General features: G+C 35.4%; 6 protein-coding genes and 2 pseudogenes across 6 annotated transcripts; 2 read left to right on the forward strand and 6 right to left on the reverse strand.

Annotated features, from left to right (window-relative positions):
* Window positions 1–7,827: 7,827 nt before the first annotated feature.
* On the reverse strand, window positions 7,828–10,989 carry LOC113780117 (annotated as a pseudogene).
* A 13,439-nt stretch (window positions 10,990–24,428) lies between these two features.
* Window positions 24,429–25,124, forward strand: LOC113780118. The gene has a single exon (XM_027325936.1). The coding sequence runs from the start codon at window positions 24,429–24,431 to the stop codon at window positions 25,122–25,124; it is 696 nt and encodes a 231-aa protein (XP_027181737.1).
* A 2,697-nt stretch (window positions 25,125–27,821) lies between these two features.
* Window positions 27,822–32,456, reverse strand: LOC113779681 (geraniol 8-hydroxylase-like). The gene is made up of 2 exons (XM_027325363.1): window positions 31,540–32,456; window positions 27,822–28,604 (listed from the first exon to the last, which is right to left on the reverse strand). The coding sequence occupies exons 1-2, from the start codon at window positions 32,416–32,418 to the stop codon at window positions 27,984–27,986; spliced, it is 1,500 nt and encodes a 499-aa protein (XP_027181164.1). The 5' UTR covers window positions 32,419–32,456; the 3' UTR covers window positions 27,822–27,983.
* A 10,647-nt stretch (window positions 32,457–43,103) lies between these two features.
* LOC113780119 lies at window positions 43,104–46,076 on the reverse strand. The gene is made up of 7 exons (XM_027325937.1): window positions 45,644–46,076; window positions 45,383–45,492; window positions 45,191–45,295; window positions 44,870–45,099; window positions 43,671–43,713; window positions 43,506–43,522; window positions 43,104–43,353 (listed from the first exon to the last, which is right to left on the reverse strand). The coding sequence occupies exons 1-7, from the start codon at window positions 46,074–46,076 to the stop codon at window positions 43,104–43,106; spliced, it is 1,188 nt and encodes a 395-aa protein (XP_027181738.1).
* A 4,243-nt stretch (window positions 46,077–50,319) lies between these two features.
* Window positions 50,320–59,252, forward strand: LOC113781691 (DEAD-box ATP-dependent RNA helicase 5). Its single transcript, XM_027327662.1, has 13 exons — window positions 50,320–51,087; window positions 51,172–51,296; window positions 52,584–52,691; window positions 53,799–53,879; window positions 55,391–55,469; window positions 55,981–56,066; window positions 56,145–56,201; window positions 56,305–56,372; window positions 56,860–56,928; window positions 57,198–57,291; window positions 58,113–58,277; window positions 58,384–58,476; window positions 58,851–59,252. The coding sequence occupies exons 1-13, from the start codon at window positions 50,415–50,417 to the stop codon at window positions 58,944–58,946; spliced, it is 1,794 nt and encodes a 597-aa protein (XP_027183463.1). The 5' UTR covers window positions 50,320–50,414; the 3' UTR covers window positions 58,947–59,252.
* An 8,462-nt stretch (window positions 59,253–67,714) lies between these two features.
* Window positions 67,715–74,800, reverse strand: LOC113780120 (annotated as a pseudogene).
* A 32,038-nt stretch (window positions 74,801–106,838) lies between these two features.
* On the reverse strand, window positions 106,839–111,103 carry LOC113780122 (uncharacterized protein At4g15970-like). The gene is made up of 3 exons (XM_027325938.1): window positions 110,795–111,103; window positions 108,645–109,019; window positions 106,839–107,321 (listed from the first exon to the last, which is right to left on the reverse strand). The coding sequence occupies exons 1-3, from the start codon at window positions 111,101–111,103 to the stop codon at window positions 106,839–106,841; spliced, it is 1,167 nt and encodes a 388-aa protein (XP_027181739.1).
* A 1,108-nt stretch (window positions 111,104–112,211) lies between these two features.
* Window positions 112,212–121,134, reverse strand: LOC113780123 (uncharacterized protein At4g15970-like). The gene is made up of 3 exons (XM_027325939.1): window positions 120,754–121,134; window positions 114,064–114,499; window positions 112,212–112,399 (listed from the first exon to the last, which is right to left on the reverse strand). Exons 1-3 carry the CDS (start codon window positions 121,132–121,134, stop codon window positions 112,212–112,214), a joined length of 1,005 nt encoding a protein of 334 aa, XP_027181740.1.
* Between the last annotated feature and the right edge of the window lie 23,045 nt (window positions 121,135–144,179).

The raw sequence follows: 144,179 nt of genomic DNA on the forward strand, positions 1-144,179 counted from the left end.
CCAAGGAACATTCCAGTGCCAAGACCTTTTCCTCGTGTTCCCTGACACGGTCAAATATATTTCCAAAACCTCCTTATTCCATCTGCGCAATGCCTGTTTCACCGCCTTTAACTTCATGAATAGGATCTTAATGGGTCGCCCCTCACATTCCACTTCCCACGCTTGTCTAACCATACTTTGAGACTCAGCATGCGATCTCCAAACATCTAGGAATCTAAAGCTTGTAGGTGCCCTTCCCGCTGTCACAGAGCAAGAAACTAATAGAGGGGAGTGATCCGAGGCAACCCTATTCAAGTGAGCCACCGATGTGTTCACCTCTAAACTCAACCATTGCTGGTTTACGAGCACCCTATCCAGACGTTTCCAAACTCTGGCTCTGCCCCAACGATTGTTACACCAGGTAAACTAAGACCTAGTGAACCCCAAATCTGTCAATTCAGCATTCTCAATAAAATCCAGGAATGACTCCAACTCCTTAGCGCAAAACGGGCGACCCCTTTTCTTTTCATTCGCGCCAGTAATAACATTAAAATCTCCTAAAACAATAGCCGGCCTCCCTTGTGGACATACCCCTACCAATTGTTGTCAGAGCAATTTACGGTCGTGGGTAACACACGACGCATGAACAAAAATCGCAACAAAGGACCACCGAAAGGAAGAGTGTGTCACTTCCAATGCCAAGAATTGATATGAAGCAGCCAACAAGTCACACCTAAAGTCATGACCAAACAACACCCAAATCCTGCTCTCCTTATTGGAGACTGCCTGAGGAAAACCTAGCCATTGCCGAATAAAATCAAGACGTTCACAACCGGCCTTTGGCTTGCATAATGCTAACAAGGAGAGCTTATGCATCCGCTTCAGCTTCCTCAATCAAGCTATGGTAAGAGAATTATCCACTCCTCTAGCATTCCAGAAGAGAGCCTTAATCATGATCGTGGTCGTAAAAAGTAAGAGGGGGTGAAACACCTTTCTTCCTGGAGCGACGACCCACAACTGTATGCCAATCTTTCGGGTCCCTGAACCCATCCAACCCCGTCTGTGAAGCACCCAAGGCAGACTCCGTAACAGTGTTGCCCTTGCGAGGTGACAGGTTAAAATTCTCAACCATAGCACCCTGTTGATCCTCCACCTCTACCCAAACCTGTTCCACCAGGATTGGCGTCTCTAGCCCACCATTACCACTCGCATAGTCCACTGCTGCCTTGTCCTCCTCCATGAGCACCTCTTCGGGCTCCTGGATCACTTGATCAGCCAACTTGTGAATGATAGAACCTGCGGCGGAAACAATCGCCTTCTCCACCAGCGCAGCATCAGAAAATCCAGGCTGATGGGGATGTTGCGGTGAAGCCAGCATGTCACCCATGCCTGGGGCATCCCGCATTTTCTCCATCGCAGCAGCAGACCCAAGCTGTTGGCATGATATCTGAGCATTCTGAAGCTCACCCTCGGCAGCAATCTCCAGACCCTCGAATTGTCCCCCCACCTCAGTCTGGGCATCACCCTCCAGATTCTCGAATTGCCTCCCAACTTCAGTCTGCACCACACCCACTTCCACCCTCTCAACAACCACACCAGTCATCTCCTCTCGTCCTCCAATCTCCGAACCCAGATTGTTGCCCTGAGGAGGAAAGGACAGCAAGCCCACATCGTTCAACACCTTTGTAACCAAATCAGATTTCGGCTGAGACGGCACGTTGGGTAAGCGCAGCTCTGGATGTTTCACATGACAGTAATCTTCTTCATGCCCTTGACGGTAACAATGGCTGCAGTAACTGGGCAGTTTCTCGGGTATAAGTGCCTGCCAGAAACCATCCCCATCCCCCATATCTACCCATATCCTCGACAGAAACGACTTCAACAAGTCCAACTCGACACACACCCGCGCCACGTTTGGACGAGTAAAAGAGGAGGTAGCCGCATCAACAAACAATGGAGTCCCCAAACAAGATGCAATATGAAACAGACACGGTTTAGCAAACAGATGAATTGGCAGCTTGGGTAATTTAAACCAGACAGGAACTAGGGACGATTCTCTGTCCACATGAAACTTAGAAGTCCACTTGAAAACCCTCATAGGGCACCCACACACATATCACAAATTTCTAGACCAAACGCGAAGGAAATCTGCCTCACCATTAAACTTCAACAAAACATGTCTGGAATCTAGCAAACCCACGGAGACGGAGTCCTTCAAGTCAAGAGAAAAGAAGAACTTACGCAAGTCTGGCAGCAATGGACGGCCTCTGGAAAATTTCCCCACCAGCGTGAAATGAAAAGGAGATTCAACAGCTGCTATGTCTGCCGTGTTAAACACCACCGCAGGCTCCCCTTGATGCGTGGACAGCGACGCCTGGACTTGTACTGCCTCCGCTGATGACTGGTTCTCAAACAGAGCAGAGAAAGACTTCTTCCTAAACGTAGGGGACGAGGAAAGACCCCCACCCAGAGGTGGGGGGGCAGCCACGGCTGCCATGAACTGAAAAGCTCAGAAACCTTAAACTTCTAAAAAAGGAAACCCGAAAGAGTGGAACTCCTTTACTGTTCTTGCCTGTGTAGCATCACTTGGGCATTTTCTCAAATATGTGGTAGGCATGATTTTAGCTCACATGCTTCTTGAAATTTGGATGAATTTAAATCCCAAAAATTTTCCAACAATCAAAGAGAATAAAAGAATGATACGAATTGTAAGTGCTTTTGTCACTTGAGAAAGTTACTAGAGTCTTCGTTGCATAGCTGAAGCAGTTCGTATTGGGTAGTAACTTTAAACACTTGGGGAATTTTAAGCTATCTTTCAACGTTTTAAATATTCACACCTAATTTGCACAAGGAGTTGACTCCTTAGACGGAGTTTTGTACTTTATGACACTGACTGATTAACAGTACGGATTAATTTTTATTACGCTGATACTGGACGTGAATGTAGTTACACATCACATGTATAAAAGAGAATTATAAATATTTACACAAATAACGTAAGTAAAATAATAAATATTTACCCTAATAATGTAAGTAAAATTAACTAGCAATTGAGACATCAAAGTAATTCTGAAGTGCAAGCAATGGTTTAAATTATATGAAATTGAGAAGGCTCGTATTGACTTTGCCACACGTTCCAATAGGGGATACTTGAGAACATTTTATTTCACAACCATACGCAGGAGAGTGCGTTGCATAAACAATCATTCTATCTCAGCTGATATCCCAGTCCCATCCATGCAAGCAAGAAACAGTGAGGGAAAATACATGAAAATGATGAATCATGTCCCTATTAATTATCTAACAAAAAAATCCTGTTAAATTTACTCACCATCATATATGCAGGCATTAAAATCGAAACCTTCTCGAGCCGTAGAGGTCAAGTACGATGATTGACAGAAAAAGCCGTAAGAAGGCTTCCCCGTTTTTAACTCATCCCTAGGGAACAAATGATCATGACCTCTTCACCAATCAACAAATTAGTTGTGTGGTACATGTAGTGGTAAATTTGGGATTTGCAGATGTGATTTTGTAAGGGTTGTTATTATCCGTTAGTTAAAATTTGATTTTTTTTTATTTTGTGGGTTGGTGAGTCACGTAAATTGAAAAGTGAGAAGGGATAAGGAGAAGCGATAATAATTAATGAATTAAAATAAATCTATTATTGTAATAAAAAGGAATTTAGATTTCTGACGCTTGTAGAGACTCGTCATCAAAAACCTACCCTCTAATACATATAGATACCTACTATCTTAAGGATGCAAATGAATCGAATTTAATCGAATAACTTACAAGTTTACTCGGTCAAAATTTAAGTTCAACTTACAAGTTCAGATTTATTAAAATTTAAGTTTAAACTCGCGTTTGAGCAGTTCAAACTGGTTTACGAGTTCGAGTTCAATATATAAAATTCAAAAGCTTGCCGAGTTTAAAATGGAGTTTCATTACGCGTATCTACTGATAATACCCAAAAAAGATAATGAGATGTGAGCCTGTTCATTGGAATAGAGGCGGGAGTGATTGTATACAAATATTGTATCTCTTATATGTTTTGTGTGGGTTTATATATCTCGTTGTACAATTGAGTTTTGCATATTTCATTTGCTACAATTTGTGTATACTAAATTAATGTTATAAGATGTACAATACTTTAGTAATTGCATACTAAATATTATAAGAATTACAATCATCGGACACAACGTGCTGATGATAAATTTCTATATAGGTAAGACAGTAGCAGACTAGAGCCCCCGATTTATAGAAGTTTCACTGACCAAATGATTTAATTTGATTCTCTATAGTATTCCATTAATTAGCTACTATAGTATTTCATCTGTTTTTAAAAGGATTCTATGTATTATGATGGAAGCAATATTCCAACATCTGGAAACAGGACTTGTTTAAGTTGCAAGAGTATCTCCAAAGCATCCAAATGGATTCCTGAATCTGGATGGAATTTGTTTAAGTTGCAAGAATGTATCTATTCCACCTAACTCATTTTTGTTGTGTATGTTTGTCTTTCTGTGGCTGGCCGTTCTGTTTGCTGAGTCCCGTGCTTACCTTACTGCCAGGATGAAAGGAACTAGTTATAGCAACTTTCTTGGGACAATGATAGCAACTTCCTGTGTATCATATGCTTTGCCCGAATACTAATTTCCATTTTTTTTAATCAACTACCTCTGGAGTAGTAGAGAGGCTTAAAGGTTTCCTTGGGTGGATAAATGATCAAATCCCTTGACTTACATTTTTCTCTAAGATTTCCTAAAAAAATTTATCAGCAGGTGCAAAGGCATTTATCTAGTTTGGTGGCTGTTCAGTCACCTCCGAGTTTTCCATTGACCTCCTTGGGTCCACCGCATTGCAAATAATTTTTTTCCTTTTTGTTTTCAACGAATTGAAGGGGAGGAGAAGAGAGTTTTTGAATGCTATTTGTAGAAGGCGAGCTGGACTCTCTCAATTTTTAGAGCTTGTAATAAGAAACACCTCAAACTAGTGGAAAACCACTTCTGTGACAATTTTAATTACTTATCTTTCATAAAAGTCAGTCAGACAATTGTTTCCTTCAGTCATCGAGCCAATTCTGCCTTACTACGATCATCTCAATTTACCCCATTTCACCCTGGCAGGAACCAAAAACATCATAGTTACTTCATCGATCGTTAACTTCAACGACATGAAAATCTCCAGATTGAACCAATAACATTTCAGCTATGATCAAGCCATTATAAATTTCGTCGCATTTCTTATAACGTCTTGCGCTGCTAGATTAATAGTGCATCATAAGACAAACGGCTGTGTCCAGAAAGTATTCACCAATTAATATAATGATCTTCTTTATGAAGAAAAAGAAAGTTTTGGTAGCATGTTCGAATCGTTTTCTGGGCGTTGATAAATGGAGCCGAAACACTCATGAATTTTTGTATATGGAATGCGGGGCGCCGTCCATGCTGCAAGCCTGCAGCTAAGAAAAATTGTTTATTAGCTGATTTAACTATTCTAGAATTGATTAGATAGAATAAGTAGCTTGTCCTGTCAATTTCGTCTCTATGTTTCTTGGAGGCAGTCTAGTTTCAGAATATATAAAATATAGTACGGTATTGGTTTGAAAACCACGAAGTGAATGTAAGGAACCTGTCAACAGCCTGCTTTAAGTGGCTTGCGGCTAAAAATATTGAGGATGAAGGTCAAAACTTCCCTATCCCTTGTCGGGAAATGGACTGAACTATTGCTAGTATTATTGTTGTTGAAGAATAAAATAACTTTTGAACAAATTACAACAGTTGTGTAATATTAGGTTGTTGTTTATGTAAACTCCATACATAACAATTGTGTCTTTATTATGAAATTATACAAGTGGTTAATAAATAATTATATCTTATTCACAAGATACTACAGTTGTATTAATTCTTGTCCCTTTTTCATCCATTCTTTTTTTTTTTCATCCATTCTTTTTTCATCCTTTTTCATCCATTCTTGATGTCTAGGATTTTGAGCACTATGCAAGTTGATTCTACTGAGTCTATAAGATTATCTACATTGGAGTTTACGTGATGGTCAGACGAATTTCTCTTTTTTGCGTGGAATTTATACCTGTTGAGAAACTAAAACTCATTGCCCAAACTCACCAGTAAAAATGCTTTAAGATTTCACTAGTAAAAATCTTTACTCACAATTTTTGTCGTCCAATTCAGAAAGAGAGTGACTTGTGAAGAGGAAGTTCTTAGATCAATCATATCTCTCACTTACAAATTATTTTTGCTATACTCTATACTCCTCTTCACCGTTTCTCTGTCTCGCTTGCGTCCTTCAGTCTCTCTATTTCAACATTTAGCCTTCCTTAATTTGAATAGGCTTCAAATGTGATTCAATTTGCTGCTAGCTTATATTCAGGTCAGCAGAAACGATATTTGTATCCCAAATTGCTCTTAGAGCCAAATCTACTTGGATTAGACTGCATTCTCACCAATTTTTCCTTATGGATCCCGCAGAATAAAGTAGTTGTGCTTACTCCCATTACCGCGAGAGGTTTGTTCAACTTCAACAATTCTTCGGGAGTTGGAAAAATAAGTGATCTTTGTTTTCTTCATAGGTGACCATCGCCAAGAAAATGTCAATTAGAGGAGATAAGTGTTTAAAATCAATGATTTCAAATTTGGACCGTTAATTGAACCGGCGAGGTGTTCGGGTCGCGGTTCAACTCCGGTTCAAAGATTTTTTTTTTAAAAAAATATGTTATATAAAAATATATATATATGCATAGAATAAGATATTCAATGGACTAATTTAAAATTTTATTTGATAAAAAATTTAATATTTTTAAAGAACTTGGACTTTCACAAATAAATTTTTTAAATTATAAGTTCATACAAATAAATTTTATCTCAATTTTATCTACCAAAATATAATATTAAATCCTACCTAATAATACTACAATATTCTGAAATTAAATAAAATTCATGTCTTTAACAACTAGACACTGTGAATTTAAACTTTAATCATGGCTTTGGAAATTAAGGATTGCAACTTTGTTAAAAGAAAAAAGAAACTTGGAGCCTGGATGAAGTTGGGAAATTAGAAAGTAGAGATGTAAACTTGACAAGCGACAAAAAATGAAAAAAAAGTCAGTGAATGTGACACTTAGTGACTAGTTTTTGGAGTTAATAAGAACCTATTCTTTTTTTTCAGTTTAATAAACAAAAACAAAAAAATTGCCGGTTCAACGATTCATTCCAGTTTGAACGGTTCACGCGGTTCTCTTCAGCTCTTAAATTCAATTAATTCAAAGTATGAATTGGATGGAACCATGACCGGTTCACTGTCCAACCTGTCAAACCGACCGATTCAACCCGAGTTTTAAAACACTGTTTAAACTTAGTGAATTGACAGCTCAGACATGGAGCAGATTCAAGTTACTTTTAGGTGGTTTACCTGCATTAAATTATTTTTGCTACCATCTTTTGATAATGCGAAGCCTCATAATAAACAGGGTCGGTGGAAAATAGTTTTGGCTAAGACGCCCATTTTTGTTTTTAAGACAATAATCTTAGACTATGTATTTCAAGTACAAACGATATTACAGCTTAAATTTGATACTTTCTCTTTTCCCAGAAACTTTTTCTGATTAACAACAAAAGTCTTACAAGGGGTTATCCCCCATAAAACAAACACAACAAACATTCTTGACGAAGATCACGGTAGGCAAATACAAAGATAAACCTGCTACACCAGTAGATACTTGATATATAGTACTACTACAGCATTTTTTGACCAAAAGGGCAGAACAATGTGAAACATATATACCCCTTTATTCTTGCCGATATACCATAGTTCTAAAATTTTTGTTTTTCTTCAAGTATGGGGATAACGCAAAAGTGGAACGGCTTTTCTCAAGGTTAAACCAAACTGCTCTTCCATGTCCAATTTCTCTGGAGCTATTCCTTCAGGCAATCTCCACCTAAAATGCTTGAATACACGAAGCCAACATCAGACTAACCATCCTGGATAGCCAGTGGAATCCAGGACAAATTCTTTCTGCCAGCACCAAATGGTATGTTACTCGAAATCCCTCCCTTTAAATCCAAACAGGACCCTAAAAATCTCTCAGGAGAAATGAAGCGGGATTTTTCCCAATAACTCGATCTCTTCCAATGGCCCATGCATTCACTAAACTTGGCTGTCTTTAGGTACGTTGAAGCCAAATACTTGAGTATCCTTGTTAGCTTTGTATGGTATTAACAGAGGAGTAGGGGGATGGAGTCTTCATGGTCTCTTTCACCACAGCTTGAAGATATGGAAGTTGATCAATGTCTGAATCCTTAACTAACCTTTTAAAACCAATTTTTTGAATTTATTTCATCTCTGCTTTTTGCATGCTTCAGGTTTGCGAAGATTCAGCCATTGCCCATTCTACTGATATTGCATTGGTGTCACTTCCAGCAATAAAAAAAAGTCTATCATATTAGATCAATGTCATAGCAATGATGATATAAGCTATACTAGCTAAATGCAAATTTGGAATCTCGAGTACGGTGGGGAAGAATTATAAAGGATCAATTTCTTGAAGAATTAATAATGAGGAGTTGAGGACTACCAATCGACTACCATCAGTTGTCAGATAATATTAAGAAGTACTATGACTCGTCATACTATACGTTTATTATTAAAACTCTACGTCCTGATCTACATTAATTTTTGGGCAAATTACATTTTACCCCCTTGTGGTTTTGGCAAAAACCACATAACCCCCCTATGATTGTAAAAGCTATACATAAACCCTCTGTAATTTGGGTTAAAGTGTCAAATAAACGGAAAACATACATCGTGACGATTCGTGTCTTACACGCGCTTGTACTACTGGTAACAGTAAGAAACGTTCCCATATTACCCTTGACCACTTTAACGGATCCAATAAAGCCTAGATCTGTGCTCCTTATCTCTTTCAATGACGGCAATGGATATGGCTCTGTTGATGGTAATGGTGGTGGTTATGGGGCTGGAAGCGGAGGCAGCAATGACGGCAGTGGATTTGGCTCTGTAGGTGGTAATGGTGGTGGGTCGGATCGGGTGGAGGTGGTGGTCCAGGCAGTAAATATGGTCAAAATGGCGGCGGTAATGGTGATGGATGGAATGGTGGTAGCTATGGTCCTGGTGCAAGCAGCAGGCAAGGGAGTTGGGACAGCAGCTATGGCTACGGCAGGGGCTGGTGCAGGGGCCCTGGCTTAAGATATGGCAGCAGTAGTACTGGTCATGGCAGCGAAGGTAACAATGGAGAAGGGCAGTATGGAATCACTGGTGGGGGCCTAGACAGGGACAATCAGCAGCTCCCATACAGCATGAAACCATGACTAGAGCTCTTGTTTCAGAAATGGCTTTTTTTGGTAGTTGACCAACGGAAAAGCATGGGAGAAAGAAAGATGCAGAAACCGGAATCCTATCTCTTGAAGAGAGGTGCAGAAAGCTCTCCCTTTGACTCTGGTGGGCCTTCCACCACTTTGACTGTTGCGGACGCGGTTCCTTTCGTTGTGAAGAAAGAAGTAATGAAAGGAAAGGGAAGCCCCGGCCGTGTTCGTTGTTGCCTTTTTTGTATTTATATTAGGGTAATTTGGACATTTCGCCCACAAATCGTTACGATAGGTAGTTTCCGTCTATTTGACACTTCAACCCAAACCACAGAGGATTTATGTATAGCTTTTAAAATCATGAGGGGGTTATGTGGTTTTTGCGAAAACCACAGGAGGGTAAAATGTAATTTACCCTTAATTTTTTCAAACTCAATTAAGAAGCATTATGACTCGCTGATTCTACATTTAAGTTTATAGACTATCACAACTCCAACAAGTCCCTGTCGTACGTGTTGGTTAGTTATGCATAATCTTCCTGACCTCTCTATATAGATTAATAATCCCTTTTGAGTGTAGAGACTAGAAACAGAAAAGAACATATACCAAATAAGAAGGCTGTCGAAGTTAAATTTTCTCCGACTCCTTTTGCTCTTTAACAATGTTCTTTTTTTTTTTTTTTTGGTAGAAAGTCAAGAATATTCTAAATTAAAATCCTTTCAGCATGAAATGGCATGTAAATTTATGGTTTGACTAATTTGATCCCATGAATTAGTGTAACAGAAAGAGAACTTACTGTACTCAGTGACTTGATAGTTTCATGATTAAATCCAGACCCCTCTTCTTCGCACTGATCAAGAAGCACATCCAAGAAATCATCTTTTCTACTCTCCCCAGATTTTCGGGCCTCCAATCTCTTAAAGATTAGGTCATCAAATATTTCATTCAACCTTTGATAAAAAGGTCTAATATTTTGTTTCACTCCTTGCAAGTCAAGCGGTTTTATCAGTGGAAAATAATCCGACAAATTTGGCTTCCCAGCATTATGCGTGATCCCCAGAATCAAATCCTTAAACTCCTGAGCATTCTCAGAGTCTAAATCCACTATGTCAATGGAAAACATTGTGCTGGATATTACATTAAGCGCGGTTGCAAAAGAAGCCCGACCTATGTCAACTGGAGCTGTCGAGTCAGAATGTTTTTTGAAGTACAACATGAGATCTTCAACTTTTTTGTGCCTCAAAGGCTGAAGCAAGTCTAATCTTTGGTTGGTGAACATTTGAGTGGCGCATATACGTCTGTAACTGCGCCACCGCTGGTCGCCGGGGGCCCATGCTAGAGACGTTTTATGGTAAGGCTGAGCGGTGACCACACAAGGGACAGTTCTGTCTGAGAAAACTTGTTCTTGTTTTTGGAGGATTTCTTTGGCTGCTTCAGGTGAAGAAGCTACAATGGTTGTGATGGAACCGAGTTTCAGAGTCATGATTGGGCCATGAATTTTGGCTAAGGCAGCTAGTGATTGGTTTGGTCGAGGTCCAAGCTCAAGAAGCGAACCAATTATGGGAAGGCCTTTAGGTCCTGGTGGGGTTTTCCTGGATGAAGAACCGTGGAAAAATGGTTTCATAATGAATAGGAAAAGAGAGATACAGAAAAGAAGGATGTGTAGCTCCATTTTCTCTCTTTCCTTTCTCAAATTAGGTTGTGTTGATTGCACTTTGCACTAAACTTCTGCTTCCTATTTATAGAAATTAAAGAGGGGAAAGTTTCAATGACTGGTAATATAGTTCCGGTTCCAGTTGGAGATGGTAGCATGCTGGAATCTTTTATGGGATTTTAATTTTCGATAATGGAGAGAAGATAACTAACTAGAGAAGAAGTTAACTATATGCAAACAATTGTAGTCAATGCAGGGCATTGTAGGTCGTCGTTTGGTCTTTAATTTGAAATAATTTGAGACGCATCCAGCTGTAGTTGGGACTGTTTTTCAAAAACTAGTTTTTCAAATATAATAAAAATTTTAAAAAAATACTCTAAAAGGTAATCTAAAAGTTAGTTTAAATTTTTTTAAAATTTTAAAAAATATCTCAAAATATATCATAGAAACTATTTTATTCTTAAATATCCCAAAATATTTTCTAAAAGTATCCCAAAATATAATCTAAAAACTCTGTTAGAGCAAAATTTTTTAAAAACACCCCAAAAAACAGCTAATCCAAACGGAGCCAATTGGAGATAAATTCTGGTTCGAAAGCTACACTCTCTCTTTATTCTAGATAAATTCTAGGGGAGGCAATATCTCAACTTCTGGAATCAGAATTTATTTTGATGCAAAAATGTCTCTTCTAGTCCTTGATCCTTCTTTATGAACAGAGCACCCAACTGCGGAATCGTGCATATGGAGGAAATATGGTATGGCAACAGATCGAGCACCCTCTGCCGCTCTTCCACCTACTCATTTTTGTCTGGATCTGTTTTGTTGCTAAGTCCTGTGTGCTTATCCTAGTATGAAGCTGAAAGGAAATGGCTAGCACCTTTTTGGACTACCTTAGCAACTTCTTGTGTTTAATGGACCGGGGAGGAACGATTGTTAGATCTACTTGTCTGAACGGTGTAATATTTTTTAAATATTTTGTAACTCTAAATAAATAACTTGTACATCCTTGCAATAAAAGCATAATATTCCATTATTGTACATGCGACTCTCATGCATAATGATTGTATCTCTATTGTAAAATTTTACAAGTAGTTCACATAAAATTATAACTTATTAAAAAATGTTATACCGTTCAGGATCATTGTTATCGACAACCGTTTGTACCCTGATCCGTGTTTAATATGCTTTGTCTAGATTGAATTGTCTTTCCAAAATGATTAAGTTGAAATTTGCATTGTCATCTTCTTGCAAGAATCACGAAATTAAATTGTTTATGAACAAAGATTATTGGTCTTGCAGACTTAACGGACCCGTGTACCTTTTCCATCAAAGTTCAATCTGCATGAGCGGCCGAAAGACAATTATTTGAAACCTAAGCACAGCGCAAAGTTTCCCTTTCCCTTTCCGGTTTGAATTGCTTAGGGTGAGTTAATCCGGAAAGTTTGAGAGGCTTTGACTTATAACTTCACAAACTGAAATCGTGCATAGTAACTATCCTGGTTTTCTCATGAAATCACTTTAGGTGAGTCAGTCACCAGACAAAACAAAAAATAAAATTTTAGCCGTTGGATCCTCTGGTCTAGAGATGGGTTTCTCTCTCTCAAATTCTCTTTGTCTAGTTGGGCTCTCCCCTACTATAGATTAGAATAGAAATGGTGCATAGATGTTACCGATTGATTAAAAAAAAAAAAAACTTTCTTGTTTCCAAATTGACAAGTAAACATTCTTAATTAAAGCGTTCCGCCCATGAAATTATTTATCCAGGGGCACAGAGTATGATGTAGTGTGGTTGTTTTACATACAAATTACTTGGACTGAAAAATTTCTTAGTTTGCAGAAGAGATTTAAGTGTTTACTAGGAACTTTGGTAAAAAAAAAAAAAAAATTGGAACTTGGTTTTTAAACGTCAAACAAAAAGTATAAGAATATGGTGGCTTCATGTTTCTTCCGATATTGGGTGCATCTTACTCTTGAATGTCATGCAAGAATCTAGTTGGAAGACCATTATTTGCATTCATCCAATTGTATTAAGATTAAAGAATCAAGATATTACCACTGGCCTTATGGTCAAGTTCTTTGCATGTCAACTAAACATTGCTTTTAAAAAAAAATACATGGTTCTTTATTTTGATTCTCGTATGCAATTAAGATTTAGTATTATGGGGAATATTAGCTACTCAAATAGTTTTTGAAAGTATTTCCTTCATAGAGGTTTAATGGACACTCGATAATATACTTGATTTACTATTTAAGTGCACGTGCTTTAATTTATAGTCCCTTACATTTATAAATTTTAGGTATAACTTTTTGAAAAAAAAAAAATCAATGCCTAATGCTCCTCTTAACGAATACCAAACTATTGGACAAATTCTTTTTCTTTTTTTTAAAGGTTTTTTCCTTAAAAAAAGAGAAAAGAGCAAGAAAAATATCTTTCCAGACCTAGTTGTTGGATCCTTAATCCAACATTGGACTTATATGTGAATAATTATGTATTGCAAACTGTCAATTAAGGTTAAACCCAATTAAAGTGATCAAATATAGTTTGGGTTTAATGTATCTAATAGGATGTGGGCCCTTTTATGTGTAGAAACTTATGGGCTCCTATTTCAATGATGGGCTGAAATAGGGCTCCAAAGGTAACAGGAATGTTACCTATAAATAGGGTTATGGTCCCCAGGTCACAGGTATCGTTTTAGTTGTCGTATTTCCTAATACCACAAAATACCCCTTCCCTGATATCCCATCGTCAGGAAAGATACCAGAGAGAAACTAAAGGGCTCTCTCAAAGGATCGGTGAATACCTGTTGACTTGGAAGGCCACCCCAAATCTCTAGCGATTCAAGTATCAAGTTTATGAATATGGATTCAGGTACGCTTCCGCAATTTTTCTATTGATTATTTCTTAATAGTCGCCATATCGATTTTGGGTTTAATAGGTGATGGCTTTCACCAAAGGTTAATATAAATTACCGCTCTAACAAGTGGTATCAGAGCCCATATGGTTGATTATTAGGAAGTAATTTTGTTTTGGTAATTTATGGTTTTATTACTATTGGTTTTGTTTTCATGACTACTGGCTGCGGAACTGATGCTATAAAATACATGACTGTTGTGTGTTTAAATTTTCGATCGCCAGTCACTGTTTTCGCTATATATATGACTGATTTTGGTTGCTTCCGCCGCACTACATGAATTCAGAATTATGGTAAATTATGTTTCTGTTTGTACGGCGCCACTCTGACTCATATGCAATAAAAAAAAAAAAAATGAATTCGTGGGCTCCGCTTCCATGGTTGACAAGTCTTTATGTGGCTTTTATGTTCATGGGTGCTTACGTAAGTTGAATATGGCCTTCGGTCAAATCATTCCAACAATGCTTTTGCATACATGTGGCCTTAATTGTATGATTCAATTTAGAGGGTCCCACCGTAGTTCAGCTTTAGTTGTATGATTCAATTGTTTATTCATGCTATCAAAACTATTCGGCACCAGTGAAGTCTGATGCAAATTTTCCTGGCTCTAGTTGAGTAGTTCTTATTAGATGCCTGCAGCTAAATTAGTCACAGCTATATTTGATCATTGGCACGTGGTTCGGGATCACAATTGATTGTCTAGTAGTTTATTTATTTATTTATCCTCAAACAGAAAGCCAAAATATTTTCCCTTTTGCCGTGACTTTTCCATTATGCTTTTGAAGCTCAATTATTTACAATTGGGCTCTTTGACTTGTTTTCTTGGTTGAAAAATAATATTAAGAAAATTAGGGTTTCTCTAATTTTAGTGAACCCTAATGAAGTTAAATAGGACATTTAAGCCCTATAAAATCCATATGTGTGGCCCATTAAATATGTAGTTTTTTAAAGTACTTATGGATTTCAAGAAAATTTTTGGGCTTGAATAGTAAATTGGGTCAAATTATGGATATGGACCTTTGGTCCAATAAGTTTTGGTCCAATTAATTGGTTGATTGGAGTTGACTAAAGTTGACTTTAATCAAAATTTTGTTTAATTTGTATAATTTTAAATTTGAATATTGGTATGATTATATATATTTTGGAATAAATTAATTGACATAATATGCCACCAAAGTGACCTCTATTAGGAAAATTAATTTATTTTAGAATATAACTAGTTGAGTACTTGTAATTTTATGAATATTGATCGGCCCAAAGGAAGGTCCATATTTAATAAAATTACATGTGCACTTGTGGTAATAAATACGTGATAATTATTTGGATTTTACATGTGATTTATAAATTGGCCCAAAGGAAAATTTATTTTCGACATGTTATTATTATCAGTATTTATTACTGCACCAAGATATCACTCACTAGTTAATATTTTTGTCCAAAGACGAAATATTAATGGAATATCGGTATCTTGAGATGGGACTACCATTATTTAAATTTATTATTGTTTTGATTTATGTGAGCTTGTTTTAATTATGTTATGTTTTCTGTTCAGTTGCGAATGATCTTACAAATATTACTTCCAATATCAATAATATTCCTATGTTGAATGGCACAAATTTCAAGTCCTGGAAAGAAAATCTCTTGATAGTACTTGGAGTAATGGATCTCGACCTTGCGTTAAGGAATGATTCACCCCCACCTCTTACAGATCAGAGTACCTCTGATGAAAAGAGAAATAATGAGAGGTGGGAGAGATCAAATCGCTTGTGTCTGATGATCATTAAAAAGGCCGTTCCAAAAGCATTTAGGGGAACAATGTCAGAAACGACTGTAACCGCTAAAGAGTTCCTTCAGGACATTGAAAAAAGGTTTGTCAAGAACGAAAAGGCTGAAGTTAGTACGCTCTTGACACGCCTTGTTTCAATGAAATATAGTAATTTGGTTTGTTCTGAGGTTAATTTAACTTCGGTACCTAGACACACATGGTGGTTAGATTCTGGTGCAACAACTCACATCAGTGTGTCTATGCAGGGTTGCCTGAATTGCCGAAAGCCTAATGATAGTGAAAGATATATCTACGTGGGCGATGGCAAAACAGTTCAAGTTGAGGCAATTGGAGTTTTTAGATTATTGTTAAAGACCGGATTTTATTTGGATCTCAATGAGACATTTGTTGTACCGTCTTTTAGACGGAATTTAATTTCTATTTCTGCTTTGGACAAATTTGGTTATTTTTGTTCATTTGGAAATGGAAAATTTGAATTGTTTCATGATTCAAAATTGGTTGGTTCTGGTTCTTTAATGCACTACGATAATCTATATTTAATTGACACAATTACCTCATTTAATGAATCTCTGCATTTGAGTACTAGAGGAGTTAAAAGAAAATTAGCCAATGAGAATTCAGCTGTATTATGGCACAAGAGATTAGGACATATCTCCAAACGGAGAATGGAAAGACTTGTGTCAAATGAAATTCTCGACCCCTTGAATTTTACAGATTTTAATGATTGTATTAACTGTATAAAGGGGAAACAAACCAATAAAAGGAGATTTGAAGCCAATAGGTCCTTAGACGTCTTAGAACTTATACATACAGATATTTGTGGACCATTTCCTACATCTGCTTGGAATGGTCAACAATATTTTATAACGTTCATAGACGATTTTTCAAGATATGGCTACATATATCTCATTTCTGAAAAGTCACAGTCACTGGACGTGTTCAAAAAATTTTAAGGCCGAAGTTGAGAATCAACTCAACAAAAGAATTAAAAGCGTCAGATCTGACCGTGGTGGTGAGTACTATGGTAGATATGACGGTTCAGGTGAACAACGTCCAGGACCATTTGCTAAATACCTAGAGGAATGCGGTATCGTTCCACAGTACACTATGCCGGGTTCACCCACTATGAATGGTGTAGCTGAAAGACGAAATAGAACGCTTAAAGACATGGTAAGGAGTATGATATGTCATTCCACCTTACCAGAGTCACTCTGGGGAGAAGCACTTAAGACTGCAGCATATATTCTTAACAGAGTTCCAACTAAAGCAACTATCAAAACCCCTTATGAGCTTTGGACAGGGAAAAAGCCCAGTTTAAAGCATCTGCATGTTTGGGGGTGTCCAACTGAGGCAAGGCCTTACAGGCCAAATGAAAAGAAACTGGATTCAAGAACGATTAGTTGTTATTTTATTGGATATTCTGAAAGATCCAGAGGTTACAAGTTTTATGATCCCACAGCCAAATCAATTTTTGAGACAGGAAATGCCCGGTTCTTTGAGGATGTCGAGTTTGGGGGAGAAAATACAGTAAGAGACATTGCCTTTAAAGAGGAATATATTAATATTCCCACAGGTGTCATTGCTCTTGCTCAGGACCCTATTCCTGAACTTGATCATGGCATAACAAATCAAGACAATGTCGAAGAGCAAACTGTTATAGAAGAACAAACTCTTCCTCTTCAAGAACCAGTGCCATTAAGAAGATCCACTAGAGAAAGGAGAAGTGCAGTGCCAGATGATTACATTGTTTTTCTCCAAGAACATGAGGATGACTCTGGATTGATGGAAGATGATCCAATCAACTTCCGTCAAGCCATGGAAAGTTCAAATTCTCAAAAGTGGATCGATGCCATGAATGAGGAGATTAAATCCATGAAGGACAATGATGTTTGGGATCTTGTCCCATTGCCAGAAGGTGCGAAACCCATTGGTTGTAAATGGATATTTAAAATCAAAAGGGATTCGAAAGGCAATGTGGAAAGATTCAAAGCTCGTCTTGTCGCTAAGGGATTTACACAAAAAGAAGGTATCGACTATAAAGAAACCTTCTCTCCAGTCTCTTCAAAGGACTCCTTTAGAGTTATTATGGCATTAGTGGCACATTTTGATCTTGAGTTACATCAGATGGATGTAAAGACAGCGTTTCTCAATGGTAACATTGATGAGACGATTTATATGGTGCAACCAGAAAACTTTGTATCAGGAGATCCAAAGAATATGGTTTGCAAACTTAAAAAATCCATCTATGGGCTCAAACAAGCGTCTCGACAATGGTATTTCAAATTTCATCAGGTGATCATCTCATTTGGTTTTTGAGATGAATTTAGTGGATGATTGTATATACCATAAGTTCTGTGGGAGCAAATATATTTTTTTCTGGTATTGTATGTTGATGACATTTTGCTTGCCAGCAACGATATTGGTCTATTGCATGAAACCAAGAAATTTCTAACTAAGAATTTTGAGATGAAAGATCTTGGTGATGCATCTTTTGTGTTAGGCATACAGATACACCGTGATCGCTCTCGGGGTATTTTAGAACTATCACAAAAGGGCTATATCGAAAAGGTCCTTAAAAGGTATGGCATGCAAAATTGTAAACCAGGTGACACCCCTGTGGCTAAAGGAGACAAATTTAGTCTTGAGCAGTGTCCCAAGAATGCTTTTGAGGAAAGAGAGATGCAAAAGATTCCTTATGCCTCAGCAGTAGGGAGTCTAATGTATGCTCAAGTATGTACGCGTCCGGATATTGCATACATTACTGGAATGTTGGGTAGATATTTGAGTAATCCTGGATTAGATCATTGGAAAGCAACCAAACGGGTCTTACGGTATCTACAGAAAACAAAAGACTACATGCTCACGTATCGGAAGTCAGATGAGTTGGAGATCATTGGGTATACTGATTCCGATTATGCTGGATGCAAAGATACTATGAAGTCAACGTCAGGCTATGTCTACTTGTTGACTGGAGGTGCCATATCCTGGAAGAGTGCTAAACAGTCCCTCATAGCATCTTCCACTATGGCTGCAGAGTTTATAGCTTGTTATGAGGCATCCAATCAGGGAATTTGGCTGCGAAATTTCGTCACAGGATTACGTGTAGTGGATGGCATTGAAAGACCACTCAAATTATTCTGTGACAATAAGTCAGCAGTCTTATATTCCAATAACAATAGGAGCTCGACCAAATCTAAACATATAGATATCAAGTTCCTGACTGTTAAAGAAAGAGTGCAGAATGGACAGTTATCAATAGAGCACATCGGGACAAACTCCATGGTTGCGGATCCGCTTACTAAGGGATTGCCACCCAAAATGTTTCATGAGCATACTGCTCATATGGGTGTCGTGTTAAATGATGTATATTTTTGTGGGAGTTTGTTATTTTAAATGCTCTTATGATATTTTTCAGTTATTAAGGATTTAAGGATATTTTATGCATAAATAAAGTTTGGATTTATTTGCACTCTAATTTTGGTATGGTTTGATCTCATAAAATTTAAGGTGGACCAGTTGGAAATAGGCATGTTTTGGTCACATTACATGAAATTTTCATGCTACACATCCACATCATAATTCATGTCATTCAATTGCATTGATATATGTGACCATTGATGGGTCGAGTTACGAAATTGTAACAAAGGCCGCTTTGATCCTATATTGGTGTAATTGATGGACCGAATTGGTTGCAGATACATTGTGATAATGACAGTAAAGTTGAGCTCATACGGTTAATTGCAAAATATAATTATAAGGTTACACATATAGTCCAAGTGGGAGATTGTTGGATCCTTAATCCAACATTGGACTTATATGTGAATAATTATGTATTGCAAACTGTCAATTAAGGTTAAACCCAATTAAAGTGATCAAATATAGTTTGGGTTTAATGTATCTAATAGGATGTTGGCCCTTTTATGTGTAGAAACTTATGGGCTCCTATTTCAATGATGGGCTGAAATAGGGCTCCAAAGGTAACAGGAATGTTACCTATAAATAGGGTTATGGTCCCCAGGTCACAGGGATCGTTTTAGTTGTCGTATTTCCTAATACCACAAAATACCTCTTCCCTGATATCCCATCGTCAGGAAAGATACCAGAGAGAAACTAAAGGCCTCTCTAAAAGGATTGGTGAATACCTGTTGACCTGGAAGGCCACCCCAAATCTCAAGGGATTAAAGCATCAAGTTTATCAATATGGATTCAGGTACGCTTCCGCTATTTTACAGTTAATTATTTCTTAATAGTCGCCATATAGATCTTGGGTTTAATAGGTGATGGCTTTCACCAATGGTTAAATTTAGATAACCACCCTAACACTAGTTTCATCAAATCAAGTCCCTAAGGTTCATTGCAGTTGTTTTCACGTCGATTTGTCAGACGTACGATGTGAATACAGATGACTTGTTATTCCTGACTTAAAGCCCCACGGACTAAAGAGAATTTGGAGTTGCGAATGCATCTTAACCTTGGTTTGTTTATTTTTTGATTCGAACACAGATGAACTTGTAATGAGCTGAATTCCGTAGCTTCTAATTTCAAATCTTATGTGGTTATTTAGTCTAGTTTAAGCCAAGTTCGAATTATGGGTAATGCTCAAGCTTTTCATGGTGCTAAAGGCTTTAATTAATTTTTCCTGACGTATTGACTTATCCGGCTCTCAGATTTTCCACAACTAAGAAGTACTATAAATTACAACTAATTGCATCCGGCCATGATTTATTTAAGGAGAAATGCAGTTTTCGACCCTAATATTTGGCTAGGTACCAAACGGGTTGTTAATGTTTTGACTAAAACAAATTTGATCTCCTTAATTCAAAAATTCTAATGGTCAAAATCACTTTGCCATCAATCAATAGTTCTGATTTTGCATTTTTTGCCTCCGTTTTTTGGAATTGAATAGTTAAGGTCCCTGAAGTTTTGAATCATTTGTCTCCATTCACCTTTTGGCTGCAGGGATAATGCCAAAAAGTATCTTTCGTATGATTGACCGAGTATGTGCTAATTTCTTGTGGGGGACGTCTGAAGAGTTTAGGAGGTTTCATTGGATTCGGTGGAGAGATTTATGTTTCCCCCCAGAGGAGAGTGGCGTTGGGTTTCGGTCGACTGATGACACTTACAGGGCTTTCTCCTGCAAGTTGTGGTGGACCTTTAGGCAGAATCTCTCACTGTGGGCTGTGTTCATGCGAGCCAAATATTGTCATGACACTTACCCTTGTCAGGTTGGCCTCAGATCTCCTAGTTCAGCAACGTGGCACCGCATGTTGGACATTAGGGGATTTGCGGAGTTATTTATACTTTGGAGACCTTATAGTGGCTTCTGCCACTTCTAGTATGACAACTGGACGGGTTCAAGTGCATTATAGCTTTGAGCGGAGGTGCAGGATCATTTGTCCTTCCACGACTTTATTGTGGGCAGGGCATGGGATAGCCGTTTGTTATCTCATGTCCTTCCGCCTGATTTAGTCTAGGCTGTGGTGGGCATGCCAATCCCCGGTACCTCTTCGGTGCACAAGATGGTGTGGACGGGGTCATCTTCTGGGAGTTTCTCATTATCTTCGGTCTTCCAAGAGGTGCGGGAGGCTAAACCCTCGTCCTTCATGTTCAGGCAGGTTTGGCATCCGTACATCCCTCTAAAAATTACCTTCTTTATGGTGCGGTTGTTACGGGGATGGTTGCTTTTAGATGATATTTTAACCTGATTTTCGATTCACTTACCATCTAAATGCTTTTGCTGTGTGGAGCCTACTGTTGAAACGCTACAACATGTGTTCATGTCAGGTGATATCGCAAAGGCGGTTTGGACGTATTTTGGGTATCTCGGGTCTGTCTCTGGTCTTAACTTGGCTCAAGAGCATTTAAGCGTACATTTGGCAAATTGGTGGTACAAGCCTACTAAGTCCGCAAGGCTAAAATTTGTCTTTCGGCTCCTACCCTTTTTTTGTGTTGGAATTTGTGGAAGGCGAGGAATTCAGCAGTGTTTGAAGGGGTTATCAAGGATGTCCGATCTATTTGTCGAGCTGTTTTTCATAACTTGAAGGACGCTTACTGGATGAAATTTGGTGAATTACAACAGGTCGCATCTTGGCCCCAATTCTTGGGATTGGTGGAGCAATGGCCTGATATGTTTAAGTTTCATCTGGTTCATTGGCAGCCTCCAGGGCTGGCAATGTTTAAACTTAATATAGATGGGTGCTCCAAAGGAAACTCGGGGTTGAGTGGTGGCGGGGGAATTCTTAGGGATGGCTTGGGGAAGTTCATCTTCGCTTTCGCTGGTTGCTTTGATGTTGGTACTAGCTTGCAGGCCGAGGCCAAAGCGTTAGTGCTTGGGCCGTGTCTGTGTGCCCAGAGGAACTTTTTACAGCAATTGATTGTTGAGTCGGATTCGCTAGTGCTCATTCAGATTCTGAGGAACGGTTACCAATGCCCGTGGATGATTAGTTATGAGGTCGTGCAATGTTGCGAGTTCTCTCAGAGGAGTATATAGTTCAAGCATTGCTATCGCGAGGCCAATAAGGTTGCGAATGTTCTGGCCAATGTGGGGTATGCCTTGGTTGAGTCGGTATGTATTTATGTACATTTCAGGGACCTTCCAGGTGTAGCTAGAGGCGAATATCGGTTGGATAAACTATCACACCCTTCTATTCGCCGATGTCGAGTTAAGTAAGTAGGTGTCTTGTAGCTGGCTTGTATTGTTGAGGTCAAGCTTTTGTCCCCCTCAAAAACCTTTTTGAGGCAATAAAATCGGTTCTTCTTAAAAAAAAAGAGCAAAATATACCAAATGTAAGACAAGTTGATAATTTTATAATTTTTTCTTTATTCACTTAAATAGGTTATCAATAAGTTTCAAATGAAATAGGCAATTTCACAAAAGTATTTGAATTGTTCAATAAAGTTATCAATGCTGATAAACATTAAACAATTGTTTTATTACTTTATCAATGGATCATTAGGTTTGAATAGGAAGAAAACAGTTTTAAAAACAAAAGGAAATTTTTTTGGTTTAAAAATAGCTGAAAGCACTTCCTATTGGTACTTACCTTCACTAGTTATTTTAATCTTAGCTTCATACTACAACCGTTGAAATCTATGCCCACAAGTATTCCAATTTCCAAGGATTTGTACAATTGTAGTTAGAATAGCATTATGTGTTAAGAATGGTATTCTCCACTTCTTCCACTAATATTTATTTATATATTATACACCATTATTCAATTGTAACTAGTCTAACAAAGAATTTCTCTTTAGTATATTGTAGTGTCTGACAGGATGTCGATGCCTGTGCAATAATAAAAATTAAAAATAAACCTAGTTGCCAACCGGAGAAATCAAAACCCAATTCGAAGTACTGGAGCAGAGACTCTAGGTGTGCAATGGGTTACTTGATTTACCCTGTTCCCGAAGAGTTTGCTTAATCCGATATACTCGAATGGGATTGTTTATTCACAAATAATTATTGATTTGTAAACAGGGCAAGTAGGGTCGTCTTCTCAGGGATTGGGGATATTTGTCTCTTTGAAGTTCCAATTGACAATTCGGGGGGGGGGGGGGTTTATCGGAATAAAGCTAAAAACAATTAAGCAATTCAACTAAAAACGAATAATTAACTAGTACGAATGTAGACAGGAATTAAATCAAGAATAGATAAATTCTAGTCAAGGATACAACTTCTCAGATACAGTCCATTCATTCGATCATTGATGCAAGGGAGGTTCACTTACTTAATTAATAGGTTAGTTAGAGTCGCCGACGAGCTTTGACGACCAATTTTTCCTTAATTTATTGATAACCAAGGTACGACCATTGATCATTCCTAACCAAAAATACTCCTAGGTATGACAGTAAGAATTAATTCCCCAATTACATTAATAACTAGAAAAATCTAACCCCAACCAATAACACGCTACGACGGTTATTTAAATCAGGTTGCACGTTCCCCTAGTTTGTAAAAACGCTAGTTGCCACTAATATTAATCGATTAAACAATTATGGATTTAATTGACTAATTTGGTAGGAGATTAATAAGTCACATTGAACATCGGGCCCTTGACATCCAATTAACAAAATAATCCTATGTAAATTCAAGTAGACAATGTGCAAATATTAACAAATTAAGGAACACATGAAAATTAATTGGATATCACAGATATTCGGGACTGCATCGTCGCGTTCATCCTTGACTAGATGAAAACCTTAGCCACGCCGCATAAGAAAATCTCCACATAATTTAATTGAATTCCAAGACATCACGTTTTTCACTAAATAATCAAGAAAAAACTGTTTCTCTTTTTTTTTCTCCGAAACGATAAGTGATTTTATATCATAATATAAACTTTACAAAATCAAGCAAAGGCTCGATAACTAAGTACAACCAGTGCACAATGACACTAAGGAATCACAAATTCTTCATCTTGAATGATATTCAACGCATAAGCGCTAATCCTATTACTTAAAAAAACTGTTTCTCCAGTCGGGACTATTGTGAAAAGGTATGGAAACAGCTATGGAAAATGAGGAATAAGCATAAGCAAAAGTTGTTTTTATGGAGGTGCTTACACCAAACATTACCAGGAAGAGAAACCATTTTTAGAAGAATTGGGAAAGGTGACCTGATATGCAAAACATGTGGGGACAACAGTGAGACAATAGAACACATTTTCTTCCATTGCAGAAAGGCAACACTGATATGGCAAATGGCTCCATTATAGTGGGATGGACTGACGGAATATACAAGTGATTTCAGAAGGTGGTGGACCATGCTGATGGAGGTGAAGAGCCGTAAGGATGGAATGCAACATATAGCATTGACTGTGGAAATTTTGTGGCAAATCTGGAAAGCAAGGAATGAAGTTGAATTTGAAGAGAAACATAAGCATCCCATGACAGTAATTACCAAAGCTGTAAAGGAGTGGGAGGAATTCCAAAAAGCCCAACAGATAGAGCAGCAGCTGAGCATCTCAGAAACAGAGACAACAGAAGTCCAGGATGAAATGGTGGGGGAGAGTGACAATATGCGGACCATATCTATTGCAGTTGGCCAACATACTGAAGGGCAGAATATGGGCATTGGCATCACAGTACAAAACACTCAAAGCCAGATATGTGCGGCTTGGGCATTGAAGGAGAGGAGCACTGGTTCTGTTACGTTGGATTATTTTGTGGCGCTACAACTAGCTCTATGCAAGATAATGGCACAAGGTTGGCAGTACATTAAGATTCTACTAGCATGCTCTCAGGTGTTACAATTGCTAAAATGTCAAGCTTCAAGGGACATGTGTATGGCAGGCCACCTGGAGGACATAAGACACATCAGTTCTTTGTTTAGGAGATGCTCTTTTGATAGCCTGCCTGTTGAAGGTAATAGCATATGTAAGAGATTAAGTAAGCTAGCAATGCACTTTCACTTTGATGAGGAGATTCTAGACCCTCTGTGTCTTAGTACACTTTTGTAAAGTCCAAATTGAACTCTTGCTCATATATTGTACTATCCTTTTATTTGCAATAAAATTTCTATCGTTTCTGGAAAAAAAAAAAAAGTTGGGACTATTGTCGAACAAAAGGAAAGCACCGAAAAGGCCGCACGAAAAACACTCCCTAATCTAAAACAATGACTAACTGGCTCGTGGTCTCCACCGAATTGAGAAAAGAGTACAAAAGGTACGGCTCTGCCGAATTCCCTCTTTTCCGTTTCCTATTGCTAGTAGAACTCCCTGTACAAGTCAACTACCAAATACTAAAGACTACGCATCAGCAAACGAAAAAGGGGCCTCCTTGTAGCACTACGTGGGGCCCGACTGGTAGCTCCGTTGGAGGCTTCTAGCGTATGGAGCCTTTGTCCTCAAGATGGTCTCTCTTTTTTTTTTCATACTTTTCTGCTCCACTTTCTAAAATTAAGTAATATACCAAATATAAGTATATATTAACAATTAAAGTAAAATTTAGCAAGGATAAAAGGGAAAAATTAATAATAAAATTACTAACAATTAACACCCTATCAGTGCCAATAAAGTGCTTTTAGAAAAATTTTATAGACATTTTAGAACATGCCTATCATGTATTCAATTTAATTCACATTTTATTTCATTTTAAAATCGTATTTATATTTACTTAAAACCTAAGGGACCATATTGATTGAAACTCCAAATCTTAGGGATAAAAAGTGCAAAGTCATAAGTTTTGACTAACCATATTTTAATTTTGACCAACCATATTTTAATTTTGACCGTTACTTGCATAAAATTGGAAATTTTGGAGGCCAAATTTGTTTTGGTCGAAATATTATGTACCAATTTAGAATATGAGCCAAATTTTGAGAACCAAAACTACATTTTTTTTCTTTATTTAAAGATTAGGAAAATCTTTAAGTTCCTGTCATGAATATTGACTTAAATAGTAAAAACTTCTATTATATGCATAATTTATCATATTTTAACATTTGTGTACGTATGTATGTATATAATGTATGTATATACCAACACACACACAATATATATATATATATAATAAACGAAAGTGCGTATAAAGGAGAAAAGTCTCAAAATCAAGCAAAAGCCAAGCACGGAATACTACTGAAACTAACAAAATACAAAACTAAACAACTAGCTAAATTCAGAAACTGTCTGGTTGATCATATTCTATACAATGCTCAGTTGTCCATTCTCTTTACTGCGTTCCATGATAGTATTAACATCAATCATGATATTATTCCTCAATCCCACTTCCGCAGGCCTGCTGATATTCCTCAGTACCACTTCTGACTTCAGTTTGTTTGGTTTCATTAACTTATCATTCTGCTGCCGAAGATTGACTTATAATTCTTCAGACTTCAGTTTTTGATATTTATGTTGCTTACAACATTTTCTGCGCAGAGCATGTAATCAAGAGTTGGCAAGCCACAGAGTTTATTTGGTAATTCCAAGGGTGATCAATTTCTTAAGAATGTTACTCTGCTAGATGCATGAGTTAACGCATTACTTCTGCCTCTAGGAAATCAATAAAAGTTCTTGACAAACACAAAATAAAATAACAAGAAAAAAAATCAAAACATTCAAATTTATGTGGTGCAGAATTTTACTGTAAAGATGAAGAACGTAAAACCTTAGGAAAATATTTCTAGACCTACAAGCACTATAACAAGCAATACAAGAGAAGAAGTAATGAGCACAATAAAAATGTTCTGGAAACTCTTCACCAAGTAGCCCTACAGCAGCCCGTGACGAAGGGCAGCCAATGGAGTAACCTGTCTCTGTCGATACGTATTATGACTCATTAAATGCTGCTATATTTTGGTTATAGACTATTAAAACTCCCAGGTCTCTGTCGAAAAGATTGACTTAGATACTCCTGCTAACATTTTCTTCCTTCTTTGCCATAATATATATTACCGCCTAAGATTGACTTGAAGCTTATAGGCACAGCAGCTATATGATCAATGAACCATGTGATTACGAAACATGGAGCTTATAATATATATCTTTTTTTTTTAGACTGAGAGGTATCCAGATCTGGGCAGAATCACCTAAGGGGGCAGACTACTCCTCCCAGGTTGTGAGAGCTCGCCCCAAGAATCACAGCACGATAGAATTCGAGAGTCGAAACTGAGACCTGTTCCTAAAGAGGAGACTATGGAAATCGTCTGAGCTGCCGGAGGGCTTATGATATATAGCTACCTCATGACTTTTCTGGCAAATATCAAGGGTTAATATATAAAACGGGCAGCTTCTGGTATAGAAGCATATAAATAAAATAGCGAGTGATCGATCCCTTTCTTTTAGTAATCTGTGATTCGTTTAATATAAAGTCAGACTTGCTATTTGCATGAGACACCAGGCAACACAATGGGATATATACTGATAGTTTTAGCCTTATGGATGATCAGTGCATGTTTTATCATCTCATTAATCTCTATGTATATCTATGCAGTCATAAACTAAGGATTTAGAACTGCTTCTAATTGTGTATGGCTTTCCACTCTTTGCCCATAAAAACATTTTATCAGTGGAAAAATAATCAGACAAACATTTATAACGTTTTCTTGATTTATAGGATTTCTTTGGCTGTGAAACGGATATGTATAAAAAGATGGTCAAAAAATAAAAAAAAATGATTGAAAAATATATTTATGATGTAATAAAAATTTCTATTGCAAATAAAGTTCAATCCAAAGTCATTTTGATTAAGATGACAATCTTACACTACAAATTATTCCCAGTACAAACATTTGAACAAATACTACTGATAAAGCAACGCGTGAAACATAATGCACTCATATTTTTTGGCTTCCAACAAGAAGACTAGGACAATACGATAATCTAAAATTTGAGATTTTCTTGAAAAGTAGGGATTGCACAAAGTGGAACAGCTTTCCTCAAGGTGACACCAAATTCCTCTTCCATGTCTAGCTTCTCTTGAGTTGTCCCTTCCGGTAGTTTCCACTTAAATGCTTGAATAATGGAAGCCAACATCAAATTGACCATCCTAATAGCCAATGGCATTCCTGGGCAAATTCTTCTTCCAGCCCCAAATGGTATGTATTCAAAATCCTTCCCTTTGTAACCAGAGTCAGACCCTAAAAATCTCTCAGGCATAAAAGATATGGGATTTTTCCAGTGATTTGGATCTCTAGCAATCGCCCATGCGTTGACTAAAACTTGGCTGTTTTCAGGTATGGTGAAGCCAAAAATTTGAGTATCCTTGTTAGCTTTGTATGGTAATAGTAGAGGAGCAGCAGGATGGAGTCTCATGGTCTCTTTCACAACAGATTGTAGATATGGAAGTAAATCAATGTCTGATTCCTTCACTGATCTTTCAAAACCAATTTTTTGGATTATTTCTTCTCTTGCTTTTTCCATGGCTTCAGGTTTTCGCAGCAGTTCGGCCATTGCCCATTCAGTAGTTATTGCAGATGTGTCACTTCCAGCAATAAACAAGTCCTATCATTGTTGAATTCATTAATCAAATTGTCTGATAAACGGATATGAGAATGATAAATGCCTATACTGGCCAGTAGAGTCTGACAATTCGTCAAATTTGGTTGGGGGTTGAGTGTTTGCATTTAGTTCTACTCTTTTTTTTTTTTCCTTTTCTTTTAGTAGGGCATGAGTAGGAGATAAAATAAGTGGAGAAGAACTGACAACTTTAATTCTTAGAATCTCAACTTTAGTTATTAGACAAAATATTTCTCCTATTACTATTAATTATTAGTCTTCGTTTTTGGCGAATTACATGTGTCAATGATGTTCAACACTCAAGAGGTCATTTGAAATCCCTGTTAATTTTACCATACCTTAATGGCGTTGCACATATTTTGGGGGATTTTTGTTGCTATTGTCAAAATCAATTTATGAATGCTCTAATATGTTTTAGGATAATGCTACATTCCCTTTTGGATATGGAACTCATGATTTTAATCCACTTACATCTTGCCACGTCATTTAGTGATTTAAACTCTTGAAATAATCTAAAAATTGATAGCTCTTATTCCATATTCAATGATGAATTTAATTTCATCGGTACAATATTCTAAAGCAATATAGAACTTCCCTATGTTTTATTATGATCTACTCCCTCCCTTTTTTTATAACTGACGTTTAAGGTTTTGCACACCAATTAAGAAAAGTTTTTCATTGCTTAAATCTGTACACTAATTTCCTTTTGTACCCTCATTAATTATCCAATTCACCCATGTTTTCTCTCACTAGAGTACTAAATGGTGCTGTTTTACTAGGCCAAAAGCAATGCAAACTTACTCCCACCAAACTAGGAGTAGTAATTAAGAATCCTGTATTGGAAAAGAGAGATAAAAGGATAAAATTGTGAAAAAATAATTAATACTGTATGGGGATAATAAAACGACGGATAAAAGTACACTAGAGCAAATTTCTTAAACGTCAGTTATAAAAAAAAGGAGGGAGTATATGTTAAGAAGGTGGAGATCACAATAAGTGTGTGCTTCATAGGAGTAGGTGGGCGGTATCTTCATTTATTAGCTTTCGGATTTTCCTCAATTTAGAAGTATTATTATGACTCATCACATGTCACTATATTTGCTTACAGCCTTACAGTGTTATAACTCTTAATTAGCTCCTGTATAAAAATAAATAAATAAAGGGTTTTCTAACAAGTGTCCATAGAGCACTCTTTAACACACCTACATTGCATCCAATTTATCATATACATATACATACTAATAATTACTACTTTCTCTTATATTTATATACTTTTCTTAATTAATCCCCTTGCATTTATACATTTTCTCTAATTAATCTTATATTTTCAAAAATTTAACACCTGAAATATAACTTAACGTTATTTACAAACATCCGCTAGACAGACCGATAAATAAATAAACAAATAAACACTTCTAGTCCCGACACGATCGACCTAAATAATTTAGTAATTCAATTATATGTTTCCACCGTCTTTACCGACATATAATTTGCTACCTAAGGTTGACTTTTAAATTAGCTATTGCAGCTTATGACACGCGGAGTTTTTAAAAAATTATCTAGTTCCCGAGTCTTTTGGGCAAAACGTGCAATCAAGGTTTTTATTCTAAGGTGCAATCAAGAGTTTGTTGTGATAAAATCTTCTTCTTCTCCTACAAAAACCTGAAATAGAATCTTGTGTGATACCTAAACAGTCAAAGAATTGCTATAATTGCATCATAATCAGACACGTCTTGGCATGGTGCAGCACAGGTAACAGAATTGAGATAGTGATTGTTTAAGCCTATTTGTACTATCTTATAGCCAGACTAATGTTTCCGGATTGGGGAGTAAACCAAATGAAATTTCGGTTCACGGTTCGAGCTCGGTTCAAAAGCTTAATTTTTTCAAAAAATTTATTTTAGTATTGACTATGTTGGATGAAATTGAAATATTTAAAAGAAAAAAATAGTGAAAATCGGTTGAACCATTAGTTTTTATTGATTTTGACCAAAATCAATCAGTTCTTGATTAGATTTAACTAGCTCGATTAACTTTTCGAGTTTGATAAGTTTAACTGATCAAATCGGCCATCGTTACCCCCTTTTTAAAAAATGATGTAAACTCCCCACAACTGCCCCACACATTAGTTTAATCGCTCAATTGTGTTTGTGAAATGTGTCTATCATTGTGAAGACAGAAAGTAAACGAAACAAATACATCCAAATAAAGAAGACAAGTCAAAAGTTTTCTTGTTCCTCTCTTTCTTCTATGTAATAAGTTTCCACACAATTTGGTTCTTCCTTCTTCACCTATTAAAAATGATAGTATGATAAAAGAAGGAAGGAAGAGCAAGGAAAAACCGAGGAAGCTAAAAATGGGACCTATAAGTGAAAACAGTGGAATTTCTACTCTTATGTAAGAAATCATTCTATGAAAAGTCAAGTTTCACTTTGGATGCTTGTCGTACGTCAGTGATCCTCGAACCAAGGAGTCACGATTTTTGACGCGGCTATAAAACTGATTAGGTGAAGCATCATCATGAAATGAATACACAAATTTTAAGGTCGGGAAAAAAAAAAAAGAGAGATTCTAAAAATAGTCCTTGACGCAATTTCCAAGTTCATTGGAGTCCTTCACAGCTTAATCTGAACCTTCACATCTATACCTAAGTCTCAAGGGTTGAGCACTAAATTATTACAGATATTAGCAAGTACAAAAAAAGAATTCTTGTTTGACTTTAGATAATATTGTAGAGATCACCAAGAATGATTTGGTCCATTTCTATAATTTTTCCTTATACCGTCGTAGTAATCAAATGGTGTTTGTTAGTTCCAAGGACACGATTGATTTTAAAGATCTCAAAGTCCAATATTTTCATTAAAACAACTATGATTATGCTATGGGTTATACATGTTATATCAATAACAGAAAAACTTACCAGAATCAATGGCTTGATAGTTTCACGATTAAATCCAGACCCCTCTTCTTCGCACTGATCAAGAAGCACATCCAAGAAATCATCTTTCCTGCTCTCCCCCAGCTTCCTAGCCTCCAATCTTTTCGCAATGACTTCATCAAATATTTGATGCAATCTTAGATAAGAAGGCCTAATATGGCGTTTCACTCCTTGAAGATCAAACATCTTTATCAGTGGAAAATAATCCGACAGATTCGGCTTTCCTGCATCCTCCATGATCCTCCAAACTAAGTCCTTAAACTCCTGAGCAGTTTCAAACTCTGGATCCACCATGTCAATGGAAAAAATTGTGTTCGACATCAAGTTAAGCGTGGTGGCAAAGGCAGCACGACCTATATCAACCGGTGCACCCCGTGCAGAATGTTTCTTGAAGTGCAGCACGAGTTCTTCAACTTTTTTGTGCCTCAGGTGTTGAAGGGAGTCTAATCTTTGGGTGGTGAACATTTGCGTGCTGCATATACGTCTGCGGTTGCGCCACCGCTGGTCGCCAGGGACCCATGCTAGAGTGGCTTGAGGGTTAGGCTGTGCGGTGATCACATCAGGGACAGATCGGTCAGAGAAGATTTGTTCTTGTTTCTGGAGGATTTCTTTGGCTGCTTCAGGTGAAGAAGCTACTATGGCCGTGATGGAACCAAGTTTCAGAGTCATGATTGGGCCATGAATTTTGGCTAAGGCAGCTAGTGATTGGTTTGGTCGAGATCCGAGTTCAAGAAGGGAACCAATTATGGGAAGCCCTTTTGGACCTGGTGGGGTGTTCTTTGGGGCTGAGGAACCATGTAGAAATGGTTTGAGGATGATTAGAAAGAGAGGTATGCAGAAAAGAAGAATGTATAGCTCCATTCTCTGTTTTCAGTTCTCCCCAATTTGGTTGTGCTTGATTGCACTGTGCAGTAAACTCATGTACGAGTGCCTCCTATTTATAGCAGGAAAGTTTCAGTGACTTGATAATACAGGCTGATTATTTAATCTTTGTGGGGTACATTAGCTACAATAATATGTTTTGTTTACAGATTTTACCGAGTGCTCAAATGGACATCCATTGTTAGTGTTAGTTTCACGAGTAAATTGGTCTGAAAGATAGATAAAGAGCGGTTAATATGTAAGTAAGGGTTCGAAACCTAATGACTTAAATTTTTGGGTCAGACTTGGGTTCCTAACTTATATATTGGGCTCTTTGGTGGACTCTCTCGATGCGTTTCCCCCTATCAAATTGATATTAGAATTTCAGGTTGCTAGACTAAGTTACTCGTGGGCAAGTGGATTCTTCTCAGAATTGGACCGGTGAAAATTCTCTTCTTGATGGTGGACCAAGAAATTTGGTTGGTGTTAGACCAAGGAATCAAAGGTTGGAAGGGGTCGAGAATGCAGTTTGGATGTTAAAAAAGAGTGGGTCCATATTTGGGAGAAAATGTAATCTTAGATGATAAGGTGGGATTACATTGAGTATTAAAGTGGATTCGAAGAAGGGTTTGTAAATTTGGATTTAATGTGAGAGGTTACTCATAAAGGGGGAGATTTGTTAGATTCATCAATAAAAGATTGTGTCCCACATTGATCCGCGAGATAGAGAAAAAACAGTTAATATATAAGTAAAGGTCCGAAACCTAATGGCTTAAGTTTTTGGGTCAAAATTGAATTCTTGACTTACATATTGGGTTCTTTGATAAATTTTCTCGAGGTGTTTCCCCTGTCAGTTAGTACAACTAATCTACAAATTACATGTACAAATTTGTATTTATAGCCCTTTCAGTTTTCATTTAAACACCTTCCCGATAAAATGAAACTTTTTAAATGAACTAACAATTAATGTCCCTGCTAACGATTATCCAAAAAATAATAATAATAACATAGTGAAGGGGGAAAAGTGAAAATAACATAGTCCTAATCGCTTTTTGGGCTTTAATAATTAGTATATTGACATGGAAAAATGAAGGAAAGGGAATACAGAAAAGACAACGTACTTGAAGTTTTGTATGCACATGCAACATTTGTCATAACTATTGTAGAATTGATTAGAAATACTAATAGTTAATGGAGCTTTGCCCATCAAATGGGCTGATAGTACATGTAAACACGCACAAAACCACAGGAAAAGGTGATGTTTTAAAACTCGGATCAGTGATTGACCCGATTGGGCCTCCGATTCACGATTTTACTGGTTCAACAGTCGGGTCAATTGTTCAGAATTTTTTATTTTAAAAAATTTAAAAGATCTGAAAAATCATCGTCTCCCTAGCAAGTGATGACTGCCCTTGCATAAAATCTTACCGGATCCCAAGTTCTCCAAGTTCACCACGTCACCCACATAAAAGACTTAAAAACATTTTTGCACACATTAAATTCAAAAATATTATCTTCCTAAAAATTTAAAATAAAACTTTTAAATCCCCTAAAAAAATTTGTAGATAGCATGAAATTTCACATAGACACTATAATTTTTTCCAACCACAAAAATAGTAAAATTCACATCGATAGACTGTAATTTTCTCCAACCATAAAAAATGAAAACTTCAAATAAACAAACAAGAAATTCCAAATCAAGATAAGAAACTTCCAATCCATCCCAAAAAAAGAGAAAGGAAACAAATTGAAAACAAATATAAAAACTTCAAACGAAAATGGAGTGCAAAAAAAATCAACATATACAAAAGAAAGAAAAGAAAAGAATGCTTCAAAGTATTGAACTAGAAAAGGTGGAAGAAAACATCAACAAATTAAACATAAGAGGTGGATTAAAAATGGTAAAAGAAAAGAGGAGAAAGTGTAGATTTGAAGATTAAAAAGAAAAAAGAGTGGAGTGAGGATGAGAATAGGGATTTGATTAAACAATAATGGATGTGAGAGACTGGAGAGAGATTAGGAAAATTAAAGTGACGGCTAATGCAATGGTTAGGGTTTGCAGTGTGGATAAAATAGATGTAGAAATTATTTGGTATGACCAACAATCAAAGGAAGCTTTGCTGCATTGGCTTGCACGTTTGACTTCCAAGCAAGGATCAACACCAGCAAAGGATTGTGCTTTTTTCAATACTTAAAAACAGATTAAGAGCAAAATTGAAAATCAAGAATGATTGGTTCAATCGATTTTACCAGTTTTGACTGATTTATTTGTTATTTCGGGACTTAATATAGAACCAAATTAGTGTCATGACCTATTCGCAATTCAATCGATCAAACTGACCATTCCAATCTGATACTGAAAACACTGGGAAAAGGTTGTCCCCACAATTTATCTCTATCTGTCCTTTTACGTTTGTCTAGAAAAGTATCAAACGATTTTAATAATTTAAGACACCTATGGATGTGGATGTAATAGTAAAGACTAAGGCACCGATGTAAAAGTAAAGAATAAGGCACCGTTTGGATTGAAGGAAAAAGAAGGAATAGGAAGGAGAGGATTCTAATGGAAAAAATAAATGAAAGAAAGGAGAGTAGATAAATCCATAAGGAAAAGAAACTATCACGCATTAGTTACATTTTTATCCATAATTTAAAAATCCAATTTGTAAATACATAATAGGTTTTTTTTTTATGAAATTTTAAAATTAATCTTGATATTCTTTTCCTCCATTTCCGCCCACTTTTGGATGGAAAGTAAGCTATGTTAGCTAACAAAAAAAATTCAAACTTATCCCTCCCTTTTCCTCCCAATCCTTTCTTTTCCCTCTTCAAAAATCAATCCAAACATCAAAAGTTTTATCCCTCCATTTCCTTTCCTTTCCTTCCCATTCCCCAAAACAAACAGTGCCTATAACTCAAAGTGCACCATTGGTTCAAGAAAGAATTTGTTGCAAGAATGTATAGAACTCTTCCCTATTTCCAAATGATCCAACAGGCAATCGGAAATGGCATCAAATACTTTAATTGCTAAAAGAAGGCCCGCCCCCCTTTTACCTATATCTGTAGCTAAGTCCAGTACTTACATTTGTATCGGGCTGAAGGAACAAGGTATCTAGGAACTTATGCAGTACACATGGATACAGAAAACCCTTTAACTTTGATCTGCATTCCTTTGGTTTGGATGCATAAGTTTGTTATATCTGAGGAGAGGAAAGTATAGACGCACATGGTTGAACTTCAGAGAAAGGTTATGGGAGGTTACGTGTTGAAAATTTATTAAAAATTTGAGTTGGATCGAAAATCAATTAAAGACAATTAAGTGTTGCCATGAAAGAACAAGGGCAAAGAGGAAAAGAGAGTTCATGGGAGTTTATTATGTTTTATACTATAATACTCGTAAACATCGTAGCTGGCAAGTTATACAACCATATATCGTTTCGGAAAAAAAAAAAAGTTATGCAAATTATTTCCAGTACCAACTACTATTGCTGATAAAGCGTTATTGTCCAAATGGGCAAAAAACAAACGTGTAAAGCATAATGCACCAAATATTCTTTCAATACCAAAACTAGAACGTATATATATTATAATCTAAAGTCTAAAAGGATTTTCTTCAAAAATAGGGATAACACAAATTGAAACAGCTTTCCTCAAGGTTACACCAAATTGCTCATCCATGTCCAACTTCTCCCAAGTTGTTCTTTCAGGCAACATCTACCTAAATGCTTAAAGAAATAAGCTGACATTCAAATTAACCATTATGATAGCCACACTCCAAGTTAGATTTTTCATCCAGCACCAAATGGTATGTACTTAAAACTTAGCTTTTTTAGATATGTCAAAACCAATTTTTGAGTATCCTTTTTAGGTTTGTATGGTAATATTAATACTAATAGAGTTGCAGTTGGATCAAGTCTTATGATCTCCTTTGATCAATTTTTTAGTATCCTTATTATTAGGTTTGTATGGCAATAATAGAGGTGTAGTTGGATTGAGACTTATGATCTCCTTTGAATTGATCTGTCAAAACTAATTTTTTTGATTAATTTCGTCTCTTGCCTTTTCGCCTGGCTTTAGGTTTGGGAAGAAGTTCAGCAAATTGCCCCATCAGCTGTTATTGATGTATCACTTCTAGCAATAAAAAACTGATCATAATAGATACTCAAATTGAATGAAAATGGACATGAAAATGACACGGAATGTATTTCATACTTTGGAAGGTAAAGTATTCAAAAATATATCTTAAGGACTAAAGTGAAAGTTTGTCTATTATTTTAAGGATCCACAGTGAAATTTAGCATAGTCAAAATGACTTAAACCCTATTTGATAACCCAATTCAACAATTAAACTTAATGGATTCAGATTTTATTATGTTCAGATGCGTTTGATAACCAAAAATTGAATATCTGAATTAATTAAGTGGCACTGAATTTTCTAAGCAAAACTTGCTTCTAAAAATAAGTGATAAGCTATTCACTTATCACTGAATGTGATATACACTCAAATGTATTTGATTTGATACTTAACAATCCAATAATTTAATGAATTCAGATTTCAATTTTCAGACTTCAGTTTTATCAAATACACCCTTAAATAGATTTAAAAAATTAACGAATTCTATATTTACTAGCTAATAGAGTGTGACAAATTGGTTGGAAATACAGTTTTGCATTTAGCACTATTTGTTTTGGTTTTTTGCAATTTAGAACTCCTAACTACCAATTAGGGGGAAAAAAAAAGAAAGAAAGGATAAAAAAAACTCATTAAGTCCAAGTCAGGCTGTTACAAAAATCGGCTCAAATAGTTAAATACTTTTTTGGTAGGAAAATAGTTAATACTTCAATTATATGTTTCCACTGTCTTTACCCTCATATGATTTGCTGCCTAAGGTTGACTTTAGGATTAAGCCATGGCATGGCATTGGCAGCTATATTTTTAATCATGTGCTTATGACACATGGAGCTTTTAAAAATTATCTAGCTGGATACATTTTTGGGCTAACACATGCAATCAAGATTTTTATTCTGAGGTGCAATCAAGAATTAATGTGATAAAATCATGTCCTTCTGCTACAAAAACATGAAAGAGCAACTAATCCATACCTTCCATTGATCTGCTGATCATACTTAAAAACTCAAACATTTGCTATAGTTGCATGTCTAATCAGACATTAAGCATGGTGCACTCCGCGTAACCCAAATGAGATACTCATTTTCTAAACATTTGACTGTCAAAGTTTATTCATTCCTTTCTTCTTTTTAACAAGTTCCCATTTCCTTTGGTTTATTCTTCTTTTGCTGTTATAACAAGGGTTTGGCTAGCGGGTGCCTACTGGGTACTTGTTATTAAAAAAGAGTTTTTAACAAGTGTTAGTTTTTGGATAAAAGTGTTATTAATTTAAGAAAGTGGCCAAATGTAAAGGTATAATAAATGTGAATATGTATATCTGTATGCCAAATTTGATGCAAATTAAGTGTAATAGTGAGTGCTCATTAGGTTGCAATTAGGAAAATCCTTATAATCATACGGTAAGAAACGGAAAAAATAAAAGACAAAAGAAGAAGTATATAAGAATAAAGGAGGACGCAGAAAACGATAACCAATGAGTGAAAAACAAAACTTCAAGCTATTAAAAGTCAAATGTAATTTTGGATATTTATTCTTCACAACTGATTAGGTGAAGAAATTATTATGAGTTATGACAGATGGAACAGCAATAGCCTTTGACGCAATTTCGAAGTTCATTGGAATCCTTCACATCTAAGTGTGGTCCTTCACATTTATGCTAAGTCTCACTGGTTGTTAGGTTGAGCATTAAATTATTTCATTTTCGATGTAAGCAACTAGAACAAAAATCTTGTTTCACGTTAGAGGATATTGTAGCCATCGTAGAAATGATTTCTTCCATTTCTATAGTTTTCCCTAAGTCGACCATCACATTAATCAAATGGAGTTCGTTAGTTCCTAGGGCACAATTAATTCAAGAAACCTCAAAGTTCAATGATTTGATCTAAACACCTACGATTGTTGTCTAGACAAAGCATCCTTCAATCTTCTACTATACTACTACCGTCAATCATAATTTTGGTTTAGAATTTGTTGCTAGGGGTGGCAATGGGGCGGGGGACCCCTCCCCCTCCCCCACCCCGTTGACTATTAATTCCCCCCGCCCCCACCCTGTTCCCCGCCCCCGCTTGCCCTGTCCCGTCCCGTTTCCCCTGCGGGGGCACCCGTGAGGTTAAAAAAAAATTATTATATAAATTATTATAATTAAATTTGAGCAAATAATCAAGTACTAAAATATCAACATATCACCAAATTATTATTCATTGTAACTTCACAATTGAAACTCATAAAAATAATTAAACAAAAGTTATTTGAATACAATCTAATATGATAAAACAAATATAACTAAAATAATCAAGTTTTTATTTTTGATACAAATACAATCACTAAATTATTATTGTGTTTTTTTAGAAAAAGTGTTATTGTATTAAGTATAGTTAGGAATTTAATATAAATGTATTATTAAATTTAGTATAAATAATTAATAATTTTTATTAATAGATATGTATAATTGGTAGTATAATTAACAATATCATTAAATATATAATTATGCACATATATATATCTTTTTTTTTCAAACGGGTGGTGGAATCCCCGCCCCCACCCCGTTTCTAAACGGGGAGAAAAAATTCCCCCCTACCCCCATAGACCCTGCGTCACCCGCACCCGATGTCATCCCTATTTGTTGCAAGTGTGTGTAGAAATCCATTTTTAGTTCCACAGCGTCCAACTGGCATTTGTTCATTAGAAATTGCATCAAACACCTTAATTCCTCGCGACCAATAAGGCATTTCACTGCGCTGCCCTCTTTCCACCTTCATTGTAGCTAAGTCCTGTGCTAATATTTGTATCAGGCTTAAGGAACTAGCCGGCTAGGAACTTTGTTGGGACTGCCTTAGGGATTTATGCTGTGTAATTTACTTTGCCTGGATATAAATCTCATCTTGATTCGAAAAAGAAAAACACAGGAAAAAGAAAAAGGAACTACAAGGTAAAAGCGTTGATCCTTGATTGTTAAACATTTAAGACTTCACAAGTGATGGCCAGGTGTGGCAGATCTTAAGCAGAACTCTCGATTGAAAACTATTTCTCAACAAATTTGTGTAAGTTGAGGTTTCATTTTAAAAACAATTGCCATTAAATTGAGAGGTTCAAGATCTAGACATCTCTTCTCAAGTGTGACTCGAGCTGAACAGACCAAGTAGACTGGATTGGAAAAGAGAGCCTAGAAAAGCCGAGTTAGCTTTGTCATGGCAAAATTTAAATAGGTCAACTGAGTTGGAGCATTGCCATTGTAACAATTTTTGAAGCCAAGTTCAATGCATTAGAAGAACCCAAATCATGTGTGGGTGAACAATGATGCAGGACTAAAATTCATACCATGTTAAAGAACTTTGAGTTTCTATCATAAAACTAATAATTGGCATTAAGCGGAGAGACCCAAGATTTTTATTAAATTCTTTGGTCAACCGGGTGGGATTAGTTTGTTTAACAAAATCAAAGAGGAAGATCAGGGGTTGGTTACTGATGGACCCAAATTAATAACAAATTATAAACCCACAGAAAAATATTCAAGAATAATGAGAGAGGCAAAGAGAAATTTTTCTCAACTATTCACACGGCGTGGCTGCGTGGCTTTTCTTTTTTCACACCCTAACAGAAGCTTCTGACACACATTTTACAATTGATGCAAAGGCTATATTTAATACATTCCTTGTGCCTTGCGTATTTGCACAATTAATAGTGCTATACCTTAATGGAAGTAATCCCACGTGCGTCCGTCTATAAAACTAACAATGCTACTAACATTATTAACTAATAAACTAATGCTATATGGCCAGCAAATAAGTCTAACCAATAAACTTGGTTTAATATTCTACATAGTCTCTCTTAAACCAAGCTTCTCTAATGTGGTCATACCCAACATCTTCTTCAACTTGACAAAAGACTCCGTCTTCAATGTCTTGGTGAAAATGTCATTCACTTGATCTTCAATTCTGCAATATTAACTTCAAATTTCCTCTCTCGAACCAACTCACATATGAACTGATATTTGATGTCAATATGCTTGCTACACCCATGTAGCACTGGATTCTTGGACAATTCAATTGCTGACTTACTTTCACAATAAATTTTCGTAGGATCAACCTGCTTGTGTTGTAGAACACCAAGTATGCGACGTAACCACAAAGCTTGAGTAGCACTGTTAGCTGTTGCAATATATTCCGCCTCCATTGTAAACAATGCAATCACCATTGTTTCTTCGAACTCTAGGAAAACATGCCAGAACCAATAAAAAATGCATAACCTGAAGTACTCTTCCTCTCTATTGTATCACCTGCCCAATCACTATCTGTATAGCCAAACAATTCAACTGGATCACTTTTTGAATAAAAAATGCCATCACTACGAGTACCTCCAATATATCTCAAAATCCTCTTGGCTACCTGTTAGTGTGACTGAAGTGGATTTTCTATGAACCTGCTAATCAGACCGACAACAAAATTGATATCTGATCTTGTAGATGTTAAATATCTCAAACTCCCTACCAAACTTTTAAAGTAGGTGGGATTCGCATATCCACCACTGCCTTCCTTGGTTAATCTCAATATTAATTTCTTCAACTAGTGTCACAACTGGCTTTGTTGCATCCATCTTGAATTTCTTTAAAATGTCACCGGCATGTTTGTTTTGAGACATAAAAATCCCACTGTCAGACTGAAAGACTTCAATTCCCAAAAAATATGACATGAATCCCATATCTGTCATCTCAAACAGCTTAATCATAGCCTCCCTGAACTTTGCAACCATCTCCGAATTATTTCCTGTAAAAATTAAATCATCTACGTACAAGCACACAATAAGAATAACATCACGAGTAGAAGATTTAATATATAAAATGTGCTCATATGGACACCTCTGAAAATCACGAGTCTGAATATAGGAATCAATTCTTGTATACCACGCTCTTGGGGCTTATTTCAATCTATATAAAGCTTTCTTCAATCTATACACTTTATTTTCCTGATCTCTTCTGACAAATCCTGCTGGCTGCTCTATATACGCTTCTTCATTAAGAACTCCATTCAGGAAAGCTGACTTGACATCCATTTGATAAATTCTTCAGTTATTTTGAGCAACTAGAGAAATTATCATACGGACTGTATCAAGTTTGACAACTGGTGCAAACACTTCAAAGTAGTCAATCCCGGGTTTCTGCTTGTATCCCTTCACCACTAGTCTCGCCTTATATCTATCAATTTTTTCATTGGGTTTAAATGTTGTCTTGTACATCCACTTCACTCTAATGACTTTTTTACCAATTGGAAGAGAAGTAAATTCCCAGGTGGCATTCTTCTCTATTGCATGAATTTCTTCCTCTATTTCTTTCACCCAACGATTATTAATGGCTGCATCCTCATACACAACTGGGTCACAATCTCCAAACAAAGCAAAATTAACAATATCTTGGTCAGAAGGAATATCATCTGGTGTAATAACATAATTTTGCAGACGAGCTGGCATTTGTCACTGATGTTGGGGACGTCCAGTTAACCCAGTTTGTGGACCCTGAGCTAGGGGTGAGCATCGAATTCGAAGTCGGTAATTCGGTAGGTTGAAATCGGTAATTTTCGGTAAATGGTTCTGGAAATATTCGACCTAATTCGCATTCGAAATAGGAAATATCGAATTCGAATTCAATCCGAATTGAATTCGGTAAACGAAAATTTACCGATTTAATCGAATTCGTGAAAACTGCTTCTTAGGGCATCGAACCAGTCGGATGGATCTGTTAATTACTTTGGAGATTATAACAGTGATATATGTGCAGCAAGAAGAAGAGGTGCAGACACTCCTACGATCTGAATTGCTCTGCTATGCAATTTAACAGCAGCGGCAATGGATTTTGTAGCAACTCATGGGATAGACTGCAATGTTTTTCACTCTGGATTGGCGTGGGTGAGCTTCTAACCCCATTGACTGCTGCTGGTCTTGAGGATTGTCCCAACCTGGAGGAGATCCAAATCAAGGTTGAAGGAGATTGTAGGGAATGGTCAAAGCATGCACAGTACCCCTTTGGGTTGAGCAATCTGGTGCAGTATCCTCACTTAACCAAGATGCATTTGGATTGTGGAGACACCATAGGTTATGCACAGACTGCACCATCTGGGCAGATGGATTTGAGCCAATGGGAACGATTTTACCTGATGGGAACGAATGCTAATTTAGGGCAAAAGTCTGAAATTGGAACATCTGGACATAAGGATATTATTTCCTATTTAACTTAATTCGGAATTTCGAAATTGAAAACGGTAATAATTTACCGTTTTACCGAAATAAATTCGAATTCGGTAAATCCGAATTCAAAAACTATAAAACCATTTTCGACCCTAATTCGATTCTAATTAATTCGATATTACCGAATTACCGACCGAATTACCTAATTACCGAATTCGAATTACCAAATTCAAATCGAATTTGGTCAGTAATTCGGTAATTACCGTAATTGCTCACCCCTACCCTGAGCAACTGGTGATGGCTGAATATCATAATTATCCTTCTCTTACTGATAATTTAGAATCACCTCTGCTGTCCCAAGATCTCCAGTAGACCAATCTCAAATACTTCTTTCGTCAAAATTCATATCTCTACTTACTATCACCCTTTTTGTCACAGGATTATACAACCTGTAAGCCCGAGAGACTTCACTATAACCAATAAATACACACTTCTCCCCCTTATCATCAAGTGTTTTTCTCAATTGATCAGAAATATGGGAATAGGCAATACATCTAAAAACTCTGAGATGACCAACAAATGGTTTTCTACCACTCCAAACTTCTTCAGGAGTTTTTTCGGGAACACTTCTAGTAGGACACATGTTTAACAAATAAATTGCACAAGAAATTGCCTCGGCCCAAAAAGATTTTGACATATTTTTCACCTTCAATATACACCTCGCCATATCCATAACTGTCATATTTTCCTCTCTACCACTTCATTTTGTTGGGGAGTGTACCTGGTAGGCAACTGATGCTGTATCCCATTTTTCTCAAGAAAACCATCACACACCAAATATTCCTGACCCCTGTTTGTTCTCAAAATTTTAATCTGACACCCACCTTGCCTCTCAACAAAAGTTTTAAAAATCACAGGTATCAGATTTTTGTTTCAAAAAATATACCCAGGCTTTTCTACTAAAATCATCAATAAAGATAATAAAATACCTGCAACCACCATTAGAAAGAATCTCCACAGTGCATAAATCTGAATGAATAATTTCTAATGGTCTTCTGGTCCACCATGATTAGGGATGGCAATGGGGGCGGGGGTTGGGCGGGGGGAATTTTTTCCCCCGCTTAGAAACGGGGCGGGGGCGGGGGAGTATACCCCCGCCCCATCCCCCGCCCCGCCCCCCGCAAAACAAAAAAAAGTATATATATAATTATATATAACATGTAAGTTAATTAGTTATAAACTTATGATAATGATATTATTAGTTAGATGTATTATATAATGTATATTAGTTTATGTAATATAATTGATATTATCAATTATATGAATAATTCTACATGTCTACTAATAGAATTTATTAATTAGTTATACTAAATTTACTAATACATTTATACTAAATTTCTAATTACACTTAATAGAATAACACTTTTTTCTCAAAAAAAAGCACAAACACAATAATGAATTAGTGATTGCATTTGTACTAAAAGTGAAAACTTGACTATTTTAGTTATATTTATTTCATCATATTGGATTGTATTCAAATAACTTATGTTTGATTGTTTTTATGAGTTTCAATTGTAAAATTACAATGAATAATAATTTGGTGATGTGTTGATATTTTAGTACTTGATTATTTATTAAAATTTAATTATAATAAAATTATATAATAAAATTTTATTAACCCCGCGGGGGCACCCGCGGGGGAAGCGGGGCAAGGCGGGGCGGGGGCGGGGCGGGGCGGGGGGAGCAGGAGGCGGGGACGGGCGGGGGACGGGGGGAACTAATAGGCAACGGGGCGGGGGACGGGGGAGGGGTCCCCGCCCCAACCCCGCCCCGTTGCCATCCCTAACCATGATTCACCAGTCTGAAAAGTATCCCTATGTTGTTTTCCCAAAACGCACATATCACAGACTCTATCAGGATTTCTAATATTAGGCAATACACCAACCATTCTTTTATTTGTAAAAAATTTCAAACTATCAAAATTCAAATGACCAAATCGCATATACCACAACCAATTACTGTCATCTATCACTGTACTCAAACAAGAAAAGTTGGCACTACTCAAATTTAGTGGAAATAAGTGATTTGAAGTCATTGGTACACTGGCAATCATTCCAATATTTTTATCAAAAATTGTACATATACCATTCCTGATACAAATATTTTTTCTCAATCAACTGATTCATACTCAACAAATTTTGATGCAACCCAAGAACATAGAAAACATCAGAAATAAAATCAGTGGATCCATTTTTCAGGCTAATAGGAATTTTTCCCTTGCCAATCACTGGTTTATTCCCAAATTTAATTTCACCACAAATAGATTCGTCAAGTTCAACAAATAATTCCTTCTTGCCAGACATGATTACTATAACCTATATCCAAGTACCATTTATTTTTATCAACTACATCAACAGTATTACAGGCTAATAATAAAGTTTCAGATTTTTTATTATTATCCTGCACCTGATTATCAACAACATTAGCCTGAAAATTTCTGTCTACATTTTCTCCCAATCTACATTCAAATTGTCTATGACCCAATTTTTCACAATTATAACATTGAACTCTCTGTCCAAAATTATTCTGAAAATTATTCTGATTAAAATTATTTCCTCTGCCTCTACCAGGACCACCTCTAAAAATTGAAATTATTACCTCTACCATGTCCAGAATTTGATGTACTTCCTCGGCCTCTATTATTATTGTCACGACCACTTCTGTTATTGTAACCATCTCTGCTCCTCTGACTGAATTCGCCATGCTCCCTGACATCATTATTGACTCTCAAATTTAACTGCACCTGCAATGCCTTCTCTATTGTATCCTTCTCCGGGGTATCCTCCAATTTTTAATTAATTCTTTGTTCATGCAGAATTAATGATCTATGCAAATCTTCAATATTCAAATCCTCCAAACCTTTCGTTTCCTGAATTACAGCTACCACATTATCAAATTTCATGGGTAGGGTATTGAGAACTTTCTCAACAAATGTTCTGTCAGGAAGATTATAGTAATTGAGTTTCATCTCATTTCTAATATCTGACAAACTAGAGAAATATGACTCAATAGATTCAGACTTCTCCGTCGTCACAAGTTCAAATTTTCTCTTCAACATCATCCAATTATTTTGTTGGACCCTGTTAATCCCTTTGTATGTTTTCTCCAATATATCCCAAGCCTCCTTTGCCGTATCAGCCGTAGCAATTTTTCCAAAAACTAACATATTAATTGCCTGATGAATTTGTGAAAAAGCCAAGCTGTCTTTTGCCGTATCATCCTCACTAGCATCTTGGGCAAGTGCAGATTCAATATATCGATCTAATTTACATGCCTTGAGATGGGTTACCATTTGTTTCTGTCAAAAATTAAACTCTGCCTTTGTTTTGAGTTTTTGGACAGAACAAATAATATTGGGATTAGAGTTTGCCATACTTCAATCTACCGTAGCTCTGGTACCACTCTGATGGATCCAAATTAATAACAAATTATAAACCCACAGAAAAATATTCAAGAGCAACGAAAGAGAGGCAAAGAGAAATTTTTCTCAACTATTCATACGGCACGGCTGCGTGGTTTTTCTTTTTTCATACCTTAACAGAAGCTTTTGACACACCTTTTACAATTGACGTAGAGGCTACATCTAATACACTCCTTGTGCCTTACGCACTTGCACAATTACTAGTGCTATACCTTAATGGAAGTAATCCCGTGTGACTCCGTCTATAAAACTAATAATGCTACTAACATTATTAACTAATAAGCTAATGCCATACGGCCAACAAATAAGTCTAACCAATAAACTTGGTTTAATATTCTACAGTTATTAAGGTAGTGAAAGAGCTCATTATCTCACAAGACATGTAGAGATTAGTCTCAAAATGTATGGGAGTTTTCATGCTCCAACTTTTCTTCAGCCAAATCTTAGGGCTGATTTATAACTAGTATATCTGAATAAAATTTCATTTTTTCATAAAACGGGCTTTGACAGAAAGATTCAAGTGTGTGTTCCTTAGCTTTGTGAGGGACAAAGGGCAATATAGTTTTACAAGGTAGATGAATCCCTTGTTGACAATACAAATGCAATATAGTTTTACAATGTAACTAGCTTATGTATGATGGGGTAACAAACACATAGGATAAGTGTGGTAAGAAAAATTTGCTATAAAGATGGACTTGATAAAAGTTTATGACACTGTTAGATGTGATTTTCTGTCTGAGGTGTTGGAATTTTATAATGGATAATTTCATAAACCTTCTTTGAGGTTTTTAACAATTTCATTTAGCTTTCTTGAAGTTTTAAAAATTATACATATCTCTCTTGTCATTTAAAATGACAATACTACCCTTAAATATTTTAATGAAATTTCCTTGTTTGGTATGCTTATACTTAGAATGACTTTTAAAATTATTTTTTCATTCTTTTTCCTTCTTATTCATTTTTTTTAAAATTTTTTTGCCAATAAAACTATAGAATTACTATTATTACCTCTAGTTTCCATTGTAATAAAATGTCGAACTAGTGATTTTTTTGATGAGTTAACTTTATATGCAATCCAATGTTTTGATGATCTTTGTTTTCTATTTTTTTTGGTATTAAAATTAACAATAAATAAAAAAGAAGTGACCCAAAATCACTACTAAATTATGATAATCCTACTACTCAAAAAATTCATAAACTTTACATGAATTATTTCAATATTTTCTTTTCTATCTTATAAATCTAAATCTATAATAAAATACTATCAAAAGTATCATATCATAGTGATAAAATTATTATTATTATAGTAGTTTATGAAATAGTAGTTATGGACATGAAAAATTTGGCACATTTTTCTTATAATTATACTAGACAGTCTTATAATTGTATAGAAAAAATAAATTAAAACTCATTACATAAGGGCATTTTAGATATTCACTTAAAAATTTGACCAAGTCAATATTATTCAAAAGTTTTGTTACTAAAACTAATCAAATCAAGGGAAGTAAGTGTAACTTTTTAAACTTTAGGGGGAGCTTAGTGTAATTATCAGAAATTTTAGGGGAGGTTTATAAAATTATCCCTTTTTAAAAACACTTTCCTCTGAAATTTATCACTTGGTTGTACGACGGGGTTTTACTACTCACATTTCGTTGCAGCTCCCCAGCATGGGTTCCTTAATACTAATGAAGTTTTTCACATATGTTTGAAACTAGACCTATCAATTGGGCCTAAAGAGTGGGACTTTCATAAGTTCGAGTTCAATTCATTTAATGTGTAATATCTTCGAGTTTCAAACTATGAGTTTTGGATTAATAAATATAAAGTTCATACTCAACTTACATAGTATTCGAGTTGTGAGTCTTATTTGGACTTAACTCAAATTCACTTATTACTCCTTAATTTTCTTAATATAATTACTATAACTATTAAGTTGTAAAACTAATTTAATATTTACAAGACTACAACATTAAAACTAAACATGAACAAGTAATAGTACTTAAAAAGTATATAAACCAAAAATTTTTTAACAATATTTATATCTAATTTGTTTAAATTACATGAAAAATAGTAATACAATATGCAGTCATAAGCCGATACATCTTCAAAAGTTGGAATTTTTTTATAGTCTTGTGATTTGAATCCAAACATGCTTGATGATTTGTATTTATAGACAAAAAAAAATCAACCAATATTATGCTAACACAAAAATTTACTCAACCAATAAAAAAAGTTAGAGATTTAGTTATGCATTACTAATATTATCTCTCAAGAAAACTCGTAGAAGAGTCTTCATATGTATTTTTGTATTTTATAATTTGTATATATTTAGTATTAATAATAATATATTTGGATGTATAGTTATACATAATATCAAAATATAAATATTATATATATAGGGCCAGGCCTATATTGGATTTGAGTCTAATGAGGCCCAAACTCATATCATATTTAATTCGGACCTAATTTTTAGATTTAAACTCAAACTGACTCACTAAAATGTAGGGTTCATCGAACTTTTTTTTGGGTCGAACGAGCCGAACTTAAGTTAGTCCAGCCCCATTGACAGTCCTATTTGAAACTCTAATACAGGAAACAAGTTTTGATTTTCATACTAAATGCCAAAAATTAGCCTTGTACATGTAATATCTGTTGTTAATCTTATGTTTTTCTTTTTTTTTTTCTTTTAGCTTTGTTCATAATAAATTTAGAGATTTTCATACTAGACAAGTTTTTATATTTAACTATTTAACTTTTATTAAATACATTAAATGTGTATAACTATTTGGCTTAAAAAATTAGAGTTAATCTTATATATATTGATGGTATATTCAATATCATGTTTAGATGCATGCCATATATATATGTATATATATATATAATTTGAATTTCAAATTTAAATTAGTTGCTAAATAGTGACGGTGTCTATAATATCAGTGTATAAAAGATTAATTCGAATATATATAATTGTTGTGAGAATGAAAAGCAAAACAAAATTTAAAATATTAACGTGAAGTGCTAAAGGGTGACATGAGACAAAATTTGTCATTGCGATTTAAGATATCAAGACAGACACCAATATAAGCATTTCCTCTTACATGATAATTATCGCAAATAACAAACTTATACAAGACTTAAATTAGATAATATACTACTTGTAAATAGCCAAAATACGAGTTTTGTGGCTTCAACTAGTTGAAACATATCTGAGTACAGAATTAGTACTATATATGCCATCGTCATTGTCAAAGAGGGCTTCAAAGATGGGAAACTATATGTGCCATCGTAAATGACCAAATTTCTAGTAATTAATCTTTTTTGCAATCATTGTATAGTTTCAATCATTTAATGAACGAAACCATTTTTCCCTACAGGCATACACGTGGTATTTTTGTTTGGTACAAGTTCATTTTTTTGTTTAAATTCACTACAAATTTATGCTTTAAGAATAACATTGTCCTGTCTAAAAATCGATAATTCTTCGACATTGATGTTATCACATTATATTTTAACTGTTTATACATTGTTAGTGCATAAATTTTTTTATACTAACAAGTTTAGATTATTTCACATAACATAAATTCAAATTTTAAATTTAAATCATAATCATGTGTCATACATTTAGAACTGTTAATATAAAAAAATCACTATACTATCCATGTATAAAAAATCAATTCTTAATAAAAGGGTAAATTGTACATGTTTAAATTTTTTAGGGCAAAAGTGTATTAATTCTAAAGCTCAAGGGACAAAATGTTATTGCTAGTTGAGCATAATGTGATATTTTCTGAAAGTTAAAAGATAAGAAAGATATTATCAATGGAACGTTTTAAAACTTTAAAAGGATTAAGGCACGCAAGGCTGGATGGCAGGGTCGCAGGGAGGGGGATTGGATTGAGTTGTAGAGTGGAAAAAGAAAGTCGTAAGTAAGGAGTTTTAGATTCTAAGTCCTCTTAATTAGTTATTGTAAAAGATCCAAATTAAGGTAACCCAATATTCAGGGACTCAAACGTAATTTAACTTATCCGTAATTTACAAAAAATGCAGGGGCATTTGTCCTAACCTCAAAACCCTAGAAAACTCCCATTCGTTTAGCGTTCCATACTTCGGGGATTTCTGGGGTTTTGCTTCTGCTTCAGCAATTTTGGGTCCAAAAACAAAATCGCCAAGAAATTGCTGTCATTGGTAAAACCCCAGCCCCCAAAAGCCATGGAAAACCCGGAAAAGGTAGCTCATAAGAAGCAAAAGAACAAGTACAAGAGAAAACATCAACAAGCTGAGGAAGAAGCTGAAGCAGAGGCGGTGATTATTGCCACAGAGTCAAAAAAAGACAAGAAAAAGAAGAAGAAACTGAAGCAAGATGAGATTTTGAATAATGGGTTGTCCCCAGAATTTGATGAAAAGGCTGAAATCTTTGATGGGTCAGCTGTGGAATCCAAGAAAAAGAAGAAGAAACAGAGACAAGAAGACTTTTTGAATAATGGGTTGTCGTCAAATTTTGTTGAAAAGGCTGAAATAGCTAATGGGTCAATTAAGGAATCCGAGAAAAAGAAGAGAAAGAGGAAGAAAAATGAAGAAGGAGAAGAGGGTGTGAAAGGCAGCTTGAGTAATGGGCTTGTGGAGAAAAGTAAAGAGAGCAAGAAGATTGGCGAGGATGAGGGAAATGTGGAGGTGAGTGATAGTAATGATGGTGTGATTGTATCTGGAAAAAAAGTCAATGATAGCAAGTACAAGGCTTTGAAATCATTTGGGGATTCAGGGCTTCCTGATAATGTGCTGGAATCCTGCAGAAAGTTCGATAAGCCGTCTCCAATTCAGTCTCATTCTTGGCCTTTTCTGTTGGATGGTCGCGATTTTATTGGCATTGCAGCAACTGGATCCGGTAATTGTTGGATATGTATAGTTGATTTGTATATATAATTTCTTATGATGCTTAGTTTATGTTTTGGTATATTTGTCTGATCAGGTAAGACGTTGGCATTTGGAATTCCAGCTATTATGCATGTATTAAGCGAGCGAAAAAGTAAGACATCGAAGAAGGTTAATCCACTTTGCCTTGTACTTTCGCCTACAAGAGAGTTAGCTCAACAGGTATGTATTCTCTCATCATTTTAGTGCTAGAAATTGTGTCTGCTATGGTCTCAGTGTTTGTATGACTACCGAGATTATGTGTTCTATTTAGCTAATTTTCTAGGATGAGTTGTCCTGTTTCATATATGAAAATATGGCCCAAGTAAGCTTCAAGGCAATTGATTTTGGTTTGATGTGAAATCATTCAAGGGTATGTGTCATACTTCAAATTTTTTGTTAATTAGCTGCTAGATTGGTATCAGAATAAATTGTTTAATAACATCCTTTTTTTAATGCATATGTGCTGGTCAGTTTTATCCCTGACCTGCATTCAACCACGGGAGGCATGTCAGTGTGGCGCAAAACTGAAAACTGTTATTGGTAGTAGGATGCTGCTTGAGTCCATTACCTGCATCTGTCAGCTTTATATCAATTTAGCTGTCATGATGCGGGCATTGGTTTCTGTGCTCATACATAATCACAAATTACAAATTCATATGCATTCCCACCACTATGTTAGGCTGCAGTATAATATGTGGGTGTAGAGAGTTGACTGCTTATGTATAGGTTCAAGATTCTCAGCTTTCAATTGATTGGACCCTAAAAGATGCTACTATAGTTGGCCAGAGGATTGTTACTAATGTCTTGGTTTTTCTATTTCCAGTTGAAGTTCCTATTTACCTTCTTTTCTCTGAGAATTTCTTATGGCATTAGGATCAATTGTGAGATGAAGAGTTCACTTGGCAAATAAAAGGTGTTCCACTGTCCTTAGAATTACAGGCTCTAATCATTTCTTGATCTGCTTGCTAATTCTCTGGTAAAGGAAAAAAATTAAGAGGCTTAATGCTTTAGTTGTTTGAAATTCCTGTGGTGAGAAATATTGCACCTTAATGAGTCAACCATTTGCTGAAGCGTAATTTCAATTGGCTGATATAATTGATATCCAAGAGATACTAATTTTGTCAGTTTTTAAATATTATTTGGATTATGGTGGTATAATAAACTATTCTCAAATGCATATGTTTATATTGCTGTTTTATGTCACAACTGATGCATGGAAAGGGAAAAAAAGGCGTGTCTGGTATATCATCGGCCAAGTATCTAGATAAAGGTTAAAGAGGGAAGGGACTTTGGATGGTTGTACATTAAAAAATATCTCTAAAGGACTGTATAAGCATGCCTTTTGTTTTTTTCTTTTAATTCTTAAATCTGGGTAAGAAATTCATGGTTTTATAACTTTCATCCTTTCCTAAGTTTCCTTAGCATCTCAATACAGCCAATTGCCAAATAAAATACATTAATGTGCAGATTGCAGATGTACTTTCTGATGCTGGACAGCCTAGTGGAGTGAAGTCTGTTTGTCTATATGGAGGAACTTCAAAAGCACCTCAGATATCTTCTCTAAAGTCGGGCACGGTATGGATCTTTTCATTTTGATGTTTAAGCACATTCACATGTTAAAAAAAGGATATGTAGAATACTAAAAGTTTTAACTGCTTGTTGGCACTTGAAAAGTACTGCTAATCTCAACTCTTTTGCTATTAGGTTGTTTTGTTGACTCTGGAGGCATAAAATGTGTTATAATAATGGACTTCCCTAACTGTATGATTGCTGAAGAGAAGACATGTTTAATTGTTGTTGTGAGAGTGGCTTCTTTATTTGAGTAACTGAAACATAAACTGAAATAAAGTCAAGGCAGCACCAATACAACTTTCTCTGAGGGGATTTACTTGCCTATATTCTGCGAAGTTCCTACCTTTTTCTTCCCATTTTTTGAGTTAGAAACCTTGTAGTCCTGGGATCTTCATTTGAACTTAGTGTTTCTAGGAGGTAATATGATTAATTAGTAATCTTTCATCCCAATTATATTTTGCTCCCTTCACTGCAGAAAAACTTCAGACTTTTCATCGAAAGTTTATCTCGTTGTACCAAACTATGAATCTTTTATGTTATTCTTGCTTTTACAGCAATATTGTATGTGTGGAAGGTGAATAGCAATCATACATCAAAGGTTATAGAGCTGCTTTTCTGAAGAGCTTTACATTTTTGTAATTTTATGTTGGCATAAATGGTCCTAGTTGAGATGTAAGCAGATGATTTTGTTGCAATATTCCTTGAGTTGAATCTATGCATTTTTATGGGGTTGGTATTCTGGACAATTGGATCATGAATTGGAGGTAACTTTTGTTACGGAGCAATGTGTGTGATCCTACTGTTAGTAACTAAAATAACCTAAAGAGTTGCGGCTTAATTTGTGGCATTATCATGAGGTTAATTTGTGACTGCTAATGACTGGCTGGTAATTTGTGTTTCCAAATTTTTCTCTCATTATGGACTCTTAAACTCATTTTATCTGGTAAACTATCCTATTTCTTGTTTATGCACATGAGTTTCTTCTTTTTAGGATTTAGTTTTAATTTATAAGGATATGCCCAATCTGTTCTCTTAATATATTGTTCTCTTGATCTGGCTGGAGGATGTTATGTGGAGTATGTTAACATTACATCATCTTTTTTCTGCCAGGATATTGTTATTGGAACACCAGGTCGTTTGAAGGACCTAATCGAAATGGGAGTGTGCCAGCTCAATGAGGTTTCTTTTGTGGTAAGTTAGATATTGCTTTTCTGCAAAAGTTGGCGGCCATTTGGTTATATTTTTTTGTCATTGTATATCTTGTGTATCAAGTTTACTGATGAAAGAAGCATCAGAATGTCTTTTCATTGTTGGTTGGGGCATCATAATGTCAGGTATCTCCCCTTTGCACTACTGGTGCTACTCATGTAGATGTGCTTTGCTTATTCTGGAGGCAGGCTATTGTGAACAGTCTTTTTAGGAACCTTGATGGTTAGAAATATGGTGACAACTCAATTTAAGATGCACGGCGATTTTGACTAGCCTAAGTCCACTTGTTAAGATGGGTTTATGAATTGGGTTTGCTAGGCTGGTCTTTTTATTTTAACAGGAAGACATGATCTTGACTAATGATCTCACTATGAATCAGGATCCTGATGCATATAGATACAAAGGGTATACACACACACAGATATGTATGTGTATATAGATATATACACATATATATATCTATGTGTACACACACACGCACATATATGTTTATATATATATACAGGTTTAAAGTTTGTCAAAAGGATGAGGAGTGGTAGGATAAGATTTACTGGATGAGGCCCTTTCATCGAGATTTCAGACAAATACTGGATAATGAATTTGCCACTTAGTACAGGCCCTATTTGACACCTACATCTATGATTGTGCACTAATAGAGAATTCTTGTGAAATAGGTTGGAGGTTCTGGTGCATGGTAGATTTTGAGTGTTACCTTCGCTTTGTATCCTTGTTGGATTTTTCATTTCTTCCTTCTGTGTTAGGGTGTGGTGGTTTTCTATGATGGTTTCATTTTGCATGCCTTACAGTATATGTCAATGTATGTATTTGGTCTTCTGATCTCCTGTGGCATGTCATTTTCTTCATTCATGCTGATTATGATGCTTATGAGTTGAAAGGGCAGCCCATATATCTTTATTTTATGTTTCTTTGTGTTAAGGCACAAAGAAATGCTGATCTTGCAAGAAAGTGTTCAGACTTTCCTGAATTAAGCTGTAGTTTGTTGCTAGCTGTTGCAGTTAATGATGGGCATGGCTAAGTAGCATTTTAATTTGCATGACATAATAATTTCCTTTATTTTCTCATATAGTTCCAACTTTTTCAGGACTTTTCGTTCCTCGTGTGTATAGTTTCCATACCTTTCTTTTTTTTTTTTTGGGTGGAAGGGGGGCAGAGCACTAGGAGAAGTATACATTCCTTTTTCTTTTCTTTTCTTTTAAGAACTTCGGTAAGCTTGGGTGCTCTTACACGTCACTGTACAAAAGTTGTTCTAGCTGGTTTCTTGGTCTGACCTCCTTGAACGAGATTGCAACTGTTACTCTCAACTGAAGTTATGAATTTGTTTGTGTGTATATATTTCTTAGCTTTTCATGCCGCATAGGCTAATATGCAAATACTTGTTGATAAATGAATGTGAGATTCATGTGAATTAGACTTTCTTTGTTGCTGTTTAAGTCTAATAAAAATAACTACGTACTCCTACTTTTCGAAATTAGGTGTTAGATGAAGCTGATCGGATGCTTGACTTGGGTTTCGAACCAGAAGTTCGTGCTATATTGAGCCAGACATGCTCTGGTATGAAATTCATTTTCCTACTATCATTGCGCTTTGATTGAATAAAAGTATGAGGTAAAAATGAATTCAATTTCAATTAACCATGATTGAATGTATGAATAATGATCCATAGCTTTGTTGACGTACCTTGTATGGTTTGAGCTTCGTTTGAGCATTCTTTCTTTTGCTCCTTTACTTCTTTGCTAAAGTTCTTTCATTATAGTATTTGTTAAGGTTATGCAATAGTATTTTTATTTATCTTTATTTTAACTTGACTTCTACCACTTGCATTTTCTCTTTATGATATTGGAAGTATGTTATTCTAGTGGTGCCCTTAGATTTTGTATGGTGTCCTGATTCTTGCGCATGTATTTAGTTCCTTATCTGTGAAAGATTATGCCTGAAACCCAGGGCAACTTCTCTCCTATTCTTTGAAATTTTCATTTTCACTTTTATGGCCATCAGATGTGAATTTATTAAGTTAATTTCTATCTTAGTCTGTACTGGTATTTGAATCATGGCAATCTTGCAGCTCGTCAAATGCTAATGTTTAGTGCAACATGGCCTCTGCCAGTTCACAAGTTAGCTCAAGAATTCATGGATCCAAATCCTGTTAAGGTATGGAAATTTGATTGGAGTTCTTTGTCGTTATTGTGCACTCCACTCTTGTAATATGAATCGTGAACCTTGTTCCAGGTAGTTGTTGGGTCTGAAGATTTGGCTGCCAACCATGATGTCATGCAAATTGTAGAGGTATAGATTAGTCCTTGCTTAAAGACTTGGATTGACATTATAACAGCAATGTTGAGTGAAAATTGAAATGCTTAGATGTTGTCAATGCGTTCACTTTTTGAAGGTCTTGGATGATAGAGCACGTGATGAACGTTTGACAAATTTGTTGGAGAAATACCATAAATCTAGAAGGTATATATTTGCCAGTTGTATACTAAGTGCAGTTTTTCTTCTTAACACTAACTTCAAATATACTCATAAATCTTTTGTCCTCTTCGATGTGTAAAATCCACCAACAGAAGCTCTTTGTGAATATGTTGCAGAAACCTTTTGGTAATCTAGTATCATGAATTCATGATCAGATTGATTTTGTCATTCTGGACAGAATATGTCGGCTTTTGACCTTGAGTTTGACCAACCTCTACCTCATTTTGTGCACTCTGTTGTTTGAAGCATTTCTGTGTTCAATTACAGTCTTGATCCTTGGGAATGACTTTTCCTTGGTTGGGGGTGTTGATGGTTGTTATGCATCATTCTGTTTATGCATTTGTATAATGGCTTCTAAAGCTTTCTATTTTATCAAGTGTTTAAGAATGGAGTAGAGCTTCATCTTTTCCTTTTTCTCATTCACATGTTCAATGATATTTTTGATGTCTCTTTTCATTTCTCGTGTCACCAGGAACAGAGTGCTAGTTTTTGTTCTGTACAAGAAAGAAGCATCTCGAGTTGAGAATATGCTACAGAGAAGGTAGAATTTAATTCTTTCCTCTTGTTGAATACTTATTGAAGTTGGAAATGAATTGTTCTTTTGCAAAAACGTTAGCTGCAATGACTAGTTTCTAATCTTGTGTTGAATATATCAGAAGAGAATGATAGCTATGCTTATAACATTGGATTGGTCCACATAGCATATATAGTTTGATGTACTTTCCGCTTTACAATCTTTACCAGTGTGTAAGATTTTTGTTTTGGTTATAATAATTTTATTTAACATGTGTTTCTTTTTGCTTGTTCCAGGGGATGGAAAGTTGTTTCTATAAGTGGTGATAAAGCACAAAATGCCCGTAATCAGGCCCTCTCCCTGTTTAAGGAGGGAAGCTCTCCTCTAATGGTATGAAATAATTGTGGAACTTGTATTGTGCACCTCTCTTTAGCCTCTTGTTTTCTAAAGTTTTTTTCGCGATACTTACTGAGTGTATGTGGTTCTTGGGACGCTTTTACTACATTTGCTTCTGATATATGAAGACCATGTTGTTCTAGGTCAAGTTTCTTCACCTCGTACCTGCTTTTAGCTTTCAGTGCTGTTTTGACATGGTTTACGAATACACCTCTTTCCTTTGTTTCTCCTCATCTGTCACCTTATAGTCTATCTTTTACATCTTAATATTTGTATAACATAATATATCTTTTTTCCTCTTTTTGTCTTTGTTTTTCATAAACTCATCTCATTGAAAACATGCTGCTGTACTGCACCCATGCTCTTCTCACATTCAGCTAGCAAAAGAGGAAGGGTGCACTAGAGTCACATCTCTGTTTGACACTCCCACCCTACTCCCCTGTTGAAAACGGAAAAAAAGGTTCCTGTAGATGAATGCATGGAGAGAAGATGGCTAATTTTGTTTAGATAGGAGAATGGGTGAATTGAAATAAGGACTGGTGGTGGAGATTTAAATATGCCACCTGACTTGTAAAGATTGAGAGGGAAAACAAGCAATACTGTGGTACTTTTTTCTTATTTTTAATGTCAGAACGTGGTGAACTTATCAAAATAGATTTAAAAAAAAAAAAACTGGTAGCTCACAATGCCTTTGTGCTGACTGTGCTATTGTGGTGCTGCTGATGATATTTGTTTTTTTCCCTTCCGAGATATATTGGGTATTGCTGTTTGGAAGCTTGTTCTCATATTTTTCCGGTAATGCTTTTTTTTTGCAGATAGCCACCGATGTGGCTGCTCGAGGATTAGACATTCCTGACGTTGAGGTTGTAATCAACTACAGTTTTCCGCTAACAACAGAGGATTATGTACACAGAATTGGAAGGACTGGACGAGCTGGTAAGAAGGGTGTGGCTCACACATTCTTCACAAAAGAGAATAAGGTAATTTTGTAAACTGTGACAACCAATTTTTACCATTATTTCACACTTTCATTTGTCTACTAAGGTACTGTTAGATTTCTACTTACGGCACTTGAATTTGCTGTAGGGACTTGCAGGGGAGTTGATAAACGTCCTCAGAGAAGCTGGGCAGGTTGTTCCTGCTGCCCTCTTGAACTTTGGGACGCATGTCAAAAAGAAGGTGAGCTTTGTCTTTATATTACGAATTGTCACTTGTGTCGTGACGGCTGCAAAAGATTTCGTGTGGACTTGTTAGAAATAAATAAATGGTTCATCAGGTCTGAAAAGAATATCCATAATCAGGTAAAGGGAAAAAAGAAACTTCATTCAAGTATCTTCCAGTTTTGATATCATTCCAGGGTAGTAGTAAACTGGTAAAGAATGAATGCATATGTCTTGATTGGAAGGCATTCTTGTTTAGATAAGCAGCATTCAAACATGCATGAAGCACAGCATGTATGGATTCCTAGAATCAGAAGGTTGAGAGTTAGGTCTATGCAATTTTATGCAAGGTTGCATTCTCACTTTTCAGACACTAAACATTACTCTTTTCAGGAATCCAAGCTGTATGGTGCACATTTTAGAGAAATTGATGCAAATGCTCCGAAAGCTACGAAGGTAAAATTTGGCGACTCTGATGATGAGAGTTGAAGATGAAACGAGATGATGTCTGCCTGCAGTGGACAGTAGTGATTGTTGGCATCTTCAGGCTTCAGCTGGTATGCAGAGGCAAATACAAATCACAGGCAGAGTAGCAAGCAAAAGTATCTCAATTTTGACTATTCATATAGGACACACTTTATTATTATTTTTTAACTCATTGTAAGTGTTAACAATTTCTTATTAATATATAAATGTTGGACTAGCCACATCGGGGTAGGAATTTTTTGTCTTTGGGGAAAAGAAACTGAACAGCTGCTTTCTAGAATCAGGTGGGAAAGAGTGTTTTTTTTTTTTTTTTAATCAATTTTTTTTTTAGCGAATCAATGTAGCGTCAAACAAGCTGTTGAAGAGAAGACTATGCACTTGAGGGGAATTTTTGGGGCAAATTATTTTAAGTTATATTCAATTGAACATGAACAATTTTATACTTGAAATTTGGTGGATTACTAATTCTTATAAAAATTAATGAATCTATAATAAATTAAACTAACTGAATATTTATTATGGCATAAAAAATTATAAAACATAATATTTAAATATATGTAGTGACCCACCGGTTGGACCACTCACCCACCGGTTGAACTAGTAACCCGTTGACCCACCTTTTCACCGGATTCCTCCCCGGGCCGGGTTTAATAACTATGTACGTAAGGTAAAAAGATAATTATTCCAAACAAAGAAAATTCAGAAAAAGAGGTTTTATTTTTTCCGCGGAGACTTTAGATGATAACAAAAGGTTTAATAGATGCATTAATGAAAATAAAAATGCTCGAAATCTTTATGGCAAAAGTTGTCCTGGAGCGAGTACCACAACTCCCTGGTTGAAAAACATGCAATATGCAAATGGATTATGAAAGGAATTCTTCAAAAACACGCAAATATGAGTTTTGATTCTAAAAACAGTGGATTCTGGGACAAGAACGTGATATGAGCATTTCCCCCTGATTTTCATTAGAAATGCAATAAAGATAATGAACATTCTCAAAAGATTGTGAAAATTTTGAAGCAATTCATTTTTATATAAAATGTGAATTTAGAAGCTTAAATCACAAGATTTGAAGTCACAGAAAATTTTAACCAAAAAGAAGAGGAATTACGGTTGCTGCTTGAACATCATCCGAAAATGACGAAAATGACGGCTGAAACAATACCGCAATTGAATTTGTATACTTGACCGTATTGTATCGGAATTTATTCTTGACCGTATTCACGAAAATGACGAAAATGATAGATTTGTAACGGTCAAGTATTGACGAAAATGACAAAAAAATCATTTAACATTGGTCAAGTATACGGTCAATTGTTAAATTAAAATCTATCATTTAATAATTGTTAAATCATTGTTAAAATCTATCATTTGTTAACAATTGTTTAACAAATCTTGACAAATCTTTTCGGATTATTGTAATAAATTGAATAAATTGTTAAACAATTGTTTAACATTTGTTAAATTATTACAAATCTTGACCGTATAAATTATTAAATGATAAATTATTAAATCATTATTAACAATTTTTTTAACAATAATGGTCAAATAACCTCTATCAATCGTTAAATTACACGGTCAAGTATTGACGAAAATGACGAAAAAATAAAGAATTTATCGGATGGTCAAATATCCAAAAATGACGAAAATGCGGTATTGTTTAACGAATTGGTCTTACGGTATTGTTAGGTTGCTGCTGTCTCATAGATAGAGGTTGCAATTGGTTCCTTGTCACAGGAATTGTTAAAATTTTGAACTGGAAGGGCAGCCACTGGCGAAAGGATTTTGTTGTTGCTCAATGTTAATTACGTAAACATTTCGAATAATTTTAGGAAGGTACTTAAAGGTTTAGTTATGTGCAATTGAATTTGTAGGGATACTTGACCATATTGTATGTTGAAACTAGTGGTGTTAAGATGTCTCTTAATGGGATGGCTATCGTTTTAATGATAGATTCAAAAACCTTTTTAGCTATACCTTATGACCCCAATGTAATACTTGATTTTCAGCCTTAAATAAGAGCATGTATAGTGATGTTTTATCTCTAACAATTTTTGGGTTGCTGTTTCTCAATCTTTTCTGATTTAGAATACAATGGGAACTTAATCATGCATGTCCTTTCATTATAGAGTCAAAGTCTAAGGTTGAGGTAATATTGTCAAAGTGCAAGCTCTAAAAGTTTTACTTTTGTATGGTGCTAATTTTTTTACAGAGTTTGAAAGAGTCAAGAAAGCAATTGTATTATCACAACTAGGTTTAAATCCTAAAGCAGACAGCCAAAGATTTATTACTTCGATTCGTTTGTAAGAAATCTATTTGTTTCTCCCTTGACCAATGAAAGTTATTTTCCTAAAATTCATCTAGATGATAATAGTCTCTTCCCATATGACAACTACTTTAAGAAAGTGAAAGTTCTGTTACATCTCTTGACATAGAAAGTACATTGTCTCCTTAATAATTATCTGATTAACATCTAATGTGTTTGCAACAAGCAGACTGACTAAGGAGCATATGCACAGGGGTGGCAATTCGGGTCCAATCAGGTTCCGCCAAAAAATCTGTTGACCCGAACCCGACCCGTCAACCCGTAACGGGTCAGTATATCTAACACGAACCCGAAAATTTTGGGTTGGCGGGTCGACCTGAAATGACCCGAAAATTAATTTTAATTTATTAATTTATCACTGTAAATTCTAATAAAATCAATTTCTCACAAAATTAATAACATCATCAAGTAATAAAAATTTAAAATCAAATCCAAAATAAATTAAACACTGTAAAAGTGTTTTATTCCAAACCAAATATAAAATAAATTAAAACGAATTATATTATTTGTCCAAATATAATAATTTTAACTTCATACAAGGTAAATAAATTCATTTAGGATTAAGTAATTAATGCCTTTGAAAAAAAAGAATGATTTAGTTTAGTTAGATAAAATAATTTTTATGTTTGTTAAATTATTTTTAATTTGTAAACGGGTCATATCGGGCCATATCAGGTCACCATGGGTTGACCCGAAATTGACTTGTTTTCTTTTCGGGTTCATCGGGTTCGACCCGATTCTGACCCGAACCTCCAAAGCTTCAACCCAAACCCATTAATTTCATGTTAGATTCGTGTCGTATTTTCGGGTCTTGTCAGAAATTGTCACCCCTACATATGCATGTGCATTTCATGCATCCTCTTTTCCTTTTTGGTTATTTTGACAATTTCTGGTCTTAATATGATCATTCCTACCTTATATAGGCCCTATGTATATATGAGATGTTTCTTTTTGATAAATATTCCAAGATGGGTATATATGAGATGATAAGCTAATTTAGAGAATAGCCTCTAAAAATTCATAAAATTTCAAGATTTATTTTTTTAGGCCCATCAATAGGTATGTTGGATGAAAACTTATTTATGTTAAGCTACTCCTGACATGTATATCAATAACAAAAACCACTTTTAAGTGTTTTGTCATTTCAAGATTTTTCTTTTTTTTTTAATTTATAACTGTTTGGTCATTAGCTAAAAGACTTCAGGATTTATTGTTTGTTAAAAATTGTCAATAAAACTTTCCCATCAGAGGAGAATAAATAAAACCAAGGGCAAATCTAATGTATTCAACAAACCAAAACCTACCAACATTAAAAAGCATACATAAATTTTGATAACATAACAAAGATAACTTTTATGAAAAAATTGCAGCACTCATGTAAAACTAAGATGAGCATCCTAGATTACGGTGAAAATTTACCACAAAAAAAATTATTAATGGCTTTAAAATTAAAGTATAAATTGCAGCAAACAAAAACATGAAACAAAGAAAGTAACAACAATTACATCTTTGATAATGAATGAATTTGTGATTGTTCACAACGAGATTGCATAATTTTGATGATGAATATACAAAGATATGAGTGAGATGAGCCAACTTAACTTTGTTTTGTAAATTGGATGTGATGTGTAAGAAAAGAATGCATCATGGTATCTATTTTCTTCCTTTATAATTAGACATGACACAATTTGAAAAGCATCTTTTAGTTTTTGAGAATGCATATACTAATCAAGGGTAAAAAATAGAAATCTAAATAATGCCACAGAGAGAAATATATTTAATGCCCATGGTACTTATAGTTGAAGTGTACAATTAAACGACCAACCATACAAACATCACTTTCTATTCAAATTATTGATCAGGGTAGAGGATAAATGCTATGAATTAGGCCTCAATTAATTATATGCTTTTACATATTTTCTTTAGTATAGCACACTTTTCTTAGTAAACTTTATTTAATATGGCTTTATATGTAAAAGTTTTGGATTAATCTTTTATACATTGATAGTGTACACACTCTTATCATTATTATATGCATGAGACATAATCTAAATTTGAAATTCAAAATCCAAAATTTGCATATATGTCATATATCTAACCACAATAATGTATACACTCTCAATTTCTATATCTTGCAGCCATCATCACCCTCATTTTGTGCTGTCTCCGGGGCCAAAGGTCAGCCTATCAAACCCCATGCCTCAGAAAGACATTTGCCATTTTTACAGAAAATCATACTGTAGCCGTAACTCTATCAGGATCATTTCTTATAAAGTTAAGCTCAAATCCTTTCAAGATAGAGTACATCCTTGTAGCTTTTCTATATATAGCCACTGAGGGAAACACACGTCCAACAAACATGTCAGGATTTTTCTTTTCTTTCTCTTCATTAAATTTAGGAAACTAAATTTCTTCTTCCTCATTAGAAGAATTTGCCACAACTTCTAAAACTTTATTGTCACCAATATAATAATCTTCTAAAACTTTCTTTTTGTTTCGTAGCAGCCATACAACTCCTATATTCATCACTAATCAACTCAGCATATGCAACATACTCTCCTAGATTAATAGTAGAAAAATTAACATAATCTTCATCCTCACATGCATCTCCATATCCATCACTAAAAGTGTCACCATCTAAGAAATACTTGAGGTTAGAGCCATAATCAGTAGATTTTTCACTCTCAGCAATATATGTGCTATCAGAGTCACTACTAGAATGCCCATCATCAACATCATCATTTTGAAGATGATCAATTTCTAGGTTATCAATTTCAATATTATGTACTTCAACATTAGCATAATCACTACCATCTAGCCACATACCAGGATTAAAAGGAGCCATGGCTATATCGCCAACAAATATAACAATTCGAGACTAATCCCTATACATACCAAACATTTCAAGCACTATGTTATTACTATCAATGAGCCTATGTGTGTCATTTGGGAGTTTAAAATATAGCTGCATGTTAATGGGAAATTTAAACCTTTTCAGAACATCCCTAATCACTGACATTAATGTATAGTCTACATCAACTTTGTTAATATAATCAACAAAAAAAAATCCCACTATCCCCCCAAAAAAAATATCATTAGTTATAATATCATTCATGTCTCCAACAATGATCCATCTATCCCCCAAAGTTGTTTCCTCTTACTCTAAATATCCCACTGTTTCTTTCTAACACTAATATTTGTGCTCTGGTACTCAGGTCATTTCGTCGCAATTCTCTTAGGTTTCCTGTTCAGCAGTAGTTTCTATTTGTTTGTATGAAGCCGCAAGTTCAAAGTAAAAATTTAGCATGTATTTGATTTCTTCTTTTGGTCTGCCTAGTCTTCTATGTGATTGAGTTCTATGACCTGTTCAGTTGCACTTGTTCACTTCTTTCTCATAATTGGATCGCTGAAAACCAATGATTGTTTGTTCTCTTCAAAAAAACCAAAATTAGATAACTTTTACATGCTTATCAAATTGGATATAAGAACCAAAGTAATTAATTTCACCAACTTTGTTTTGGTTGAATGAAGCCTTCTATTCTGGTTTTCATTGGTTTTTTGTTTTCAATTGTTGGTTGAGGTATCTTTTTCAATAAGATAGCAAGACTTTTGAAAGAAAGCATCGCTGATGGAATTTTGGTTATGATGATCCAACATTTTTTTAATATTGCCTTAATGATATTCTCTTTTATATTTTTCAAAAGTTTATGGTTTCATCTAATTGTTAATCAAAAAAGTTGGGTTTCTAATAGAGGGTTTATGATAGTTATAGTAAATTAAAGGTCCTCCAAATTACTGTCATTAGTCAGTATGCTAGCATCTTGTAGTTAATATGCTTGTCAAGATTGTCTGTCAGATTATCGAATTGTTGTGGATATTAATTTCTAATTCATGTGCTCTTAGCAACTTTTAAGTGAGCAAAGTGTTCGAGTAAAAGTGAGATTCAATGTATTCTTCTTTGATCACCTTTTCTTGCACCATATTAGAAAAAAAAAATGTGCACCATATTAGATTTTTGTAATTTTTAGGATGTCTTGCTTCATGAGCTGCATCTGTAATGAATTGTATACTACTTCATGAGTTGCATCTATAATGACTTGTATTTAATTTGTATTTTGAATTTGTATTTTATTTTTATCTTGAACTTTTGATAGTGCCTCATGTTTTGGAAGGACTATCCTGGCGTAGAGGCTTGTTTTTATTGGTGGCTTTGATTGTTCAGGCCATCCAATATTTTATTGAGCACCCTACAAACTTTAGGGTATTTAGGATTCTCATTTCATTATGTGGGGCCACTGGGGTGTTCTTATTATTTAGGATTTGGTTTGGGCATCCCCTTGCAGGGTGGTATTTGAGTACCAGTAGCTCTTGTCATACCACTCGCAGTCATTTTCGGAGCTAGTTTTGGAGGTGTTGATGGAGATGACGAGTAGATGCTGATGGAGATGATGACAAGACTAACAAGAAGTACTGGCTATTTTATTTTAGTTAAGAACTAGATGGTAGGCACGAGAGAGATGAGGACAAAACTAACAATAATTAAATGTGTTTCTTTAGATAGAGTTATGGACGTTTTTAGATGGAGTTATGATGATTAATTAGAGATGTGGCAAAATAGTAGCTTAGTTGGAATGAGCTACTAATATAACTAGATTGGTGGAACATTGTGAATATTTTTGCTTGAGGTAGTGAGACGATGAATACACGCAAGTACATTTCCAAAAAAGTCGTTCAAGAATAAACATTTGGCTTTTTGATAAAATACAACTTTTTGGCCAAATTTTACAAGTTATTAACCAAAAATGTAAACCAAAAGCAAGAAGTAAAGGACAAACTTTTTATATCACTTGAATATTTGCTCAATATTTAAATTTAAAACGTTATTTTAGACTCTTTCATTCTATATTCATACCTTATATGGTTTTATACCTTCATTTTGAATAATAAAAAATTTGATAATGCATTAATGCATCAAAATCTATTACTATATATAATATAATACTGTTTCTTCCCTTTTTTGTGATTCCTAATACACCTTTCACCTATCTTCCCTTCACCTAAAGTCCTATCATATCACCAATTCCGCAGTATATGGTTATTCCAAAGGAAAAGTCCTATCTTATCACCAATTCCTCCTTTTAAGTTATCCTATCACCAATTACTATAGTTATTACCTTCTTCTCATCTATCTCAGCCGCTTGGCTTCACCTTCTTCTGTCAATCCTTGGTCTTCCACTCTAAATTTCCTCCAAGAGACTCACAGAGGTTATGCTTCACCTTCTTCTGTCAATCCTTGGTCTTCCACTCTAAATTTCCTCCAAGAGACTTGCAGAGGTTATGCTAAAGAAAAGAGACAAACCAGTATTTGTCTCATCCTTTTTTGTCTCTTATAAATGCAATTAGACCCGCAATTTAAAAAGAACTCATCTGTGCATATATTTAGTGATTATATCTTCACTTATGCAATTTTGTTCATAATGGAAAATTTGATCCTAAGTTTTTGGAGTTCGGCAATAATTGTGCATTTGGCTTACTCTAAAATTTTAGAGTTTGATGACGATGATGATGACGAGGAGGAGATAGAGAAGGAAGCAGGGAACATAAATCAAAGGGTTAAAAACAAAAGAGCCCACTGTGGTATACCTAATATATAGAAAAGCCTCTTGTGGTTTCAAAATATACAAAATAACACCTTATGTTTTGTACTAAATTATAAACTAACAGAATTCGTTAAACTTAACGAAAATGACGGTTTCAGCCGTTAAATTTATCGGATTCCTGTAAGTTTACCGGATTCCGTTAAATTTACCGAATTCCATTAAATTTAACGAATTCTATTAATTTACAATTTAGTTTAAAACACGAGGTGTCGTTTTGTATGTTTTAAAATCACGGAGGACTTTTTTGTATAATACATACACCACAAGGGGCTTTTTTGTTTTTAACCCATTAGTAAAGTTGTACCACTCATGTAGTCTGTATTTGTAGTTTCTATGTAATTTCTTCTAAAGTTGTGCTGCTCATATAGCATTAGTAAATCCTTAAATCTTTGTCACAAAATTAGAACTGTGTATTTTTTTTTATTGTTTGGCAAATACGACACTAACAATCCACGTTAATTAATTTTTTATTTACTTTTTTTTTAAGAGAAGGTGGTATCCCAACATTGCCAGAATAATCCACCTCCTAACTTGCAGAGCCCTGCCCAAGGATGCAAGGGCAATACCACGGTAGGGTTCAAACTAATGACCTACAGAATACTACCGCATGTGGTTATCAGTCGAGTTTCTGGTTGGGGGCAGTCCATGTTAATTAATTGGTGATTCATTTCTTGCAATAATATTATCAATTGGAATTTAAGGAGATAAAAATAAAGGATATATGAAAATACATTAATTTTTTTTTGGAATTACAAATCAATGTTTTAGCACAACCAAATGGAGTTTATCCCCAACAAGATGTTGGCATTGTCCAAGGCTGGGGCTTTGTATGATTCCCTGGCTTTGCCATGTATTTTCTCCCGTCATCAATCATCACTTTCAAGGCATGGATTTTACCATCTAATTTAGTACAACAGTTTGCATGTATTGTGCAAACTGCATTAAGGTCCTTACTTGGCTCACATATTCCTCCAAAATAAGCTGTGTCCAGAAATCTGATTTTCAACCCAATCTTACTGATAAAAGGATCAAATTTGATCTTATTAAGCACATCCTGATCATGGATCGATGGATATGCTTCTCTGGATTTGCACCAAAACTTATAAAATTGGATTGTCATGTTATTTGATCTAACATAGATGAAGCCGCTATTTGGTGAGTTGTTCAAGTCAGTAGAGTTGAACCCAAATTGATCGCATGCAATTTGGAAATCTGCATCTGAATAAAATCTTCGAAATGGATCTCAAAACCACAGTATATCAGCATCCTGAGTTTGAAACAGAAAGAAGAAAGAAATTTAGACATTAATGTGTCAAATTTAATTTTTGCATGGCTTTTGAAAAGCTATAGTATATTTAAAAGTTAATCTTATGTACACTGATATTACATACATTATCATAGTCGAATGTATAATACAAACATTGATAGTTTTTTTTTTTTTTGGTTTTATTACCCAATCAGAAGCTTACAAGCAGAGACCAGGACCGGTCATCACGACGATCCTTTGATAAGCCTAATAGAAGGAAAGCCTAGCATATTCAACCTAACTTCCCCCCTTGCTAGCTGTGGGAGAGAGCAGAGTTGGTGATACACCCTTATATGATCCTGCGGATGCAAGATACCTACATTAGCTAAGATGTCAGCCACTTTGTTGGCTTCCCTAAAACAATGCGATCCGCGACTAGCTGCCAAATTTGGTGTACCTCTCTTCGAATGAGCCATGGACACTGGAACCTCCGTTGTAGTATACCCACTAGAACCAGCGAATCTATCTGCACTTGCACCTGCACAAAGCCTTGCTGGAAGCATACGCGAAGCCCCGTTGATAGTTAAATTTGGGTGTACACAGGCAATGTACATCTAATTGTACTTTGAAGATTAATAAAGCATCAACTCACTTGGTAGTTGACATGTAAATACTATTTTGGTTTCACATTTATTAATCATTAGAGAAACATGCATAAACATTTTCATTCATGATTCTAAAGTTTACATCTTTATATTATTTCTTTAGCATTTACCTTTTAGTTTTCCAAATTCCACTACAAAAAAAGGAAAATGATGCTTTACTAATATAACTAAAAATATTAATTACGACAAATTAAATTATAGTTGTACTGGTTATTCTAATGTGTAAGGGAAAAGAACCATCCAACCTTAAGTTTTGTCTAATGATAATTTCCTCCCCGAAGTTTGGTTAAAAATGGGGACACTCATGGAGCGGAAAATTATTGGGTAGATCCAATGAGGCTCCATTTCAAAGTAAATCATTCATAACCTTCATTTTATTTGTAATCTTAATTAATATATTTTATTAATAAATGCAATTTTGGTCCCCCAATGTTTAGTCTGTGTATTAAATTGATCCATAAAATTTTGACCAAAATAATTGCTTGTCCCCAAAGTTTCTTATGTAAAATCTCCCATATTTGTTTATCTTAATCCCTTACCATTTTCAAAATAAGGATTTTGTACAACAAACCAATATCAAATTGAAGGGAAATAAGGTAATTAACATGTTGCAAAGTCATCAACCTTGGACAAATTTACTATAATTTATTTTAAACTATGTATACCATAAACCATAACTAATAAAGTGTGACACAAACAAGTATCAATGATAATTATTCTTCTATATCCCAGCAGATCCGTTTGGATTAACCTATTTTTCAAAAACAAGTTTCTCAAATACAATGTTACAGTAATACACAAATAAAAACATCTCAAAAAATATTTCATCCATACAATATATCAAATATTTAAAAAAATATTCATAGTAAAAGTTTTTCATATACACTGTTATAGTAAAATATTTTAAAAACACCTTCAAAAACGGTTAATCCAAATGGAGAAATATATCTGATATTATTTACGCCTAATTACTGCATCATTTCCAAATTTCACAGCTCACAAAAGATTTCTACTTGGTGAACTCATTTAATTCAATAAAAACAAAGGTAAATCTAAGATATTACCGTGAAAAATGATGATGTATCCCATCTCAAGAACAGTGCGTTGAAACTCAAGCTTTCTCCATACAATCTTTAGATAATCTTCGCTCATAAAATTTGCCTTACCAGAAAAATCAACCCCCTCTGTGGTTAGTGCAATACAATGCTGATGTAACTCCAAGCAACGAGAATATGCTTTTTAGTCCATGGCTCCAACAACTAAATGATTCAACAGAGCTTGTGCTTGATTCCCACTTCTGAAACCCTCAAGAAAGAGATCAAAGATTGAATTTGGTGCTGTCCATGCTGCATTTACTGTAGTTATTATAACTGTTTTGGTCACCGTTGCTGCTTTGCTCAGAATATTTTGCAACTTGGTTTCTGTATTTTCTTGATTAACCTTCATAAAAGAGAGAAAAAGAGTATATAAAGACAATTATTACAGGATGCAGATTAATGCCTACTCAATTCCTGGGAAAGGAAATGAAACTATAGTGCTTTAGGAAATTCGATAAAGTATTGGTCTAGCTAGTAGTCAATGTTTAAAACTCAGCAATTAGAGGTATGGGGTTCATATGTTACTAATTGTGATTTTATTTTGACTACATATTGGTGATAAGTGACTAATTTACGTAATAATTGTATGACATTTTATATTATTTTTAGTCACTTTGATTATATTATTGGAAGAAAATGAATCATTTTGGCTATAATTACTGAAAAATGCTTTTAAGTGATTAAATGAGGTTTTTATCACTTTTTACTTGGATTTTGTGCATTTTGACAGTTTTGACACATTTTCATATTTCGGCTATAACTTGAGCTACAATGATCAGATTGATATGATTCTTAAACCAATTTGAAGATAAGAGATAGATCTATAACTTTGGTGAAGACATCTGAATACAGTTTGAAGGTTTTTCAGGTCAAAAAGCTGAATTACAGTAGCTAATTTCTATTGGTCGAAGCTGAAACAGGGCAGTGAACAGTCAAGGGTATTTCGATCATTTCACAGCCTACACAGATCCAAATGAGGTGATTCTTGATGCATTGGAAAGCTAGCTCAAAGGTCTACAAGTTTTATGTTTTGGTCAAGAGCTAAATCAGCTTTTATCATTGAGAAAAGTTCAGTTGAAGTTGACACAAAATCGGAGCAGAGCTGGAAATTGAACAAAAGTGCACCAAAATGTCACTGTAGCAATCCAGCCGGAACTTGGCCGAAATTGAACAAAAATGCACCAAAATGTCACTGTAGCAATCCGGCCGAAACTTGGTCAGATTTGTGGCCGGATTTCTGGCCAGATTGTGGTCAGAGAAGACTGCTCTTTATGCGGAAAACTTATTTTCACCTCCAACAAGACACATGCAATGCCAGACATGTGAGAACTACTTTGCAGTTCTAAAAGGGTGGTGTAGGCCTCATTTTCTTGACTTTTTTCATCTTTATATAGCTAAAATTTGCAAGATTGAGGAGAATAGAGAGACATACGGGAGAAGTTTGGAGTCTGCAGAAATGTAGTTCTTCCATTTTTCTTAGTATAGATTAGTTTAGCTAGTTATTTCATCCTTTTTGTTTATTAGCTAGATGGAGAAGATTGGAGGATGAAGAAGGCAAAGAGATGAACTCATGTGACAAGGGTTACATTCCTTTCCAATTCTTTATCTTATGTACTTGATTCCAAGTTTAGTTAATATGCAAGTTCTGGATTTTGTGTTTAATATGTTTCTTTAAAGTTTATGCCTTGGGTTTGGTTGAACTTTCTATGATTGTTAGTGTTTATTATTTAGTTATTTGATTGCTATGATTTGAGAAAGTTATTTAGCACTTTGGCTCTTTAAATCATGATTAATCTGGTACCATTAATTGTGATTATCTAAGGTGTTGTTTTTGCAATGAAAATTGAGATTTAACACTGATACAAGAAGTGCTAAACATAGGGAGTACACTCACGAGAGTAGAGGTGCACCTATGTGATTTTGTGATTAATTTCATGTAATTTCATTGAAGAAATAAACTTATAGCTAGTTTCATAACCATGAGAATAGGTATGGATTAGTTATGAGTATAGTTGATTCACTACGAAAGTAGGTTTCATATGTTTAAGGAAATTATACCATAACTAGCCTAGATAGTAGTACTCAATGATCCAAAAATGGCAATTGCATGAGTAGTTAGGGATACCATAATTTAAGGAGCTTTCATTTGTTATTTTGCATAACTTCAGTAGGTTTCATTTCTTATAATATATTGATAGTCTAAATAATAGAGAAGTTTTAGTAGTGTCGGTAATTACAATCTTTCTAGTGGGATCGACCTTTAATACCCTATACTCGCTCACGATTCGTATACTTGTGATAAATCGCGTGTAGGGTATTTAGGAGTTTATAAATGTAAAACTTGATTAAGATGAACTTAATGCTACATGTATACCCTACGCCCGTCAAGTTTTTGGTGCCATTGCCGGGGAAGATTTGGCAATATTGGTGTGAAGAGCGACTTTATTAGTTATAGTGTGAATATTATTTTCTATAATTTTAGTGTTTTATGTGTGTATATATTTTATCACCTATTCTTCTTGCTAATTTTATTCTTAAGTTGTCTAAAAAGCAATTTTAGGTAATGAGGAGGGTATGTCAATTTGGAGGACAATGCTTGAGAAATGGAAGATTGGCAATGAATGGTTGGTTACCAAGTGCAAAACTCCTACAACAGAGGTAACCAAGAATTTACTGAATGTATGTCTTTTGAAGATGGTTTAAGGTGCTTAAAGACTAAATTTGAATTATGATGCTACAAGTTCAAATGGACACAATTATGCATGAAATTGAGCAAGGGAGGAATGTTAATGTTTTTAATTCTTATCATGTGATTTGTGGCTTGTGTGGAGGTTATCATGCTACTGATACATGTATGCAAGCATAAAATGTGGATTATCATGATGAATTAGAGCATTACAATCCTTGTTTTGATCGATATAGTGCTAATTGGAGCAATTCTCCTGCTTATGGTTGGAATAATCAATGTACATATAGTGATTATCCATATTTTTATGATTACTTATCTGAAAGTGTCCAATATGAATCAAAACCATCTTGGGAGTTGGCAATAGAGAAGTTAGCTAATGCACCTCTACTTTGGGAATTAGAAAGTGAACTATTAGTTAATGATTCTAATGCATCTTGGGAGCTAGCTGTAGAAAATTTTTCTAAACAATTTGATTCAGCAATAGAAAAGCTAGCAAATGCAACTTCTGACCGTTTTTATAGGATTGAGAAAAGAATAGATGAATTAGCTTCTCACTTTGGTAGAATACATGAGCAATTGAATACATTGTGTGAAGTTATTTCCTCTAATAATTTGCAAAAAGATCCTAGCATTAATGGTTGGAATGTTGTATGTGAAAATGGGTTGCATTTTGATCAAAATGATGATTCTAACTTGTGTTTCAATGAGGAAATGTCCATTTCACATAATAATATCTTTGGAGCTTGTAGACACCAAATTTTTGGTGTAATTTCTTTTACTTTTTATTCTCATTTGTCGTGGTTGCTTTTAGTTTTTTTTAGTTTCTAGTTTCTATTTTAATTTTAAGTTTTAACGTAGAAAAATCATGGAAAAAGAAAAAAAAAGAAGGAAAAAGAAAGAAAAATTAGCATTTCATTTTTATTTTTTTTTATGCCTAGTTTCGCTCATTTTATTCAATCTGTCTTCATTAGTTATTTTTCTTAATTAGTTAATTATATTGTGTTAAATTATTATTTTAAAAAAAAAAAAAATCAAATCAAAAATCATAATTCCATTTCTGCCGAATCCATTTCCATTTCACTTCCCAATCTAGCACCTTCCATTGCTATTGCCGACCAACCCCACTCACAATAACCTCAATATAAACATTCCATTAACCATACACTCCACAATACACCATTTCCATTTACTCTCTACACCATCATTCCCCAAAACCACAACCCCATTTACCCACCTTGTAATCATCGACCGAGGGGAAGGAGAGAGAGCTGCACGGACAGCCGAGAGGAAGGAAAGGTAACGGGGAGCTCTTCGTTTCTGTTCTGTCCGTGAGCTGAGGGGAGAGAATCGGACACCACTCTGCACTTCCAAGACCTCCACCAGCTGAGCTCAACCACACCCACCAACTTCACAGCTAGCCTACGCAAACCAAACTCAGCCAGCCATACTTTACTTCCATAGCCAGCCAAGAGGAAAATGTTGCAGCAAACCATCGTGTGAGCTGAGCTCTTAACTGGGGCCACTCATTCTCCATTTCCACACTCAACCTCCATCACTACCGCGCACCATTTCACTCTCCACCCTCTCACCTCACACCACCACAAAACCTCACCTCACACTTCACCTCGTTATCATCGAAGAAAGGAAAGGAACCGCGAGCAACATTTCTGTTTCGTCCGAGAGTGAGAGCTAGTTCGTGCGAGCCGGAAATTTCGGAACTGACCAAGAGAGGGAAAGGAAGAAACAGTGCGGGAGCTTCCTTCCTCACCTTTTCTTCACCGTAACTAGCTGCACTTGTTTCCAGCAACAACACCACAGCTTCAACCAACCACAACCAGAACCAACTGTCGCGTGCGCAAGCCGAGAGCGAGAGAGGAGGAAATCTGATAGCATCTTCGTGCGTGAGCTGAGCGCTTATCGGAGCAACCCCAACACTCGACAACATGATTCGACTTCACATATCAAACCACAACGGCACCTCATCTTCATGGTAGCATCCGAGAGCAAGTAAGTGAGAGCTGCTCCTCGTGAGTATCGACCAAAGGAAGAAGCCGCGAGCTGCAATTCCATTTCGTTCCTGCCCTGTCCGTAAGCTGAGGGAAGAGATCAGGGAACCATCAACTCCATTTGCACCCAACTTCACGGCTGCAACCTCACCAGTTTCCACCTCCATCAGTTGAAGCCACTACACTAAGCCAGAGTCATCAAACCTGCTGTGTGTATGAGAGCCGAGAGGGAGCAGAGATTTTTCAGAGTTTCGTGTGTGAACTAGCTTGCTGTGAGCCGTGCTGAATTCAACCACAATCATTACAACTGCAACCACTGAACTCAGACCAACCAACCCTGCGTGCGTGAGCAAAGCCGAGAGGAGGAAAATTTTGCAGCTGCTTGTCGCGTGAGCTAAGTCTTAAGCTGAGGTAAATTTCTGGACTTAAACTAGTTGTTTATGGGTTGATGAAGCTGTTTATAAGCATGCATGTGGGGTTGTACGGTTAGAGGATGAACTAAGTTACAAGAAAATCTGATTTTTGAAGGAATTGGAACTGTCCGATTGCTTGAACTGGAAATTTCAGTTCTAACTTACTAAGTTGTGATGATTTGAGCTTAATTGTATGTTTAGCTAATTAATAGCTGGATGATTGAGCCATGCATGTCATCCATAACTAGTTGAACAAATTCTGGAATTTTGGATACATTTTGTTGGTGACCGACCCTGTTTTGAACTGGAATTGATAATGACTTCATTGTGTCTTTATTGGATGTTTATAGATGTCTCGCCTGTTTAACAAAGCAAGAAATCAGGAAATATGACAATAAAATTTCTGTTTTAATGTCCCATTCGTTACTTGTGTTAGTGATTCATGTTTCGGCTAGAATCTTTGCAAACAAGATGGAACTTAAGATAACATTTGGTGATCTGTTGTGGTGTTGTTGATAAACCTGGTAGCGCCCCCTTTGTTCATTTAAGGTGCATCAGAAAGCGTGAATTTAGTGTAGAAGCCATGAACCGATAATGTTTTTCTCACACGTGTCATTCTGACGTACCAAGGGTTGCATTTTTGTTTTCGTTTGTGTGTACGAGTTGGGTCTGGTAGTTCTTAGGAATGTGAACTACAAGATTCGATTTTTGATTGTTGGTTTGGGTTGGAATTTTGGTACTTATTTGAATTTGTTGGCATGAAATTCAGAAATTGCAGTTAGGAAACTAGATTTCTGTCAAGAAGATGCATGAATTGTCAAACCTTTTAGCCGTTGGTTTATTGAACTTGTTCCGTAGCCTTATCATGTTTACTTTGATGTCTCTTTTGCCATTGTTTCTGTTTTGTGTAACTGAGGCATTAGCTTTGAAGTGGAAATATCTGATACCCGGCTCCCTTGAATGTTGTAGCTCAATGTTTTCAAATAAAAAAAAACAACAAAGTTTTGCTGCATTTTAGTGGTTGTTCTCACTTTCTTGGCCTGGTTCCTCCCAGTTGATTAATGAGTGAGGATTATGTGGGTTGGGGCTGATGAAATAACAGGTTGTTAGAGTTTTATACGGACCCAACCACATGAAATGAGCTGCAAAGTTCACGCCAGAAATTCTGCTGCATTTTTATCAATTCGGCTAGACTGCATTTTCCTTCTTTTGGTCGTTGTTTGTTTTGAACTACCATGGCTATTTCTGTTCAGTTTAGGAAGTGTCCAGAGTTGTGTTGCTTTGCATGAATACCATTGAACTGGGTAAGGAAGACATAAATGGGTTGGCTGCAGAATTTGCAGCAGAGCAGAGGCTGCCGCAACCCGTTTTGTTTTCTTTTCTTTTCCGCAAACACTCACAAGCTTTAGCCTCCTGATTTGCTGTTAATCTTGTACTTGAGTTATGCTAAGAGTGGTGATTTGTAAGATTTATATGTTTTTGGTTGACAAATAATGAGTTTGTTGGTTTCTTTTCATAAGAAATCTATATGGATTCTAGATGCATTTTTGCAACAGAAATTTGCCGAAGGTTTCTTCATGAGCTTGTACGAAAGTTTCCTAGAATTTGCATGATTTCCTTCTATGCTTGTTGTTTGTTTGGATTATGATAGTGTTATAGTTGTTTCCTAGTTTAAAGCTTTGAGTTTTGGTTGGAAAATACTTGTTTCATTCTCAGTTGTCGAAAGCTTCGTAGTTGTGCTGAAATTTCTGCTGCAGAATGTGTTTCTCACGTCATTTGCATGAAGATTGCATGAAATCATTTTTTAAAAATTTACACTTTAACCCCTCAAGTTTCCCATAATGCTACTAAGGCCCAAGTAATTGGAACATTTAATCAATTTGATCCCTCTAAGTTTCTCTTTGTGCCACAATAGCCCCAGCATGTTTTAGTATCTTGTAATTAAGTCCTAAAATCATTGCAACTTCAATCATTGTTTGGCTCTTTCTTTATTTTTGGAATCTTTGAAGTGCTTAAACGATTTATTTGGACTTGAATGTTTGAGTAATGCTTGTTTTGGGTCTTTAGTAGATGCTATATTTGGAAATTGAACGGGTTATTCCGTTTTCTTGGTCTTTAAGCATTTTTTGAGCTCATTCAAGTTGCAATTAGGTGGGTTTTGGTGTTTTTGCTTATACTTTACTTTTAAATTGATGCCTTGACCCCTTTATTGTTTTGAAGCCATTTTCCTTCATTTGCTTACCATTAGGGGAAGGTATAATTTCTTTTATCTTTGTTTATCTCTCCTATATGATCCAATGTGCTAAGTGAATTGCATGTCTACCTTGCTTTCTTTACATTTCTTTAATTCCTTTCATTCCTTTCATTTATGGGGTATGTGTACACCTCTTGGCTTGTAATAGATAGGGCTTTGGCGAGCGATTTGGTCCATTTTCCCCTTCCCCTTTTGTTTTAGTTAGTGAATGTAATGATTTCATTAGCTTGGTTGCATGCCTATGTGTTACGTGTTACTTGCTTTATTAGGTTTTGCATCTAGTCAAGCATGTTAAGTGCTACGTGCTACGTGTTTATGAGTGTTTGACATGTCTACTAGCTTTCCGTAGTGTAGATGAATGGAATGGATGAATGTACGTTTCCACTAGTCCAACGCTAGTCGGAATTCATAGAATGGGCTAGTCCAATGCTAGACCCTTAGGGATTTCCCCTCGTTAGTACATCATTTGCTTGTTCACCACATATCACGCATTTTCCTTAGTTTTATCATTTGGCATGATCCTCGAACCTCTTTTCCCCTCATTTTAGGTTTTGCATCCCATACTATCTATAGGGTTCATTTTGCTTGAAAATCCCCTTAAATATGGGATATAGACGAGTGTGGCTTTTTCTAAGCCTTAGCACGCTTGTATTCCCTCTATAAAAGGGCAAATTGAGTCACGATTTAGGTCTCCCCGTACCCAATATGCATGAATTCCCTAGGCTCATGCATTTTCAAATCCACTCTACCATTTTATACCCTCATCACACTTTCATTTTTCCTCCCATTTTGCACACGTGCACCTTTATGTTTCTTCACTTGCACACGAACACTTTTATCATCACTTGCACACATGCACTTCATATTAGCATTGCACATACTGTACCTTGCCCACTCACGTGCACATTTTCATTTACATATTTATTGTTTTTTATTACTTTTTCAAACTCATGTCCTCACATTGCATACATGCATTTCATTCATTTGCATCCCACTCGCATTATTCGTGACCTCTCCAAAGGGTCATTATTGGGCTTCATAATTTATGTGATTGGCACCATTCAACCTTTGAAGATAAATTTCCCCCAATCCCCCTAGGTCTAGGGTTTGCATTCATATAGTACATCCAAATGTAATAAATTCTTTGGTTAAAACAAGAAAATATTTGATTAAATCACGCAACTAGCTTTGGCTAGGTCGAAGGGGTGCCTTGGATTTTTATCCTCGCCTTCCCCTTCGTCAAATGTGACTCCCGAACCTTTTTCGTTGGTTTGCGTGGACTAGGAGTCGTTTAAAAGGGGTTTCTTACTACTTTTTCCTATTTTTCTTTAAAAATTCATTTTTAGGTGACTTGGTACACCTTAACTCATTACCAAGTGGCGACTCCGATTTTTTTATTTCAAAAACCCTTTTTAAACTATAATTTTGGGTCAAATCGTCGCATTCTCAAACCCCCATTTAGACCCATTTTTCTTTTAAATAACAATTCATTTTCCAATTACAAATTGAATCAAAAAATACGTTTTTTAAACCATTTATTTATTTTATCAAAAAATGGGGCGCGACAGAGCTAACTTTGAATCTCAAGAGGTGAGCTTTAATGACTCATTTTTCACCTCTCTTGAGGAGTGTATAAAAAGTACAGGTTTTAAAGGTATTCCTGCCCAAGATACTCTCATGGCATTTCCTTTGGTGAATTTTCAAGTGGTGCATATTCAAGGTAATATCTATGAAACATTTGGAATAGGTAAGTCACTTTCATTTCTTATATTATTAGATCATGTGACTTTTGCTATAAAGTCACCATTTAATGATCCACCAAGGCCTAAAATGGTGGATTATTCATTAACTAAACCTCCTTGATAATGAGGTATATAGTCAAGCTAATGGCTATAAAGAAGCGCTAGTTGGAAGGCAACCCAACGATTTCTTATTTTTAGTAAGTTTTAGTTGTTTAACCAGTGTTTTTATGTGTTTTGTAGGTGGCAATGGTAAGGGTTAATGCAAATGATTTCAATGACAAAAGCATCTATATTGAGGCAAAAAGGAAGTTTTCATGTTCAATTGCTGCATTTCATACATTTAAAGTGTTTCATGTTAAAATTATAATCATGCATAATCATGTTAAACTTGGATTTTATTCAAAGAATATGAAAGTAAGTGGATACTAGTGGAATGCGGAAGATTAGCCAAGTAAATTTGGAGGAAAAATAGTAGAAAACAGCTTTTTCTGCAGCAAATCCAGCCATAAATCCGGCCAAATATTGGCCGGATTGAAGGCCGGATAGTCAGGGGAGAAAGAAAAATTATTTCGGGCTCACTGGCCAGAATCCGGTCAAAAACTGGCTGAATAGTGAAAAAAAATACTGTAACAATCCGGCCAAGAATCTGACCGGAAATCCTGCCAGAAACTGGCCGGATATGCAACAGCCAAAAGAAAAAAAAAATTGCCCGGAATACCTCCAGCAATCCCTCTAATTTCTGGCCGGATTATAAACAGTAACTAGCATAAGATGAAACCATTTCACGGATTCCTCACAATTTTTCTCCGTTCTTCTTCAACCCAACTAACACACTAACACCTCAAACACACACCACTCACTAAAACACCACTTTTCACCATTTAATCTTCAAATAACCTTCATCAACTCACTTTTTCCCATCCTCTAGAGTGAATTTCATAGTTCATATTCTTTCAAAAACAACTCTAAAGTGGTTTCAAGCTTACCATTAGTTAGGGTTCTACTTTCTTGAAATCACTCAATTGAGGTCAAATTGGAGTAAGTTCTTGGGGGTTTTCACATCATATTCATCACTTAACATCACCAAACCAATTTGAGGTAACAATTCTTCACCTAACTTTGTTCTTTGAATTTTGCCATGATTGAATATTTTCTATTTTAGGCAATTTTTATATGTGAAGTTAGGTGTATTTATTTGAGCTTATTGATACTATTGGTGATTGTTAATGATAAATAAATTTTGTGATTTGCATTTATTATATTTATTTGGTGAATTCTTGCTAGTTTTATGCTTAATTTGGCTTGGTGACAAAGTTGCATATTAAGTGGCCAATGTAGCATTTTAATTAGTTGAGTGGGAGTTTTTGATATTCATGTGAGTAATTTAGATTACCTAATGAATGAAAGGTGCTTAATTGAATGATTTCTTGAATTCTTAGATAATTCTAAAAGAAGAGGTGAATTGAAGATGGCCTTAATTGACGGAATTCATAAATGCATTTATAATTCTTGTAGTTCAATGGTTTTTAGAAAATTCATGAATTCTCACGAAGGTCATTTATATTTTGGTTTGGTGTGTTTGCCTCCATTTTGAGATTACTTTGGTAATTAAGGGGATTTGATCATTGATGACAAAATGTATAAATGGAACTTACTTTGTTCGTGATGGTGGATTTATTGTGTGAAATTAGCTTTCCTTTGCTTTGGATACTAATGCATATATTTGATTAGCAAAGATTAGCTCATTTCATGTTTTTATCCCTTGAACATTGTACGGTTTCACATGCTTGATTATTTTTCCTTTTTCCTTGAATTGCATGTTTTCTTCTTGTTGGTTGCAACCTTTTATTCTTAAGAAATTGTTTTATTTTGATTTTGTCTTTTTCAGGGTGCATTAATTGAATTATTTATTCTTTTTCAAACAAAGTTGGAAATTTATCACTTGGCCATGGATTCGGGTTGCGCAAGTTCAATTGAGCAATATTTTCTTTTACTCTTTATTTATTTTCCTTTTCTCACATTGAGGACAATGTGAAGTTTAAGTGTGAGGGAGGAAAATACTGGACTTACATTTACTTGCCATGTGATGATATTTTGTGAATCTAAATGCTTAGAAATGTTGGAATTGTGTTTGAATTATTTGCCATGTGGATAATTTGCTTGAAATTGGTTTATTGGCAGGGAGTTTTCGTCCATTTATAAGGAGAAACTCTGTAAAAATTTTTTAAAATCTTTTCCAATATTTCACTATGGCCCAAAAGTTCTTCAATTTTTGCATTTTCATTCGAAAAGGGCTAATTTGTTCGAACTTTAAATTTTTTCCTATTGTTGAAACTTTATGTGTATTTTGGAAGGTTTAGTCCTTATTTAACTTGGAAATGATTATTATGCAATTAGGATTTTTTGCATTTTAGAAAGTATATTTGGTAAAGTGAAGAAAATTATGCTTATAATTTTACATGTTTAATGAGATTTCTTCTCTTTATTTAATTTTGCAAGTAAGTGATTGATATAGTCAATAAAAGCTATACTCCTCCTTTGATTTAATTTTTTATGAGGAAAAATCTATTTACTTTCTGATAAAAAAAAGAGATAAATAAAAAGAAAAAAAAGAGAAAAAAAAGAAGAAAAGAAAGTAAATAAAAATTGTTCTACTCCAATGATTTTCGTACCAAGTAACCGGGGGTTGGCATTTACAAATGTCAACTTTCGCGTAAAAAGATATTTAAATTAAGAGTATGCATAGCAACTTGAATAAGTGAAATGTTGAGTAACCGGAAATCTCACCTAAAAGTGTCGATTTTCACGTCAAAAGGCATTTTCACTATTTAAGTAAAATTAGTGTGAATAAATCCCTCTTACTTGTAAAATAATAAAAATAAAAAAAGGATGATTATAGGAGGAGGAATGCTATAAATTGACTATATGATTTGCTTATTTGTGAAATTAGGTTAGGGTGAGAGATTAAGTTTTACTTGTTAAATTAGGGTATAATTATCTTTCCTTTACTTGATATTATGAGTATTTAGTGTAATTTGAACAATTGTATAATGATTATTTTCCAAGTCTTGAGGAATTAAATTTGACAAAAATGCATATATTGTTTCACCTCTTGAATCATTGTAGTTGATTATGTGTGGATTGCTTGAGGACAAGCAATGATTTAAGTGTGTAGGAGTTTGATAAGTAACTAATTTACGTAATAATTGTATGATATTTTATATTATTTTTAGTCGCTGTGGTTATATTATTGGAACAAAATGAATCATTTTGACTATAATTGGTGAAAAATGCTTTTAAGTGATTAAATGAGGTTTTTATCACTTTTTACTTGGATTTTATGCATTTTGACAGTTTTGACATATTTTCATATTTTGGCTATAACTTGAGTTACAATGATCGGATTGAGATGATTTTTAAACCAATTTGAAGATAAGAGATAGATCTACAACTTTGGTGAAGACATCTGAATCTAGTTTGAAGGTTTTTCATGTCAAAAAGCCAAATTACAGTAGCTAATTTCTATTGGTCGAAACTGAAACAGGGCAGTGAGCAGTCAAGGGTATTTCGGTCATTTCTCAGTCTACACAGATCCAAATGAGGTGATTCTTATGCATTGGAAAGCTAGCTCAAAGGACTATAAGTTTTATGTTTTGGTCAAGAACTAAATCAGCTTTTATCATCGAGAAAAGTTCAGTTGAATTTGACACAAAATCAGAGCAGAGCTGGAAATTGAACAAAGTGCACCAAAATGTTACTGTTGCAATCCGGCCGGAATTTGGCCGGATTTGTGGCCAGATTGTGGTCAGAGAAGGTTGCTCTTTACGCGGAAAACTTAGTTTCACCTCCAACAAGTCACATGCAATACCAGACATGTGAGAACTACTTTGCAGCTGTAAAAGGGTGGCGTAGGCCTCATTTTCTTGACTTCTTTCATCTTTATATAGCCAAAACTTGCAAGATTGAGGAGAATAGAGAGACATACGGGAGAAGCTTGGAGTCTGCAGAAATGTAGTTCTTCCATTTTTCTTAGTGTAGATTAGTTTAGCTAGTTATTTCATCCTGCTTGTTTATTAGCTAGATGAAGAAAATGTTGGAGGATGAAGAAGGCAAGGAGATGAACTCATGTGACAAGGGTTACATTCCTTTCCAACTCTTTATCTTTTATACTTGATTCCAAGTTTAGTTAATATGCAAGTTCTAGATTTTGTGTTTAATATGTATCTTTAAAGTTTATGACTTGGGTTTGGTTGAACTTTCTATGATTGTTAGTGTTTATTATTTGGTTATTTGATTGCTATGATTTGAGAAAGTTATTTAGCACTTTGGCTCTTTAAATCATGATTAATCTGATACCATTAATTGTGATTATCTAAGGTGTTGTTTTGCAATGAAAATTGAGATTTAACACTGGTTCAAGAAGTGCTAAACATAGGGAGTACACTCACGAGAGTAGAGGGGCACCAATGTGATTTTGTGATTAATTTCATGTAATTTCATTGAAGAAATGAATTTGTAGCTAATTTCATAACCATGAGAATAGGTATGGATTAGTTATGAGTATAGTTGATTCACTACGAAAGTAGGTTTCACATGTTTAAGGAAATTACACCATAACTAACCTAGATAGTAGTACTCAATGATCCAAAAATGGCAATTGCATGAGTAGTTACGGATACCATAACTTAAGGAGCTTTTATTTGTTATTTTGCATAACTTCAGTAGGTTTCATTTCTTATAATACATTGATAGTCTAAATAATAGAGAAGTTTTAGTAGTGCCGGTAATTACAATCTTCCTTGTGGGATCAACTCTTAATATCCTATACTCGCTCACGATTCGTATACTTGCGATAAATCGCGTGTGGGATATTTAGGAGTTTTGTGAGAACCAGTGGATTTTCTTATTTTCTAGACTTTATTTTATTTAATTGCACGCTTTTCTGTATTTTCTTTATTAGAAAACTTTTATAGATAATTTTTATGAGTAAATATAGTTTTTAGATGATTTTTCTAGTATCGGTTAGTTATTGAGAAATTAAGAGCGTATACCGGACGTGGGACCCGCTAGTGCGGTAAGTTTGATAAAATTCGGCCAATTAGGTTAAGTTGTGTATACCGAGTTTAATTTATCAGATGTTAAGAGATAATTAGAAGTTACCTAGATGGATTATTATTGGAGAGACAAAAGGATAGAGATGTATTAAATGAAAGTGACAAGTGTCACTTGAAGATTAATTCTTAGTTGTCGACCACTATTCATGACTTTACCAAATAAATCAAAATTGACTAAAATCACTCTTCATTTTAAAGTTTCATGGCCGAACCTCTTGCTTGAGAAAAAGAAAAGAAAACTCTCCAATTTCTTACCTCCAATCTTGTTCAATCTTCAATTCCAACCGATTAATCTTGTATCTTTTCCATAAAACCTCTTAGTTTAGTGATTGTGAGGTGATTAGTGAAGTGGTTTGGAAGGCTAAGGTGCTAAGTGGTCTCTTTTCTTGAGTTGCTAAGGTGAGCATCTAAGGAACTCCTCTTTTGTTCTTGATGATGTATAATTAATGGCTTGTGGTAGCCTAAGAGGTGTTTTTGTGGGTTATTTCATGATTTTAGTGAGATTGATGATATTTTTCTATTTATTCATGATTTTTCTGTTTTAATATGATTACCATTGTGTGGCCATGTATGATGGTTGGAAATAATCTAGAATGGAGCTAGAATGCACAAATTGTGGTTGTTGCGGAAAATTTCCGCATTTGACGGAAAATTTCAGAAGTTAGGGTTTCATGTAATCACATTCTGCCCGGTACTGTTCCTTATAGTTAGAGACCGAATTAGCCTTGGGTTAAAACATGAAAGTTGTAGGGAATGATATTTTATAGTTTCCTACAAAATTTCAGGCCAATCGGAGTAACGTATCCTGTAAAAAGACTGAAATACCCCTGCTGCCCTGTTTCAATCCGAACATGCTAATCAGCCTCTGTAATTGGTTGATTTGACCAGGAATACTACTGATTTGGTTGTCGATGTCTTCTTAAGACTTATAGCCCTATCTCTTAGCTTTCAAATGGCTTTGGAATCAGTTGAATTGGAGTTGTATATGCTGAGATATGACTGAATGAATCAGGACTGCCACAGTGAACTTCGAACTGGAAAAATCTGAGGTTGTTTTGGTAACTTTGACCTAGTTAGGACGAGAACTGGACTAAATAGTCTTCATCAAAGTTATAGCCCTCTGTCTTAGCTTCGAAACGGTATAACTTTCACTTCAATCCAATAACCGTATTTTTGGTTAGGTCCAATACGCTAAGTAGCGGCGAATCTACCTTTTGTTTCGTAACTTAGATTTCATTTCCGGATATGTTTCTAGCTTGATTTTTGTATTTATATGACTTTAACTCTAGTGAACGGCTTTTGGAAATGAAATTATTTTGTATGAGATGTTGGGACTGATTTGAGGAAATAATGAAGCCATTAATGGCTGAAAAATAGGTAAACACAAGGGATATGCTGCCTGAAATTTTACTTGAAGGCTTGTTGGATTTACTTGTGACTTGAGCGAAAGGTTTTAGGGTTGTTCATGTCTTTGATACCAACCGCTACCTTTTACTCCAAAATCACATTGTTATTTCTTTGCACTGGTAACTAATTTGATCAGGCACACGACTTATAGTTGAGTCTTATTTATGCATTTCGTGTACTGGATTTGTGAAAGTGGGAACCATAATTGTTTCATCTTGGTTATTTTAGGGTTTCTTGGTGATGAAAGCTTTATTTTGGACAAAAACTTTTGAAGTATCTGTACTGAAACCGGTGAGTGTACCACTCCCCTTATTTGTTACTTAACTTGATTTCTGCACTTGCAATCTGTGATCTGAATGACTGTACTATCTGTTTATTCTGTTTGAGACGAGGGTGTACTTTATCACACTCGCTCTCTTGTCTGTCCATATGCCTATTTACTGTGAATAATCTGTTAACTGTATTTGAATCTGTTCGGACGTCGTTTGGAGGCTGGTATCCAACGACCTTTCTGTGACCTCTGAGTTCAACACCTGTGGCTAGTTACTCAAGTCGGGCCGACAAGGGCCTGATCGATTAGATAATGAACCACGGTAGTCTGTTTTGGGATCTTTGGGTATTGAGACACTTGATTCCGGTATACTCGAGTATTACCATTTCTGAACTGATTGGATTTCGGGCCCGGTAGGGGTATGTGAGGTGGAAGGAATCGGAGAAAGTGGAGTCTACGGTATTGGTTACTCCTTTAGCGTTGACGGAGTGTCAACTATTATTTCGATCAAGTTTCGGTGAGGCAAATGGGAATTTGGCTCCTGAGAGCCACCTGTATCCTTCCTATTTGAATCATTGTGTCTAACTACTTTACTTTACATCTGGCATGTGTACCTGATTTGTTAAATGTGAAATGCCATGATTTTACTGCTATATGTCTGGTACCTCATTGAGCGCAAGCTCACCCTTTCTGTTACCTTACAGGGTTACATGTTTTGAAACCAAGATTTTTGGAAGAAAAGAGTTGAGCCAGTTGTAGGACTTCTTTTGTTTATACTCTTCTGTAACTGAAACCCTAATTGTATTTTGTGTAGCGTGAATACTCTGGCTTGTATTTTGGTTCATTGGTTCAAGACTCCGATGTAAATATATGTATAAGTGTTTAATTGACGTCCCGTACTTCCGTATGGTTTGGTAAGCTCTGTTTAACCCTTGGTGGTCTCCAATTGTACATTTTCGTTGAGTTCTCGCGCGTACTATATAGGGTTTGTGTGATTCGACTCCGTAGTCCTGGCGAGAGTTGGGCAGGCAGTCCGCTGAACCCTTTGGTTCACCTTAGGGTGAGGTGGGGCTGTCACAGGTGGTATCAGAGCTGCTTCGAGTGGTCTCTGCGCGAAATGAGCTTGGGCCAGTGGTGTTATGGTTCTGATTTCGTGAATGTGTCTAAGTGCTCGTTTGAGCATAAGTTATGAACCGTGCATGTCATAAGTGTAAAGATCTTTATCATGGGACTTGAGGAAGTTAGGTATGTTTGCCGGGTAGGAATCTTTAATATGGATGATTTATTCTTGGGACCGGTCGGCTCGAGTTGTTAATTATCTTAGATGGGATTCTTGCGCCCGGATGCAAAAGAAATGAGTGCCTAGGTTAGAAAGGACTTGGGCGAACTAGAAATGTGATTCTATGGAACTTCATGCGGTCTGTTCGGGTATTGTTAAGTATGATGCTCAATTTAATCGTGAGAAGGAAGTAGTAAAATTTTTGTATCCCGGAGAAGGCGATGATAAGGAATTTCGAGGACAAAATTCTTTTAAGGGGGAGAGAGTGTGAGAACCCATGGATTTTCTTATTTTCTAGACTTTATTTTATTTAATTGCACGCTTTTCTGCATTTTCTTTATTAGAAAACTTTTCTAGATAATTTTTATGAGTAAATATAGTTTTTAGATAATTTTTCTAGTATCGGTTAGTTTTTGAGAAATTAAGAGCGTATACCGGACGTGGGACCCGCTAGTGCGGTAAGTTTGATAAAATTCGGCCAATTAGGTTAAGTTGTGTATACCGAGTTTAATTTATCAGATGTTAAGAGATAATTAGAAGTTACCTAGATGGATTATTATTGGAGAGACAAAAGGATAGAGATGTATTAAATGAAAGTGACAAGTGTCACTTGAAGATTAATTCTTAGTTGTCGACCACTATTCATGACTTTACCAAATAAATCAAAATTGACTAAAATCACTCTTCATTTTAAAGTTTCATGGCCGAACCTCTTGCTTGAGAAAAAGAAAAGAAAACTCTCCAATTTCTTACCTCCAATCTTGTTCAATCTTCAATTCCAACCGATTAATCTTGTATCTTTTCCATAAAACCTCTTAGTTTAGTGATTGTGAGGTGATTAGTGAAGTGGTTTGGAAGGCTAAGGTGCTAAGTGGTCTCTTTTCTTGAGTTGCTAAGGTGAGCATCTAAGGAACTCCTCTTTTGTTCTTGATGATGTATAATTAATGGCTTGTGGTAGCCTAAGAGGTGTTTTTGTGGGTTATTTCATGATTTTAGTGAGATTGATGATATTTTTCTATTTATTCATGATTTTTCTGTTTTAATATGATTACCATTGTGTGGCCATGTATGATGGTTGGAAATAATCTAGAATGGAGCTAGAATGCACAAATTGTGGTTGTTGCGGAAAATTTCCGCATTTGACGGAAAATTTCAGAAGTTAGGGTTTCATGTAATCACATTCTGCCCGGTACTGTTCCTTATAGTTAGAGACCGAATTAGCCTTGGGTTAAAACATGAAAGTTGTAGGGAATGATATTTTATAGTTTCCTACAAAATTTCAGGCCAATCGGAGTAACGTATCCTGTAAAAAGACTGAAATACCCCTGCTGCCCTGTTTCAATCCGAACATGCTAATCAGCCTCTGTAATTGGTTGATTTGACCAGGAATACTACTGATTTGGTTGTCGATGTCTTCTTAAGACTTATAGCCCTATCTCTTAGCTTTCAAATGGCTTTGGAATCAGTTGAATTGGAGTTGTATATGCTGAGATATGACTGAATGAATCAGGACTGCCACAGTGAACTTCGAACTGGAAAAATCTGAGGTTGTTTTGGTAACTTTGACCTAGTTAGGACGAGAACTGGACTAAATAGTCTTCATCAAAGTTATAGCCCTCTGTCTTAGCTTCGAAACGGTATAACTTTCACTTCAATCCAATAACCGTATTTTTGGTTAGGTCCAATACGCTAAGTAGCGGCGAATCTACCTTTTGTTTCGTAACTTAGATTTCATTTCCGGATATGTTTCTAGCTTGATTTTTGTATTTATATGACTTTAACTCTAGTGAACGGCTTTTGGAAATGAAATTATTTTGTATGAGATGTTGGGACTGATTTGAGGAAATAATGAAGCCATTAATGGCTGAAAAATAGGTAAACACAAGGGATATGCTGCCTGAAATTTTACTTGAAGGCTTGTTGGATTTACTTGTGACTTGAGCGAAAGGTTTTAGGGTTGTTCATGTCTTTGATACCAACCGCTACCTTTTACTCCAAAATCACATTGTTATTTCTTTGCACTGGTAACTAATTTGATCAGGCACACGACTTATAGTTGAGTCTTATTTATGCATTTCGTGTACTGGATTTGTGAAAGTGGGAACCATAATTGTTTCATCTTGGTTATTTTAGGGTTTCTTGGTGATGAAAGCTTTATTTTGGACAAAAACTTTTGAAGTATCTGTACTGAAACCGGTGAGTGTACCACTCCCCTTATTTGTTACTTAACTTGATTTCTGCACTTGCAATCTGTGATCTGAATGACTGTACTATCTGTTTATTCTGTTTGAGACGAGGGTGTACTTTATCACACTCGCTCTCTTGTCTGTCCATATGCCTATTTACTGTGAATAATCTGTTAACTGTATTTGAATCTGTTCGGACGTCGTTTGGAGGCTGGTATCCAACGACCTTTCTGTGACCTCTGAGTTCAACACCTGTGGCTAGTTACTCAAGTCGGGCCGACAAGGGCCTGATCGATTAGATAATGAACCACGGTAGTCTGTTTTGGGATCTTTGGGTATTGAGACACTTGATTCCGGTATACTCGAGTATTACCATTTCTGAACTGATTGGATTTCGGGCCCGGTAGGGGTATGTGAGGTGGAAGGAATCGGAGAAAGTGGAGTCTACGGTATTGGTTACTCCTTTAGCGTTGACGGAGTGTCAACTATTATTTCGATCAAGTTTCGGTGAGGCAAATGGGAATTTGGCTCCTGAGAGCCACCTGTATCCTTCCTATTTGAATCATTGTGTCTAACTACTTTACTTTACATCTGGCATGTGTACCTGATTTGTTAAATGTGAAATGCCATGATTTTACTGCTATATGTCTGGTACCTCATTGAGCGCAAGCTCACCTCTTTCTGTTACCTTACAGGGTTACATGTTTTGAAACCAAGATTTTTGGAAGAAAAGAGTTGAGCCAGTTGTAGGACTTCTTTTGTTTATACTCTTCTGTAACTGAAACCCTAATTGTATTTTGTGTAGCGTGAATACTCTGGCTTGTATTTTGGTTCATTGGTTCAAGACTCCGATGTAAATATATGTATAAGTGTTTAATTGACGTCCCGTACTTCCGTATGGTTTGGTAAGCTCTGTTTAACCCTTGGTGATCTCTAATTGTACGTTTTTGTTGAGTTCTCGCGCGTACTATATAGGATTTGTGTGATTCGACTCCGTAGTCCTGGCGAGAGTTGGACAGGCGGTCTGCTGAACCCTTTGGTTCGCCTTAGGGTGAGGTGGGGCTGTCACAAGTTTATAAATGTAAAAGTTGATTAGGATGAGCTTAATGTTATATGTATACCCTACACCTGTCAGTTGGTTTTCATTCCAGTACTACTTGTGGATCACTAATTGTGAGTTTTCAATCTCACGATTTTTGGGTTAAGTAATTGTAATCATATCACTAAAAAAAGATAGAAAAAAAAATGTTAAGAGATACTAGTTTCTAGGTCGTGGTGTTTTCTTTTTATGGAGAAAGGTGTGAAAATAGAGAAAATGAGACCAAAGTAATTATGTACAAAAAATTAATAAATTTCAAAATTGTTTAAAATGTATTTTGTAGTACTGGACACATCAAATTCAGTCAAAAGGAAAGAAAAATAGTTTTGATAACTGGGGTCAAAAGGAAAGAAAAATAGTGTTGATAACTGGGGATTTAGTCAAAGAAACTACTTTAGGCAAAATAGGGATTGTAGACATGATATTTTGATCTGAAACGAACATTCGTATCTCATTTTGATTTGTAGTTCATGAGATTCTTTAGATTAAATGAAAGATATCTTTTAAGATTATTTATTTATTATTATTATGATTATTATTTTTGCAGATCAGATGGCAGTGCTTGTAAAAAAACCACATTGTTATATTTCTACGCAAACCAGGTTTTATAAACAGAAGTGTAAAATGATAAATATCCAGCTATTTGAAGTCCTATACCTCTCTTGTTTACACACACACACACTATTCCAAAGTTTGGTTTCCAGTCTGCATGACTTAAATTGCCGCCACAATCTTAGAATCAAACAGAAACTCCATGTCTCAAAATAACAAAAGTCAATACCGTTTTAACTTCGTCACAAGATTTGAGCATACTTGGGGAAAGTTAGAAAAAAAAAATGGCATGTAAAAGTACTACATGGAAGGAACAAGTTAACATTTTTGGAGTACAAGTACTTTTTCTTTTATTTTCCCAAAGATAATTTTTTTAATTTATTTGACCAGCACAAGTATTGATCTGACTTCTCAAATCTCTAGAACATATTATGCAATATTTTGATTGTTCACTTATGAACTAGCAATAGAACACCCAACTGTGGCTTCGAGATTGAAACTAGGAAATATCATAAGAGTGCTCTCCATTGATATTTGGGTTGCGTCGGCGGGACGAAGTCTCCCTCCTATCAAGTTTTTTTTTCTTTTTTTTTTGTTTTCCCTATAAAAAGGCAAAAAAAAAAAAGAAAATTGAAGTATAAGTATTCTTTTTTTCTTCTTCTTCCTTTTTTTTTTAGTGTTTTTGTGCCATATCATTCTACTATTTTAAAAAAGAAAAAGGAATGACCAAGAGCTACATTGCATCAAAACCAATGCGAGTCAAACCTAGAATATTGTTTTGCAAATATACTAGCCTGACCTTACTCTCCTAAAGAGAAAAGAAAGTCATCAGCATTTGTGTGTGTGTGTGTGTTGTGGGGATGGAGGAGGAGAATTTGTTTTCAAAAAATTCTAAATTTCATTTTGCAGGTTAATATACGCAAATTCAAGTAGTTATATGTGTGTGTGCACACACATACATGCATACATAAATGTGTGCATATGTGCATGAATGTATATATGTATGTACGTGTATTCCATACAGTAAGGGCATATGTTAAAATTCCAAATAGGAGGTGGTTTCCTCATAAAAATTAACTTTAAAGTCAATCTCTATTCGCTGAATTATGTATATTTTCTACAAGAAAAAAATTATACCTTTTCAAAATATGCATCTTTAAAAAGTGGCATGGAAACCACATTGTATCCGTGCGTCCGGTATATGATAAAGCTTAACGAATCAAAGTTATTAGGGAAGGTGGCTTTTCTAATTAGAAAAACACTTCTTTTCCTTTTAAGTAATGATTGCGAAATTCTTTGATCTATAACCAAATTTAAGCAATTTAACTTTAAGGAACATGTTATACATTCATCAGGTTGATGCAAAAATATTTTCAGGAAAAAGGCTTCAGGCACAATGAAATGCAGCAAACCGACACATTGTGGTGTAGCTAAAATCCAAATAAACTTACCAAAGATGATAGGTTTCTTGGTACTGAATCAGCTGGGGAAGATGGGTTTTCAGCCACAGAATCAGCTGAAGAAGATATATTATTATATCATTGCCTTGGGTCAAGTTCATGTTCAAAGGATGGGGAAGACAAATTTCCAGTCTACGAATGCGCAATACTTTGTGACGGGCATCAAACAAAAAAAAAATTAAAGTGAGCTTTCTCTTCATACAATTTTTTTTTTCATCAATAGAGGAAGGGTGGGACTTAAGAAGTAGGGAGGGAAAAGAAAAAATTGAATCCAGAACCTTTAATTCTTGAGATTTCAATTTTACCTACTAGACTAAGCCCTTGTCGGCTTCTCTTTATATGAGCTGTGACTTGTTTCATGAGACATAATAGAGTTCGTGTACTTTAAAAACAAAATTCATGAGGTCTGAACAGAAATCCATGATTTAAAGGGGAAAAAAGAAACTTCAATAAGCGATCCACTTTTGGCTTCATTGTAGTAGGACTTAACAAAAAATATTCACATTTTGATTGGAAGACTTTCTGGCTTAGATAGGCAGTATTCAAACATGAACCGAGCACGGTCTTGTATGGATCACTAGAACGGAGGATAAATTTTATGCCTATGCAATTTATGTAGACACACATCAACATGCTCTTTCAGGAATCGAAGGTCTATGGTGCACGTGTTAGAGAAATGATAGGGTGCAAAATTACTATTCAATTTATGATTATTTTCTCCTTGATTTTACCCAAATATTGTATTAATTGATAGATTCTACTTATATTTGGTTAATGGTGTCAAGTGTAGGAAAGTAAGCAAAACGTTATTAAAAGGGGCAATTTTTCAGCATGTTAAGAATTAATTTGGTGGTGACACATTCGGACTTGCTTTCAAGTTTAGAAGACTTGAGAATTTTCTGTGCACTGGGATTTTCAAGTTGAAGTCGAACTCTGGACAACTTGTAGTTGAAAATTTGGAAAACTTCAATTATATTTATTAGTAGTAGTATTGGATTAGGAAACATGAGATATTATCTCTTGTAGTTTCTTTCGGTTAATTAGGAAATATGTTTTATTAGTAGCGGTAGACATAAAGTAGAAAATGGAAATTGGGACTGCCGCTTGGTTAGTCCTTCGACCACCGGCAAAATTGGGATCGTGACTCTTTGCATTGAGCAAAAAAGGCCGCTTGGCTTTCTTTTCTTTTATTTTCTTGGTTAACTCCCTTTTTTTTTTTTATAGAAATTCTTTTTATTTATTCATGGAAAATATAACCAAATATTCCTCTTACATAATCCTCATTTTTCTAATTGAAGGTATCCTTATTCTGTCCAAACGGATTGCCCCACGAGCCAACCTTGGGAATTTACTGAAAGTATCGTAAACCTCAATTTGTTTATCTGGATGAGATATACCCACATTAGATAAAGCATCAGCAACTGTGTTAGCCTCCCGATAGCAGTGCGTGAATCTAGGTGGATCATCTAATAACTGCCAAATCTGGTTGACGTATCTTCGAATTTTCCACGGACACTGAGTACGACGTTGAATGATCCCAATTAAAATCAATGAATCTGATTGTACACATATGTTTCCAAAACCGTTATGTATACAGATCTGAAGACCAATAAGAAGGGCACAAGCCTCTGCACGGAGGCATGTAGTTTCTCCCAGATATGCCGAAAAACCAATCATTGGTAATCCAGTGGAATCCCGAAGTATGCCCCCACCTCCACCTATTCCTGGATTACCCTTAGCACATCCATCCGTGTTAAGAGTATACCTCCCTGTCTCTTTGGTTTCCCAGCGAATACCTTGATATACAACCGTACCCCCAGGTGCCTTTGACCAATCATACAATTGACAAAAGGATTGTAGTCTTATCAATTGTTTAAAATGTATTCCTACCATGGATTGGATTTCTGAGAAGATGGCTTGGCGAATGGCCGATGATTGCATCTGGACACCCTCAAACATTGCTTTGTTCCTTGCCTTCCAAATCTGCCAGCAAATTACACTAGGAAGAATACGGCAAATAATCCTTCGTAACTCAGAATCCTGTGAATTCAACCACCAATCTACTATGTGTGCTCGTAGAAAAGATCCTGAAAATTTTATTCCACATAACCCTCCAAAATAATTCCAAAGGAATGACGCAATGTGTCCATTGGAGAATAAATGCTCAATAGACTCCTCAGAAGGCTCAGTACAGCAAAAGCACTTTGACGGCAAATGGAAACCAAATTTACGAAGCTTATCCGGTGTCGGTATTCTCCTCAGAAGTAGTCTCAACATGAAAAATGAAACTTTCAAAGGTATCAGAGGGTGCCAAATGGAAGCAAATACCATAGACGTGGGTCGGGTCTGCCTAATGTCCCCAAAAGCCGAATGTAGAGAGAAATTACCAGTTGTTGTGGGCATCCAAAAGACTTCAGCTATACTTCCTTCTTCTGGGACCATTTGTTCTGAGATGGAATAAGCAATTTCGTTTGGCAATGTGTGGTATAGAAGATTCAAATCCCAATGGCCGTTGTTTATGAAGTTTCGGAACGTCAAATTTGGGATAACTGGAACCTTTAGAAACAATGCACCACTCCCCAACCAGTTATCGTACCAAAAATGACACGCCCCATATTTGGCCACCCATAATATTGAGAGTTCCACTTGCCGGCTCACATTGAGCATTCTTCGCCAAATTGCCGAATCCGTTGGCCTGAGTTCTGCCTGACAAGGGTGCAGACATTTACAATACTTTGCTTTCATGAAGGTCGACCACAGTGATGATTCTGTTCGGAATTTCCACCATAACTTGAAGGAAAAGGCTGTGTAGACGTCACATAATCTCCGAAATCCAATTCCCCCTTCCTCAACTGGATAGCACAATTGAGGCCAACGTATCCAATGAAGCTTCGATTCCTCGGGAGAGGATCCCCAGAGGAATGCCGAGCATGCCTTTTCTATAGTTTTAAACACCGAGCTGGGAATCACTGCAGCTGACATTAGGTGAACTGGTATTGATGATAATACATGCTTGATTAGAATAATTTTTCCTCCAAAGGAAAGTAACCTTGATTTCCAAGACAGAATCCTTGCTAGTATTGCGTGACAAACTTCTCCAAAATAAGATGATTTGCATCTTCCAATGTAGAGCGGAAACCCTAAATAGCGTATTGGAAATGACTTGCGGGCAAACCTAGAGATGCGATCAAGCAGCCGTCGTCTTGCCATTGATACAGATGGATGAACTAGATAACAGCTTTTTTGTACATTTAGTAATTGGCCCGAGCATCTTTGATAATCATCTAACACTTTCATGATAGCCTTCAGGGAAAATGAGGATCCATTTGCAAATATAAGAACATCATCCGCAAATGCCAAGTGAGTAATAGACGGGCATCCATATGGAACTTTGAAACTCTCAAATCTTGGTTGCATGACAAGATTATTCAGTGCTCTAGATAACACCTCTGCCCCTATAATAAATAATGCTGGTGATAATGGGTCACCCTGACGGAGTCCTCTCGAAGACTTGAAAAAACCGTATGAGGATCCATTTATAATGACGAAAAACCAGACATTAGAAATCAGTCGCCAAACCATATCAATGAATCTCTCACCAAAACCGAACCTTCTCAGAACATTGATAATATGACCCCATGCCACTCTGTCATATGCCTTAGTCATGTCTAGTTTCATAACCACATTACCACCTCTATTCTTTTTCGCCATACCCGATATCACCTCCTGTGCAAGTAGGAAGTTTTCAGTTATATTGCGACCCTTCACAAATCCTGTCTGCTGGGGAGAAATAATTTTTGGCAATATTCCCGCCACTCTGTCTGCCAAGATCCTTGATAATAGCTTGTTGAAGAAGTTACATAGGCTGATGGGTCGAAATTGAGAAAAATCTTGAGGATTTGGCACCTTTGGAATTAGAACAATTGAAGTAGAGGTGATGAAACGAGGTAGTTCTGCTCCACAGAAAAAACTGAGTACCGCCTTGTAGACATCTTGGGCGATTACTTGCCATGCAAAAGTAAAAAATTTTCCCGTGAATCCATCTGGGCCAGCAGCACTTTCTTCATCCATTGCCTTCAGGACTCTAAAAACCTCTTCAATTGAAGGGATTTCTTCCAACTTCACATTATCCTCTCCCGAAATCATAGGTGGAATGAGGTGTAGCATATCTGCAGATGATCCCAAAGAATCCGAGAAAAGTTCAGAGAAATAGGTGGTTGCTTCACTTGCTATATCAGCTTCATTGTCCACCCAAACACCATTGGCTTTTTTGATACGATGAATCATAGTTTGAGCCCGTCTCTGTCTTACTATCGCATGAAAATACTTTGAATTAGTATCTCCTTGTCGAAGCCATTTTACCCTAGCCTTTTGCCTCCAAAATTGTTCTTCAATTGATAATGCATATCTCAGCTCCGCCTGAGCCTTTTTGAGTTCAATCTGGCACTCCTCCGAATCATCTTGATCTACCACTTCTTCTGCCCGTTGCACCGCCATTTCTGCAGATCGCACATTATCGATCACGTTTCCAAAGTGTTCTTTGTTCCATGTCTGAATAGCTTTTCTTGTTGCCAATAATTTAGAACATAGAGCACGCATCGGAGATCCATTGACATCTTGAGTCCAAGCCTAGCGTATTACCTCCAAGAGTTGTGGTTTAGTTGTCCACACATTCAAAAATCGAAATGGACACGGCTTAGTATCTGATTGAGCAACAAATGAGAGCTTTAACGGTGAATGGTCAGATGGATGTCTAGCCAAGTGAAGGACAGAAATGTTATGGGAAAGATCCAGACATGCCCCGTTGACTAAGAACCTGTCTAACCTCTTTGAAATCCGAGCTCTACTTCGTCGATTGTTTGACCATTGTCGCGCCCCATTTTTCGCGATGAAAAAAGAAAGAGTTTATAAAAAGATGTGATTTATTAATAATAAATGAAAAAGGACCTAGAATGGGACTTAAAAAGAATGCGACAATTTGGGTCCAAAATTTAGTCTAAAATGGTTTTTAAGAAAAAATAGGAGTCGCCACTTGGTATGGAGTTTTGGTGTACCAAGTCACCCAAAAAAATATTTTTTGACAAAAATAAAATAAATCAAAACCCTTTTTGACAACTCCAGGTCTTTGAAAACAAGAGAAAATAGGTTCGGGAGTCACGGTTGAAGAAAGGGAAGGCAAAGGTTTAATTGACTCAAACCTAAGGCACCCTTTCAACCTAGTCTAAGCTAGTTGCGAGGTTTAGTCAAAATTTTTTCTAATCTAACCCTTAATTTTATCATATTTGGATATTTTCTACATGGATGCAAATCTAAATTTATAAAACATCGAAAGGGACAAAATGTTCATTCAAGGATTTGATTGAACCAATCGCATTAATTGCGAAGGCCAAAATAACTCCTTGAAGGTGTCACGAGTATGCAAATGATAAATTTAAAGTAAAGAAAAGAAATTAAATTATATACATATATATAAGTGATCAAAGAAAAAGGGAATACAACATAAAGGGTACGGGAAGCAAAAACTTGTGACATAATTTTCTTATACATGGATTAATAGGGTATTTAAACTAAAAAGTTATAATCACCCATTTCCCATGTTTGAAAAATAATTATCCTAACATGAACAAGCAAATGAACTAGCTTAAATGAGATGCAATTCTAAATGACATGATTTGTACCTACAGAGGGTAAGGGATAATATAATAGGGAATATCATGCAAATGAGAAAAGATCCTAAAAATGAAAATATGCATGAGAATGTAGTGAATAGCTCACAAAGATGAATCTAGCGCAAGACGACCTAAAAGGGTCTAGCGTTGGACTAACCCATTTCTAAAAATCCTTACTAGCGTTGGACTAGCAAGTAAGCGGAGGGAGAAGCCACAACTAGCGTTGGACTAGTGTGGTGACGTCATGCATTAACAATTCATAGTGAACAAATAAAGCATAAATTAAAACAAATAAACACATAAGAGCACGTAACACATAACACGTAAGCATAATATCTAGATGCCAAAATCCTAAGAAAAACAGTAACACGTAGCAAGAAGCACGCAAATGACACCAAGTAAATAAACCAAACAAGCCTTAACTATTACATTAGGGGGAAGCCTACTACAATCTAAAAGGGAAATAAAATAAATAATTAAAATAAATACCTAACTATTACAATTGTGACATTTAATTGCCTTCTCAAATAATCAAGAATAAAATAAAATAAATAAAATTAAAAATGAATCACAATAATAAAAATAAAAGAATAATAATAAATAAAAGAATAACACTCAAAACATGTAATTACACATAAAACACATTGGAGCACATAAGAGGATTTAAAATGATACAAGAAGATACCTCCCTTGAAGTAGTAATTAATGGGAAATTGGATTTGCCCTATTTACCTCCAAAATTAACAAAATCATCAAGGCACCAATTTAATTAACAAATAAATCATAACAAATGGAAATAAAAATGAAATCAATCAATTGAAACACTTAAATGAAGTGTAATCAATGACTATAGAAGAAAAGCAACTTCTATTTAAGCAATCCAATCTGTTAGGGATCTAATTGCAAAAATAAATAAAGTTTTGGGGGCAAATTATAATTATCATAAAGATATGGGATAAAAATTAAATAAAAATAAAGTTTAGGGACCTATTTGCAATTATATTAAGGATCTAATTGAAAGAAATCAAAATATTTAGGGCCATAGAGAAAATGATCAAGGGTACAGGGACTGATTTGCAATTTCATAACCAGATTTCTCAGCCAAATGGGCCACTGGGCCATTTTATTTATTTATTTGGGCCGAAAACCCTCTTAGCCCAACTGAAAATTCAAGAAAAAGAATTGGGCAGCCCGTCTTTTTTATCACTCAATTCAACTCAAATAAATACATGGGTTTTGACTTCTTAGCCCAACCCAAACCCAAAAGAAATAAACCAAAACCCATTTCTAAAACCCAATAAAATGACCCAAATTTTATACCAAAACCCAACCAAACAAATCTCAACCCAAAAACTCCAATTATTTTATCAAACCCAATCAAAATAATAAATCTATCAAAATTATTAAAATATAATTACACCCTCAAATCACAGAAACAACATACTTGAAATGCAGTTAAAATATGAAAAAGAAAATAAAAACTCAATAGGGACATGACTGGTTCAATTACAAAAGCTTTTGAGCCATAATGTAATTATTTAAAAGTTGGGGGGGCTGAACCGCAAATTTCCAGATTATCATGCAAAGCTTCGGGAATCAACTTCTGCAACTTTTCCTACAACATTCTGTCGGAGGCCGTGGCTACCGCTGACGGTGCCTCCGGTTGCCGTTCGCCGGCAATTTTTCCGGTCACCAAAAATTATTAAAACACACATTTTTACTCGATTTTTCGAGTAGATTCCATTTCTGGAGTTATTTTTTACAAAAAATGAATCAAAATTGTCAAAATTACCAAAACAGTCCGGCTTTTATTATTTTTAAAATACTCAAATTTTCACCAAAAATTATAAAAATTATACTACAATAATCCTTGTGATTTTCACAATATAACTATAAAACTGAAATCAATAAAATCAACAACAAATATTACAACATTAAATCAAAACAAACTCCCTAAAATTCTTTTTTTGTTATTTTTGCATTTTTCAAATCAATTAACATGCATTCACAGAAATCATTGTTTTTTAATATTTATTCATGGATCATCCCAAAAATTTAACAACATCAGTAGCAACAACAAACGAAGCCAAGGGACAAAAAAAGCATCAAATCATGTATTTAATTTAATAAATTAAAGAAACGAAAAAAGTTGGAAAAAAGATAAAAGGATAAATACCTCAATGAAGATTGTAGTCTCTTAACTAAAATTTGACGAAATTACAAGCTCCAATTCAACCTTTTTAGTGGCTTTGCCTGTCCAAGAGAAAAACTGAGAATGAGTATTTTATTTGCTGAAAAAATGAGAGGAAGAGTCTCTGAGAAAGAGCCGAGAGATTTTTCTTCCCTTTTCCTTTGTTCTGCTGAGAACTCTAACTGAGAGAGTCCAGGTCTCTTTCGCAAATTTCTTCCTTTCTCTTGCGTTTTTCTTTTTCTGGCTGAGAGAGGCGAGACAGAGAGAGATGAGCCAAGGACTTCTGCCGCAAATTTTCTTCTTGTCTTTCTGCCTAGATCCGAGGGAGGAGAATTCCAGAAGGGAGGAGCCAGGGGCCTCTGCTGCAAATTTCTTCTTCCCTTTTTGTTTGCTCGTTCTGCTCCAGCCGAGAGAGAAATGCCAGGGACCTCTTGCAAAAATTTCTTTCCTTCTCTGTTTTCTCTCCGTAGCCTTCGTCCGAGAGAGGGAAAAGATCGAGAGTGAGTCAGGGAGAGAATTTTTCTTCGTTGGAGCTCAGGGCCTCTTCTTTGCAATTTTTGAGCCTTTTTTTCCAATTTGATCCGTTGCTCTTCGGTCAAAAGATGGGATCATGATGTTTAGACATCATGATGTCCAGAGACATCATGATGTCTTCCATTTTCTTTATTTTTTTATTTTTTATTTTTGATTTTTTTTTCTTTTGCTAAAATAAACCTGCAAATATAAGAAAAATACACATAAAAATGTAAGAAAATAAATGACTCATCAAATAGAAAATAATCGAGAAAATATTAAATTTGATAAAAATTTGGTGTCTACAACCATGTAAAATTGGGTCCTGAGAAGCCTACATCAAATACTCCAGCCTCCTCCATGAAAGACAGAAATTCCACTCCTTCTGTTATAGCAAATGGACGACCTCCCCTTTTTTCATGAGGTGCCACAACAACATTAAAATCACCCCCAATACACCAAGGAAGAAAACTAGGCTTATCAGCTAACAATGAGGACCATAACTCACGCCTCTCGTCAATTGAGCATTTTGCATGAACAAAGGACAAAATTATTGGAGAAGGAATTAGGGGACTTTGTACATGTAGAGAAATATGCTGATCCGAATTACCAACAATCGAGCAAAGAAAAGGATTATTGTAGAACACCCAAATATCACTTGAACAATTAACAAGCACGTAATCAAATAATAGACGTAGACGAATGGTTTGTATTTTAGATACGTCTAACTTTGGCTCACAAATCACAACAAATTGGAGATGATGTGTCCGTACTAAATTGATTAATCTTCGTAGATTAGGTGCTTTAGCTACTCCTCTAATATTCCAAAAAATGCCATTAATCATGAGAAAGAACCTGGAATGAGTTTTTGGATGATGTCTCTGACCGTGAGCGCAAAATTCTGTCGGTTTGCAGATTAGCCCTCAAACCTTTTGTCCTTTTTTGTTTGGGATTACGGTCAGCCCCCCCTGATTGATCAATACTTGAAGAAGGACCTGATGATTCAGGCAAATTTTCTTGTGGGACACCCGGTCTGGGAGACAAATTTCCTGCAACAGTTGGTGAATTAACCTCCACTATCCCATGCTCTGTAGGACCGAAATTCTCCACTCCTCGCAACTCAACATAGAGATGCTCCAAAGAGTTATTGTCGGCCATGGACTGAAGTTTCTCTTTTGATGCTTCAGACGATGTAGCTTGGGTCCCTTCATCATTTCCATGGACCTGTTCTGAATGCTTTTGCATTAACAATTGTTCCCCAACAAGTGCTTGCTCCCTCATATGAGCCGTATTCAAATTCCCTTGCACATCATATGTTGTCGGCTTGGATGCAGCAACTATCACCACTTGGTGATCAGTATTTAGATGATGAAGAGAATTTTTGTCGGCCTTACTCTGAAGTTTGTCTGTGGGATTTATATTAGTTTCAAAACGGGTCCCTTGGTATTCATTCCCGTGGACCTTTTCCAGCTGGTTTTCCATTTCCCTTCGTTCCTCACGAACTGGCAGCTCCATTGCAAGATCATTTTGTGGTTGTTCAAATCCAGCAGAGGACGACAACTTAGTTACTCCAAGCTGAATTAGGTGATCATCAGGCTTACTAACTTCTTGAACCTTTGTGGCAGTACAAACTTCCTCCACCACTGCACCTTTTAGTTTTTCAGCATAATTGCCCATCTCAGTACGCTGCACTTCGTCGGAATCAGTCACGGCATCTGTTGTTTTTTCCAAGTTAGCATCTGGGTTTTTCACGAGGTCTAAATTAGACACTTGAACATTATTAACTTCTAACGATAGATCCCTCTGCAGCTTCGTGTTATGCTTATATAGATACCGAGACCCAACCTCAGTTACATTCTTCTTGCATTGCTCTTGGGAATGACCCAAACGTGAACAAGATGAACAATACAATGGCATATTCTCTGGCACAATCCGTTGCCAAAATCCAGACTCCCCTTCAACAGCCACCCAAACTCTTTGTGTAAAAGATTTCGCTACATCGAGCTCCACACATACCCTGGCCAAACTTGGTCGAGTCCCAGCTGCCGTTGCCGAATCTAGAAACAGTGGTCTTCCTACTGGAGAAAGTATGGAGAATAATGAATGTTTGTCGAAATAATGAATAGGCAGAGCTGGAAGAACTACCCAAACCGGAGCCAGAGATGATTCCCTAAGCACATGAAACTCCCTTGTCCATCTAAACACACGCATCGGATATTTACCCAGTTGCCAAATCCCTCTCATCCAAATTCTGTTGAAGTCAGCTTCAGCCATGCACTTAATGAGAACATGCCTATAGTCCATCAATCCAATAGAAACATGATCCTTCAGGTTTAAAGAAGCAAAAAACTTTCGAATGTCTTCCAAAGAAGGTCGGCCGTGAGAAAATTTTCCCACCAAAGCCCATTGAAACGGCGCTGCAAGTTTGTCTGCATCTGCTTTAGAAAAAACTACCGCAGCTTCTCCCTTGTAGACAGAAGCCTGCTGAATGTGGATAGGCGATGTTGCCGGCTGAGAAAAAAGTTGAGAAAAAGATTTTTTTTTGGTAGGTGATAATCCTTGCCCCTCAGCCGACGGCTGAAGGGCAGCCATGAACTAGTTGAGAAATTAGAGAAAATAAGAAGAGAGAAGGAAGAGAGTTTCTTAAGAGCTTAAGAGTTTCTTAAGAGAGTGTTTTAGGTTAACTCCCTCGTGGAACGCCCATGCGAATTACTTCAGTGAATTTGGGTGGGTTATCATCAATGGAGAGTAATTAATTTTTTTTAGTTAAGGAGTAACAAAGAATTTGATTCATTTACATCTATAAAATCTAATTATTTTTATTAATTTCTTCTATTTGTTAGTATTTGTATGTTTCTGATTTAATTTCTCATGGTTGTTGTATTGTTTGAGTATCAGGGCCCGATATTTAATTCAACCTAACAAACTACTGTCAGTTAAGATAGTTAAATCCGTAATTGTTTAATTATCTTAAGTTAGTGGCGACTAGCATGATTTGTTTCATGTTAAGGAGACATAAGATCTAGTTTAAATAAACCTTGAAAGTGTGTTTATTGATTAGAACAGGACTTTTCTAGTATCTAATACAATCAAGATGTTAAATTCTATAGACGTAGCTAGGGTTATTACTTGGTTTTGGGAAGTAGTTAACATGCGTACTTTAATTATTGAGATAGTAAGGAAAAACTGGTTGTTTATCACGTATATGTCAACTATAACCTGTTTATCAACAAATAAATGAAATAATTCTTGCATCAATGAATAGTTGTATGAACCACTTTTGGAGTTATATCCTTAGCTAGAACTCGTTTATCCTTGATTTAAATTTAATTTGCCTTGGTTTAAGTATTTTTTTTATTTGCATTTATTATTTATTTTTAATTTCAATTTTCTAAACTCCTCCAATTAATTTTCACTTGGAAAGAAAAAAATTTCCCCCTAATCTTTGTGGAGACGATCCTACTTACCATTATACTCATTTATATCTTGTTGTAAGTAGAATTTTATTATTGTACAGGCTCGACACTTATCAAAAAATTGATGCAATTGCTCCATAAGCTACGAAAATAAAATTTGGTGACTCTGATGATGAGAGTTGAAGATGAGACGATATAATGTTGTCGCAGGGCGACGAACAATATTGAGTGATGGTTGGATCACTCAAATTTCAATTTAACATCTGATATGCAGAAGCAAATACAAATCACTGGCAAAGTTGCAAGCAAAGGAGTCTCAATTTTGATGTTGATATAGGAATCTCTCTCTCTCTCTCTCTCTCTCTCTCTCTCTCTCTCTCGTGTTATTATTAACTGGCATCTGCTTTGTAAGTTTGAACATTTCCTTAGGACAATACTTTTGAACTAGACACATCCTTGATTTGAATTTTGTGCTTTTCGGAATCAGTTGAAATGGAGCTTTTCTTGTGCTAAATATAAATTTAATGTAAGATGGATAAACTATGTGACAATTACATTGACTTAAATTTGAAGCATATATTTTGTAAAAAATAAAGTTTTTGGTTTCCACAAAGACTTGATAACAATAAATAATTTGGTGGATAAATTCCGGAGACTACAAGATGCATATCAAGCTTTTTCATTCAAACTTTGGTGGAATTTCCGAACATGATCATCATTGTGGGCATCGTTCATGAAAGCAAAGTATTGCGGAAGCCTTCATCCTTGTCAGGTTGAACTCAGAACAAAGGACTCGGCAATCTGGAGAAGGATGGTCAATGTAAGTCGACAAGTGGAGCTCTCAATGTTATGGGATGGAGCTTGTCATTTTTGGTACGATAACTGGTTGGGAAATGGTGCGTTATTCCTACATGCAAAAGTTATCCCAAATTTGACATTCCGTAATTTCATCATCAATGGTCATTGGGATGTAAATCTCTTACATTCGATGATGCCAAGGGAGAACCTGATCTCCATCTTAGAACACCCTTTACCAGAGGAAGGGAGTGAAGTCGAAGTCTTTTGGATGCCCACGACATCTGGTAAATTCTCTCTACAATCGGCTTTTGGGGACATCAGGCAGACCCGACACAAGTCGATGGCTTTTACTTCAATTTGGCATCCTCAGATTCCTTGGAAAGTCTCATTCTTCATGTTACGATTGTTTCTGGGAAGACTACCATTACCGGATAGGTTAGGTAAACTTGGTTTCCAACTACCCTCAAAGTGTTTTTGCTGTTCCTCGGCATCTGTGGAGTCTATTGAGCACTTATTCGCCAACGGACAAATAGCCTCGGCAGTTTGGAACTATTTTGCAGACTTATGTGGATTCAGATGTCCAGGATCTTTTTTGCGTTCTCGCATTGTAGGATGGTGGTTGCGGTTACATGACTCTGAGACACGACAGCTTATTGACCGCATTCTACCTAGTGTACTCTGTTGGCAAATTTGGAAGGCAAGAAATAAAGCAATGTTTGAGGGTGTCCAGATGCAATCGTCTGCTATTTGTAAGGACATATTCTCAGAAATTCAGTCCATGGTGGGGATTCATTTCAAACAATCACTTCAATTGCAGTCTTTTTGTTATTTGTATGATCGATTGAATGTATCTGTCGGTAGAACTGCATATAAATTGGTTCGCTGGGAAACAAAGGAGACAGGGAGGTTCATACTTAACACGGATGGATGTTCTAAAGGTAATCCAGGAGTGGGTGGAGGTGGTGGAGTTCTTCGAAATTCAATTGGCGTACCAATGATTGCTTTCTCGGCTTACCTTGGACAAACTATATCTCTCCGTGCAGAGATTCAGGCCCTCCTTATTGGTCTTCAAACATGTAAACATAGGGGCTTTGAAAATATAAGTGTTCAATCAGATTCATTGCTTTTAGTTGGGATCATTCAGCATCGCATTCAATGTCCGTGGGAAATTCGAAGGGAGGTTAGGCAGATTTGGAAGCTCTTGGAAGATCATGTTCATTTATCACACTGCTACCGAGAGGCCAACACAGTTGCTGATGCTTTATCCAATGTCGGTACATCTCATCCACACCAACAACTCAAGGTTTATGACAGCTTTAGTATGTTTCCAAGGAAAGCTCGTGGGGCAATTCGTCTAGACAAGTTAAGTTTGCCTTCAGTTCGGAAAATTAGACGTCTGTAAGAGGAATATATTGTATATTTCTTCCATAAATAAATAAAAAAAAAGATTTCCTATCTAAAAAAAAAAAAAAAAAAATAATTGTTTCGTAACCAAATAAATAAATAAAAGCTTGAAATTTAGGGCAAGAGTGTCTCGCTATGATTGCCAGAAGTCCCTAAAAGGAACAGGCAATATGCAAATGAATATTGAAAGGAATAGTCAGTTAAAAAACATGCAGCATCACTATTGATTCTAAAAACACTAAAATTATAAGACAAGTACGTGGTATCAGCATTAAAATGCAATAAGCTCGAAGAACAATCTAAAAAGCTTATGAGAATTTTGAAGCAACTATTTTGTATGCAAAAGGTGAATTCAGAAACATATATCACAAATTTTGGAGTCATTGGAATTTTATTGAAATTGCTCACCAATATTTGGCACAAAAAGGTGGATGAGTTTATTTAGAACAATATCTTGCACTTGTCCAAGGATGTGGTTCTGTACGATTCCCTGGCTTTGTCGTGTATTTTTTCCAGTCATCAATCATCATTTGAAGATCATGAGCTTTCCTTTCTAGACTTGTACAACAATTTGCATGCATTGTGCAAACTAAGTTAAGATCCTTACTCGGCTCGCATATTCCTCCAAAATAGGCTGTGTCCAGAAATCTGATTTTCAACCCAATCTTGCTGATGAAAGGATCAAATTTGATCATATTAAGCACATCCTGATCATGTTTCGACGGATATGCTTCTCTGGATTTGCACCAAAACTTATAAAATTGGATTGTCATGTTATTTGATCTAACATAGATGAAACCACTATTTGGTGAGTTGTTCAAGTCAGTAGAGTTGAACCCAAAATGATCGCATGCAATTTGGAAATCTGCATCTGAATAAAATCGTTGAAATGGATCTCGAAACCACAGTATATCTGCATCCTGAGTTTGAAACAGAAAGAAGAAAGAAATTGAGACATTAATGTGTGATATTTTATTTTTGCATGGCTTTTGAAAAGCTCTAATATATTTAAGAATTAATTTTATATAAACTGATATTGTATACACTATTATCGCTGAATGCATGGCACATACATTGACAGCTAAAATTTGGACGTACACTGGCAACGTACATCTAAATATACTTTGAAGATTCATAAAGCATCAACTCATTTGGTAGTTGACGTGTAAATACTATTTTGGTTTCACATGTGTTAATCATCAGAGAAACATGCATAAGCATTTTATTCATGATTCTAAAAGTTTACACCTTTATCTTATTTCTTTAGCATTTACCTTTTAGTTTCCACATTCCACGACAAAAAAGGGAAAAAGGATGCTTTACTAATATAACTAAAAATATTAGTTACGAAAAATTAAATTATAGTTGTAGTGGTTATTCTAATGTGTAAGAAAAGAAAAAAACCATCCAACCCTAAGTTTTGTCAAATGATAAATTCCTTCCCGAAGTTTTGTTTAAAGAAGAGACACTCATGGAGCGGAAAATTATTGGATAGATCCAATGGGAGGCTCCATTTCAAAGTAAATCATTCATAACCTTCATTTTATTTGTAATCTTTATTAATATATTTTATTAATAAATGCAATTTTGGTCCTCCAATGTTTAGTTTGTGTATTAAATTGATCCATAATCTTTTGACCAAAACAATCGATTCTTCCCAAAGTTTCTTATATAAAATCTACCATATTTATTTAACTTAATCCCTTAATATTTTCAAAATAATGATTTTGTACAACAAACCAATAACAAATTGAAGGTAAATAAGGTAATTAACATGCTGCCAAGTTATCAACCTTGGAAAAATTTATTTTATTTTTTTAAAACTATGTACACCATAAACCATAACTAATAAAGTGTGACACAGACAACTATCAATAATGATTATTCTTCTATTGATACCCCAGCAGATTCTAATCCATTTGGATTGGCCTATTTTTTAAAAACAAAATTTTCAAATATAATATTACAGTAATACACAAACAAAAATCAATAAAAAAATATCTTATCCACACGATATATCAAATATTTCAAAAAATATTTATAGTAAAAGTTTTTCATATACACTGCTAGAGTAAAATATTTCAAAAACATCTCCAAAAACAACTAATCCAAACGAAGACTTGATATTTGATATTATTCACGCCTAATTACTGCACCATTTCCAAATTTCACAACTCACAAAAGATTTCAAATTGGTGAACTTATTTAATTCAAAAAAATCAAGGAAAAATTTAAGATATTACCGTGAAAATGATGCTGTATCCCATCTCAAGAACAGTGCGTTGAAACTCAAGCTTTCTCCACACTATCTTTAGATAATCTTCGCTCATAAAATTTGCCTTACCAGAAAAATCAACCCCCTCCGTGGTTAGTGCAATACAATGCGGGTGTAACTCCAAGCAACGAGAATATGCTTTTTGGTCCATAGCTCCAACAACTAAATGATTCAAGAGAGCTTGTGTTTGATTCCCACTTCTCAAACCCTCAAGAAAGAGATCAAAGATTGAATTTGGTGCTGTCCATGCTGCATTTACTGTGGTTATTATAACTGTTTTGGTCACCGTTGCTGCTTTGCTCAAAATATTTTGCAACTTGGTTTCTTCATTTTCTTGATTAACCTTCATAATACAGAGCAAAACAATATAAAAAGACAATTATTGTAGGATGCAGATTAACGCCTACTCAATTCCAGGGAGAGGAAATGAAACTATAGTGCTTTAGGAAATTCGATAAAGTATTGGTCTAGCTAGTAATCAATGTTTAAACCCTGGCAATTAGAGATCTTGGGTTCATATATAACTAATTGTAATTTTTATTTTGACTGCATGTTAGTTTTCATTCCAGTACAACTTGTGGATTATTAATTGTGAGTTTTCATCACAAGATTTTCAGGTTAAGTAACAATTCGCATATATTAATTTCGGAGTGAATTAATTGTAATCATATCACTAAAAAAATATATTGTTCTATTTCTAAGCAAACCAAAGTTTTATAAACAGAAGTGTAAAATGATAAATATCCAGCTATTTGAAGTCCTATACCTCTCTTGTTTACACAAACACACTAGTCCAAAGTTGGTTTCCAGTCTTCATGACTTAAATTGCCACAATCTCAAAATCAAACAGAAACTCCATTTCTCAAAATAACAAAAGTCAATAACGTTTTAACTTCGTCACAAGATTTGAGCATACTTGAAAGAATTAAAGAAAGATTTGAGCATGCTTGAAAAAAAAAAAGAAAGTATTTGGCCATGCATACTTGAGGAAAGTTAGAAAAAAAAAATGGCATGTAAAAGTACTATATGGAAGGAACAACTTAACATTTTTGGAGTACAGGTTTTTTTTTCTTTTATTTTCCCAAAGATAATTTTTTTTAAGTCACAAGTATTGATCTGACTTCTCAAATCTCTAGAACATATTATGCAATATTTTGATTGTTCACTTTTGAACTAGCAATAGAACACCCAACTGTGGCGTGCTCTCCATTGATATTTGGGTTGCGTCGGCGGGACGAAGTCTCCCTCCTATCAAGTTTTTTTTTCTTTTTTTTTGTTTTCCCTACAAAAAGGCAAAAAAGAAAAAAGAAAATTGAAATATAAGTGTTCTTTTTTTCTTCTTCTTCCTTTTTTTTTTTAGTGTTTTTGTGCCATATCATTCTACTATTTTAAAAAAGAAAAAGGCATGACCAAGAGCTACATTGCATCAAAACCAATGCGAGTCAAACCTAGAATATTGTTTTGCAAATATACTAGCTGACCTTACTCTCCTAAAGAGAAAAGAAAGTCATTGTGTGTGTGTGTGTGTTGGGGGATGGAGGAGGAGAATTTGTTTTCAAAAATTGTAAAATTCATTTTACAGCCCAAATTCAAGTAGTTATATGTGTGTGTGCGCGCACACACATACATACATATATAAATATGTGCGTATATGCATGAATGTATATATGTATGTACATGTATTCCATGCAGTAAGGGTATATGTTAAAAATCCAAATAGGAGATCATTTTCTCATAAAAATTAACTTTAAAGTCATTCTCTATTCGCTGAATTATGTATATTTTCTTTTAAAAAAATGTATACCTTTTCAAAATACGCATCTTCAAAATGTGGCATGGAAACCACATTGTATCCGTGCGTGCGGTATATGATAAAGCTTAATGAATCAAAGTTATTAGGGAAGGTGGCTTTTCTAATTAGAAAAACACTTCTTTTCCTTTTAAGTAATGATTGCGAAATTCTTTGATCTATGACCAAATTTAAGCAATTTAACTTTAAGGAACATGGTATACATTCATCAGGTTGATGCAAAAATATTTTCAGGAAAAAGGCTTCAGGCACAATGAAATGCAGCAAACCAACACATTGTGGTGTAGCTAAAATCCAAATAAACTTACCAAAGATGATTGGTTTCTTGGTACTGAATCAGTTGGGGAAGATGGGTTTTCAGGCACAGAATCAGCTGAAGAAGATATATTATTATATCCTTGCTTCGGGTCAAGTTCATGTTCAAAGGATGGGGAAGACAAATCTCCTTCTGCAATAGATTCATCATGATGGGAAGACGGAGAAGGAATCATAATGCTTGCTTTTCTGAGTCTGAAAACTTGAGGTGGAGGAGAATGTTTATAGGAGTCTTGATCAGGCGTGGCCACCAAGATTTGATAATTGTTAAACGCAAAAGGATAACGAAGAAGGCAAGCCATGTTAACAAGAATGACTACAAGTATTATCGAAATGATGCTTTTAAGAGACAGTTTATGATCCATGAGGTGGTGGAGGTGGAGCAGGCCGCCGCTGCAGTGGTAGCCGCCTGGAGATTCCGGTGACTTCTGATGATAATCTCCTTTGCCAATGTGTCCACCTCCTAAATCAATACCAACTACTATTGGGATGGTTTCTTTCTTTCTGCAACGAATCGTCTGTTTCACTTTCCTGGCTTACACTTATTTAAGTACATCCTTTCTCCAGGCCTTCACAGTAAGCCTGGTGATAAATGCTGTGAGTACTCGCCAATGTGAGATTGCCGGGAATCTTGGCATTGGAGAGGTATACAAACTTGATTTTTTTTTTCTCTGGTTCATAGATTGAATAAAATCGTTTGGCATTAATTTTTGCGTCAAATCTAAGTAAACAAAATACAGGGTGCGTTTTAAATTTCAAACACTATTATTCATTGTCTGAATTGAGGAAAATTTTCTACAAACAATTAAATATTGGGATCACCTTTTATTTTTGTGCCATAAGGGCACTGAATTAAAGAAGCCTTATTATTATTATTATTATTACTTGTTGGATTAAAGAAGCCTGAATTAAAGGAGTATTATTATTTTGCATGTGTTATGGGATCACCTATCCTTTAGGTTCAAATTTTCACTTGTTGGACTTTGACTTGGACATCTTTAATTAGTTTTTTCAGTTTATATAATCCTGATCATCATTTCTCTGGCCATTATTTTATTTGATTGAAGTTTCTCCGGACAATCTATCCAGAAGTGGGCTATAAAATTAAGCAAGTGACCAAGAAAATGGAATCATAGGTTTTTTTTTTTTTTAGGCTGTGTAATTCGTCTACTGTATACTTGTCGTCGGTATGAAGCATTGTTAGAAGCACAATGAAATACAATTAATGTGAGAAAATGACTTAATTAGCCCCAGAAGGCAATTACTTCAATCTTCAAATGGCCCTTTATTTTGTATTGAATACTCTACAAACTATAACAATTGACTTTGTCAAACTTCAAAGAATAAGACATGGCAAATTTTAGAATCCCAAAAAGTGCATTTAATATTTCTATTGCTTCTTCTTCATGACTATTCACCCATGGAGAGGGCTAAGGATGAAAACATTGAAGAAATTGCAGAACCTAAGCATCCAATGAGGATCAATACTGCTGCAACATAACTTAGATCAAAGAAGTCGTTGGTCTTAGGCACGTTGCTTGTCTCGTATGCCTTGTTTAGGTCTCTGGTTGCGCCAAATGCTGCACCAGCCCCTGCTCCTGACAGCAATGACCTGATATAAATGTACAATTTCCAGTACCAATAATTAGTACATGAATTCAGAAATATCTAACAAAAGATGCATACCTATTTATGTATGCTGTTATTTAGTGAGCCAAAATATCAATAATTCCTTTTAAATGCTACACACACACACACACTCTCTCTCTCTCTCTATAAATACGTATAATCGAATTAGAAAATATCTCGTCTTACTTCTAAATTAAGAGTTTATGGTTACATCAACCGCCCCTCAGATAAGAGCAATATGCTAATAGTATTTGTACGGCACTGATAGAAAAAACACAAACTCAGACACATTTGCAAGATTAGAATAGGTACTCTAAATAATGGTTTTGTGTATTGACCATTGAATCATCTAACATACAACACCTTCACTTATTGCACATTATCCTTGAACGTTAAAAATGTCTTCCAAGAAATTTTAATTTGAACGTAATCACAGGATTGGTTCCAAATATTTATATGTGTGCAAATTTTTATGATATAGTTACAATATCTTATTCTGTACTTATCTTGGACCATTTGTTTTCTGACTTCATTTGTGGTACGGACCTGTAGTACTACTTTATGTGCCCCTTGGGTTTTACTATGTTTTCTTCAGGTAAAGTGAGATCATGTAGTTCTAGTCCAAGTTTCTTCACAACTCCTATCCATGATTTAAAGGGGAAAAAAGAAACTTCAATAAGCGATCCACTTTTGGTTTCATTGTAGTAGGACTTGACAAAAAAGATTCACATTTTGATTGGAAGACTTTCTGGCTTTGATAGGCAGTATTCAAACATGAGTCGAGCACGGTCTCGTATGGATCACTAGAACTGAAGGATAAATTTTATGTCTATGCAATTTATGTAGACTCACACCAACATAAATTTTGCAGCAGTTGTGACTTGTTTCATGAGACATAACAGAGTTCGTGTACTTTTTAAAAAAAAAATAAAGTTCATGTGGTCTGTAACAGAAATCCATGATTTAAAGGGGAAAAAAGAAACTTCAATAAGCTATCCAATTTTGGTTTCATTGTAGTAGGACTTAACAAAAAAAATTCACATTTGGGGGGGGGGGGGGGGGGGGGGGGGGGCGGGGGCGGAGGGGGGAACCTATCTTCAGTTGAATATAAATTTAATGTAAGATGGGTAAAATATGTGACAATTACATTGACTTAAATTTGAAGGATATATTTTGCAAAAAATAAAGTTTTTGGTTTCCACAAAGACTTGATAACAATAAATAAATGTTTCTTAACCAAATAAATAAATAAAAGCTTGAAATTTAGGGCAAGAGTGTCTGGCTATGATTGCCAAAAGTCCCTAAAAAGAACAGGCAATATGCAAATGAATATTGAAAGAAATAGTAAGTTAAAAAACATGCAGCATCACTATTGATTCTAAAAACACTAAAATTATAAGACAAGTACGTGGTATCAGCATTAAAATGCAATAAGCTCGAAGAACAATCTAAAAAGCTTATGAGAATTTTGAAGCAACTATTTTGTGTGCAAAAGGTGAATTCAGAAACATATATCACAAATTTTGGAGTCATTGGAATTTTATTGAAGTAGCTCACCAATATTTGGCACAAAAAGATGGATGAGTTTATTTAGAACAATATCTTGCACTTGTCCAAGGATGTGGTTTTGTACGATTCCCTGGCTTTGTCATGTATTTTTTCCAGTCATCAATCATCATTTGAAGGTCATGAGCTTTCCTTTCTAGACTTGTACAACAGTTTGCATGCATTGTGCAAACTACGTTGAGATCCTTACTCGGCTCGCATATTCCTCCAAAATAAGCTGTGGCCAGAAATCTGATTTTCAACCCAATCTTACTGATGAAAGGATCAAATTTGATCATATTAAGCACATCTTGATCATGTTTTGACGGATATGCTTCTCTGGATTTGCACCAAAATTTGTAAAATTCGATTGTGATGTTATTTGATCTAACATAGATGAAAGCACTATTTGGTGAGTTGTTCAAGTCAGTCGAGTTGAACCCAAATCGATCGCACGCAATTTGGAAATCTGCATCTGAATAAAATCGTTGAAATGGATCTCGAAACCACAGTATATCAGCATCCTGAGTTTGAAACAGAAAGAAGAAAGAAATTTAGACATTAATATATGGATTTTTTTTTGGGGCATGTTTTTGGAAACGAATAATGCATCTACATGTCCTTTGAAGATTTAAACATCAAATCACTTGGTAACGGACATGTAAATACTATTTTTAGTTTCACATTTATCAATCATCAGAGAAACATGCACAAACAATTTATTCATGATTGTAAAGTTTAGGCTTTATCTTGTTTCTTTAGCAGTTGCCTTTTTGTTTTCCACATTCCACCAAAAAAACGGTAGAGTGCTGTTTTAATGCACTACAAATTATAGTTGAAGTAGTTATTCTTTGATAGGTTACAATTTTATTATTTATTTTATTATTAATTTTCCCTGACCTAATGTGGATTAATTGCTAGATTCTACTCACTTTTGATATTTTGCATTTATTTCGGGGAGTAGAACGAAAATATGATAACAAATGCCAATTTAACAAGAAAAGAGCCCAAATAACAGAGCTTATCCCAGGAACATTATTGGCAAAGGAAGACTTTTGCCCATTTTGATAATTTCAAAAGAAGAGAGCAGGGCAGAGGCTTCTATTTGACTAGAGGGCTGGAGCGCCGCAGAGGGGGTCTGCTTCTTCTTCCTCCGGAGTCCTCTCCGCAAGGGGGGGCCGCCGCACAGAGCAGCCGCAAGGAGGAGGCAGACTTAGATAGAAAAAAGAGAGGACTGCAGATGGCTTTTACCTTTTTCCTTCATCTTTGACTTTTCTTCTTTAGCTTGTAGTAGTGGAAAGCTTCTTACGAAAGTCAGGCAGCATTTAGAAATTCTTAGCTTTGACTTTTTCTTCATGTTGAACACTTAGTATTTCCTTTGCTCCCTTCGCATGTCATACGAAGTGAAACAGAGGATTGCTTCGTGTAACTTTGCTATCTCTTGATTGGAACGGATTAAATTCTCAAAAATCAATGACAATGGCCGCGGCTCCCTCTCCAATTTTGCGTCAGTTTTTCATATCAAGTATGAACTAATTTTCCTACTCTAGTCAAGGAAAAACGGAGGCTTTGATTCGTCTAAAATTGTGAGATCGATTTAATTTTACCTTTTTCTTTTGTTTATTGGTATTCGCATATTCCCTGATTACAGTGCTTATGATTGTTTAATTAATTGATTGTCTTGGATCCGGATAATTAGTTAATTTAATAATCTATTATCAATTGAGGTATTAAATCCGTAATTGTTTAATTACCTCAAAATAGTGACAACTGGCATGATTAGATTTGTGTCAGGGGAATACGCGGGCTAATCTAAAATAACCCTGGTAGTGCGTTATTTGGTTAGAATAGGGCTCTTCTAATACGTAAGACAATTGGGGAATTAAATCTTATGGGCGTACCTAGGATTATTTCTCAATTAGGGCAGTGATTAACGGGCGTACCTTAATCACCGACACAGTAAGGAGGGGTTGACTGTCATCGCTTGTTTGGCAGTTATAACCTATTTATTGGTAAATAATTGGAATTGGCTTAGTATCGATGATCAATTAAGTGCACCATTGCTGAAATTATTTCTTGGTTAGATCCTTAGTTATCATTCATTTGATTTTAGTAAATTGTTATTTAATTTCTAATTAGCTATTTTATTTTTGTTATTTTACTTTTAGTTGAATTGCTTAAATTGTCACCCCTGATATAAAAACACCCCCCTTGTCACTGTGAATTTGAAAAGAAACAATTACTCCCAGTCCCTGTGGATTCGACCCTGCTCACCGCTATCTACAGAAATTACTTTTAGTTTGGATAGGTTTTATTATTGCACAGGCTGACAACCTGTCATTTTTACGTGTAAGAAAAATAAGATACCACCCAAGTTTTTTCAAATGATAATTTCCTCCTTGAGGTTTGGTTAAAAGAACAGACAATTATGGAGCGGAAAATATTTGCGTAGATCCAATCTGAGATTCGTTTCAAAGTAATTCATTCATAACCTTCATCTTATTTTAATCTTATTTTTTATTGGATAACCGCAATATTCACCGAACAAACTTTGGATATCTTATTAGAAAAAGTACAGTTTTGATCCCCAATGTTTGGGCTATATGTCAAATTGATCATAATATTTCGATCAAAATAATTATGGCCCCCAAAGTCTCTTATTGTAGACAAATTTAGGACAACTAATGGAAAATCAGCATAACTAACAATTAAAATCAAATTTACGTTAGTCAAAAGTTTTGACTTTACATTTTTTGTCTCTCACGTTTCGATTTTCGATCAATTTGGCTACTTATTTTTCAAATAGTTATAACTAGGATTTAAGATAAAAATAAAAAGTGAATTGAGTTATATATATGATAAATATATTTCCAAACTCCTATAAGAACCCTAAAAGCACTTTGTGTCCCTACAAAACTATGATTAGACTAAATAAAATACCCTTTTAAAATTAGTTGTAATTGAATGAAAATACACAAATAATATATAAACTAAAACCAGTGGAAGAAGAGGATAATTCCAATTTCGATATATAACTATATTGTGGTACTTTTACAGAAATTCTTGCATGACTTGATGAAGTGGGTTTTAAATAGTTGTGATTATGAATTGTGTTTACAATTACTAGTAAATGCAAGTACTGATATGAAGTGCTTTTAGGGAGTTTGGAAAAGATTTTCTTTTATTTTTTCATGTCTTTAATCTCATCAAAATCTAAAATTCAAAAAATAAAGGTTTAAAGTATTTATGTGAATGTTTGCAAACTATAATTTTGGTATATATTGCATTGATAGTTTTGTTGAACAATTCAAGTTTAAACTATCTTCATTTGAAACTTAATTCATAACTTATTGATATGCAATATGCACATCTAAGATGATCAACTTAACTTACATATTACATATTTCTCACATTTAAATGGGATATTTAATTTTGTGTTTAATTACCAATATAAGAAAAAAGATCATAAAGCTCATTATTAATGAATTATTCATAGTGCAATAATAAGTACATAATTATGCCATATTTGAGGTCAACTGTGCACAAGAGGAAACTATTGGCATGAATAAATAAGATATATAGAATAAAAAATTAGTTAGCTTTTCACCTTTTTATTATTATAACTCTAAGAACATATCTAACGCAATCTCAATCTAATTTGCATCTCATTTCATCCTAAAACCATCAATTTAGCTATCAGATACTTAAAAAAGGATAATGATTGAAACTCTAAAAGTTGAGGACAAAAAATGCAAAGTCAAAATTGTTAACCAACTTCAATTTGATTTTGACCCTTGACACTGTTGAATTTTTATTAATTGTCCTAAATTTACTTAAATTTCACAACTTTATAGGCCACATTTATTCTGATTGAAATAATATGGACCACTTTACACTTTGATACACAAGCCAATCTTTAGGGTCAGAATTGCATTTCTTCCTTAAAAAAAAAGGATATCTTCAATTTGGACAGTGTGGACTTCCTTAGAAAACGATTACTTTTCTTTTTTCTCTTTTAGGACATGCTTAAAAGAGACACAAATTATATCTCACATTGTTACACTACATTATCGTCTTGATAATGGATAGTTGTGCACATACATATAGGATGAACGGGCTTGAATTTAATATCTTTTTCTATTTTTGTCAGTACCACAACAAATAAAGAGTTAGTATTTATTTATTAGGGTTTTTGAACAACGAACCAATATCCAATTGAAGGGCAATCATGTAATTTGAATGCTGCAAGTCATGAAGCTTGGACAAATTTTATTTTCCTTTTTTGAGCTTGGTACACCATCAACTATAACTAATTAAGTGGGACACAGACAAGTATAAATGATGATTATTATTCTATTGATAAAATTCCCCGGTAGCAAATGTCTGTGGATGATTGCCACAGCTTCATTACATAATTGAGATTATTCACATCTGATTACTACACCATTTCTAAATGTCAAACTTATTATTTGGTGAAATCATTTATCGTTTGCCTAACGGCTACAAGTACCAAATGGGCATTTGTTAAGAGGGGTCTCAAATGTTAGTTTTTTTTTGTAAAATTATAATTAATTTGAAAAAGTGTTTAAATGTAAAGGGTAGAATAATTGCAATTGTATATATTCATGTGTTAACTACTGTAATTTAGGTGTACTATCGAGTATTAATGACTACAAGTACCAAATGGGCATTTGTTAAGAGGGGTCTCCAATGGTTTTTTTTTTTTTTTTTTTTGTAAAATTATAGTTAATTTGAAAAAGTGTCTAAATGTAAAGGGCGTGAAGGAAATTAAACGAAGCTATTTTAGTATTTAGTTTCCTAATTCCTTTTGGTATCTTATTTGTTTAGTTTCCATATTGGATTAGGAAATCTCAAGTCAATTCCAAATAAGTTTTGATTTACAATTATATTTATTTTAGGAAGTTTTAAAACCCATAAATACTACTAGTCCAGTAGGTTATTAGGTTAAGAGAACTAAAGTGGAGAGTTGAGTTTAGTCTAGAGATTAGACTTGAGAGAAAATCTCATAGTTGAGATTTGTGACTTGTCGTGAGCGAAAGGCTATGACTTAATATTTGTTTGAGTTAAATAAATTATTGAGTGTTTGTTCTCCTCCTCTTCCCACATATTTTTTATATGTGTTAGAATTGCTTCTACTGTATGCACGGGGATTTTTTGTGCCAACAATTGGTATCAGAGCTCTAGGCTTTGATCTTGGGGCTTGTTCGCAAAATTGGGGCTTGGAGCTTGTTTGTGAAATTAAAATATGGATCCGCATTATTTACCACGTTGTGGTGTATTTATCTTTGATGGTAAAAACGATTTTGAGATTTGGAGGTCGATGATGAAGAATTTTTTCAAAAATATTAGAGTTTTGAATATTATCCAAAAGGGGTTCATGGTACCTATAGATGGTATAGAATTATCAAGGGATGCAGTTGAACAATTAGAGAGGAAGCATTATACTATCTCCATACCCAAGTCCAGTTACATATAGCCAAAAAATTGATACATGTAAAGACAACGAAGGAGGCTTGGAAATTTTTAACAAATTCCTATGGTCATGGTGAAGAAGAAATTTTTCATGAGGAAGAAGAAAATGAAGTTTTTGATGAGGCAAAGAAAGAAGAAATTGTAACAATTGTGGATACACATGAAAATAAAGAAATTGTGATTGAAGAAGAAATTTCACAAGTGGTTGAGAAAGAAAGTGAAATCATTGATCAAATTAAAGATGTGATTAAAGATCATGATGATAGAGAAATTGTTGACTTTATTGAAGTTGATGAATCTTTTGAAGAGAAAAATCAAGTGATGAGATTGGTTGAAATCAATTGTGAGGTGGACAAATTAATTGAAGGTTGTGATACTGCAAAAGTTGATGTTGTTGTTAGTGCTGAAAAACTAAAGGAAAAATATGGTGATGTTGAAAACTTTATTGGTAAAAATTATGATTTTCTGATCTTTGGAGATTTTATTGGTGATATGGATGAATTGAATTGTGGAGTATCTAATAAAGAATTGGTGGATATATTTGAATTTTTTTACAAGAGCAATCAAGAGAAGAAATTGTTTGAGAAGTCCAAGTTTCATCCACCATCGCACGTAAAGATGAAATTAGAGATCAATTACAAGTTGGAATTCCATATCATCTATACAGCAACTGAATTTTTCATGGAAATTCGAGCTAGGGATGGCATTGGAGATAACAACATCAAGAGCTTGGTTTAAGGGAGGCAATGAAGGAAATTAAACCAGGCTATTTTAGTATTTAGTTTCCTAATTCCTTTTGGTATCTTATTTGTTTAGTTTCCATATTAGATTAGGAAATCTCAAGTCAATTTCCAAATAAGTTTTGGTTTACAATTATATTTCTTTTAGGAAGTTTTAGAACCTATAAATACTACTAGTCTAGTAGGTTATTAGGTGAAGAGAAGTGAAGTAGAGAGTTGAGTTGAGTCTAGAAATTCGACTTGAGAGAAAATCTCACAGTTGAGATTTGTGAGTTATCGTGAGCGAAAGGTTACGACTTAATATTTATTTTGAGTTAAATAAATTATTGAGTGTTTGTTCTCCTTCTCTTCCCACATTTTTTTATATGTGTTAGAATTGCTTCCATTGTATGCATAGGGATTTTTTGTGCCAACAGGGTGAAATAATTGCGATTGCGTATATTCATGTGTTAACTGTAATTTAGGTGTACTACCGAGTATTAATGGGTACCAGAAAATTCAAGTCATTTAATCCAATAAAATCAAGGATAAATTTAAGATATTACCGTGAAAATGAAGCTGTATCCCATCTCAAGAACCGTGCGTTGAAACTCAAGCTTTCTCCACACGATCTTTAGATAATCTTCGCTCATAAAATTTGCCTTACCAGAAAAATCAACCCCCTCCGTGGTTAGTGCAATACAATGCGGGTGTAACTCCAAGCAACGAGAATATGCTTTTTGGTCCATGGCTCCAACAACTAAATGATTCAACAGAGCTTGTGTTTGATTCCCACTTCTGAAACCCTCAAGAAAGAGATCAAAGATTGAATTTGGTGCTGTCCATACTGCATTTATTGTAGTTATTATAACCGTTCTGGTCACCATGGCTGCTTTATTCAGAATATTTTCCAACTTGGTTTCTTCATTTTCTTGATTAACCTTCATAATACAGAGCAAAAGAATATAAAAAGACAATTATTGCAGGATGCACATTAATGCCTACTCAATTCCAGGGAGAGGAAATGAAACTATAGTGCTTTAGGAAATTCGATAAAGTATTCGTCTAGCTAGTAATCACTGTTTAAACCTCAACAAATAGAGATTTTGGGTTCGTATATAACTAATTGTGATTTTATTTTGACTGCATGTTAGTCTTCATTCTGGCACACGATTTTTAGGTTAAGTAATGATTTGCATATATTAATTCCAGATTGAATTAAGTGTAATCATACCACTACAAAAAAGATAGAATAGAAAGATGTTAAGAGATACTACTTTCTAGGTGGTTGTGTTTCTTTTTATGGAGAAAGGGATGAAAATAGAGAAAATGAGATCAAAGTAATTATGGGCAAAAAAATTAATTAATTTCAAAATTGAAGCCCTAAAACATATTTAATAGTGCTGGACAAACCGAATTTAGTCAAAAGAAAGAAAAAATAGTGTTGATAACAAGAAATTCAGTCAAAGAAACTCATTTAATCTGGTCAAATTTTGGAATGTATAATGATAATTTTGAACTGAAACGAATACTCGTATGTGATTTAGGACTAAAGTAAGTAGATTTGTAGTCTATGATATTCTTTAAATCAAATGAAAAAAATCTATTAAGAATCTTTATTATTAGGGCAAATTACATTTTACGCCCTGTGATTTAGCTTTTTTTACATAGCCCCCTATGGTTTCAAAAGCTATACATAACCCCCTCATGATTTGGATTAAAGTGTCAAAGTGACGGAAATAGTCATTCGTAACGGAACTTCTAAAAGTATCGAAATTACCCTTATAAATACATGACACACTAACCCGCTTATGATTTAATATTTTACCATATTACCCCCTTATGGTTTTCAAAATATACACAAAACCCCCCTTGGTAAATAAATAATTTTCAACTTTACATAAGGGTATTTTTGATATTTTAGGTAACTCCATTACAAATAATCATTCCCGTCACTTTGACATTTTTATCCAAACCATGAGGGGGTTATATATAACTTTTGAAATCGTAGGGGGGTTATATAAAAAATGCTAAACCACAGGGGGTAAAGTGTAATTTGCCCTTATTATTATTATTTTGATTGCAGATCAGATGGCAGTGCCTGTAAAAAGGCCACTTTGTTCTTATACACACCAGAGTTTTACAAACAGAAGTGTAAAATGATGAATACCCTGATATTTGAAGTCCTATACCTCTCCTGATATACATATATATCCTCGTTCAAAGTTTGCTAAAATCTCAAAGTCAAACAGAAACTCTATGTCTCAAAATAACAAAAGTCGACAACATTTTAATAAAATTTCGTTACAAGATTTGAGGCTACTTACTCGAGGAAAAAAAATTTTTGGGCATGCATACTTGAATAAAACTAGGAAAAAAAAGTGGCATGTAAAAGTGCTGTATGGAAGGAACAAATTAGGGATAGGAATGGGTTGGGTGACACGGGCGCAAAGAGGGTAAGTGAGATGTTCGAATTCGAGATAACCTGTTTTCTTTTATTTTTCCCAAGATAACCTTTCTTATGGGTAAAATATAATTTACTCATTTGTAATTTAGCGATTTTGCATATAACATCCCCCTTAATTTTAAAAGTTATATATAACTCTCTCATATTTTGGATTAAAGTTTCAAAGTGACAAAAATGATCCTTGTGACGAAACTCAAGGAAATATTGAAAATATCCGTGTTTAAAAACTAAAATAGCTAAAGTGACTAAAATATAAAAACTTAATATGTATGACACTTTAACCCTTTATGATTTTATATTTAACTACATAACCCCCTTATGATTTAGTGTTTTACCACATAATCCCCTTATGGTTTTCAAAAAATATGTATAACCCCCCTGAGGTTAATTAAAAATTTCCAACTTCACGAAAAGATACTTTTGACATTTTAGTTGATTCTGTTATAGAATATAAATTCCGTGACTTTGACACTTTAGTCCAATACTATGTGGGGGTTTATATATCACTTTTGAAACTACGGGGATTATATGAAAAATCGTTAAATCACACGGAGGTAAAGTGTATTTTACCCTTTTCTATTTATTTATTTGACCAGCACAAGTATGGATATGAATTTGATATGTGACCAAATTTAAGCAATTTGACTTTAGCAACATGTTATGCATTCAGTATGTTGATAAAAATATTTTTAGGAAAAAGGCTCTAGGCACAATGAAATGCAGCAAACCAACACATTGAGGTGAAGGCGAAATTCTGCTATAATCCAAATAAACTTACCAAAGATGGTTGGTTTCTTGGTACTGAGCCAGCTGGAGAAGATGGGTTTTCAGGGACAGAATCAGCTGAAGAAGGTATATTATATCCTTGCCTCGGGTCGTGTTTATGTTTAAACTTTAAAGGATGGGAAAGACAAATCTCCTTCTGTATTAGATTCGTCATGATGGGATGATGGAGAGGGAATCATAATGTTTGCTTTTCTCAAACTGAAAGCTTGAGGTGGAGACGAATGTTTTGAGTCTTGATCAGGATGGCCACCAAGATTTGATAATTGTTATACGCATAATGATAAAGAAGAAGGCAAGATATGTTAACAAAAATGACTACAAGTACTATCCAAGTGATACTTTTACGAGATAGGTTATCTTCCATGAGGCGGTGGGGGTGGATGAGGTGGTGGTGCCGCGGAAGTGATGGACCCGAATCAATATGAAATATTTACAAGAGATCGATTAAGAGGCAGAGGAACAATTTCTTTTATTACTCAAAGGACTGCGCCTACACAACTTTTCTCACAAGAAACGTGCAGAGAGGCTATGTCTATTCTAAAGAAACCCGACGCTACTGACTTCCCTAGCCCTCATGCGGCTACAACTCTATTACAATGTTTTCAGAACCGGACCGGACCGGCCGGTTCGACCGGATGGACCGCGAACCGGCCATGTCACCGGTCCGGTCTAATGCTAAAGCCGGAAGTTCATGGAGAACCGTTGAAACCCGGACGAACCGGACGAACCGTGCGAACCGTTAAGAACCGTGAACCGGCGGTTTTTTAAATTCTTCAACAAAATATCAAGAATGGTGTAGTTAAGATTCGAACCTGGGTCTCCAAATTTAAATATGACAATCTTACCGCTAGACTGTACTTAAGTTTGTTGAGAATTCTACTTGACTAAAAAATATATTAAAACATCAAGTTCTTCTCTTATTTTTTTTTTCAATTTTTTCTTCTTAACCATTTTTAACCCAAATATCCACAACAAGATTTTCTCAAGTCTTCACCATTATTATCTGGTTATTATCTTTAGCAGATTGTAAACAAGTTGAAAATTTCAACTTTTCTTGTTTTCCAACATTTTAGTAAGTTTAATTTTTTTCTTTTCAAGGTTTTTTTCTATATTATTATCTTTAGTTGATTTTTTGCATTTTCTTCTTTTTCCCCTCAATTTTCATATGTTTCCCTCATTTTTGTTTTATTTTTATTCGATTAATTAAGGATGAAATTTTTGCAAAAGTAGTGCACATCCGTGTAGGAATTGGGTAGGAATTACAAATAATAACATTGGGTTGGTAAAAAATATGGTAGTTGGCACATAATCGAAGCTATTGATAATTGAATTTAAAATAATTAATGGTATAGGATCATTGAATTTAATATAACATGTTAATTAGTAATGTTTAGTAGCAATTAATTTTTTATGTGTTTAACTGTATATTTGTTTTTCAAAAATTTTTAGTTTTTTTTAGTTTGAGCAATTAGATTTATATTTTTATAATAAAATTTTAACTTTTTCAGCTTAAGTTGATGAAATTGTGAAGGTGGTGTGGTTGCTTATCATGCCACTGATAAAAGTTTGCTATTCAAATAGTTTGTCTTAACTTGAACTCTTTTATGGATTTTTTTAAGGGTTGTAAAAGAATTTCAATATTTAATTTATTTATTTTTTGTGTTTTTATTTGTGATAATTGGTGCACATTTGGATTGTATCTATTTATGTTTATAATGAATTTATGAAAACTTGTGGTGAATTATGATATTTTAATTATATTTATCATTCCATGTTTTGTGTATAACTTTTAGAAAATTTATTATTATCATAACTTAAATTAAGTTATGTTGGTAAAGTTCAAGTGTAGAATGAAACCTGCTTAGTACTTAACACTAAAAAAAAAAAAAAAAAAAACAGTGAACCTTTGAACCGGTCGGTTGGACCGGTCGAACCGCGAACCGGCCACCTCTCCGATTCACTGACCGGTCCGAGTTTAAAAACATTGCTCTATTACTACTACTGCTATTACTAACCAGTTAAACAAAACTAAGCAATTACCTAATGACATGTGCCCACTAACTTAACAAATTAATTCGCCCTACTTTCATTTAATTTTCTACGTTGCCTCCCTTGAATCAAATTCCTCGAATTTGAACATGCCAACATCTTCTTCAACTTCATAAATATCTCAGCCTTCAATGCCTCGGTAAAAATATCTACCACTTGCTATTCGGTCATGAAATAAAACATTTAAGTATATAATGTCTAAATAATTAAAGGAAGCAATTAAGCACATACACAACTCACTTCCATCTTAATGACCTAAATAAGCATAATTAAATGCTAAATAGCACCTTAACCATAAGTTTTAGGCTTTAAACGGTCATTAATTCACTTTTCACCACAAATTCAAGAATAAACATGCCAAAAATCAAGAGATAAGCAAATTAAACCTAAAATTAGCATGTAAATATCCTAGAGCAATCCATTAATCTCATACAATTTTCTTCAATCCAATTAGCTCAAGAAATTAGTTAATAATTAATTAGTCACTTTAATCCTCAAAATTAGCTAAAAACTGCTAAATTCACCAAATAATCACAAACCCATGAATTAAACATTACCAATAATCATCAATTATCTCAATAAGCACAATGGAAAGCACCAAATGTCATAAAATAGAGAAATTCAAAATTGCCCAAAAATTAGAAAAAAAGTGAAAAATGGCAAAATTCAAATGACAATATTTGGTGAAGATTTGTTACCTCAAACTAGTTGTTTGATGATTATGGATGCAAATGGTGAAGAAACCCCAAAAAATCTTACTCCAATTCGGCCTCAAATGGAGAGTTCGAAAATTTGAAACCCTTGTTCTTGTCAAGCTTAAATCCGAATTAAAGCTTGTTTTTGTTGAAATTTAAACTATGAAATCATCTCTAGAGGTAAAGGGAAGTGTTTTGGTGAAGTTAGTTTGAAGATTGGAGGGTGAAAAGAGGAATTTTGGTGAGTATGTGTGTTTTAGGTGTGAGTGTGTGTGAAGGTTGAAGGAGAAAGGAAGAGGAAAAATGAGGAATCCGCTCTTGAAGCTGTCGAGCTGCCAGAATCCGGCTAGATTATCAGCTGGATTCTGGCCAGTGAGCAAAAAATTTTTTTTTGTTCTCCCCTGTTAATCCGGCCTAAAATTGGCCAAATTTATGGCCGAATTGTGCTACAAAAAATTTTCTGATTGCAGAAGCGGATCCGAGCTCGGATCCATTGATTCTGCATTTCTTGCAGAAGTTTCTGCAATTTTCAGTTTGGCCCCAAATTGAAATACACTCTCCAATTCGTGCTCTACAATGAAATTTTGAACAATTCAACACTTCACACACATGGAAAGTGACTTAAACATGAATCTCAACACCTCAAAACAAATAAAAAACATGTAGGATGCAAATTGAAAGTTGAGGTTCTTGGATCAAATAATTCATCTTGACACTTCCAATGCACATGGTGGTGCTCAAATGGTCAAAAGAGTGCAAATAGGTCATGAACACATTTAAACACTTGAATTCACTTCAACTTCATGCAAATGACTAACTTAAGCTCATAACATGAAATTAAACATTGTAAACTCAAAAATGAAGGTTAAGCTCTCCACTCCTCATAAGCTCTTTTGCACTTGAAATAATTAGCATGACTTCTTGGCATTGCTACCTACAAAACATCCAAAAATACTAATTAAACAACTAAAACTTACTAAAAATAAGAAATCATTGGGTTGCCTCCCAACTAGCGCTTCCTTATAGTCATTAGCTTGACTATATTACCTCATTTTTTTAAGGAGGCTTGGTTAACGAATAATCCATCATTATAGGTCGTGGTGGATCAATAAATAGTGGCTCGATAGCAAAATCCACATATTCTAATGATATAAGGGATGGAAGTGACTTACCTATTCCAAGTGTTTCATAGATATTACCTTGAATATGCACCACTTGAGAACTCACCAAAGGAAATGCCATGAGAGTATCTTGGGCAGCAATACCCTTAGAACCTATACCTTCAATGCACTCCTCAAGAAGGGTGAAAAATGAGTCATTAAAACTCACCTTTTGAGGTTCGAAGTTAGTTCCAAAGATATTATCATGTGAAATGGATATTTGCTCATTGAAACACAATTGACATTCATCATTTTCATTAAAATGCAATTCACTTTCACTTGAAACATGCTCACCATTCATGCTAGGGTCATTTTGTATATGATTAGAAGAAATAACTTCACACAATGCATGTAATTGGGCTTGTATTCTACCAAAGTGAGAAGTTAATTCATCTAACCTTTCCTCAATCCTAGCAAAACGATCGGAGGTCGCATTAGCTAGCTTTTCTATAGCCAAATCATATTGATTAGAACATTTTTCTATGGCTAGCTCCTAAGATGCATTAGAATCATTAGCTAATGGTTCACTTTCTAGTTCACAAAGTAAAGATGCATTAGCTAATCTTTCCATTGCCAATTCCCAAGATGGTTTTGCTTCATATTGGACACTTTTGGGTAGATAATCATAAAAACATGGAGAATCACTATTAGTACATTGATTATTCCAACCATAAGCATAAGAATTGCTCAAATTATCACCATATTGATCAAAATAAGGATTGCAATGTCCCAATTTATCATAATAATCCACATTTGGTGCTTGCATACATGTATAAGTAGCATGATAACCTCCACACAAGTCACAAATTATATTATTAGAATTAAAAGCATTAGCATTCCTCTTTTGCTCAATTTCATGCATAATGGTGTCCATTTGAACTTGTAACATTATAACATCAAATTTAGCCTTTAAACATTTCAAACTATTTTCAAAAGACATACCTTCAATAATTTCTTGATTACCTTTATTGAAGGAGCTTTGCACTTGGTAACCATCCATTACCAATTTTCCATTTTTCAAACATTGCCCTCCAAATTGACCTACTCTCCCCATTACCTAAAATTGCTTTTAAACAACTTAAGAGTAAGATTAGTAAGAAGAATAGGTTATAAAACACATACACACAATAAACACTAAAATAAAAGAAAATAACATTCAAGACTAACTTGACAATCACACAACAAACTAGACTCAATTACACACTAGAAAACTAATAAAATGTCCAAACTAATAAAGTTGCTCTTCACGCCGATATTGCCGCAAATCTTTCCCGGCAATGGCGCCAAAAACTTGACGGAATTTTGATATAAGTACAAGTTTAATTCCGATTAATACCCGTTTGACTGCAAGTATACAAGTCAAATTAGTAGTTTAGTCCAGGTATCGGGTCGATCTCACGAGGAAGATTGGACAATTACCGGCATTACTAAACCTTTTCTATTATTTAGACGATCTATGAATTAAAAGAAATAAAACTATGCTACACTTATGCAAGATAATAACAAATGAAAGCTCCTTAAGCTATGGTATCCCTAACTACTCATGCAAATGCTATTTTTGGATCATTGATTACCACTATCTTGGCTAGCTATGGCGTAATTTCCTTATGCATGTGAAACCTACTCTCGTAATGAATCAACTATACTTATAACTAATCCATACCTATTCTCGTGGTTATGAAATTAGTTACAAGTTCATTTCTTCTATGAAATTACATGAAATGAATCATTAAAGCCACATAAGTGCACCTCTACTTTCGTGAGTGTACTCTCTAGGTTTAGCACTTCTTGAACTAGTGTTAAATCTCAATTTTCATTGAAGAAACAACACCTTTAGATAATCACAATTAATGATACCAAATTAATCATGATTTAAAAAGCTAAAGTACTAAATAACTTGCTCAACATAATAGCATCAAATAGCCAAAGAATAAACACTAACAATCATAGAAAGTTCAACTTAACCAAAGGCATAAACTTTTAAAGACACATAATAAACATAAAATCTAAAACTTGTATATTAACTAAACTCGGAATCAAGTACAAAAGATAAAGAGTTGGAAAGGTATGTAACCCCTGTCACATGAGTTCATCTCCTTGCTTTCTTCATCCTCCAACCTCTTCTTCATCTAGCTAATAAACAAGAAGGATAAACTAACTAGCTAAACTATCCTATACTATACTAACCTAACACTAAGAAAATATAAGAACTACATTTTTGGTAGTATTCTTGCACTCCCCAAGCTCTCTTTTCTCTTGAAAGTCCATGGCTATATATAGAGAACTTTAGTCAATAAAAGAGGCTTCAAATTATCCCTTTTACAGCTGCAAAGTGGTTGTCAACGTCCATCAATAGCTGTGAATTATTGGAGAAGGAAACAAGTTGTGCAAGTGGGGAGCAGCCTTTTCTGACCGGAATCTGGCCACAAATCCGGCCATAATCTAGGCGAATTGCTCCCCTGCCATTCTTAGCAATTTCTGTTTAGTCTTCAATGTTGCTCCAATTTTGCCTCAAATTCAATGGAAATTTTCTTGATGATAGAAGCTGAATTAACTTTGACCAAAACATGAAACTTGTAACTCTTTGAGTTAGCTTTCTAATGCATCAAGAATCACCTCATTTAGATTTGTGTAGGCTGAAAAATGACTGAAATACTCTTGACTGTTCACTGCCTTGTTTCAGCTTCGACCAATAGAAGTTGTCTACTGTAATTCGACTTTTTGACCTGAAAAACCTTCAAACTGGATTTAGATGTTTTCATAAGATTTGTAGATCTATCTCTTATCATCAAGATGGTTCAAGAATCATCTCAATCCGATCATTGTAACTCAAGATATAGCCGAAATACGAAGATGTGTCAAAGCTGTCAATTTCCTCTTCATTCAAATGAAGTATATTTCCAACTCCTATATAAATTATGGACAAAATACAAGTAAAAAGTGATATAAACCTCATTTAATCACTTAAGAGAATTTTACACCAATTATAGCCAAAATGATCTCTTTTCTTCCAATAATATAGCCAAAATGACTAAAAATAACATAAAATATCATTCTAATATAGCGTAAATTAGTCACTTATCAGCTTACATTCTTCGGATTCCATTCGGGTTGAGATGACGACTTTCTTTGAACTTGGGACTCCAAATGGTTGATCGTTATTGCCATCTAATTCATCTGATTTTGTATTGTTTGCATCTGGCTCATTTGATTCCTTATGTTTTTCAGTTCGGAGTCCGTCTTTTATTGATATTGCACTGTACTAGCCATTAATTGTTTCATCATCTCTTCCAAAGATGGACTGGAGCTCGGCGAAGATGGTGGTGGTCGAGGTTGATACGGCTGTTGATACCCTTGTTGTCTACTGGGTACAAAATTGGATTGCCTATTTCCTCCATAGCTGAGGTTGGGATGATCCCTCCAACCAGGATTGTAGGTATTCGAATATGGGTCATATTGTTTTCTTGGCGCAGGAGCGTGGTCAGCCATGTTTACATGTTCTGCATTTTCTTCTTGAATCAGCGGCATTTTATGCACAACTTTTTGAATCTCTCCCAATACTCATAAAGAGACTCGCCTGGGTGTTGCTTGATGCCGCATATTTCTTTCCTTAAGCTGGTAGCCCGAGACGCAGGAAAGTATTTTTCTAAGAATTTTTTCTTCAACTGCTCCCAAGTAGTGATGCTGCCTGGAGGTAGATAGTATAACCAATCTTTCGCTGCGTCTTTAAGAGAAAAAGGGAACGCTCTCATTTTAATTTGTTCTTCAGTATTTCTTGAAGGTTTCATACTGTTACAAATAACATCGAACTCTTGCAAGTGCTTATGAGGCTCCTCACCTGGTAAACCATGAAAAGATAGTAAAAGATGAATTAGGCCTGATATTAACTCAAAAGATGTGTTATCATTTAAATGCGAAAAAGTAATGCATAACGGCTGTTGATTTAAATCAGGAGCAGCCAACTCCCTTAGTATTCGTACATTAGCCATAGTGATTTCTTCTCGATCCGAATCACTCGAAGTATCACCAAACGAACTTGTTGCTTCAATCTCCGGCTCAAGTCTCTGAGATGCAGTACTAGATTGTTTCTCTCTGAGCTGTCTGGTCTCTTTTCGTGTTCTCCGTGCGATCTTCTCTATCTCAGAGTCAAAAATCAATTCACTTGTATGAGAAAAACAAGGCATATACTAGAAAAGTACCAGAAAATTAAAACAAGAATGAACTTAAAAAGAAATAAATTAACTAATGCCAGTCCTCGGTAACGGCGCCAAAAATTGACAGGTGTAGAGCCTGTGCAATAATAATATTAATTATCCTAAATGCTAACAACGCAGTGTTGTGACAATTCTAGTGCTGGAGTAGGGACTCTAGATGTGCAATGGGTTACTTGATTCACCATAGTTCCGAACAATTTGCTTAATCCGATATATCGGAATTTATTCATGAGAAATCTATAATTTATATATAGGACAAGTAGGGTCATATCCTCAGGGACTAGGGATATTTGTCTCTTTGAAGTTTCAATTGGCAATGGGGGGTTTTATCGAAATAAAGTTAAAAATAATTAAGCAATTCAACCAAAAACAAACAATTAACTAATACGAATGTAGACAGAAATTAAATCAATAATAGAGAAATTTTAGTCAAGGATACAACTTCTCAGACACAGTCCGTTTATCCGATCATTGATGCAAAGGGGAGTTCACTTAATTTATTAATAGGTTAGTTATAGTCGCCAACAAATTCTGACAACCAGTTTTTCTTTAATTTATTGATAACCAAGGTACGACCATTAGTTACCCCTAACCAAGAAACACTCATAGGTACGACCGTAGGAATTAATTCCCTAATTGTATTAAGAATTAGAAAAATCTAACCCTAATCAATAACACGCTACGAGAGTTATCTAGATCCGATCGCACATTCCCCTAGTGTGTGTAAACGCTAGTTGCCACTGACATTAATTGATTAAACAATTACGGATTTAATTGATTAATTTGGCAGGAGATTAACAAGTCACCTTGAATATCGGGCCCTTGACATCCTATTAATAAAATAATCTCATAGAAATTCAAGTAGAAAACATGCAAATATCAACAGATTAAGGAACGCGTGAAAACTAATACGATCTCACAAATATCCGGGACCACGTCGTCGCGTTGATACTTGATTAGATGAAAAGCTTAACCACGTCGAAAATTTCCACGCAATTCAATCGATTCCAAAGGCATCAATTTTTCTCTAATAACCAAGAATAAAAACCGTTTTCCAGTCGGCCTAATAGAAGGAATGGAAAAAAAAAAAAAGCAAAAACGAAGTTGTCTTCCTCACAAAAGAAATTCCCCCTTTTATAAGGAAACCTATCTGACTAGTTGTTCCCCCTTTTCCGAATCCCCAAGACGAATTACAAAGAGTCCTTTTTCGTTCTCCTTGGTTTTCCTACTGCCAACGCACCACTTAGCCACCAGAATAGAAAACTTTGTCTTGCAATTAGAATTGGGCTTGTAATGCTTTGCCGATTTCCTCGTCTCATTCTTCACTTTTTAGAATTTTGTACTCCACCCCCGCAATTATGTCCAAATGTCAATTATAAGTAGAATCCGACAATTAACAAAATATTTGGCACAAATAGTGAGAGAAATCAACCAAAAAATGACTAATAATTAACACCCTATCATCTTCCAGATTTGAAAACAAGTTTTGATCGTGTCACCACCAAATTAATTCTTAACATGCTGAAAAATTGCCCCTTTTAATCACATTTTGCTCACTTTCTTACACTTAACACCATTAACCAAATATAAGTATAACCTATCAATTAATACAATATTTGGATAAATCAAGGGAAAAGTAATCATAAATTGAATAGCAATTTTGCACCCTATCATTTCTCTAACATGTGCACCATATAGCTTCGATTCCTGAAAGAGCATGTTGATGTGTGTCTACATAAATTGCATAGGCATAAAATTTATCCTTCAGTTCTAGTGATCCATACGAGAACGTGTTCGATTCATGTTTGAATACTGCCTATCTAAGCCAGAAAGTCTTCCAATCAAAATGTGAATATTTTTTGTTAAGTCCTACTACAGTGAGACCAAAAGTGGATTGCTTATTGAAGTTTCTTTTTTCCCCTTTAAATCATGAATTTCTGTTCAGACCTCATGAACTTTTTTTAAAAAAAAAAACAAGCACGCGAACTCTATTATATCTCATGAAACAAGTCACCACTCATATAAAGAGAAGCCGATAAGGGCTTAGTCTAGTAGGTAAAATTGAAATCTTAGGAATTAAAGATTCTGGATTCAAATTTTTCTTTTCCCTTCCTACTTTTAAGTCTCACCCTTCCTCTGCTGACAAAAAAAATTGTATGAAGAGAAAGCTCACCTTATTTTTATTTTTTTTTATTTTTGATGCCTGTCACAAAGTATTGCGCATTTGTTTTTCTTTTTCTCGTATGCTTCTCTTTTGAATGTTCAGTTTTTTCATGTCTGGCAACAATTTCAAATATGCACCCCTGACATTATTTCATTCTACAAATTCTTAGATTTGAACTACAATAGCTTCCCTAGCTCTTTCCATGTAGTATTCATCTGTCAAAGCAGCACCCAGAATTAAAAGGATAGGAGTGGTGAAGAAACTTGGACTAGAACTACATGATCTCACTTTACCTGAAGAAAACATAGTAAAACCCAAGGGGCACATAAAGTAGTACTACAAGTCCGTACCACAAATGAAGTCAGAAAACAAATGATCCAAGAGAAGTGCAGAAACAAGATAAGTACAGAAAAAGATATTGTAACTATATTATAAAAATTTGCACATATAAAAATTTGGAACCAATCCTGTGATTATTGTTCAAATTAAAAATGCTTGGAAGACATTTTTAACGTTCAAGGACAATGTGCAATAAGTGAAGGTGTTGTATGTTAGATGATTCAATGGTCAATACACAAAACCATTATTTAGAGTACCTATTCTAATCTTGCAAATGTGTCTGCGTTTGCGTTTTTTCTATCGGTGCTGTACCAATACTAGTAGCATATTGTTCTTATCTGAGGGGCAGTAATGTAACCATAAACTCTTAATTTAGAAGTAAGACGAGATATTTCCTAATTCGATTATACGTATTTATAGAAAAAGAGAGAGAGAGAGAGAGAGTGTGTGTGTGTGTGTAGTATTAAAGGAATTATTGATATTTTGGCTCACTAAATAACAGCATACATAAATAGGTATGCATCTTTTGTTAGATATTTCTGAATTCATGTACTAATTATTGGTACTGGAAATTGTACATTTATATCAGGTCATTGCTATTAGGAGCAGGGGCTGGTGCAGCATTTGGCGCAACCAGAGACCTAAACAAGGCATACGAGACAAGCAACGTGCCTAAGACCCACGACTTCTTTGATCTAAGTTATGTTGCAGCAGCATTGATCCTCATTGGATACTTAGGTTTTGCAATTTCTTCAATTTTTTTCATCCTTAGCCCTTGTCAAGGGTGAATGGTCATAAAGAAGAAGCAATAGAAATATTAAACGCACCTTTTGGGATTCTAAAATTTGCCATGTCTTATTCTTTGAAGTTTGACAAAATCAATTGTTATAGTTTATAGAATATTCAATACAAAATAAAGGGCCATTTGAAGATTGAAGTAGTTGCCTTCTGGGGCTAAATAAGTCATTTTCTCGCATTAATTGTATTTAATTGTGCTTCTAACAATGCTTAATACCGACGACAAGTATACAGTAGACAAATTACATAGCCAAAAAAAAAAAACCTATGATTCCATTTTCTTGGTCAATTGCTTAATTTTATAGCCCACTTCTGGATAGATTGTCCGGAGAAACTTCAATCAAATAAAATAATGGCCAGAGAAATGATGATCAGAATTATATAAACTGAAAAAACTAATTAAAGATGTCCAAGTCAAAGTCCAACAAGTGAAAATTTGAACCTAAAGGATAGGTGATCCCATAACACATGCAAAATAATAATACTCCTTTAATTCAGGCTTCTTTAAAGCAGCAGCAGCAGCAAAATACCAGCATGCGCGCATCTTCTTCCATAAGCTGGTACAAGAACCAGCAAAATACCAGTACATGAAGTTGCAACTGGCCTCTTTAGCTACCAAAATGCGTTTTTTCTTCTCATTTTTTATTGCTTTCAAAGTTAAATTAATGCGGGACACGTCATCACTGGATTCTTATCAAGAAAAGCAGCTGTAAAAATGGATCAATGGTTCCAAAATCTCCAACAAAATGCTTTCATAACAACCCTTGAGTTGAGGGTTTGGAGGTTGGATTTCTCTATAAATACCATCAAAACATAGCAACAACAAGAAGAAAAGAGAGGGGAGGCGGCGGCTAAAGAAAAAGGAAAGAAAAACAGCAAGGAGGGAAAGAAAATCAAGGGAGAAAAGGAAGAAAAAAGTGCAGAAATTTTTTGGTGAAAAAACTGAGCTAGGGTTGAGCTGGAGGCCCTGTTCAGAGGCCATTTTCTTCTTTGTATTGACTTATTTTGGTTTGATTCTTGATTTCTGGACTTTTGTGTTAAACTCTCAGGGAAAATACCTCTAAGGTTGCTTAATTTGGGCCTAAAGTTGTTGCACTGTCAGTTCTTGAAGCTTGTTGCAGGAAGCTTCAATCTTCAAGTTCTTGTGTTTGGATCCGTTTCCTTCGAGGTTAAACGTGTTGTTTTATCCTTTAAAGTGCCAAAGGTGATTGACAGGTGCCGAACCTGTACAATAATAAATACCTACTCGAGAAAAATACAGATTTTGTATATAGCGGTGAGTAGGGTCGAATCCACAGGAACTGGGGATAATTTGTTTCTTCTAGAGTCCAAAGTATGGGGGGTTTTGGATTAAATGCTAACTAAATAAATTAACTGCAGAAAATAATTAATTAAAAGAAATGATTGGGGAAACTCTAGTCAAGGGTACACATCAGAAATGGTTCATGCACTGATCATTGATGCAGAAATAATTCCAACATTTAGCAATAGATTAGTTATAGTTGTCATGCACGCGATAAACAACCAACCCTTCCTTAATTTCTCGATAGCTAAGGTACGACCGTTAGCTATTTCTCTAACCCAAAAATAGCCCTAGGTACGACCGTAGGATTTAATTTCTAGATTGCATTAATAATTAGAAAGGCCCAATCCTAACCAACAAACACGCTACGAGGGTTTGTTTAAATTAGATCATATGCTCCCCTGACATAAACCCAATTACGCCAGTTGCTACTGAGGTAGAGATAACGAACAATTACGGATTCAATTACCCCTATTTAGCAAAAATAGCCTATATGAATAATTAATTATTGCGCACTAATCAATCATACACAAGGCCATAGCAATTAAAATCAAGAAACATATAAATACCAATAAATGAAGAAAATAATTAAAACAGATTCGATCTCACAGTAATTGTCGAACCAAATCGTCAGTTGTCCCCTTGACTAGAAAAGCTTAACCACGCCTCATGAGAAAATCTCCCCGTTGGGGAATATTGTCGAATACCTGGCGTGTGTCAGAGGCTAGTCCAAAGAAAGAAAACTAGAACTAAACTAAAAAAACTAAAACTAAAGCCCTAGATATCTTTTGCTTCTGTACGTTGTCCCCTTTTAAAGCAACAAAAGAAAGATGACTAAAAGCTATCTAGGTGGTCCCCACACATGTGGACAAAGCCTCCCAAGTACTTCTTGTTCCAAGTCTCTCTATGTTGCTTTCTTTGAAGCCCAAATGACCAAATGCCTTTCACTAGCTTGTGGTCCCCCACCAATTCAAGGGCCCAAGGATTGAAGCCCTTAGAAGTCTCCATATTTTTCCCAAAGTCCCTCCTTTTTGGTAGTTTTCTGCTTCATTCCTGAAATTGATTCCAAATACCAAATATGAGTAAATATCAGCAATTAACACAATATTTGTCAGGGATAGAAGGAAAAATTAATAATAAAAATACTAACAAATTATACCCTATCAATTCCCCCCACACCTGAATCATGCTTGCCCTCAAGCATGGGAGCAGCAATTGAACACCAAAATTTTGACAATGGCTATCGCTCTAACTATCATATTGCCAAGATACCCAGAAAAACATATATCAAGCATCAATGGTCAAGTCCAAGAAACATCACTCCGGTTAGCTTCTAAACCACAAGATCCTCTAATTTCATGTTAACTAATCTAAGAAGAAAGAATGACGCATAACATTTATCAGCAAATGGTCCAACTATTAACCAAAATCTCAACATTAAATCCATAATTTGGCAAGCTGACTTTTATTACACACTAACACAGCCTTCACTTGTTTTTCACACATTTTTTTCCCTACTTTTCTCTTTTTTTTTTCTTTTAATAGTAACAAAAGACTTAGTCGCTAGCCATTTGAGCCTTTTGACGCGAACTCCAACATTGGCCAGATGAAGGAGCCCGGTTACTCAGCTTCTATCGCCACGTGACCACGTACTCATAGCAATTACTACTTTTTGACGCGAGAATCGACACTTTTAGGTGCAGATCCCCGGTTACTCAGTAGTAACTAATAGCGGAGTACAGTCAAGTTTATTTTATAAAATCACAAAAACTCAATATAACACAAGAACCAAAAGAAAACTTGCATCAGCTAGCCTCATTTTTAAACATGGAGAACTAAAGTTAATAACCGGACCAATTCACATGAAAATGCCAATAATCATTCCCTATACCTAGGATAGTTAACCAAAAATTATAAGAGTAAAACAATCATTGATATTCACCAAAAAAAATGTTCTTGGATTCAACCACATTAACTTGACACCCTTTTATTATTAAAACTTGGCAAAAGTAGAAATAGAGGCAATAATCCAACATCAAACCTTGGCATGCACTTACGAGCTAATCACTAAAAAGAAGAAAAAGAAAATGAACGAAAGACACTAGCACCATAATTGCTCCCCCCACACCTAAATCCTACATTGTCCTCAATGGAGGGAATAAAGCAATTAAAGCGAAAAGGGCAACGAAACTTCCCTCACGAGTGGCGAAAGGGTAGGCGGGAACGGTGCACGAAAACCGATGTGATAGAAGTACGCGGCCAAGGTCTGAGACATCTCAACTCAATTCAACCAGCAAATGCAAAACTCTGTCCACCCAAAATCTCAAAAAAATGGCTCCAGTTGGCCAGTTAATGCCTTAACTTAAAATCAGCAATTTCAACAATGACAACTTAGATATTTGACAATAATAACTCAGCCAACCAAATAGAGGTACCAAATTCAATTGAAAATATTTCCACCAGTACCACTGGGGTAAAACGTAGTCCAAAATCAATGAAATTGCTATAGCAGAGTAGAGCAGTAGTAAAGCAATAGCCCCAAGTATGTACTTAAACCACCAGGTGGGAATCCCGGCCACTGAAGTCACAGACAATGGTCTTCAGAATAGCAATATTAACCAATCACCAAGATGTCCCCAACAATTAAACGAAATGCTATCACCCCCAACAAGCTAGTTAAGCAGCACAGGCTCCCAATCCAACAAATAAAAGCATGAATGATTAACTCAAAGTCCCAATAGAAAGCTCAAGGAGTTGAGCAATTGACATCAACCGGCATAGTATTCGAAAGCAAAGAAACCAAGTAAAAATGTCACACTCAACCCAATAAGCCCTGTGGTTTCTCAAACGGGTAATCAACAACAACCCCAATAGCCGGGAACTCCACCAAACAATGTCAATTAATTTAAGCAGATAACGCAACCACGGAGTTCTCCAATTCAGCCCAGCAAATAAATCCAAGAAATAGTGCTGTAAGCAATTGGGTAGAAGTGTTCTAGGGGTGAATACCTCCACCTGGTATGGAAGAGAGAGAGCGCAACGCCAGGGAAAGGACGTGCGGCTGGCGGCGGATGAGCTGGAGAAAAAGAGGAGAGCTGGTGGTGGTGGTGGTCGCGCGGGCTAGTGACGGTTGGTGGACACTGGTCGTGGGTGAAGGAGATGGCGGCGGGCATGAGGAATTTGGGCCAACAGAGAGGGAGCAGGGGAGAAGGAAGAAAGAAAGAAGAAAGAAAGAAAGAAGAAGAAAAGAAAAGAAAGAGTTGTTTTTTTCTTTTTCTTTTTTTTTTTTTTTTAGGAACAAGTTGAGCTACGGCAAGAAGCAAATATTGTCCCTCTTTTTTTTTTTTTTTTTTTGAATTTCGGAAACTAAAGCTACGGTGATAAGAAATTTTTATTTTTATTTTTTTGTTGTTTTTGAATCCTTACCTTTCCCGCGAACGTGACGCGGGCGCGTCATTAGGGCAAGAGAGCTCCCAGAAGTTTCTGATGTTTCTGATCGTGAGCTTCCTGCACATCACCACGCGGGCACGTCATGAGGACAAGAGAGCTCCCAGAAGTTTCTGATCGTGAGCTTCCTGCACATCACCACGCGGGCACGCCATGAGGGCAAGAGACCTATAAATCAGCAAAAACGAAAATTGAAACCCAAAATCAGTCGAATTCAAGGATAATACATCTAAACTACCACACGAAAATGAACAAACAATTAATAGGAACAATTGGGTTGCCTCCCAAGGAGCGCCTTTCTTTAATGTCTTTGGCTAGACATTATCATGTTTTGCTCATGGAGGATAAAATCTTGTGGCTCGTCTTACTGCTTCATCCTCTATATAGTCCTGATAACCCTCGTAAATAGAATAATCCTTGAGCATACGAGTTACGGGCTTCCATGGACTAGTGAATGGCGCCAAACGAGTCGATGATAATTTACATTCTCCATTCACTCCTCCCTCACTTGCATTCATTGGTTCAAGATATTTTGCCATCTCCACTCTCAACTTATTCCTGTCATGAAATTCAAAATTGTCTGGTATAATAAAGTCAATTTCGTTAACAGGAATTGAAGAGTAAGAGTCAGGAGAATATTGATGAAGGAGTGGAGGAGATGTCACCGCATTTGGAGATTGTTCACTGGATTCTTTCACTTGAATGGGTTGCGGTTGGGGTTCCATTTCTTCCTTTTCAGCTTCTTTTTCAACTGCATCTGTAGATTTCTCATTTTGACACTCTTGCATCTCCTCATCACTAGTCAAGCAAATTGCACTCTCATTTTCTTCTAGATCAACAATAGTTTTCGAGGGCAATTCTTCCATTTGAGAAGCCAATCGATTCATTCTGGATGTCAATAGACATAGTTGATCTGCCAGGTCGCGAAGGCTCGCTTGTGTCTCCTGATGAAATCGATTTAGGCTCTGTGTCTCCTGATGAAATCGATTTGTATCAGCAATTAGTAATTTCATCATTTCTTCAAGAGACATGCCTGACACGGAGGATGATTGCTGAGACACTTGCTGTTGAAAATTCATTGGCCCGGTCGCATAATCAAAATTGAAATTATCCCACCATCCTTGATCATACCCGTTTGAATAAGGGTCATGCTGCGTTTGATATTGGGGTGAAAAATCTCCAAAAGTATCAATTGGAGCACTTAGATTATCTTGAAATGCGGGGCATGTGTCAGTTGAATAACTTGAGTCAAAATAAGTTCCACAATTTGCAACAACCCATTGATCATTAGGAAAAATATGAGTCTTATAACCCCATTCAGGAACAAAGTCCAGTCTATCATCAAAATATGGAATGTTAGCAGCCATAAACTATAAAAAAAATAAGAGAAAAATAAATTAAAAATGAGAACAAGGTGAACTCAAAAAGAAACAAATTAATCTGACACCAGTCCCCGGCAACGGCGTCAAAAATTGACAGGTGCCGAACCTGTACAATAATAAATACCTACTCGAGAAAAATACAGATTTTGTATATAGCGGTGAGTAGAGTCGAATCCACAGGAACTGGGGATAATTTGTTTCTTCTAGAGTCCAAAGTATGGGGGGTTTTGGATTAAATGCTAACTAAATAAATTAACTGCAGAAAATAATTAATTAAAAGAAATGATTGGGGAAACTCTAGTCAAGGGTACACATCAGAAATGGTTCATGCACTGATCATTGATGCAGAAATAATTCCAACATTTAGCAATAGATTAGTTATAGTTGTCATGCACGCGATAAACAACCAACCCTTCCTTAATTTCTCGATAGCTAAGGTACGACCGTTAGCTATTTCTCTAACCCAAAAATAGCCCTAGGTACGACCGTAGGATTTAATTTCTAGATTGCATTAATAATTAGAAAGGCCCAATCCTAACCAACAAACACGCTACGAGGGTTTGTTTAAATTAGATCATATGCTCCCCTGACATAAACCCAATTACGCCAGTTGCTACTGAGATAGAGATAACGAACAATTACGGATTCAATTACCCCTATTTAGCAAAAATAGCTTATATGAATAATTAATTATTGCGCACTAATCAATCATACACAAGGCCATAGCAATTAAAATCAAGAAACATATAAATACCAATAAATGAAGAAAATAATTAAAACAGATTCGATCTCACAGTAATTGTCGAACCAAATCGTCAGTTGTCCCCTTGACTAGAAAAGCTTAACCACGCCTCATGAGAAAATCTCCCCGTTGGGGAATATTGTCGAATACCTGGCGTGTGTCAGAGGCCAGTCCAAAGAAAGAAAACTAGAACTAAACTAAAAAAAACTAAAACTAAAGCCCTAGATATCTTTTGCTTCTGTACGTTGTCCCCTTTTAAAGCAACAAAAGAAAGATGACTAAAAGCTATCTAGGTGGTCCCCACACATGTGGACAAAGCCTCCCAAGTACTTCTTGTTCCAAGTCTCTCTACGTTGCTTTCTTTGAAGCCCAAATGACCAAATGCCTTTCACTAGCTTGTGGTCCCCCACCAATTCAAGGGCCCAAGGATTGAAACCCTTAGAAGTCTCCATATTTTTCCCAAAGTCCCTCCTTTTTGGTAGTTTTCTGCTTCATTCCTGAAATTGATTCCAAATACCAAATATGAGTAAATATCAGCAATTAACACAATATTTGTCAGGGATAGAAGGAAAAATTAATAATAAAAATACTAACAAATTATACCCTATCAGTGATGTATTTCATCTTTCCCTTGCCATTTAAGCTTAAATCTGTGTCAAAATCATTCGGATTCTGCCTCCATGTCCTTTTCTCTTTCTTTGCTGCTTTTTTCTACTCATTTTTGTGAGACAATAGTCTAGATTTGTTGTGCAATCTTGAGTTAAACATCATTTTGTCATTTTCCTGATTTGGTTGTAAAGAGATTTGGCATTGCCAATCTCATTCCCCTTCCCCACGTTTTCCTTCCTTTCTAAATCCGTTATTTCCTTTCTTGTAAGTTGTTATTGAAGTTCGTTAATGAAAGTTGAGTTCAACTTTTAAAATCATAGAATTGCTGTTCCAATAATTTTCTATTGAAGATTTACATTTGCTGCTAGAATATTTCTACCAATATTGAATCTGGTTTTGTACTATCAAATGGCATTAAAGCTCAGCTACGAGCCATTGAGATGATAAAATCACAAGATGAGATGATAAGGAAAGATCTAACTGAGTTAGGAAGTGTAGTCAGGACGTTTGCTAACAAGAATGATGGCTTGGAACAAGCTGTCAGGACTCTGGAACACAGGTAGGAAGGTACTAAGAAGACCCTAAGGAATCTAGAACTAAAATATGAGAGCATGATGTCCATGATGGCCCAGATGATGGCAAAATTAAATGATAAGGGCAAAGATGTGGAAAGTAGCAGCTCAGTAATAGGCCCCAAGGAAAGGGACAGGAAGTGGGAGACACAAAGGGAAACCAAAGCAAATTAGACAGGAAGGAAGGTAAGGCCCTTGCTAGGGTACCTAAGATAGAGCTACCCAACTTTATGGGGGAAAATCTAAGAGAATGGATCAGGAAGGCTAACAAGTTCTTCAAAATCAATGGAGTAGAGAAGGACATGAAGTCTGAGATTGCAGAATTGTACCTTAGAGACAGAGCTGACACCTAGTTTCATGGAGTGTTTAGTGGCAGAGAAGCAATCCCTTGGACTGAACTTTCCACTGCATTGTGTGAGAGAGTTGGTGATGGTACTCCAGAAGAAGCCATTGAGGAGTTCAACAAATTGATGCAGGCAAGCTCTGTGGCAAACTACTTGGAGAGATTTGAGATGCTCAAAGCACTGGTAATGCCTTCTCTCCCTCATTTAACTGATTCCTATTACAAGGCATGCTTTCTAAGTGGCTTGAAAGAAGAAATGGTTAACATGGCTAAGATGGCCAAACCCCCAACTCTAGCAAATGCAATAGAAATAGCTAAACTACAAGAGAAAAACCTAAAGGCCATATAGAGAATCCATAAATCTTCACCTATTACTCACCATCCACAAAAGACCCCATTCAAACCTCAGGGCTACATCAAATGGAACCGCTCCAACTCCAGATCCACAGATAGACCACCCATGAAAGACTACAAAAACTCAGCCAGCAACCAGAATCAGTTCAAGGGGATCACTCCCAGTGAATTCAACCTTAGGAGAGAAAAGAGGCTATGTTACAAATGTTCTGAGCCATACACACTAGACCATATATGTAAGCAATCACACATTCACCTTCTATTAGTAAATGATGAGGATGGGGATACTACATCCAATAAAGAGGGGAAGGAGACTGAATCTGATATCTTCTGTGATTGTACTGAGGGCAAACTGGAAGATGAACATATAGAAGTTTCAGTCCATACTCCGGCAGGAGGTAGTGAGCACAAGACTATTAGATTAAGAGGAGTAATAAGGGGAAGGGCCATCATTGCATTGATTGATAGTGGTAGTACACACTGTTTCATGGATGAACAATTGGCCAGAAGTCTAGGATTGGATAGTAAGGGACCATCACTAGTAGTTAAGATGGCTAATGGGGAGAAA

The sequence above is a fragment of the Coffea eugenioides genome, chromosome 8 (assembly GCF_003713205.1).
Source record: "Coffea eugenioides isolate CCC68of chromosome 8, Ceug_1.0, whole genome shotgun sequence".
NCBI lineage: Eukaryota > Viridiplantae > Streptophyta > Magnoliopsida > Gentianales > Rubiaceae > Coffea > Coffea eugenioides.

Coding starts and splice junctions, on each gene's coding strand:
- LOC113780118 (XM_027325936.1), top strand. CDS start 24,429: ATGCTGATGGAGGTGAAGAGCCGTAAGGATGGAATGCAACATATAGCA.
- LOC113779681 (XM_027325363.1), bottom strand. CDS start 32,418: ATGGAGCTATACATTCTTCTTTTCTGCATACCTCTCTTTCTAATCATC. Junction 28,605..31,539: donor CTATCAAGCCATTGATTCTG/GTAAGTTTTTCT, acceptor CAACAATGATAG/GACTTGTTTATTGCTGGAAG.
- LOC113780119 (XM_027325937.1), bottom strand. CDS start 46,076: ATGGTAACCCATCTCAAGGCATGTAAATTAGATCGATATATTGAATCT. Junction 45,100..45,190: donor CTAATGTTGTTGATAATCAG/GTGCAGGATAAT, acceptor ACTTGGATATAG/GTTATAGTAATCATGTCTGG. Junction 43,714..44,869: donor AAATATTTGTATCAGGAATG/GTATATGTACAA, acceptor TGGTGGTTGCAG/GTATTTTATTATCTTTATTG.
- LOC113781691 (XM_027327662.1), top strand. CDS start 50,415: ATGGAAAACCCGGAAAAGGTAGCTCATAAGAAGCAAAAGAACAAGTAC. Junction 55,470..55,980: donor ATTGAGCCAGACATGCTCTG/GTATGAAATTCA, acceptor GCAATCTTGCAG/CTCGTCAAATGCTAATGTTT. Junction 56,202..56,304: donor ATGTCATGCAAATTGTAGAG/GTATAGATTAGT, acceptor CACTTTTTGAAG/GTCTTGGATGATAGAGCACG.
- LOC113780122 (XM_027325938.1), bottom strand. CDS start 111,103: ATGGCTTGCCTTCTTCGTTATCCTTTTGCGTTTAACAATTATCAAATC. Junction 109,020..110,794: donor CAAGAAACCAATCATCTTTG/GTAAGTTTATTT, acceptor TGTATTATGAAG/GTTAATCAAGAAAATGAAGA. Junction 107,322..108,644: donor GATACAGCATCATTTTCACG/GTAATATCTTAA, acceptor TTTCAAACTCAG/GATGCAGATATACTGTGGTT.
- LOC113780123 (XM_027325939.1), bottom strand. CDS start 121,134: ATGAAGGTTAATCAAGAAAATGAAGAAACCAAGTTGGAAAATATTCTG. Junction 114,500..120,753: donor GATACAGCTTCATTTTCACG/GTAATATCTTAA, acceptor TTTCAAACTCAG/GATGCTGATATACTGTGGTT. Junction 112,400..114,063: donor CATGACAAAGCCAGGGAATC/GTACAAAACCAC, acceptor CATTGCTGTCAG/GAGCAGGGGCTGGTGCAGCA.